This window comes from Sciurus vulgaris, assembly GCF_902686455.1.
Source record: "Sciurus vulgaris genome assembly, chromosome: 3".
Classification (NCBI taxonomy): domain Eukaryota; kingdom Metazoa; phylum Chordata; class Mammalia; order Rodentia; family Sciuridae; genus Sciurus; species Sciurus vulgaris.
This window is the reverse complement of record NC_136463.1, coordinates 46,971,207-47,115,385: the sequence shown is the minus strand read 5'-3', so window position 1 is coordinate 47,115,385 and position 144,179 is coordinate 46,971,207. Positions and strand designations below refer to the sequence as shown.

The 144,179-nt window shown below is 38.1% G+C and overlaps 1 pseudogene across 1 annotated transcript; it reads right to left on the bottom strand.

Moving 5' to 3' along the window:
* Window positions 1–81,070: 81,070 nt before the first annotated feature.
* Window positions 81,071–81,952, bottom strand: LOC306655706 (protein SET-like; annotated as a pseudogene). Its single transcript has one exon. The product of its transcript is annotated as a protein SET-like (transcript).
* Window positions 81,953–144,179: the final 62,227 nt, after the last annotated feature.

Genomic DNA, 144,179 nt, shown 5'->3' with positions numbered 1-144,179 from the left:
GGTTAGTGTTAGTGATAGAGAGGGGGGCAAGAATGAAGGAAGGAAGGACTGTATAGAGGGAAAAGTGGGGGGGGTGGGAGGGGTGGGAAGGGAAAAAATAACAGAATGAATCAAACAACATTACCCTATGAAAATTTATGATTACACAAATGGTATGCCTTTGCTCCATGTACAAACAGAGAAACAACATGTATCCCATTTGTTTACAATTAAGAAAAGAAAAAAAAAATAAAAACATATAAATAAGAAAAAAAATGGCAATGGTCATCAGCACATCAGATAAAACACAAAAACCTAAGTTGATTAATTACGCTCTGGCATATCTACCATACCTGGTGCTTGGAGTAGATCACTTTTCAACCCCATAATATGACAAGACCATTTTCATTAATAATAAAGGAATAAAGAAAATAATGAACTTGATGTGGTGGCACTTGCCTGTAATCCTGGTGGCTCAGGAGGCTGGAGGCAGGAGGATTATGAGTTTAAGATCAGCCTCAGCAACTTAGCCAGGCCCTAAGCAACTCAGAGAGACCCTGTCTCTGAATAAAATATAAAAAAGGGCTGGTGATGTGGATCAGTGGTTAAGCACCCCTGGATTCAATTCCTGGTACCAAAAATAATGATGATGATGATGATAATAGCAAGGAAAAATGATAATGAAATGAAATTATTCTTATCATTTATCATATCATCCTACTAAAAGTAAATTTTAGAATATGGTATTAAGGAAACATGGATTATGTATTTTTCAATTATGTTGATGCATATTTTTAAAAGGAAGATAAAAACACAAGATGATTAACAATTCTGATGTTGCTCTACATGCATTGTGGAACCAAATGAAAAGGATGGTGGATTGAGGGAACCAGGGTTTTCACTATTAGAGTAGCAGGTTACTAATAAATAAAAGGAGAAGGTTTGAATGATTCATTAGAGTTGGACACATTGGTACAAAATCATGTTTATTGTTATTTGGATACAGAAGGTTACATACAGCAGCATTTGTTTATGTCACAGATTATACATATCTGCATTCTCTTGTTCTGTCAGCAGAGAGAATCTAGAAACAGTGAGATCCCACAAGTAGTGAGCACCCAGATCTTGGTTTCTAATACCACTTTCTTTTTTTTTTTTAATTTTTTAATCATTTATTTTTTATTTTTTTACAGACTGCATTTTGATTCATTGTACACAAATGGGGTATATCACTTCGTTTCTATGGTTGTACATGCTGTAGATTCATACTATTTGTGTAATCGTGTGCATAGGATAATGATGTCTGTCTCATTCCATCATTTTTCATACCCTCCCTCCCTCTCATTTCCTTCTATATAACCTAAAGTTCCTCCATTCTTCTCTCACTCCCCACTCCCCACCCCCATTATATATCATCATCTAATACCACTTTCAATAAAAAGACCAGAGCTCCTTGACAAAGACTGTTACTATGACTAAAACATGAAATTTAATAAACAAAAACAAAACACAGTGATGGAGATATCTGAAAGTGACAAAGAAGCCCACTGAAAAAGCACCTAATGGCCAAGACTTGAAGAATTTGAACCCCCAAATAACTCAAAGAATAAAATAAATATCGATGAGTCCATACTGATAAAAATAATCTCAAATAATTTTTGAGTTAGGCAAATCTCACATGTATGAGAATTCCAAATAATGTGGGGGGAATTCTCTACCCTCAGCAAGTTGGAACATAACACATAACTCCCCATTTCCTAAGTGTGGACTCTGTATAGTGACTTCCATCCAAAGAGGAGGGTATAGAAAAAGAGAAAAAGGAGTAAATGTGCAGTAAACATTTTATGGTCAATACCTTGGCCAAGTGGTCAGTCAGTATCGACAGTGAGAATTTGGGTTGGACATGATACAATTAAAACAGCAATTTTTCCTGCTCTCCAAGACACCTAACGTGATAATCATCATCAAAACAAAAATCCCAATTGGAGGCTATTAAATAACTGGTGAGTACTCCTTAAAATGATCAAGACCACCAAAAACAAAAATTCAGAGAAACTGTTGCAGCCAAAAGGAGCAGAAGGAAATATGATAACTGTGATATGGATTCTAGAACAGAAAAAAGGCCTTAAGTAAAAGCTAAGTAAATATGAATAAACTCTAGGCTTTGGTTAATTATAATCTACAAATATTGTCTCACTAATTATAACAAATGTACCATACAAATGTAAGTTGTGAAAAATAGAACAAACTGGGTATGGAATATATGAGAATTCTTTGCTCTATCTTCAGTTTTTTAATAAACCTAATTTTTTTAAATTAAAGGTGTATTCAAACACTAAGAAAATTTTCAAAGATTGCATTCTGTCTGGTTTGTCAAATGACTCACACATAAAATAACAGAATGTAAGTCAAGTTTAGTTTCTTCCTTTTCACAAGCATTGTGCTGCTATTATCTGTCATTCAGAGAAATACTCTTTAAAAGTGAACATTAAATGAAGAAAACAATCCTATAAGTTTTAAATATAATGTACCTTTAAAAAGTTATCCAAAAAATCAAGATGGAATTCATATTGTCTTTTAAACACTAAACATCAAAAGATCTTGGAGAAGCATATTCAGCACAAAGGGTGCAAAAGAACGTTCTTCAGGATGAAGGGATTAGAGAAACTTAGATCAGTAGGCAGAAAAGAGGAATACCGTGTATGGAAAACAAGTGAGCAAATACATATTAGACATTACAACTCTTTTTCTTAACATAGTTTCCTTACCAGACAACAGACTATTGAAGGAAAAATAATAATATTGTAGCTGTCATAACACATGTATGGAAAACTGACCAAAAAAGCACTAAGCTGGCAAATACAACTACACTGTACTGGAGTACTGTATTTGTGAGGTAGAAGTACAGTGTGAAAAGTGTGAAGTTTGTTACAGTCACTCTTTTTTTTTTTTTTTTTTTTGCGAAGTTGGGGATTGAACCCAAGGCCTCGTGAGTGCAAGGCAAGCACTTTACCAACTGAGCTATCTCCCCAGCCCAAAGTATGGAGTTTGAATGGGCAGTAGAAATGGAAACTGCAAAGCTTCAGATGTGACGTGAAACTAGAAGGAAGTGTGCTGTGTCAGTGCCTTTCATGAGCGTACCATGCCGACAATAAGCACCCCTGATATGTTAGGGGTATCAATTTTTAACTCTAAGAAAACCACTAAAATTTTTTGAAAGGTGTATTTAAGAAGGCCATTTTTAAAAGCAAAAAAGAAAAAAATTCAAAAAGGCAAGAAAATAAAAGCAGTAGAATATCAAAATTTAAAATAGTACATGGAGAGAAAAGCAAAATAGCGGACTTATAACTGATGTCATTATAAATGATAAGCTAAAGATACATGCTATAACCCTTCAGCAAACACCAAGAGAAAAAAAATTAGGCAAAAAGTACTCAGTCCAACATAAGACAGAAACCAATGAAAGTAGAACAAAGATAGGTAAAAGAATGGAAAACAAAAAATAAGAAGGGAGACTAGAACCTAAACATATCCATTATTAAACACTTCAAAAACAGATTGTAAGGCTGGGGGCAAAGGCAATTCTCAAGGATCTGTAATATATTTAAATACGATGGAGATGAATAGAAAACTGGAATGATTATACCAGTATTGGAAAAAATCAACATCTAAACAAAAACTACCACCAGAGTAAAAGAGACATTTCATCATGATAAATCAATCAGTTCATAACTGACATAAACCTATCTGGAAAATTCATCATCATTCAGAAGTTTTATGACATTTATATAAATAACTCACACATTTAAAAAGTATTTTTTTAAAAAATTAGAAAAATTCTTGAACTAAATGATAGTGAATCATAGCATGTACAAATTTGTAAAAACCAAAAAGAAGAGGAAACTATATGTCTTGAAAGGTAAACAGTAATAAAATGGAAACCTCCAAAATTAATATCCTAGACTTTACCTCTTAAAGCTACCCAAAATAGGTTCCATGCAAATTTAATACAGAGAAGAAATAATAAAGTGAGAATGGATATCAATGAAATAGAAAATTTTCAAAAGGGGAGAACTAGTTCTTTGAATAGATCAACAAAATTGATAAATATATAAAGACTAGTAAAGAAATAAAGAGAAATGAAATTAATTTTCAATATGAAGAATGAGAGGACATTATCACAGACCTTGAAAGCATAAATGGAAAATTAGAAATTACAAAACTCTTCATGATAATATGTTCAACAGCATAGGTGAACTGAGCAAATTTCTTAAAAGACACAAATTATCCAAACTGAAAGAGAAATAAAATAAAAGGTAACAGTAATTTTTAGTTACACTTTTTCACACAAAAATTCTAGGCTAGTTGGCTCCCCTGGTGAATTCTACCTTGCACCTAAGGAAATTAATTAGACTAATCTTACACAAACTCTTTAAGAAAATAAAGGATAAGGAATTGTATCATAACTACTTTCAGAAGACCAATTTTACTGATATCAAAACCAGACAAATACTAAGATAGCTAAGATAAAATTAGATACTAACAACCTTCATAAGTATAAATTCCTCAATAAAACATCAACAAATTGAATATAGCAGTATATAAACAAAGATAGTAGACAATAATCAAGTGTGATTGTTATCCCAGGAATTCTAAGTTGGCTTACTATTCAAACATCCAAAGACTGGAAACAACACAAACTTCTTTCCATGAATGAATGGATAAAACAAATTGCAATGCATTCCCATAGTGGAATATTACTCAGTAATGAAAATGAAAAAGCTATTTATACAGGCAAGGGCAACTGCAATGTCCTTAAATTATACTGAGTGAGAAAAGATTCCAAAGTTACATACTTTACACTTTCACTTCTAAAATATTATAGAAGTAGCAAAATTATAGTGATGGATAATAGAATGATAGTTTACTAGGGATTTGGTTTGGGAGAGGTATGACACATGATAACACAAAAGCGTTTTTTGTGGTAATGGTACAGTTATGTATCCTGATCATAATGATGATTAAAACAAATCTATGTATGTGGTAACATTCACAAACTTTTACACACACACAGACAATATAAATTAAATATAAAATAATATATTTTATATAATTATAATTATATATACAATATAAATATAAATATAAAATGAGTGAAATTCAAATAATGTCTACAGTTGAATTGGTATTATTTTTTGCTTTGTTTTGTTTTTGATTTTACTTTTTTTCTGCTTTAACAGTGCACTCTGGAGTTGAACACACAGTGACTCTACTTATGAATCAAATTATTTCAAAATAAAATATATTAAAAGCAGAAAGATACATAGGATTTAAAAGAAAACAGTTACAATAAAATCCAGGCATCAAAATACTAAAACAAATGAGATAATAAGATGTTTTTAGAATCAGTATAATTCATCATATTAGAATAATAATGGAGTAAAAACCATTTGATCATCTCAACAGAAGCAGATGAATTATTTGACAGTATTCAACACTTTTTGGTGATAAAAATTCCAAACAAAGTACAGAATGAAATTTCCTCAAAATGAGGAAAAAGCTGCAGTTAACATAATCTTAAGATGAAAAGACTGAATGCTATCTCGAGATTGGTGGAGATGCACTTGCTACTTGCTACATCAGGGCAAGATGCTGTCTTCTGCTGAACAACGTACTGGAAGTCTAAGCAGGTACACTATTGCTAGAAAAAGAAAAGATATACAGATAAAAAAGGAAAAAAGTAGTATTGTCTTTTTTCTAAAAGACATGATGTGCATGAAATCCTAAGAAATCTAAAATAAGAAAAAAACTGGTAGAATTAATAAGGTCCAAGAATGCCAGGTAAATGTACAGCAAAATCTATTCTTTGATTAAAACAGAATTATATTAGAAGTCAATAATAGGAAGATACCTGGAAAAATCTCCAAATTTATGAAAACAAAAATAACACAATTCTGAATAACCCATGAGTCAAATAAGAAGCCAAAAGTGAAATTAAATATATTTTGAATATTGAAATTTTTATAAAACTGAGACAGTTAACCCTAGAATACTAGTTCTTCAGAACTTCAGTGTCCTATTCAAAGTCACCGACTCTAGTCTGCCACATTTGGAATTCTTACTCCAGCCATGGTGGTTCCTAAGCCCCATCTGACGTCCTATACAACTGACACATTTCTGCTGGTAGAATACACCACTCATATGAGAAGTAGAAGCAGCTACTATTTATGGACTGATTTCCATGACAGCAACATTTTCCGAAGCACTTTCGCTGTATTGTTACTTGACAGCGCTCCTTGAGCATTGTACTATACCTACCATCATCCTATAAATGAGGTAACTGAAGTGTAGAGAAGTAACTTACCCAGGCAGTTAATTTAGGTTCAGTCATGAAAAACCAACAGTTCACTTTCAGAGTTTGTATGCTTAGCCAGTGTATTAAATTAGTTCCAAACTGCAAAGGAGATAGAGTCAGAGAAATTTTGTTCTTAATGCTTTAACAGTGGTCCACTTTATGCTTTGAGTATAGCCCTTGCTGCTCTGCCACTACAACTTATTTTTAAAACACACATTTCTTTCTCATCCTCTCTCTCTCTCCCCCTCAATTCTCCTCCCTAATCTTTCCCTCCTTCATTTTGGGGGAAACAGGATTGCCTTTATTCCCCATCCTAGGCAGAGTTATATGTCCTCGAGTACACACTCACCACAGGAACAGACTTGAGTGATGGTACCTGAAGATCTAAGAAATGACTGACTCCCAAATTAACAAGTGAGTTATAACTCCGGACAGAGAACACATGGGATGTAGTCTTTGAATCATCTCTTTAAAAGCCCCCTGCTCCCCGTGATGGGCAGAATCACATTCTCTGGGACAGGAGTCCCAGATGTTTCTGATTTGCTAGCAAGCAATAAAACTTCTTTTCCCTTTTTCACAAAACTGTGTCTTCATTATTCGATTATCACTGTGGACAAGGACCCAGCATTTGGTAATGATGCAACTAGTGTTATCATTTGTTAAAATATATGTAAATCTTAAAATCATATTTAACAAATGCAAATTTATAATATGTAAATTAAAATTTTACATTTGTGTATCTAGCTGACAGGAAAATGATATCTATGCAAAAAGGTGTTTTAAATCAAAATACTTGATTATATTAAAATTTACTCATTACTACATCAAAAAACAAAAAGATATTTTTAGTTAAAAGATAAGTAGCCATAATATATAAATAGACCTTATGAAACAATAAAAGGGCACTCAATCATTCACACATAAAAACAGGCCCTGCATAGAGACAAAATGACAGAAGAGTTTTAAAAGTTTACTAGATATATACCAAAAGAGAAGCAGGCAAAGAAATGCTAGTGAAGAAATAAATGCAAATTTTTAAAAAAATTTTTTTTGTCAATTGTCACATGGCAAAGATAATTTTTTTTTTTATTTTAAATAAGTCCTTCTGGTTTTGTTGTTGTACTCAATTATTTGATGAGAGGAAAGGAAAATTGTTTTATGCATACACTACTTGTGGAACTGTCAATGATATAGTTTTTCCATTGTTTAATTTGGCAAAATAATTTTGAAAGCCTAAGAGATAACTGGACGAGGTGGCACACACCTGTAATTCTATCAGTTCAGGTGACTGAGGCAGGAGGATTGCATGTTCAAAGCCTGCCTCAGAAACTTAGTGAGGCCCTAAGTAACTTAGTGAGAACCTATCTCAAAATAAATAATAAAAAATAAACGTAAAAGGTCTGGGGACTTAGCTCAGTTGTAAAGTGTCCCTGGGTTTAATCCCCAATACCAAAAATAATAATAATAATCATAGTTTTCATCACAGTAATAACAATTTTATGAAATTTTAATGAAAAACTAATCAGAGTTGTACACCAAGATTCTCAGGGAGAGATGTTCTTAATAACTTGTGTAATTTAAAAAAGGAAATAATCTATATGTCCAAAGATGGGCATTAAAAGTCATATTTTAAAGTAATTTTTAGGAATTATTAAGGAGTGGAAAAATACTGAGGTAGTGTGAAAAAAACCGAACTTATTTAAACATGACAAAATTGTGTATAATTAAAAAGGAAACACATAGATTAAAAGATGGGCAAAGCTCCATCATTAAAGTTTTCTAATACCTTTATTTTATTTATTTACTTTTATGTGGTGCTGAGGATCCTTATCATTAAAGTTTTAGCAATGTTTATTTCAGGTGTGTGATATTTTGGAGTATTATTATTATTTTTTAAATTTTCTACCATAACCCTTTATTACTATTCTAGTGGAGGGGGGTGTTCTTTCTGAAAATTCTCATTCAGCCCATGCCCTCCTCCTGAGAATGGTATGTAGTTCTTTCCTTCATCACAAAGCTTAGAAAAATAAAACACTTGCAACTTAATTATTTTGCCATTTCTGTTTCCAGATTGAACCTGATCATAACTTGGCAATGGTCTTGTAGGAGTAAAATAATGCCTACAGTCCCTGCCAGAGTGCCAGAGATTTTTAGAAGAATTTCTGGGAAATTGAAACAGTGGCAATTTAATGCCTTCTCTAGGTCTGAGTTCCTTTGAGCAGATTTGTGATGTGTGTTCAGATGGGACATTCACTCCGGGGATTGATTGGCAGCTGGGACAGGTGTGCTAAGAGTCACTGATGCCATGATTGGGAATGCAGACAAGGAATAAAAATGACAATGTCTGCCTCCAGTTCCCATGTCAATCCAAGCAGGCATTTTATATAGGTCAAGGGAAGAAACATATCATCACTTACGGATTCTTCTAATGTATAACCATTGTATCCATTTTTGAAAATACAAGCATTTGGGACAATTTCTTCTCTGGATGAACTGATAACAAAAAGGACAGATGGGTACAACTGAATCTCAGAGGGCAGAGTGCCGCAACAAGATCTTCATCGATTTGCTAAGTGTGTTTAGTGACAGGCCCTCTGGCAACCAATCAGAATGAGAAATGGAATCTATTAGTGAAGTTGTTAAAGCATCCCTGATCTCTGAGGATGACAGCCAAGTGTCTGCCTTTCTTTGCAAACATTAAATCATTCCCACAAAAGGGAGAGGGGGCAGGGAAGGGAGCAAGAAAATACACACAGTGCTAGGAAAAAAAAAATCTGAACAGTGATTGCTTTATTTTGGAGATGACATTGAGAACGCCAGAAGTTCCAGTTAGAAACACATGGAGATTTATTTTTATGAGTTTCGGCCTCAGGAATTATTTATAGGGCAACTCCTGAAACAAAGTAATAACTCACTCTGGACCATGGGACTGTGTCTATGTTCGGAAGCCTTGAGAATAATATATTCATTTTTTATTATGTCTACGGTTATGAAAATGAATGGTAAAACTTAGTGATCAGTAGCAACTCTGTCATATTAATTCATAGGCTAGCAAGCTCCAAAATTAATACCTCTTCACCTGTATACTTAGAGCTTCCTGGATTCACCTATCTTAACTTTCTGGCATTGCTTCTCCTTGTACCATGCATCATATCTAGTCAAAAGCATAATTTTGTATTGGGTGAAAAATAAAAATATATTCCTTCCAAGTAATTAACATAGTGCCACTGATTTTTGTACCAAACCAGAATGACAAAGCAGGCTTATAGGCAATCAGTAAATTCACAGCCTTTGTTGGTCACGCTGAAAGTGGCTTTTGACTATGACTGAGCCTCACCGTCAGACAAAAGCAGTTATCACTTATAACCATTATTAACTTTATAACCGTTATTTTGGTAAAGATTGCACAATGACTGCATTGCATGGGTAGGCTCTTCCAGGCTAGCACTCCAAGAGCTGGGTATATTTCACTTACATGTTACATCAGTACTTAGGTCTCCGAACACTTGCCAAGTCCAGACATGTATGCCTGTCATGAACTTCTAGATCTGGCATTTCAGAGTGTGGTTGTGATTCTTGGGAATTTCATTTATCCAGTAATTCTCAGATCATTCAGGTTTTCCAGGTGAAAAAATAAATAAATTATACTATTTTGATCTCAGACAATTCCCAAATAAAACTTTCAGATTATGATTACTTCCAAATCCTTTCATGTTCTTTATAACCATTATTTTGGTAAAGATTGTACAATGTCTGCATTGCATGGGTAGGCTCTTCCAGGCTAGCATTCCAAGAGCTGGATATATTTCATTTACATGTTACTATTGATTTTTGTTAAATGTGCATTTCTAGTTCTTATTGCTGAGTTGCATTTTATTCTCAATTCATAAAAACGGATCAATCACTCAAAAGTCAACCTTTGATCATAAAAGCAATGATAAAAAGAGCACTGCCCACAAAAAGTACTACTGGGCTATATTTTGAGTTTTCATTACCCACATAAAAGACTTCTTTCTACTACTGTCTGGATTCCACCAAATTTCTTTTCAGATAAGGAGTCTTGCTTTCCCCACCCTCAATATGGGTAGCTACATATTCAGTTTGAATTTCTATGTCTGCTCAAAGCTCAAAAAGTCATCTTTTAGCCTGATCATAGTAAATTTCTGGTCTTTTTGCTTCCATGCCTGCACTTTGGAGTTTTTCCCTAAGGGAAATCCAGTATAAAACTGTCTCCACCAAGGAGAGAAAAAAAGTGCTTGTGTGGTATGGAGGCGCTGTCATACATGGAAGGGTGTGTCTTCCTCTGTTATGTGCTATTAGAATATCTGAGACTGGGGAATTCATAAAGAGCAGAAGTTGACTGCTTACAGTTCTGGATATCTAGGCACTGTCAGATTCAGTGAGGCGAGGGCTGCTCTCTGCTTCCAGGATGGTGCCTTATCTCTGCCTCCTCACAATGCAAGCTAGTGGGACACTGTATGAAGCCTCTTTTACAAGGACCTTAATCCTATTCACAAGGAGGAACCCTCCTGACTTAATCCCCTCTTAAAGGCCCCACCTCTTAATACCATTTCACTGACCATTGAATCTTAACACTTGAATGTTTGAAAGGAACATTCAAAGCAGAGCAGGTAAGAAGTAGGTCAAACCATTACCAGTAGTTAATTTCAAGGAGTGGGATTGGGAGAGAGACTTTTCACTCTATTTATGGGATCACTGTTCTAATTTATTCACTCATTGGATCTTTACTGGGCCCTGCTGTGTGCTGGGCAGGTGCTAAACATCAAGACAGACACAGGCCCCTGCTCTCAGTGAGTTCTATGCCAGTGGGAAAGGAACAGAGTAAGACCATAAACAAATAAGTGCCTTCAACAGATTCACGTGGGAAATAGCACAGACAGGAAAATTAACAATCCACAGGGACCTGGCTGGATAGAGTGGATCAAGAATGGCATCTCACAGATGATGACATTTAAGATGGTTCCTCTTAATGGGGAGGAGGCAGCATCTTTCCAGGGAGAAGGATGATCCAAAGAGATGGAAGAGCCAATGCAGAGCCTGGAAGGAAAAATTGTTGGGGTATGTTGAGACTCACAGAGGTCAGTGTCTGGGAAGTTAGAAGCAAGGGGAAGGACGAGCTGTCGAGTGGGTCACGAGTAGTCCCCACACAATCTGTTCACACTTGAACAGTTAGAAATTTCAAAGAATAGATATTTCTTTTTAAAAAATGCTTTTGAAGAAAAATGAGAATGCCTCCCAGCCCCAGTTGTGACTTTAGACTTGAAGTATTTGTATTGATGCCCTTATATCTCTGGAGGGATCTTTGCAGAGGAGAGGTACAGACCACCAAACAAGAGGCAACAGAGCCTCCATTCATGTTCTGAAATCCAAGTAGAGATCTTCAGCAGGCAATGGAGCTGTGGACTCCTCCAGGGCAGGAATGAGTTTGGTCATCCACAATTGGTTTCTGATCACTGCTGTTCTGGAGCACAGTAGGTGCTTCATAAGTGCTGTCTGAACCAAAAATGAATGGTCATGATACTTTCTGATCAATTTAGTGATATGAAGAGGCCCATTATGATGCAGATCTCAACTGGAGGTTGAATTCTTTCATCTAATTTTGTGACGACTTCCTGAACCTCAGGTGTTCAAACTGATTATAACTCTTCACCCTCATAAATGTCCTTGGAGTCACTAAGTATCCTATTTGAACCATTTTCCTGTTCATCCATTGAATGACTACAGAGCTTTACGGGGAAATCAGGAAATCAGTGCTGATTCTATTTGAGGAGCTTGGAAAAGTACAGGGCTGTGCTGGGATGCTGGCTTGGATTCTAGCTTGGTATGATGTGTTCCCCATCAGGCTCAGCTCCATTGTCACTGTTTTATAGCACCTTGCCACACAAGGACAGAGGTGGCCTCAGAGCTTATAGCATGAACCTGGTGGTGTGAGGCCAGTAGAGTTGGAAGCCCTCCTTCTGACACACAGAAGGACTCTAACCCATTTGATGGTAGTGCAACCAGCCAGGAGTGACAGCCATCCAAGCTGAGTACAATTTGACAATAAAGAAAATGCTACTTTCTCTTTACTGAATCTGACTGCAGTATGCAAAAGGCAAGATCAACTCTTCTAAAGAAGCCAGAGCGCGTGATAAGCTTTGCTCCACCATGCTATAGAGTTGCGTGCTTGGTAAGGTTTTCTGTCACTAATCTCCTATGTGAACTTTTTCAGGTCACCGAAACACTTGGAGTACTGGGTTCTTCAATTCTAAAACAAAAAAGTTCACTGCTCTCTGTGTGCTTGGGAGAGTTGCAGTTATCAGCATGACAAAATGTCCAGCAGGTTCCTGAGACCCACAGAACATGGTTTAACCCAGGTATAGCTCTCAGGTAAAAGAATAAAAGGACTTCATTAATGTAAGAACAGAGCAGCACAGCATCCCTTGCTCCTTAGGGAGTGAGGTCAGGGAAGGGGCAGCTGCAACTCATACCATAAGGCCAACGACTTCAGCACGCACACATGACCATAAGCATCCATTGACACACAGGGGCTCTGCCATGTGCTTAAGGCAAAAAGGTAAATCCTCTAACTTCTAGGTGCTCACTGGGTAATAGGGATCCAGGAAATGTACATGAAGGGGTAAATAATGACATGGGTTGCCTGTTCCAGGGGTAGCAGGAATGAAGACAGGGAACAGCCATCAGAGCTAGCCTCATGGAGTAGCTGAACACATGCAGGCACTCAGAGGAAAACCAAAACAGAGACAAGAAGAATGGCCAGCACTGGGGCTGACATTCAGAGTGGTGGAGTAGATACATCTTAGAGCAACAATAGTTCAGAGGAAGCAAAGTCATCAAAAGTTGTGAGACTGGCTATATGGGTGTTGGTCAGACTGTGTATGGCTTTGAATACCAGAGAGCAAGATGTGTTGATTTTATCCTTTGCATAAATGGAAATGACTTTGATTTTTGATTGTTTTTGATCAGACAGGGTGATATGTGTAAAGTCAGGTTCTTGTGTTTGGGAGAGAAAGTCTGAATACATAGAGCCATGGCAGAAGAAAATCTAGGTTGGAAATAGATACGACATAAATTAGAGAGTGAATTGGACGGGGAAAAAGAAATCCAAAGTAGGTGCTCAGAGAAATCATCTCAATTTGCTGACAATTTAAGATGAGGTAAGATTCCCAGCCAGGGATTGAAGAAAGCAGTGGACTGTGAAGCCTGAGTCAATAAAAGTCCTGGCACATTGGCAGGAATTGGTCAAATGCCTAGAGGGAGAGACACTACTGAAGAGAAGTATCTGAGATAAGGGACTTGCCAGCTGCCAAGTCAAAGGCAGCTGCCTGAAGTAGGACCAGAAACCCAAGACAGTCACTCTCTGACCTTCTTCTTCCCTCCTCCCCTGAAGACAGGGTCATGCCCTATACCTGGAAGGAAGGAATGCCACAAAAAGAGGTCAAGAAGAATCCAAACCAATAGGATTTACTGAATCTACAGCCCCCTCCACTTTATTACCATTAAATCATACCCTTATGTTCTCCAGTCAGACTTCTGAATGACTGCTCTAAACATAGTTTCCCCTGAGTCTTTGGGTCTTCATTCCTGGAGGCTCCTGTGCCATGTAAACCTTACACTAAGTCAATCTGTCATGCTTTTCTCTTGTTCACCTGTATTTTGCTATAAGGGTCTCTGCCAGGAATGTGTTGATAAGTAAGGAAAAGATTTTTTTTTCTCTCCTCTTCAGAAGAGAGGGAAAAAAAGAATGCATTCCAGATAATGATTTATGAGGAGATGCATAAGTAGACTTTCTACGTCAGAAACAAAAAGAGAAAACAGAGATGATCTGCCCAGGACAAAGGGAATTATAAACACCCAAATCAAGGTCTTTTAACAGAGTGACTCAGAGACTATTGTCACTTTAAGGAGATGCATATATTAGTTTAAAATCTCCCTAAACACGAAGAATCCAGTGCAGAGAGAAAACCTGGGCTTGCTGAACATGTAATTGCTCACCATTTCACCAACTGCATGGTGATTGCCCTATGAGTGTACAACTTAATATTTCATCATAATAAACCTTGACCATGAGAAAAGGCTTGTGAAATCCCTGGACAGGAGACCTTGGGAAGATCTGTTAGCCACTGTTTTCTTCAGAAGATTCGTAAGCAAGGAGAACGTGGGATCAGATGCTCCTTTGACTCTCTGATGTCCTAGAATGACGTTTGTTCTCTCCTAGCTGAGCCCCTGGGCTCCAAACAGAGAATGAAACTCACATCTGGTGTGTGTGTGGCTGGGTGTGGGGTGGGGGATGGGGGGAGTCCCTGAGAGGAAGGACTTACTCTCTGCACTTCTTGCACTGTTATGTTTGGAAAAGAGATTCTGTGAAAATGATACCACTGCTTTTCTGTATTTATTTTCTCTCAGAAGCTTTTTTATCCAGTGTGTTCCTTCTTCAGATCAAACATGTCTGTGGGAGGCAGTGCTTAGAAAAAGAAGCTACAAAATTCTGCTTCTCCAAAGAGTTGTTCTCTGAAAGAGAAGCCCACTGAACAGGAAGCTGTGGTCACTTTGCCAATTACTTGACCTTCCCTTGGGGCACTGCCAAAGTACCAGCCAGGCCCAATTGATGCTTTTCTGCATTCTCATCCTCAAGGTCGTTCCAGAATAAAATAGCTTTGGATAGCAATTGCTTTATTTTTACCAATTTGGTGAGATTTATAACTGCCTCGTGGAATAGAACTTTGGCCTAACCATAACCACACAGATGGGTAGATTAGTGAATAGATCCCCTCCATACACCATCAAAGATTACCTTTCAATTTTCCATAACATCCTGAGGCTCCAGAGGGAAGAAAACTGCTAATGTTTACACTGTTCAAGACATAATCGTAAATAGGATATTTCTATTACTAAGATCTGTCTTACTAGTGATGGAGCATGTAAGGTATAAAGCTGCCTGCCTCTCCTGTTACAGGAATTTCCTGCCTCCCAACCACTTGTCAATCTACACTCTGCCCACCTCTTACGTTACAGGAATTTCTGGCTTACGCTGTCACCATCTTCCTGCCTCCCACATTACTCTTAACATGCTATTGGTTCCTCCCAGCCCACAAGATTCTAATATGTGGGAGAAGCCACGTGCCATCTTTCTCTTTCGCCCCTTCTTTTCTCCCTGAGTGGACCGCATAAATAAAGTCCCGTGTGTCAGATCTCATGTCTGCGGAGCGTTTCTCTGGGAGCTATCGGTGAGCCACAACTGCCCCTAACATCTGGTGATGCATTTTTGCATTTTTTAATTTTTCCTAACAGAGCATACATCACAGTTCTATTTATTACATAAAAGACTGGTTTTAGATAAGATTTTGTTTGTTTGGTTTGTTACAACAGAAACTAGAGGCGATGAAAGGCCATACATACCCCATCTTCTGGTCCACTTTTTTTTTCAGACTCACCCCACCTTTAATTTTTCATCCCCTTTATCTCTGACTCCTTTATCTCTAATCTTGCAATATATAATTGGAGGACTTCAGAGCCCCCAGAATTTGCAGAATTCGGAGTCCCTCCATTTGGTTTATCCTTTGGAGCTATAAGGATACTGATCCACCAAATCTGTTGGATCTTTATTTTGCAGATATGATTGGACCACTAAAGAGTCCTTCTAGTGTGACTCTGCTAGGTTATTGAATAAACCCTAAGTGTGCTCAACATTATTGACATGCTGAAACAATAAGAACTTGGATATATTATATCAAATAAAATATACTTTTAAAATTAATTTCACCTGCTTCTTTTTACTATTGTTAATATAGCTACTAGAAAATTAAAAGTGAGTGTTTAATGCATTTGGGGCTCACATTTTTGGCAAGCCAGAAAAGATTGTAAAATTGATCTCCTCCTGTGGCCAGCACAGTGTGTCCAGCCTAGAGATTCATCTAAGAAAACAGAGTGCAAGGGTTTGGATGGAGGTGCTATTGAGGAATGTGGGACTGGGGTGTTAGAACTAGAGGCACAATACTGCGACTCTGCATCTCCCTGATTATTGGCTGTAAAACAGGAAATGTGTCTCAGCTGGAGAGTAGCATAAGCCCTGTCTCGTTCTTTGAAAGGATCTGGAGATGTAGTGGGTGTGCAGCACAGCCTTACCATGAGCAGACCGAAAGAAAGAAGCATTCCCTTCCCCCTTCCCTCCCCTACATATGCACCCATCGATTTCAGTAAACTCAAGTGTATGTGTGCCTTCAGAGGGATGAATTGACAAGCTGTATATAAATGCATCTAAATGTGTCTCTTGTGAACTGACTAACATATTTTAAAGTTGTCATATGAGTTATAAGTTCTGATTTAACTGGGCTGTGATTCCAAACTCAGATCAACTATGTCTTTTGCATTGTTAATTGGAACTCATTTTGGGCAAAGTCTAAGGTATTTTTGTTCAACAGAAACAAAATGTGAGCCACAAATGCATTAACCAATCATTTTTTTATTTTCTATTAACAACAGTAGAAAGAAACAGGCGAAATAAATTTTTAAAGTATATTTTTTATCAGTTTTAATTGATATAGTATATCCAAGTTCTTATCATTTCAGCATGTCAATAATGTAAGCATCATTATGATTTTTTTTTGTATGAAGTGCAAATCCAGTGTGTATTTTATATTTTCGGCACATCACAATTCAGACCACCCACATTTCATGGGCTCAATGCCATATGTGGCCACTGGCTCTCACATTAGAGAGTGTAATTCTGATCTAATATCACCATCATTGAACTTAAAAACCAAAACCAAAATAATAATTAACAATCAGTAAAGTGATATATGAATGAAGAATCAATTGTATAAGGATGTGCCAGCAGAGTCTTCAGAAAATCTAAATCCATGTTCTAGGATTTATAGTGTTTATTAACTGTTAAGTGACTAAAAGCGCTTTTTCTCCTTCTAAAACTAGACTTTCTTTTCATCAAACAGAGCAAAAGGAACCAACTACCTCTGTTAAGGTAACTCAACATGCAGATAATCCATGGCCTCACAACTTTGAGGAGATGATGCTAGTCTCCATTGTATTTGTATAAAAGATAAGCCAGTGACAAACACATGTCAAGAAGTGATCTGCTTCCAAACCCTTCTCGAATGTGTTCAGCATGTGAAGAATGAATTTCTTCACCATTTCCAGAAAAGGTCACTATTTCCTAATTCAGAACCAGAAAATGACTTCCCAAGTACCCTTTTGGGAAAAGACAGAAGACAAAACCAACAAATGCCCTGGAGCCCAGTAATCCCAGCCAGAGTCAGAAAGGACTGGGATATATTGCCCCACCCCCTTCTGGTTTATTGTGGAGATGCAGACAGGGACAGCTCAGTATTCCAAAGCGAGCGACACAGATGCACCATTGGAGATTGAAGGAGACCATGTAAATGCAGCAGCAAGCGTGACTAGATGATAATAACACGGGGTCAAAACACTGGTAACACAACACTTACAGCTATTACAACAACTCATTTGTGCTAAAGGAATCAATGAATGGCTAATCTGGTGCCAAAATAATGTCATTTAATTGCAAGGTTAAAAAAGGCTCAATTAAAAAATTGATTGATTAGGGGCCAAAGAAATACAGTTTAGTGCACAATAAATATTTGCAGGTAAATGAAATACAGTAATTGACAGCTGACTTTATCAAAGTACTGTTACTCTGGAGCCCCTCCAATGAATGGCTTTGTCAGTGTCATCTTGTTTATTGACATTTCCTAGTATTATGGAAAACTCTCTTTTCTAGCTGACCCTCATTTGATGTTCTTTAATCTTACTACAAGTCCCTAGGAAGTTCCTTTTTATCTTTATCACCAATGTAAAATGTGAGTTTCTATTATGATATTTTTACCTTCTTTGGTGCTTCTGATAAGAATACTGAATTTTTTTTGTTGGCGGAGGAATACTGGGGATTGAAATCAGGGGCACTGGATCACTGAGTCACATCTCCAACCCTATGTTGTATTGTATTTAGAGACAGGGTCTCGCTGAATTGCTTAGCACCTCACTTTTGCTAAGTCTGGCTTTGAACTTGTGATCCTTCTATCTCAGCCTCCCAAGCCACTAGGATTATGGGCATGCGCCACTGCACCCGGTAAGAATACTGAATATTAAAGGAAGAAAATGCAATTCCAAAGAGACTAGGAAGTGAAAGAAGTTAAGTATTATACAAACTCAGATCTCAATTCATTTAAAATTGGATTGTGTTTTTGAGTGAAAGTACAAACTTGATCAGGAGGTTGACAGGTTGAAATATGCTCCCCATGACACAACCATGCAGAATTAGAAGAGAAGAACTTAGAAAAGGAAACTCTGAGAGGTAGCTGAGAGAAGCTTTGGAATCCAAGAAGAAAGTGGTCATAGATCCCAACTACCTCTAAGAGCACTTAGATAAGGACACAGAGCTGTCCACAGAATCAGTAAACCTAGAAGTCCCTACAGCTCTTGGCAAAGAGGGTTCAACTGCATGTTAGAGGCAGAAGTTATAAAGTGAAGAGGAGAATAAATATGTCAAGGGGTCATGGATCACGTGCACGAAAACCCTTCAGATGACATTTGGCTACTGAGAGTAAGGAGTGTTTGGGCTGGAAGGAGGCTAGTTAGCTTGCTTGCTGGCTTTATTCTTTTTTCTTTTTTAGTGAGATATATTTGTTTTAATTAGCAGTCTTAGCAAATGTCGAACCATTGGCTCCCTTGGGGGAAAAACTGGGTTTGTAGCTTTGGCCAATTTCTGATGTAAGTGTTGAACTACCCATGTGACATCACTGAATCTGAAGTTGGGCAGAGATTCTCAGAATCTGGTTTTTGAAAGCCAGTACCATATCATTCAGCCCCAGGGCAGCTGTTTTCCAGTTTTACATTTAGAGAGATGTCCTCCAGTAGGATTTATATTTCAGTATTATGGGCATGCGCCACTGCATGCCACTTCCCATGTCTCTACAAATTACACAGGGGTGCCATCCCCTGAGCACCTACTGTGTGTGCCACTCCCTGTAAGCATTCTGTTTTCTTTTTCTTTTTTTTTTAAATTTTTTACAGACTGCATTTTGATTCATTGTACACAAATGGGGTACATCATTTTGTTTCCATGGTTGTACACGATGTAGATTCATACCATTCATGTAATCATACATGCACATAGGGTAATGATGTCTGTCTCATTCCACCATTTTTCATACCCCCTCCCTCTCATTTCCTTCTACATAATCCAAAGTTCCTCCATTCTTCTCTCACTCCCTACCCCCCACCCCCATTATATATCATCCTCCACTAATCAGGGAAATACCAAAACAAAGGGAAAATCTCAAGAAGGAGAGATGGGAGGAATTCAGAGGATGAGAAATAGACTGGCCTTTGAAAAGAGGATGAACATTTCTCCATTATAAAAAGACATACAAAAGTAAGAGGTACAAATGTAGATGCTGACAGAAATCCCATCTGTCCTTTCTCTTTGTAAAGAAAAATTCAAGGTCACCAGCTAAGAGCTGCACTGACTCAGAAAAGTAAGCGTCATGGAAAATACTTGAAATATTTATTGTGAAGAATGGGAGGGTCAGATTTCTACATTTACGAGTATGGTACAGTCTCATCACAGGACTTGCAGCTTGAGGGCAGACTGTGTGGTATTCCCATTTATGTTGTCTGCATTTCCTAACATCAGATTCTAAAAGTGATGTTGGATCAAAAAAATGTTTTATTCATCAGTTAACCTTGAAATTTGGGATCAAGATATCTGCCAAGAATGAAACTGACTTACTACTTCCTAAGTATTCATTTTTAGATTTGAACAATATAATTCAATATAATGGTGAAAATAAACATTGCAATACACTGTATCTATTTTGGATTTATTAAAAGAGTTTCCCCAGCATTTCAAATTCACTCTCTCTAATATTAACCTAAACCCAATGTTTTGCATTCTAGCTTAATAGTTGAGAAAAACTGAAAAAGTTCTTTTTTTTTCTATTCCATAGTAGCTTCCTCATGCCACCACTTCCCTCATTATACAGAGGAGTAGGATGGCCGGTGCCTGAGCCCCTGGTTCATACCTCCTGTCTGCCGCCTGCCCCATCCCACCCAGAGGCATTTCCACGACGCTCTCCTTTGCCTAGTCATTGCCCCCTTCTCTAATCTTCAGCAGTGGCATATGGATGTGTGGAGGGCAGGTGAATGGGCTGTGTCCTCTAGCCTGGGATACCTCACTGGCACCTCCTGAGAATGTACCCTTGCTCCTCCTTCGACTTGCTATCTTTTCCTGTTTCTGTAGACTTCATCATCTTCAGTGGAAGTTCATTCATTCATTCAACAGACACTGACAGATTGGGTTTAATGTGTTAATTTCTATGAGGAATACAAAACGAAAAGTGACTTTCTCAGTCTACTACGCAAGCATCATAACCCAAACTCCCCATGCCTCTACAAATTACACAGGGTCGCATCTCCTGAGCACCTACTATGTGCGCCACTCTTGTAAGCATTCTTCTTTCTTCTTTCTTTCTTTCTTTCTTTCTTTCTTTCTTTCTTTCTTTCTTTCTTTCTTTCTTGTTTACAGACTACATTTTTATTCATTGTACACAAATGGGGTACATCACTTCATTTCCATGGTTGTGCACGATGTAGATTCATACCATTCGTGTAATCATACATGTACATAAGATAATGACGTCTGTCTCATTCCACCATTTTTCATACCCTGCCTCCCTCTCATTTCCTTCTACATAATCCAAATCCTCCATTCTTCTCTCATTCCCCACACCCCCACCCCCATTATATATCATCCTCCACTTATCAGGGAAAACATTCGGCCTTTGGTTTTGGGGGATTGATTTATTTCACTTAGCATGATATTCTCCAATTCCATCCATTTACCTGCAAATGGCATAATTTTATTATTCTTTATGGCTGAATAATATTCCATTGTGTATATATACCACAGTTTCTTTATTCATTCATCTGTTGAAGGGCATCTAGGTTAGTTCCACAATCTGGCTATTGTGAACTGAGCTGCTATAAACATTGATGTGGCTACATTACTGTAGTATGCTAATTTTAAGTCCTTTGGGTATAAACTGAGGAGTGGGATAACTGGGTCAAAAGGTGGGTTCATTCCAAGTTTTCTGAGGATTCTCCACACTGCTTTCCAGAGTGGCTGCACCAATTTGCAACCCCACCAGCAATGTAAAAGTGTGCATTTTCCCCCACATCCATGCCAACATCTATTATCATTTGTGTACTTGATAAAAGTCATTCTAATTGGAGTAAGATGAAATCTTAGAGTTGTTTTAATTTGCATTTCTCTAATTACTAGAGATGTTGAACAGTTTTTCATATATTTATTAATCGCCTGTATGTCTTCTTCCTATTTTCTAATTGGTTTCAAAAAGCTGATTCAGTGCAATTTTTTTAGTCTATAAAGTCTATTAGAAACAAGTGTTACAGCCGGGCATGGTGGTACATGCTTGCAATCCCAGCTACTTAGGAGGCTGGAGGCAGGATGATCATAAGTTCAAGGCCAGCCTCAGCCACTTAGCGAGGCCCTAAGCAACTTAATGAAACCCTGTCTCAAAATAAAAAGGGTTGGGGATGTAGCTCACTGGTAAAGTACCCTTCAATTAAACCCACAATTCCCCCAAAATAAATAAGTGTTGCGAAAGGCAAATATATTGAATTTAAAATGTTGTTCTACATTTCAAAAATTGTATCATTTTATACTTTTATTTATTTATTTATTTATTTTATTTTGGGGGGAGGTACTGGGGATTGAACTCAGGGGCACTGGACTACTGAGCCACATTCCCTCCCTATTTTGTATTTTATTAAGAGACAGGGTCTCACTGAGCTGTTTAGCACCTTGTTTTTGCGGAGGCTGGCTTTGAACTTACAATCCTCCTGCCTCATCCTCCAGAGCTGCTGGGATTATAGGCTTTTTAAAAATAAATAAGTTGTAGATAGACACAATATCTTTATTTTATTTATATGTTTTTATGCGATGCTGAGGATCAAACCCAGTGTCTCACATGAGCTAGGTGAGCAGCACTCTACTACTGAGCCACAATCCCAGCCTGGATTACAGGCTTATTAATAGCAAAATACATCTTTAATAAATAGTAAAATCTGAGATTTTTGCCTTGATTTTTATATTTTTGGAAAATTAATAGGCAATCCCTATGTGTATTTCCTGCATTAATACAGACCCTATGATTGCAAGTTATAGGTATAAGGAAAAATGCAGCTCAGCTCGGGACCCGCAGTGGCTCCGGCTCTTAAATCTGACAAAGCTGGTGCTCTGTACACCGGGTCTGAATTGTAGTCCAACAACAGCACCCAGAAATCCACAACAGACAAAGGACCTCATGCAAGAGACTTTATTATGCGGAGACTAAAGCATCCGCTCCAGGGTTAGAAAGAAGGAAAAGAGAAAGATGGCGTGGAAGCTTCTCCCAGATATTGGAATCTCCCGGGCTGGAAAGAACCAATAGCAGAGGAGAATACTTGCAAGCTGACTGACGAACCAATAGCTAGCTAGGATGTTCAGACTGACAAACTAGGATGTAACCTGGGAAGCAGGAAATGGCTGGAGCATAGGCCGGAAGTTCCTGCAACGTAAGGGGCGGGCAGAGCAGCTTTCAGACTGGCAAATTAGGTTGTGGTGCAAGGGAAGGGGCCAGAGATCCGCTTTGTATTACAATAGGGAACCCAAAAACCTGGAACACAGAAATGAATTCAGTAGCAGATGGACTTCAGTCAAGGTCTGATCTTGAAGGTCATGATAGTCCTAAAGTTTCAGCTTCTTTCTGATGATATTTTATCCAGTTATCCATCTCCTTTGTGAAAATTTCATCCCTAGTCTGGATTTTATTGTAACCAAAAAGAAAAAGAAAAAAGTTGCAGCCATTCTAAGTTTAAAACACTGTTCAAAGAAAAGTGGGCGACTTCTTGTTTCTGTGTGCCTAGCCAAAGTTCTGAGGTTCACTTTGATTGTATCAGATGGGTGACTTGTCCATGTACAAATAAACTACAGCAACACTGGAAGCATTGTGGGATGGAATGTTCTTTTGTTCTAAGTTCTGAGAGAGAACTCTTCTGTAATAGAACCAGAAAGGTGAATACCACCACCAACAACAGGTAATAGAGAGTACTAGGTGCCAGAAACCTTCAGGTGTGTTACATAGATCCCTGATGTAATTCTCACAGCCATTAGGAGAAAACTGTTGTTATTAGGAGTCCATTTCACAGATGAGGACACTGAGACTCGTGGCTGAAAGGTAACTTGGGCAAAGCCACAGGATTAGAAAGAATAGAATCCAGACAGACCTGTCCCCTGCTCCTACCTCCCACAATGCTTTCAGCATTAGATTAGAGTTTTTGCAACTATTTCCTCTCTAGAGGTGAAGGGCTTGTCTCAGGATGAAATCCAGGGAGTCAAAGCCAAAAGAAAAGAGAGAAATCAAGCCCTGACCACTTCCTTTGAACCTGTAAATCAAATGAAGTCATGAAGCTAAAACCACTCATGAAGCTAAGCCATAAATGCCGGGAATCTATGCATGAAGTTTATCATGCATGAAGTTAAAACCACCTCTAGTTTGAAGATGCATGAGCTAATATAGTCTTTTTCATATTTATTTATTTTTGCTTCTTCAAATTTGAACTTTCTTTTATTTGCAACAGAAAAAAAAAAAAAAAAAAACCATAATGGAGACCATAAAGAAACACTAATATTTCAGAGCAGAGCTTCAGAAATTCTATGTCCAAATAAATTGCAGTGTTGGGAATAGATATTGTTTGAATCAGTAAGACTAATTCATGTAATATAAGCTTAATGTTTTCTTAACACTATATAATTTGTTTTGCAATAAAAAGCTTATTTTTTAAAAATAAAAATATTATAAATATGCAACTAACTAGCATATACAAGTAATCAGTTGAAGCATCATGTCCCATCCTAAGGATACTCCTGTTCTTTGTCAAAAGACATGACATCTGAGATGGTGTGATTCCTTTATACTTAAAAATCAGACCAAAGATCAGGTCTCCTTATTAGAATATGAAGCTTCCTAAGAAAGATCAACAATCTCTTTGAAAGAACTGTAAAAAGCTAATGTCCCTATAGAAATATAAGAGCGTGGACACCATTGCTGTTACAAACAGACTCTAGATTCAAGGTTATGAAAACTCTATTCACACTAGAGAAAATGGAAATAAAATAATGAGCAATGAAGCCAGTCAATGAAACACAAATCTCATAATGGTAAGTCGGGGCCCAGCTTTTCTAACAATCTTGATCTGAATTCTTGACTAACCATGACGTCACAGACTCTCTCCAAGCTCCTTGCCCTTCCTAACTTGCTATCTAAACTCCCAGGATTTCCCCTGCCACTCTCCTAAGGGCTACAGGACATTACAGACAAGAAAAGGACAGGCTGCTGGTAAAGAATCTCCAGTCTAAGTTGGGTTTTTGTTGTCCTGTGGATCCTGAATGGTGAATTGATATTCTGATGTTTAGGGCCAGGGAAATTATGCATGCAGGAACTATAGTAATTATGCTAATTGAAGAGAACCTCTTTGTTGTGAGATTTTCAGAGCAGGAAGCAGCTTGTGTCAGAGATTTACAGTAGAAGTCCTTAAAATAGGACCCCCAGGTGTGCCCCAGGGGGTGGTGACAGAGGAAGCTGGGAGGTTAATCTGGGAACAAAGAGAGTGTGCTGGAACCAAGCATTAACAAGTATAAGCATAAGGTCTGAGACTGTGAACCTCATGAATAAGACAGGGGAGGCAGGGAGTGTTGAGGGAGGAGAAGCAAGAAGGCAAAGCTCCACAAAGGAGCATCCTCTCTGGACATTAACTCATGGGGAAAATAAAACTCAAGCCAGAAACTTGTCTCACACAGCAAAGAAAATAAAAGCTGCACAGTTGGTAATCAGCAAGTAAGTCCACGAAAGTCAAGGTGGGTGGCAGTGTGCATTGGACAAAGTATTTGTACTGTCTCCAGACAGGAGAGGGACCTAAAGGAGGAAGATTGAAGCAGACGCAAAAGAAGCTGGGTTCCAGATGAGTGAAGGGGAGCCCCTCTCAGCAGCACCCAGCAGGTGGTCCACACAAGACACCCAGGAGGGTGCTGTTAAACCCAGGAACACAGTCATCAAAGCATTGCCCCATTCTCAATCAGACCAAGGAAAGAAAAATCTTTCTAAAATGTCTTTCTTTGCTGCATAAGATCAACACAAAACAGGGAGGAAATGGTTTACCCACATTAACCTGTAGTTCAAAAGGTATCCCCTTCCTGACCCAGAAAATAAAAATCACTTTGTTATCACTTTATTTCCAACTCTTCTGTTTGCAGGAACATCTCTCTCCACACCTGGTGCCACCACTTCCTAAATGGAAAAAAAAAAAAAAAAAAAACCTACTTTATGTGAATTTGGTTGCTACCTGTGGCTTCATCTCTGGTTTTCTGTTTCCTCAATCTGCAATCCTCAATCTGCAACAAACAAATCAAGCCTACTCCATCCTCTTTCTTATCTCTCTTTCCCCTTATCTCTGTGAATCATGACTCTAAACTCTACCGAAACTGCCTTGGAACACCTCTGATCCCCTTTTCAAATATTGTCAACATCTTTCTTTGATGTACATCATCCTAGATCATTTTGTAGCAATCAGAAGTGCTATTTTGAGTCCCCAGACCTCAGGACTGTCAGTGATCTGCTGGGGGTGACATTCTCTAGCCACTTAGAAACTCTCTAAGTCAGTCAGAGCAGCTCACCTGGGACCCATATTACAAAGCCATAAGGACTGTGACAAAGCAAATTGCTGGTCCCTACCCTCCAGGTTTTGTTCACTAGATCTGAGTAGATCTGCTCAGAATTTGCAAGTCAGTTGTTCCTAAGTTATACTGCTGTTACTGGTCTAAGGTCCACTATGCAAAAACCACTGCTCAAATACAGCGACGAAGTGGATCGAAATTTTAGAAAGGTGTTCTAGTGCTGGGGCCTGTCCCACGGAGGCAGGGCAGCCTTGCATGCCAGTTCTTGGGACTCCACTGCTAAGAATTCAAGCAAAACGCAGAGTAGTATTCAAAGGTTAATAGAGAAAGTGAGAAGTGAGGGTCAAGTACAGCAGAGAAGCTGCATAGACCACCTCAAGGAGAGCACACGTTATGGTGCTCAGAGAGTTGGAGATTTTAAGGAAATTGAGTCTCCCCTGTTTTTGTCTCAATTTTCTTTACCCTTAGTGTGTTTGTTGCAGAGTTTCCCTGCTTTGGCCTCTATTTCCCCTGGTCCCATTAATCAGTTAATTACCCTTTGAACGGCCTCCATGGAGTTTTCTTTGAGAGCCTTGATGTTTTGGCTATCAGGGTGATTGGGGATCATGGCTTAGTTTCTAGGACAAAGAAAGGTAGGACAGGTCTTGGAGACTTGCTCACAAAAGATAATGGCAGCATAGTTGGGAAACTGTGTTTTTTCTTAATTTAAGTCTGGTGAGGTTTTGACATACCACACCCCATCTTCCAGGTGCTTGTCCCTTACAAAGTCTCCCTGTGGGTTTTAGTTGCCCTTCACTGTCCTTCCCCTACCTACCTGTTCATGGCTAACTAACCTACCTAACCGTACTCTGGACTTCTACAAACCTAGGTGTATAGACTACACACTCCTAGAACAAGTGTGTGTGTGTGTGTGTGTGTGTGTAACAGCTCCAAGGGACACCATGAACAAAACAACAGGAGAGTCAAAAATCAATCACAAGAGAAAATGACATGATCCAGAGACAGCAGGAGGTGAACAGGAGGTGTATGTGACTGCCGCCCACATAACAACACATACCGTTTTAAAGCAAACATTTTTTACATATAGAAGGAATACAGTAAAATAATGATAAAAAGTATAATAAATATAATAAATATAAAAGTAAATATAAATATACATATTTTATATAAATATAAAAGTATAATATTACTGTGTGATATCATCATCAAATATTATGTACCATGAGTAACCATATGCACTGTACTTTTTTACAACTGGAAGCATGTAAGATGGTTTATACAGCATCACCACAGACACATGGGTTGCCCTGTGAAGTTACAATGGCTATGATGTCACCAGACGATAGAAATTTTTCAGTTCCATTTAATCTTACAGGATCTATGCAGGTGTCTACGTAGGGCACCTTTGACCAAAGCATCATTAAATAGCACGTAACCGTAGTTGTCAACTCAGGCTGAGCATTAAAATTAGCTGGGACTGAGATGTTATAAAAATGCGAAGTTCCCACACCAGAGCAATTAATAAGAATCTAGAATAGAGCTTAGGCTGTTCCTGTGATTTTAATGTGATGTCAGTGTTGAATCTGCACTAGTCTCTGTCCCTGGTCCCACTTCATTATGTCACCCTCTGTGGTGTCCATGGACCAGCACAGTACCTTGGGATCTTTGCACTTCAAGTTTGGTATTCTCTCCCTCCACATGGAAAAGGGTGAGACCTGACCAAATGCAATGGCTGCCGAGAAAGAGACAAGCTCAGTTTTGAAAGATATTCAGGATCTAGAGATAACTCTGTAATGACCCATGAAATATGGGCACTTGGTGAGAAAAATAATTTATTCACTTAGTAGTAGATACAGAAATAATATTCGCTGCCCTTCTCAAATACTGGGAAGGCCACAGTCAACATCTGCCCCATAATTTTACACAAATACTATGCCAAGACCTGTGTCCACCAGATGGATAACAGTTTACTTATTTACTTAGGGATCCGAAGGCATAACTGTTAGGGGCCGCTGACTCAGTTGTGGCTCGCCGGTAGCTCCCAGAAAAATGCTCCACAGACACGAGAACTCACGCAAAAGACTTTATTTTATGGGGACGGATAAGGTCCGCTCAGGGTGGAAAAAGAAAAAGAAAAAACATGGCATATGGCTTCTCCCAGATATTGGAATTTCGTGGGCTGGGAGGAACCAATGGCAGAGGAGAATTCTTGCAGACTGACTGATGGACCAATAACATGTTAGAACGAAATGTGGGAGGCAGCAAGGTGGTGGCAGCGTAAGCCGGAAATTCCTGTAAGGTAAGAGGTGGGCAGAATGCAGACTGACAGGTGATGGGGAGGCCAGAAATTCCTCTAACGGGAGAGAAAGGTGGCTGTTTACCTTACAATAACCTCCCTCCATATCTTGCCAAAAAGTAATTTGGGTCTATACGGAAACAAGATTTTCTTTGTTTGTTTCACATTCTTAGAGATTTCATTTCCTTCCTTTTCTTTTTTCTCATAATTATTCAAACATCAGTGATGATACCACATTCACTATTTGCATTTTGGTATCTCTTTGCTTTCTCTCCGCTCACATTCACATACAAACAGCCTTTTCTGTTACTATTTGTTCCCATCTTTGCATTCAAAGTAGTCATGTGTTCCAGGAAGGATTAATATAGATCAATATTAATATTTATCAAAAAACAAAACTTATAGCAACAACAGATTAGATATATAGGCTGTGAAAAGGCACTTGATAAATTTCAGCAGTCACAACAATTGCTTAAATAAACAGAACCATGTCCACTTCCCCAAGCGAGAGAAACATTGTCATAAAAGCCTGAGGTCTAGCATCGTATGAAAATGTGAAATAGTAAACAATCTCATTAAAACCAAAAGAAAACAGGGATCCACACAAGCTTCATTTGTATTTAACACTGTTTTGGAGATTCTAGTTAATGTAATAATTAAAAAATAGAAAAAAATTGAGTGGTTTAAATTTGAAAACAAAATGAATAAAATATCTTTACATATAAATTATAAAACCGAGTGCCTGAAACACCTAACAGAACATAACTATAGTTTTAAGAAAAAACTATTAGAATTAAAGAATTAAGTTTGGTTTTAAAATACTTTAATAATCACACAAAAATGCAAATTTCATCTTTGTACTGGCAGAAGTCATTTAGAATTGAAAAGAGCATAAAAATTCCATTAATGATTAATCCTGATATTAGAAACTATATTGCCAAAGAATCAATAAAAAGTTCTTGAAAAATATGATGAAAACTATAAAACAACACCTAAACAAATGCATGAGAAAACTCAATATCACAAAAATATCAATCCTTTACAATATACATTAACTTTCTATAAAAATCATAGTTTTTTTTAATGGAAGTAACACTATCATTTTAAATTTCATAATAAAAAGTCAATGTGTAAAGTTCCTAAGACAATGCAATGAAAAGAGACTATAAATAAACTAATGTAATCAAAACAACAAGGTATTTATACAAGAATTGTCAAAGAACTCACATAAAGTTCAGAAATAGATCCAAATATATATAAGAACTTAATATGTGATGAAGGTGGTATTTGAATTCAATCATGAAAGAATGGTTTATTTTATAAATGAGACTGAAATAATTGGCTATTCATGTGGAACAAAACACGTTAGTCCTTTACTTCAGATCATATACAAAAATAAACTTCAGATGGATTAATCTAATATAAAAATAAAGCACTAAAGGTTGTTGAGAGAAAGTTGAGAATATCTATACAGACATTGGGTGGGAAACTTTATTAAACAAGAAGGGATCCCAGATGTTATTAAAAGCAAAAAAAAAAAAAAAAAAAACTAAATAATTTTACGTCAAAAATCCAAAAATGTCTACATGAAAAAAAGGACCATAAATAAAGTCTAAAGGCCTATGATAGAGTAATAAAATATTTACCAAGATAGCTGAAAATCAAAGAGTTAATATATCTCTGTTATACAAAGAAAGATAAATGGTTGTAACATCAAATAACCAACTGACAAATGAGCCCTGCAAAACCAGAAGGAGACACATCCAAGGGAATATGCCAAGAGCCAATAACTGAATAAAAAGATGCTCAGTCTCGGTAGTGGACTGGCAAATATAAATCTAAATCAACAGGGCTGGAGATGTGGCGCAGGGGTAGAGCATGAGCCCAGTATGAGCAAGGCCCTGGGTTCAATCCCCAGCACAATGAAAAAAATAAAAAAATAAAAAAAGCAAACGAGATAAATAAGAACTTTCCCTCATCACTCCTGGAATAGGAGAAATGTAAACTACAAAACGTAAACTACAGTGAGAAGAAAGAAGAGGATGACAGTGACAACCAGAACAGCATATACATGGCGCTCCTATAAGGAGCCACTGCTGTTCCAAACATTTCACAAATAAGAGCTCAATTTAACCCTATCAACAACCCATGAGGGAGGCACTATTATTATCCCCAATTTGTAGATTAGGAAAGTATATTTACACATGACACAATATTAGCCTTCCCACATGCAAAATTCTCTGGTATCTACTCTTCTCTTCTGTACTTCACATAAAAATTGCTGGACATGTTTTTATTTTAAAATTTTAAAACTATTTGCCTAGAACGTTAAAAAAAATCCCAGCACACTGATTTTATGACATACAAATAGGTAAACCCACAGTTTGAAAAAACACTGGCCTCTAAGGAGATACTTATAAAATCTTACAGAATAAGAGCAAGTTTCTGAGTAATGTATATTCTTTTTTTAAAAATTCATTTTTATTGTAAATGAACGGGATACATCTTATTTTTCTGTTTGTACATGAAGTAGAGGCGTACCATTTATGTAATCATACATCTACATAGAGTAATAGTTTTTTATTCATTCTGTTATTTTTGTTCCTCCCCACCACCCATCTCACACCTCTTATCCCTCTATAGAGTCCCTCCTTCCTCCATTCCTGCCCCCTTCCCACCCCCTATATGGGACATCATCCGCTTAACAGTGAGATCATTCGTCCTTTGGTTTTCTGAGATTGGCTTATCTCACTTAGCATGATATTCTCCAAATGCCATGATTTTATTATTCTTTATGGCTGAGTAATATTCCATGATTCATATATATATTACAGTTTTTACAGTTTCTTTATACATTAATCATTTGAGGAGCATCTAGGTTGGTTCCACACTCTGGCTATTGTGAATTGAGCAGCTATGAACATTGTTGTGGCTGTATCTCTGTAGAATGCTGATATATAGGCCCAGGAGAAGGATAGCTGGATCAAATGGTGGTTCCATTCAAGTTTTCTAAGGAATCTCTACACTGCTTTCCAGAGTGGCTGCACTAATTTGCAGCCCCACCAGCAATGTATGAGAGTACCTTTTTCCCGACATCTTCGCCAGGACCTATTGTTGCTTGTATTCTTGATAATTGCCATTCTAATTGGGGTAAGATGGAATCTTAGGGTAGTTTTGATTTGCATTTCTCTTATTACTAAAGATGTTGAACATTTTATCTATGTTTGTTGATTGCTTGTAGATCTTCTTCTGTGAAGTGTCTGTTCATTTCCTTAGCCCATTTGTTGATTAGGTTACTTGTATTCTTGGTGTAGAGTTTTTTGAGTTTTTACATTATTCTGGAAATTAGTGCTCTATCTGAAGTATGAGTGGCAAAGATAATCTCCGATTCTGTAGGCTCTCTCTTTGCATTGCTGATAGTTTCCTTTGCTGAGAGAAAGCTATTTAGTTTGAATCTATCCCAGTTATTGATTCTTGATTTTATTTCTTGAGCTATGGGAGTCCTGTTAAGGAAGTCTGATCCTAAGTCAACAAGTTGAAGATTTGGACCTACTTTTTCTTCTATAAGATGCAGGGTCTCTGGTCTGATTCCGAGGTCCTTGATCCATTGTGAGTTGAATTTTGTACAGGGTGAGAGATAGGGGTTTAGTTTCGTTCTGTTGCATATGGATTTCCAGTTTTCCCAGCACCATTTATTGAAGAGGTTATCTTTTCTCCATTGCATATTTTTGGCCCCTTTGTCTAGTATGAGAAAATTGTATTTATTTGGGTTTGTGTCCATGTCTGCTATTCTGTACCATTGATCTACCTGTCTATTTTGGTACCAATGCCATGCCATTTTTGTTACTATTGCTTTGTAGTATAGTTGAAGGTCTGGTATTGTGATACCCCCTGCTTCACACTTCCTGCTAAGGATTGCTTTAGCTATTCTGGGTTTCTTATTCTTCCAGATGAATTTCATGATTGCTTGCTCTATTTCTGTAAGGTATGTCATTGGGATTTTAATTGGAATTGCATTGAATCTGTACAGCACTTTAGGTAGTATGGCCATTTTGACAATATTAATTCTGCCTATCCAAGAACATGGGAGATCGTTCCATCTTCTAAGATTTTCTTTAATTTCTTTCTTTACTGTTCTGTAGTTCTCACTGTAGCGGTCTTTCACCTATTTTGTTAGATTGATTCCCAAGTATTTTACTTTTTTCGAAGCTATTGTGAATGGGGTAGTTTTCCTAACTTCTCTTTCTGAAGATTCATCACATATGTATAAAAATGCATTGGATTTATGAGCATTAATCTTATATCTTGCTACTTTACTGAATTCACTTATGAGTTCTAAAAGTTTTCTGGTGGAATATTCTGGTCCCTCTAAATATATAATCATGTCATCAGAAAATAGGGATAGTTTGAGTTCTTCTTTTCCTATTCATATCCCTTTAATTTCCTTGGTCTGTCTAATTGCTCTGGCTAGAGTTTCAAGGATAATGTTGAATAGAAGTGGTGAAAGAGGGCATCCCTGCCTTGTTCCAGTTTTTAGCAGGAATGCTTTCAGTTTTTCACATTTAGAATGAATTGGCCATGGGCTTAGCATAGATGGCCTTTACAATGTTAAGGAACGTTCCCAGTATCCCTATTTTTTCCAGTGTTTTGAGCATGAAGGGATGCTGTATTTTATCAAATGCTTTTTCTGCATCTATCAAAATAATCATGTGATTCTTGACTTTAAGTCTATTGATATGGTGAATGACATTTATTGATTTCCGGATGTTGAACCAACCTTGCATCCCTGGGATAAAATCCACTTGATCATGGTGCACTATCTTTTTAATATATTTTTGTATGCGATTTGCTAAGATTTTGTTGAGAATTTTTGCATCATGTTCATTAAAGATATTGGTCTGAAATTTTCTTTCCTCGATGTGTCTCTATCTGGTTTAGGTATCAGGGTGATATTGGCTTCACAGAATGAGTTTGGGAGGGTTCCCTCCTCTTCTATTTTATGAAATATTTTGAGAAGTACTGGAATGAGCTCTTCTTTAAAGGTTTTGTAGAACATGGCTGAGAACCCATCTGCTCCTGGACTTTTCTTTGTTGATAGGCTTTTGATGACTTCTTCTATTTCATTACTTGCAATTGATCTATTTAAATTGTGTATGTCCTCCTCGTTCAGTTTAGGTAATTCGTAAGTCTCTAGAAACCTGTTGATGTCTTCGAGATTTTTTATTTTGTTGGAGTATCGATTTTCAAAATAGCTTCTAATTATGTTTTGTATTTCACTCATGTCTGTTGTGATATTTCCTTGTTCATTTTGAATTTTAGTAATTTGGGTTTTCTCTCATCTTCTCTTTGTTAGTGTGGCTAAGGGTTTATCAATTTTGTTTATGTTTTCAAAGAACCAACTATTTATTTTGTCAATTTTTTCAATTGTTTCAATTTCATTGATTTCAGCTCTGATTTTAACTATTTCCTGTTTTCTACTACTTTTGGTGTTGCTCTGTTCTTTTTCTAAGGCTTTGAGCCGGAGTGTTAGGTTGTTTATTTGTTGATCTTTTTCTTCTTTTATTGAATGAGCTCCATGAAATAAATCTTCCTCTAAGAACTGCTTTCATAATGTCCCAGAGACTTCGATATGTTGTTTCTTTGTTCTCATTTACCTCTAAGAAGTTTTTAATTTCCTTCCTGATATCTTCTGTTATCCATTCATCATACAATAGTGTATTCTTTAATCTCCAAGTGTTGGAGTAGTTTCTGTTTTTAACTCTGTTATTTATTTCTAATTTCAATCCATTACGATCTGATAGAATACATGGTAGTGTCTCTATCTTCTTGTATTTGCTAACATTAGCTTTGTGGCATAATATATGGTCTATTTTAGAGAAGGATCCATGTGCTGCTGAGAAGAAAGTGTGTTAGCTCTTTGTTGGATAGTATATTCTATAAATGTCCGTTAAGTCTAAATTATTGATTGTGTTTTTGAGATCTATGGTTTCTTTGTTCAATTTGTGTTTGGAGGATCTGTCCAGTGGTGAGAGAGGTGTGTTAAAATCACTTAGTATTATTGTGTTATAGTGTATTTGATTTCTGGCATTGAGAAGGATTTGTTTGACATATATGGATGAGCCAATATTTGGGGCATCGATATTTATGATTGTTATGTCTTGCTGATTTATGCTTCCCTTAAGCAGTATGAAATGTCCTTCTTTATCCTGTCTGACTAACTTTGGCTTGAAGTGCACATTATTTGATATGAGGATGGATACTCCGGCTTTTTTGCTGTGTCCATGTGCATGGTATGTTTTTCCCCATCTTTTCACCTTTAGTCTGTGGGAATCTCTTTCTATGAGATGTGTCTCTTGCAGGCAGCAAATTGTTGGATCTTTCTTTTTAATCCAGTCTTCTAGTCTATGTCTTTTGATTGCTGAGTTCAGGCCATTAACATTCAGGGTTATTATAGAGATATGATTTGTATTCCCGGTCATTTAGCTCTTTTTTTTTTTTTGACATGACCTGATTTCTCTTTTTTTGATTGTTCCTTCAGGGTAGTTCCTCACTTTGCTGCTTTACATCATTGTTTTTCATCTCTTCCTCATGCAATGTTTCACTGAGAATGTTCTGTAATGCTGGCTTTCTTTTTGTAAATTCTTTTAACTTTTGTTTATCATGGAAGAATTTTATTTCATTGTCAAATCTGAAGGTAAGTTGCTGGGTATAAGATTCTTGGTTGGCTTCCATTTTCTTTCAGGGCTTGAAAAATGTTGTTCCAGGCCCTTCTAGCTTTTGGGTCTGGTTGAAAAATCTGCTGATATCCGTATTGATTTCCCCCTGAATGTAATTTGGTTCTTTTCTCTCACAGCCTTTAAAATTCTGTCTTTATTTTGTATGTTAGGTATTTTCATTATAATGTGCCTTGGTGTGGGTCTGTTGTAATTTTGTGTATTTGGAGTCCTATAAGCCTCTTGAACTTGATTTTCCATTTCATTCTTCAGATTTAGGAAATTTTCTGATATTATTTCATTGAATAGATTGTTCATTCCTTATGTTTGTTTCTCTAAGCCTTCCTCAATCCCAATAATTATTAAATTTGGTCTTTTCATGATATCCCATAGTTCTTGTAGATTCTGTTCATGATTTCTTACCATCTTCTCTGTTTGTTCAACTTTGTTTTCAAGGTTAAATATTTTGTCTTCAATGTCTGAGGTTCTGTCTTCCAGGTGTTCTATCCTATTGGTTATGCTTTCTATGGAGTTCTTAATTTGGTTTATTGTTTCCTTCATGTCAAGGATTTCTGTTTGGTTTTTTTTTCAATATCTCTAACTCTTTATTGAAATGATGTTTTGCTTCCTGTATTTGCTCTTTTAACTGTCGATTGGTGCGATCATTCAATGCCTGCATTTGCCCTTACATCTCCTCGTTTGCTTCCCTCATCATTTTGATTCTGTACATTCTGAACTCCCTTTCTGACATTTCTTCTGCCATGCTTTCATTGGATATTATTGCTATACCATATAGGTTTGTTTGGGACATTTCCTTCCCTTGTTTTCTCATATTACTCAGGTATCTACCCGTCTAGTAGTGAAACTCTGGGATATTGTAGATTTCCTCTATTGACTAATATTGTCTCTGTAGATTTCCAATAACTCACCTCTTATCCTTCAGTAGCCTGAAGTCTTGAAGGAACTTGACAATGCAGTGCTCCACTAGGAAGCTGGCCTTCTATAGGTGGTGGCCTTCAGGTGGGGTATATTGCCTGGTTGCTCTGAGTTGGTCCCGAGTCTCTCAATACCTCCTCTTCTCAGCTCCTGGGTTTTGTCCTGTAGGTGTCTCAGGAAGGGAGTTGCCCTTCCAATGATGATGGCCACGCCCTCAGGAGTAACTCTAAATGCCTTGCACCTGCCTATAAAGAAGCTTCTGTCTAACTCCATGATGGCAAGAAACCTCGGGGTGGTGGTCATGTGGGGTTGTTCAATGGTGGCATCTGTATTTGGTCTGGTGGTTGGGTGGGTTGGCTACCTGCCACCCCGTTCTGCAAGGCCGGCGGATTGGGTGCCCACCTGCCACCGCTGCGATGCGAGCGGCCTCACTCACCCGTCACTCTCTCCGGGACTACAACCAACCAGTGATATCACCGACCTAGGTGTAGAGGTCAGTAATGTATATTCTTAGATCTCATTTCTGGAAGAAAAGAAGGGAGGAAGGAATGAAGGAAGATTCTTGCTATGTGTGTGTACTTGATCCCATTCAAGTACTAACCAGGCCCAACCCTGCTTTACTTTTGAAATCAATGAGATCAGGCACATTCAGGGTGGTATAGCCATACATCATACCGTACTTTCTAAAGTGTGTGTGTGTGCATGCGTGTGTGCACACACATGTGCACACATGCACATGCAGAAAAAAAACTATGGACAGGGCCACATGTAACTTTTGTTGATTACCTCAAGAGTTTGGGTATCATGGGAGAAAGCATTTGAGATTTTCTTAGTATATCTCTGTTTTGTTAATTATTCTACAAAAAGAATGCTTTGGGAGTTTTTAAGGATGATTCAAAAGACTAGAACAGAAGAATTCTCTAATCAATTAACTTCTGTACTCTGGGATAAAACCCAAGACTTCCTAACTTTATTGCATCTCATGCTTGAATGGCCCTTATCAGCAACTGACTCCCACTTATTAAAAAAAAAAATAGATCTTTTGATTCCATCTGTAAGACCTACTGGGAGAAGGATAAAACTGGTGTCTCCTTATCAGGGGGAAAGGGTAAATGAATGTTCTCATCCAAAGGTATAGTGTTAATTGAATGATTGGGATGAGATCTCTGTGTGAAGATAAACAAAACAGAACGTCTTCCTGCCCCATTAGAGATTCATTTTAGAATGCTAGAAGATCAAGAGCACCTATCAATGATATAAAAATTCATTTTAGTGCCATATCCAATATGTGTCATTTTTGTTTACCTCAGTTTCTCAGAATTAATGATGAATTTGTGTGCATATTTCAATTATAGTAGTTACAGGTGCCCATTGGTGATGGTTTTGTGTGGTCCACAATGCTTTCTTCTGGACATACTCTGTCCCATACCTGAAATTCTGGTTAACCTTTCAATCAAGGTGCCAGTTTCTGCAGTCCCATTGATAACATGGCTAAGAATATATAGCATATTCCCCTCTCCTGGATACAGAGACTGCTCTAGTGTGGTCAAAAGGTCCAATTGTGGCCAAGCATAATTTTTTTTCAGAGACTTTTATGGATTTTAGAATTCTGAAAGTTGATCAGTCCTTCCTAGAGCATAGAGTATAAGAACCTTATCAGGGGTTTTTCAAGATGGCGGCCTAGAGGGGGGCTGCATTTCATGTTGCTCCAGGACTCAGGATTCAAAAGAGGAGATATTGAGAGACTTGGGACCAACTCAAAGCAGCTGGGTGGGTCTCTCTCGTAGGGGAGGCGTCCTGGATGGGACGGTGGTCCCGGAGTGCAGGGAACTTTGTGGAGTGGAGCTGCTGGTGAGACGCCCCTCCCCACACTGGAGCAGTGAACTTGGACAGCTGGGAGCATCGTAGAGGAGGCCGCTCAGCACAGCGCTGGGACTCGGAGCAACCACTGGGGCTCCGGTGGCTGCCCGGGGGAGGGGCGGTGGGGAGAGCTGTGTGGACTCAGAGCACCGGGGCCTGCCCTGAGGAGGAGGAGGAGGAGAGTGGCCGCTTGGATTCGGAGTGGCTATACCGGAGCTGCAGGCTGTTGCCGGAGGGGGAGGTGCACGGCAAGCTGTTTGGACTTAGAGCAACCGCTTCTGAACACTGGGGCCTGCCCTGAGGAGAAGGAGGAGGAGAGTGGCGCTTGGATTCGGAGTGACTGCACCAGAGCTACAGGTGGCTGCTAGAGGAGGGGCTGCTTGGCGAGATATTTGGACTCAGACCACTTCTGAACACTGGGGCCTGCCTGGAGGAGTAGGAGTAGGAGGAGGAGGAGCAAGGTGGGTCGATTAGACTTGCAGTGACTGCATTAGAGCTCCAGGCGGCTGCTCAGAGGAGGAGGTGAGTGGTGAGTTGTTTGGACTTAAAGCGACTGCTCCTGAACACAGGGGGACTGCCTGGAGGAGAAGCGCGGTGGGTCGCTTGGTCTCGAGTGGCCGCACCAGAGCTCTGGGCGGCTGCACGTGGATTCAGAGCCACTCAGAGCGACCGCTCCTGAACACCTGGGGGGTTATCTGGAGAAGGAGGAGGAACAGGGAGGGTCACTTCGACTCGAGTGATTGATTGCCCAGGGCTACGGGTGGTTGGAGGGAGGAGGAGGCTCACAGTGAGTTTCTTGGACTCCTAGTGACCGCACTGGAATACTGGGCGGCTGTCTGGAGGAAGAGGCATGCGGCGGGTCTCTGGGACGCAGAGTGATTGTACGGGGCCCCAGGTGGCTGCTCAGAGGAGGGGCCGCATAGCCAGGCGATTAGGTGCAGAGCAGGGTCCCAGGATCTAGGAGGCTTCTTGGTGGAAGAGCCGCACAGAGACAGGCTGAGGGGCACAGCGAAGGTTCCAGAACTGCGGGCAGATTCTCTGATGAGGGGTAGCCTAAGGAGATTCATCTGCGAAGGTTGAGGCTCCCAGGCACAGGAGGTGGGGCCAGGCACCTGGGAACTTTGCAGAGGAAGGCAGCCCAGCCCAGGCGGTAGCTGTAAATTGAGGAGAACCTCTAGGAGGGAACTGACCAGCGAGAACTCCCCACCGGGTGAGTCTTCCCTGCTGGGTGAGGTTTCCCCACAAGGACGGTAAAACCAGAGACACAGGCCCAAACAGGCCTTGCCTCAGCCCGCAGCCTAGGTCCCCTTTGGATGACCATTGGTCAACAAGTGGAGGCACCTCTGCCCACTAGCAGGGAATATACCCCACCTGAAGGCCACCACTCCTAGAGAGGCAGCTTCCTTGTGGAGCACTGCATTATCAACTTCCTCCAAGACTTCAGCCTACTGAAGGGTAAGAGGGGATATATATAGAAATCTTCAGGGACATTGTAAGTCAATAGAGGAAATCTGCAATATCTCAGCGGTCCACTGATACCTGAACAATATGAGAAAACAAGGAAAGAAAAATGCCGCAAACAAATCTAGATGTTACATCAATAAAACCCAATGACAGCATGGCAGAAGAAATGACAGAAAAGGAGTTCAGAATGTACATAATTAAAATGATCAGGGAAGCAAACGATGAGATGAAAGAGCAAATGCATGCACTGAATGATGAGATGAAAGAGCAAATGCAGGCATTGAATGATCGCACCAATCGACAGTTAAAAGAGCAAATACAGGAAGCAAAAGATCATTTCAATAAAGAGTGAGAGATATTGAAAAAAAACAAACAGAAATCCTTGACATGAAGGAAACAATAAACCAAATTAAGAACTCCATAGAAAGCATATCCAGTAGGATAGAACACCTGGAAGACAGAACCTCAGACATAGAAGACAAAATATTTAACCTTGAAAACAAAGTTGAACAAACAGAGAAGATGGTAAGAAATCATGAACAGAATGTACAAGAACTATGGGATATCATGAAAAGGCCAAATTTAAGAATTATTGGGATTGAGGAAGGCCTAGAGAAAAAAAACAAAGGAATGAACAATCTATTCAATGAAATAATATCAGAAAATTTCCCAAATCTGAAGAATGAAATGGAAAATCAAGTTCAAGAGGCTTATAGGACTCCAAATACACAAAATTACAACAGACCCACACCAAGGCACATTATTATGAAAATACCTAACATACAAAATAAAGACAGAATTTTAAAGGCTGTGAGAAAAAAGAACCAAATTACATTCAGGCGGAAACCAATACGGATATCAGCAGATTTTTCAATCCAGACCCTAAAAGCTAGAAGGGCCTGGAACAACATTTTTCAGGTTCTGAAAGAAAATGGATGCCAACCAAGAATCTTATACCCAGCAAAACTTACCTTCAAATTTGATGATGAAATAAAATCCTTCCATGATAATCAAAAGCTAAAAGAATTTACAAAAAGAAAGCCAGCATTACAGAACATTCTCAGCAAAATATTCCATGAGGAAGAGATGAAAAACAAAGAAGCAAATCAGCAAAGGGAGGAATAATCCTAAAGGAATTGTCAAATAAAGGAGGAAACAAGTTGTGTCAAACAAATAAATAAATAAAATTTAAAAAATGAACCAAATGACCGGGAAACCAAATCATATCTCTATAACATATCTGAATGTTAATGGCCTGAATTCATCAATCAAAAGACATAGACTGGCAGATTGGATTAAAAAGAAAGATTCAACAATATGTTGCCTGCAAGAGACTCACCTCATAGAAAAAGATACCCATAGACTAAAGGTGAAAGGATGGGGAAAAACATACCATGCACATGGACTCAGCAAAAAAGCTGGAGTATCCATCCTCATTTCCGATAATGTGGACTTCAAGCCAAAGTTAGTCAGAAGGGATAAAGAAGGTCATTTCATACTGCTGAAGGGAAGCATAAATCAGCAAGATATAACAATCATATACATCTATGCCCCAAACAGTGGCTCATCCATGTATGTCAAACAAATCCTTCTCAATTTCAGAAACCAAATAGACCATAACACAATAATACTAAGTGATTTTAGCGCGCCTCTCTCACCACTGGACAGATCTTCCAGACAAAAATTGAACAAAGAAACCATAGATCTCAATAACACAATCAATAATTTAGACATAACAGACATTTATAGAATATACCATTCAACCAAGAGCTAATACACTTTCTTCTCAGCAGCACATGGATCCTTCTCTAAAATAGACCATATATTATGCCACAAAGCTAATGTTAGCAAATACAAGAAGATAGAGACACTACCTTGTATTCTATCAGATCATAATGGACTGAAGTTAGAAATAAATGAAAGAGTAAAACACAGAAACTATCCCAACATCTGGAGATTAAATAATATGCTATTATATGATGAATGGATAACAGAAGATATTAGGAAGGAAATTAAAAAATTCTTAGAGGTAAACGAGAACAAAGAAACATCATATCAAAATTGCGGGGACACTATGAAAGCAGTACTTAGAGGGAAATTTATTTCATGGAGCACATTTAATAAAAGAAGTAAAACTCAACAAATTAACGACCTAACACTACAGCTCAAAGCCCTAGAAAAAGAAGAGCAGACCAGCACCAAAAGTAGTAGAAGACAGGAAATAGTTAAACTCAGAGCTGAAATCAATGAAATTGAAACAAAAGAAACAATACAAAAAATTGACAAAATAAATAGTTGGTTCTTCGAAAAAATAAACAAAATTGATAAACCTTTAGCCACACTAACAAAGAGAAGACGAGAGAAAACCCAAATCACTAAAATTTAGAATGAACAAGGAAATATCACAACAGACAGGATTGAAATACAAAACATAATTAGAAGCTCTTTTGAAAATCTATACTCCAACAAAATAGAAAATTTCGAAGACATCAACAGGTTTCAGAGACTTACGAATTACCTAAACTGAATGAGGAGGACATACACAATTTAAATAGACCAATTTCAAGTACTGAAATAGAAGAAGTCATCAAAAGCCTACCAACAAAGAAAAGTCCGGGACCAGATGGGTTCTCAGCCGAGTTCTACAAAACCTTTAAAGAAGAGCTCATTCCAATACTTCTCAAAGTATTCCATAAAATAGAAGAGGAGGGAACCCTCCCAAACTCATTCTATGAAGCCAATATCACCCTGATACCTAAACCAGACAGAGACTCATAAAGGAAAGAAAATTTCAGACCAATATCCTTAATGAACATCGACGCAAAAATTCTCAACAAAATTTTAGCAAATCGCATACAAAAACATATTAAAAAGATAGTGCACCATGATCAAGTTGGTTTCATCCCAGGGATGCAAGGTTGGTTCAACATCAGGAAATCAATAAAGGTAATTCACCATATTAATAGACTTAAAGTCAAGAATCACATGATTATTTCAATCGATGCAGAAAAAGCATTTGATAAAATACAGCACCCCTTCATGCTCAAAACACTAGAAAAAATAGGGATAGTGGGAACATTCCTTAACATTGTAAAGGCCATTTATGCTAAGCCCATGGCTAATATCATTCTAAATGATGAAAAACTGAAAGCATTCCCCCTAAAAACTGGAACAAGGCAGGGATGCCCTCTTTCACCACTTCTATTCAACATCGTTCTTGAGACTCTGGCCAGAGCAATTAGACAAACCAAAGAAATTAAAGGGATACGAATTGGGAAAGAAGAACTCAAACTATTCCTATTTTCTGATGACATGATTATATATTTAGAGGAACCTGGAAATTCCACCAGAAAACTCTTAGAACTCATAAGTGAATTCAGTAAAGTAGCAGGTTACAAGATCAATGCTGATAAATCCAATGCATTTTTATACATAAGTGATGAATCTTCAGAAAGAGAAATTAGGAAAACTACCCCATTCACAATAGCCTCGAAAAAAATAAAATACTTGGGAATCAATCTCACAAAACAGGTGAAAGACCTCTACAATGAGAACTATACAACACTAAAGAAAGAAATTAAAGAACACCTTAGAAGATGGAAAGATCTTCCATGTTCTTGGATAGGAAGAATTAATATTGTCAAAATGGCCATACTACCTAAAGTACTATACAAATTCAATGCATTTCCAATTAAAATCCCAATGACGTACCTTACAGAAATAGAGCAAGCAATTATGAAATTCATCTGGAAGAATAAGAAACCCAGAATAGCTAAAGCAATCCTTAGCAGGAAGAGTGAAACAGGGGGTATTGCAATACCAGATCTTCAACTCTACTAGAAAGCAATAGTAACAAAAACGGCATGGTATTGGCACCAAAATAGACAGGTAGATCAATGGTACAGAATAGAGGACACGGGCACAAACCCAAATAAATACAATTTTCTCATACTAGACCTAGGGGCCAAAAATGTGCAATGGAGAAAAGATAGCCTCTTCAACAAATGGTGCTGGGAGAATTGGAAATCCATATGCAACAGAATGAAACTAAACCCATATCTCTCACCATGCACGAAAGTAAACTCAAAATGGATTAAGGACCTAGGAATCAGACCAGAGACCCTGCAGATTATAGAAGAAAAAGTAGGTCCAGATCTTCAACATGTCGGCTTAGGACCAGTCTTCCTTAACAGGACTCCCATAGCACAAGAAATAAAAGCAAGAATCAATAACTGGGATAGATTCAAACTAAAAAGCTTTCTCTCAGCAAAGGAAACCATCAGCAATGCGAAGAAAGAGCCTACAGAGTGGGAGAATATCTTTGCCAATCATACTTCAGATAGAGCACTAATCTCCAGAATCTATAAAGAACTCAAAAAACTCCAAGAATTCAAATAATCCAGTCAACTAATGGGCTAAGGAAATGAATAGACACTTCACAGAAGAAGATCTACAAGCGATCAACAAACATATGGAAAAATGCTCAACATCTCTAGTAATAAGAGAAATGCAAATCAAAACCACCCTAAGATTCCATCTCACCCCAATTAGAATGGCAATTATCAAGAATACGAGCAACAACAGGTGTTGGCGAGGATGTGGGGAGAAAGGTACACTCATACATTGCTGGTGGGGCTGCAAATTAGTGCAGCCACTCTGGAAAGCAGTGTGGAGATTCCTTAGAAAACTTGGAATGGACCCACCATTTGACCCAGCTATCCCACTCCTTGGCCTATACCCAAAGGACTTAAAATCAGCATACTACAGAGATACAGCCACTTCAATGTTCATAGCTGCTCAATTCACAATAGTCAGACTGTGGAACCAACCTAGATGCCCTTCAATTGATGAGTGGATAAAGAAACTGTGGTATATCTATACAATGGAATATTACACAGCCATAAGGAATGATAAAATAATGGCATTTGCAGGCAAATGGATGAAATTGGAGAATATCATGCTAAGTGAGATAAGCCAATCTCAAAAAGCCAAAGGACGAATGATATCGCTAATAAGTGGATGATGACACATAATGGGGGGAGGGAAGGGTTAATGTTAGGGTTAGAGTTAGGGTTACGGAGGGGGGCAAGTATGGAGGATGGAAGCACTGTATAGAGGGAAAAGAGGGGTGGGAGGGGTTGGGTGAAGGGAAAAAATAACAGAATGAATCAAACAACATTACTCTATGTAAATTTATGATTACACAAATGGTATGCCCCTACGCCATGTACAGACAGAGAAAGAACATGTATCCCATTTGTTTACAATAAAAAAAAAAGAACCTTATCAGCTGAGAGAGGTCCACCACAGAGATAGTTAATAAGAAAATGAAGTCACCACAAATGAAAGCAGAGCAGTAAGTGGGGAGCAAGGAAAAGAGGAAGAGACAGAACATGATAATATTGATTGAACCCCCACATCCATCCATGCATAAAATCAAACTCATGCACTTTCCATTTATATGATCCAATTTCTTTTGGCTTAGACTAAAATTTAGTTTCTAGAAGATACAACTGGTAGAGTACTGATTAATACTCTACTATTCTTAGGAAGAATTTGAGAAGCCTCCTTCTGTCCATGGTGAACTTTAAAGAGCAGTAGCCAAGTAGAAGACCTGAGGGCAGGCATGAATAGAATCCAGGAGACCAAATCATAGGGGTCTAGGGAGCAGAGGAGCCCCCTAGGGGGTCGAAGTCTATAGAGGTTCTGGTTCTCTTGCAATTCTTCCCTTGGGCTTGCAGTAACAACACAGAGGCATCCAAAATCTGTTTATGTCAGAGAGAGAAAGAGTTGTAGAGAAAACAAAATATCTATCCCAGGGTAAAGAAAATGGAAGAGGGGTAAGAGTGTAAGAAGGCAGGACTACTAACCGAAATATTTAGAAGCTTATCTTTTACCTAATTCTTGGTGATCCTCAATGGAAGCAAAGAGGGTAGCCAACTTCTCTTGCAGGTTTAAGGTTGTCATCCTTGCCTTTCCTTAGTCCTTAGTCTCTGCTTCCCTCTCCTTTCCTGTCTTCTCAACTTTGTATCTTCTCAACTGTGGGGAAGCTTGCCATACTAGTATGTATCTGAGTTGCTTACCAATGTCTTTTTGGAGTCAGAATTGATAATTTTCTTCATTCATTTCTAGTTTTTTGGGAATTTGGTGAATGTCAGTGGAGCTAAGAATTGGTGGTGTTAGAATTTAACTGCAAAGTGTTTGAGGAGTGACAAGAAATTGAGAATGGAATATCAATGATGTTTGGGTATAAAGGGAAGGAAAGAAAACAGTAGAAGAGTGAAAAACACTGTTAGGATTTTATTGTACTTATTGTAGAAAGGCCCAACTTCCTCTAGTTTGAACAATGAAAGAAATCCAGTGGACCTCTTGAAATTGTCACTCTCTTCCTTCCATCCTGGGGTACCATCTAAGATAATATTGTTGGCAGATTCAAAAGGCATCCAGAAATCTATCAAGGCAGGTGGCAAACTTGATTAGGTGTCAGGAGTAAATATGCCCCCATTATTTTTCTGTTGAGATATAGGTAGAATTAGGATAATTTTCTAATTTAGAGTGCTCTTTTGACTTCAGAACTCCTGGCCAAAAAGTAGAACAATAAATTATACCTTAGGAAATAACTCACCATGACTATATCTCAGATCCTCTGAGATCCATGGAAGTAATCCCACTTCCAAAGGAAATCACCCAAGTGGGCTAGAAGTGCACGTGCTTTCACAACATCTATAATATGGGGTATGTGGAAGGCTGTGGGAGTAGACATTTTCCTTTTGAAGGATGGGCTCTGGAATAGGTCAAAGTATTTTAATCACATGTCACAGAAAATCCAAAGTATCCAACCATGTCTCTCATTCCATGTCACTTTGTTAAACAAAGTCAATGTAAATCAGATTAATAATTTGCTTTTCCACTGGTTCAAGCACTTAATAGACTCTCCATGTGCAGAGGAGAGCACTGGGACACATATTTAACAGCAACAACAACAAAAATACACAGAAAATCAATGTTTAACTTTCAGGTCCTAATGAAAGAGAGTTCCATAATATCATCATAATAATGTAGGGTGAATATATTCTATCAAAAGGTGTGCATGACATGCTGTGGAAATAAAGGGAAGAGAAGGAAAAAAAATGCACACCTGGCTTCAGAATTGGTAACAGAGGCAAATGTCAGTTACTTGAACTCAGTGCGATGAAGCCAGGACCCACCTGGGATATGGCAGACCTTAACCCTAGGTTGCATCCGTTACTGACTAATTACATGATACTGCAAAAACAAACCTCACCAGAAAACTGAGGTGCATCTTTGAGGAGAACTTTGGCTCTGGGGTGTGTGTGTGTGTGTGTGTGTGTGTGTGTGTGTGTGTTAACTCTCAATGCATCTTCTACCCAGAAAATATTTGCACTCAGAGCAATATTGAAAGACAGCTGAGAGGAGGAACCAAACACAAGCTCTCTTTATCTTTTTATCCGTGTTTCCAAATACAGCATAATTTCCCTGTCTTATTTGATTAAGTTGATTTTAAACAGACTGTGATTTAGAGGGAGAAAAGAAAACCAAGTACTCATAGCAGTTTGAAACCATTAATCTTGATTAAAAGACAGTCTTTATATCCAAACAAGCCTGTCTTATATAAATGTGAAAAGGCCTCCATCTTAAGCAATGAATGATCAGTATTTTTAATAATTCATTATAAAATCTAAGTTGAAAGGTTGTCTTAGAATTACACAAAGAGGTTTTCAAATGAACCTATTTTTGTGTTAACACAAAACCAAAATCAACCAAGCAAGAAATAAAACACTCATGACCCCACATCACCTCTTTTCCATCTCTTCATACTTGAAAGCCATGCTTTCTCACCTTCTTTTTGTATGCCAACCCTCCCGCAATCAGATTGTACCTCCTCCACTCTTCCAAAACTATATCTTCCTGGATCATGGATCCCTCCTCATTGCCAAGTCCAGTGGAGGCCCTTAGTCCTCATTCTGTGTGAGAAAGTTCCACAGTTTGGCACAGTCCTCTCTTCCACAAGCATCTGGGACATTAATCTCAGGTCTTACTCTTTTAAAAGTGTTATCTAGCTCCTTTTCGTGTGTCAAGAACTCTGCTAAGAATCTTATATATGTCCTTAAATACTCCAACCTCACCAGGAACTATGTGTTAAAATTCACTTTTATAGAAGAAAAAACAATCTTGGAGAACTTTACCCAGGCTCACCAAGGTGGAACACAGTTATACTGGTTCCCAAGGAGACACTCAGTTCATGAGCACAAGAAGCAGCAGCCCTAACTTATTTTATCAGTTGACTGCTTTTTTTTTTCATTCTGAACTTTTCCATTTTAAAATGAATTTTTTTTTTCCCATTTAAGGACCTTAAACAGGACATAGAAAAGTCTTGCAAATACTTCTCTCATGTCTCTCATGTCAACTAACAGGTAAGCTTTTCCTATACCTTTCCTCAGGTAATCAGCAAAACAAAGCGATGAGAAAGTTACTATTATTATCCCTGCTTTACAGTTAAGGAAATGATAGTTGAAAGACATTACTTCAAATCACAGAATTTTCTTCTTTGTTTACCCTGTGTCCAATGGTCTGCTTCCTCCCTCCTCCCTGTATACTGTACCCAGGATGATCTCAACCATGCATATAGCTTCAACCCCGCACTGTTGACCCTAAGTCTGTATCTCCTGCTTTTTCCGGGTCCAAAACTATTTATTTAACATAACTAGTCTCCATTTTCATATTCTGAGGTCATCTCAACCAAAGGAAAAAACTTTAAAAAGAAGAGACCACAATACCAGAACTTCAACTATACTACAAAGCAATAGTAACAAAAACAGCATGGTATTGGCACCAAAATAGACAGGTAGATCAATGGTACAGAATAGAGGACACGGACACAAACCCAAATAAATACAATTTTCTCATACTAGACAAAGGTGCCAAAAATATGCAATTGAGAAAAGATAGCCTCTTCAACAAATAGTGCTGGGAAAACTGGAAATCCATATGCAACAGAATGAAACTAAACACCTATCTCTCACCCTGCACAAAAATCAACTCACAATGGATCAAGGACCTTGAAATCAGACCAGAGACCCTGGAGATTATAGAAGAAAAAGTAGGTCCAAATCTTCACCTTGTTGACTTAGGATCAGACTTTCTTAACAGGACTCCCATAGCACAAGAAATAAAAGCAAGAATCAATAACTGGGATAGATTCAAACTAAATAGCTTTCTCTCAGCAAAGGAAACTATCAGCAATGCAAAGAGAGAGCCTACAGAGTGGGAGAATATCTTTGCCAATCATACTTCAAATAGAGCACTAATCTCCAGAATCTATAAAGAACTCAAAAAACTCTACTCCAAGAATTCAAATAATCCAGTCGACAAATGGGCTAAGGAAATGAACAGACACTTCACAGAAGAAGATCTGCAAGCAATCAACAAACATATGGAAAAATGTTCAACATCTCTAGTAATAAGAGAAATGCAAATCAAAACCACCCTAAGATTCCATCTCACCCCAATTAGAATGGCGAGTATCAAGAATATGAGCAACAACAGGTGTTGGTGAGGATGTGGGGAGAAAGGTACACTCATACATTGCTGGTGGGGCTGCAAATTAGTGCAGCCATTCTGGAAAGCAGTGTGGAGATTCCTTAGAAAACTTGGAATGGACCCTCCATTTGACCCAGCTATCCCACTCCTTGGCCTATACCCAAAGGACTTAAAATCAGCATACTACAGAGATACAGCCACTTCAATGTTCATAGCTGCTCAATTCACAACAGCCAGACTATGGAACCAACCTAGATGTCCTTCAATTGATGAATGGATAAAGAAACTGTGGTATATATATACAATGGAATATTACTCAGCCATAAAGAATAATAAAATTATGGCATTTGCAGGCAAATGGATGAAATTGGAGAATATCATGCTAAGTGAGATAAGCCAATCTCAAAAATCCAAAAGACGAATGATCTCACTGATAAGCAGATGATGACACGTAATGGGGGGTGGGAGCGGGGCAAGAATGGAGGAAAGAGGGACTGTATAGAGGCAAAAGAGAGGTGGGAGGGGTGTGGGGGAAGGAAAAATATAACGGAATGAATCAAACATCATTACTCTATGTAAATGGTATGCAAATGTTATGCTGTCACTCCATGTACAAACAGAAACAACATGTATCCCATTTGTTTACAATAAAAAATAAATACATGAAAAAAAAAAGAGACCACAAATGTAGACAGCTTTCCTCCAAAACTTACAGATCTTCCCCCTTTCTTTCTTCTCCCAATGAATAGCACTATCAGTCTTGCCATTAGTGCAGAAATGGGAAAGTCATTCTAATTCTATCTGATCTCCCTCACCCTCCTCATCAAGCTGGTCCTCAAATCCTTGTACTTCACCACAGGATGCATCTAGCCCTCTCTCTTCCTGACTCACATTGCTTCCAGTTCACACAAGCTCTCATTTTTTCCTATCAGGACTCCCTAAATTACCTCCTGACTGTCTCCCTGTGTCCAATATTAGATGCCTCTGACATTGACATCCACAGTATGCCACCCTGACACTTAAACTCTGAAGTGGCACAACTGGTTGTTTTCCTAATCTGCATCCCATCTGTTTCCTCACTGGACAGTAGCTGTGAGTTTTTGCAGTTAACTACTCCTCAAACTCATGATGGACAATATCCCAGACCACATCCTATTGATCCATGAAATTCCCTCTCCGTAATTCAGGGTTGGCATAGAAACCAGTTGGTCTAATCAGGATGACAGGATAATCTCAGCCTTCAGTTTAACCTGATATTTCGGAAGACTCTGAATTTCTAGGCAATTAATATAAAAATCATTCAGAAAAACAGATATATCTGTCAAAACTTCTGGGGATCTTTCAATCCTGAGGCCTTCTCTGTGTTTATAAACAATAATGTTTATAAGAATATGTACCAATAATGTTTAAAAAATATGGACCACAGTTTCTTTATCCATTCATCTGTTGAAGGACATCTAGGTTGGTTCCACAATCTAACTATTGTGAATTGAGCTGCTATAAACATTGATGTGGCTGCATTACTGTAGTATGCTAATTTTAATCCCTTTGGTATGTACACAATGGAATATTATTCAGCCATAAAGAATAATAATATTATGGCATTTGCAGATAAATGAATGGAATTGGAGAATATCATGCTAAGTAAAATAAGCCAAAGGTCAAATATCTTCCCTGATAAGTGGATGATGATATATAATGAGAGAGAGGAGGTGAGGGTAAGAGAAGAACGGAGGAATTTTAGATTACATAGAGGTAAATGAGAGGGAGGGGGGTATGAAAAATGGTGGACTGAGACAGACATCATTACCCTGTGTACATGTATGATTACATGAATGGTATGAATCTACATCATGCACAACCATAGAAATGAAATGATATACCCCATTTGCATACAATAAATCAAAATGCAGTCTGTAAAAAATAAAAATATTTCTGGAGAGTGAAAAAAAAGAATTTGAACACAAAAATCACATTTGTCTTAAATTACATGAAGTTGGTCCACAGGAAATTGCAATTTTTATGGATCAGAGGTGTAGAATGTTGGCAATTTCATGTTTCAACCTGATAAATGTCCATTTTTCCAATTATCTTTTAAGTCCCATAAAAGCAAAGGCCAATTTTGTGTTACTAGAGCCCATCAATGTATCTTTCTAGTGGTTTAATAAATACTGATCAAATTGAATGAATACACTCAATATGACATTCTGCTTCTCAGATAAGGATCCATATTTCCCTCCTTTTCTTTGAGTCTCCTCCCTAGCTCTTTCTTGTCCATATTCCTGTAAATGTAAGAATTACCAACATACTCTTTTCACTTAAGGCACTTCTCTTATGATCTCCCACAGATTTTTCTATACTTACCACACACACACACACACACATACCCCACATACTATGTCTCCAGTTCCATTTGTGTTCCCAAACTTTGCACTGAAATTTCCAATTACCTGTTGGGCACCCTAGGTAGACAGCATCTCTCTACAATCATCTCAAGTCAAACTTAATGGATGTCTATTCCTCTACACCAGCATTCCCCACCAGTCTTCTCCTTCTATAGCCTATCTTGGTTAATAGTACTATATCTTCCCAGTGCAGAGACTCAAAATGTCCTCATTATTTTAATTACTGTTAAATTCTGTCTCCACACTTACTGAACCTTTTCTCTCCCTTACCCATTGCCAATGTCCCAGTTTACCTACAACAGTCTCTTCTCCCTTCAACATAGTCTACCCTGTCCAGAGTAATTTTTTAAACACATATTTTTACTATATACCTTCTCAAAAGCCTTCAGTGGTTTCCTACTGTTATAATGCATACAGTGTAAACACTGAGAAAAGGCTGTCAAGGGAGAAGAGCTATCAAAATGGGAAAAAGTTACTCAGAATAAAGAGCTGCAAGCCAAATGTTATATGAGAGAAAAAAAAAAAAAAAGAAAGAAAAGAAACAATATTAACTAAACCAAAAGAAAGCAGCAGTGTTGAGAATGGAATTAACAAGGGTTCCTTTCAATGCTTCAGAAATTACCCCATCTAAATCAGAAAATGACATCTGTCAGATTTGCCATATTAGATGACTAGCATTATAGAAATTACATTTGAGAGTCTATTTCCACTAAAAAGTAGAGAACCAAAGCAGAAAAACTAACTTTGTGTAATCGTACATGTACATAGAGTAATGATGTCTGTCTCATTCCACCATTTTTTTATATCCCCCCTCCCTCTCATTTCCCTCTATGTAATCTAAAGTTCCTCCATTCTTCTCTCACCCCCACCCCATCCCCATCAAATATCATCATCAGAGAAAACATTTGGCCTTTGGCTTTTGGGGATTGGCTTATTTCACTTAGCATGATATTCTCCAATTTCATCCATTTACCTGCAAATGACATAATTTTATTATTCTTTATGATTGAATAATATTCCATTGTGTATACATACCACAGTTTCCTTATCTATTCATCTGTTGAAGGGCATCTAGGTTGGTTCCACAATCTAGCTATTGTGAATTGAGCTGCTACAAACATTGATGTGGTTGCATTACTGTAGTATGCTAATTTTAAGTTCTTTGGGTATAAGCCAAGGAGTGGGATAACTGGGTCAAAAGGTGGGTCCATTCCAAGTTTTCTAAGGATTCTCCACACTGCTTTCCAGAGTGGCTGCACCAATTTGCAACCCCACCAGCAATGTAAAAGTGTGCCTTTTTTTCCCACATCCATGCCAATATCTATTATTGTTTGTGTTCTTGATAACAACCATTCTAATTGGAGTAAGATGAAATCCTTGAGTTGTTTTAATTTGCATTTCTCTAATTACTAGTACATTAATGGTATGAATCTACATCGTGCACAACCATAGGAATGAAAATATGTACCCCATTTGTGTACAATGAATCAAAATGCTGTCAAAGTAAAATAAATAAATAAATAGAAATAACTCCATCAATAAGCCCTATTTAGCAGATAAGGAAGAAGAAAATAACAGGGCAAACTAAACAAACATCATTACAATACAGCACATTACATGACATTTTTGCAGCAATATATAAAAATGACTTTGTAGAAACCTGATAGGGAGTTACAGCCAAACTATATTCCATGAGCATAAACCCATCTTGATATCATGTGAATCTCTTGCAGTTCTAAAAAACAGTTGCTTTGGGGGGAACATTGTTATTATGTTCTACTAAGGATGCAAATATATTGAATTAAAATGCACTGTACAGAATAAGTATGTTGTAATCAATGTAGTGGAATTCATTAGTGGGTGATGAATTAAATCATTAATTAAAAAAGTTTTATTATCAGCATTTTAAGCAATGGCAATATTCTTGCATTGATTATTCAAAGAAAAATGAAAGTGTGGACAATTTTGCTACTCAGAAACAGGCCAAGTATTTAGAACTGGAATTGAAAAGTTATATCTGACTATTGAAAACTTAGAATATTTTTGAGTAGTTGTTCCAGGAATGCATTTTCATATTCTGTTAAGCAGAATCAGGACCCCCCAACATCAAGATGGCATAGAGCTACTTCAAATGTTTTAAAAATAAATGAAGCATACATCAACCAATTGACTAAAATCTACTCTTCTTGGGTATATATCTACTCTTCTTCTCGTATTAAAAACATTCACCCTTAAACAATGTATCATCCACATCAACCTGATCATACATCAACTTCCAAAGTAATTACACATAGAATATAAATTAGGCTACTCTTTTTGGTAGCACTCATGAAAATATTTAAAATGTAGAACAGTTGCTATTATATGAGTTATGTTAATACATTTAAAGCCTTCTGACATTTAAGCAAAATGTTATTCTTTCCTACAGTCTACCAAATTCTCCATCTTTGAAAAGGGTTGGAGGTGTTTAAAATTAAATCTTATTACAGCAGTGGACCATAAATGTCCAAATTCTGCTCCTTTCTCACCATGCAGTTCTCAGGGAAACCATTCTTAAGAAGACATAACTAATATTAATTATGTGAGTAATTATGTTAATAATTCATCCAGTTCAGAAACTCTTTAATTAAGACCATCTGGTAAAAGTCAGGTTGATCAAATGCTTAGAAAACCTCAGGGTCTAAGAGGGATTTCCACTCTCTCCTGCTGAACCTAGCCTCTGCATGGAGGAAGATGTCCAGGAGACATGTGCTCCAACACTCTCAGGTTTATGCTCCAGGAACGTAGGGTGGAATTCCGTCCACCTCCCAAAGGACCCCAATTCCCCTAGAAGTACTATAACTCAGAGGAGACATGGAGAGTGGCAGAGAATAACACTCCCGGGTATGACTTTTTAATGTGGTTTTAACTCTGTGCTAGGGAATGTGCCTTATTATTGCCACAAACTCTGACCAGTCAAATAAGCACAGTTGGGAGAAGTCAGAGAGCCACTGAGCAGAGGCAAGGTGAAAGAGGGTGGGAGAGAGAGAAAGAGAGAGAATTACAGAGACCATTATTCTTTCTTTCTTACATACCTAGTATTCTGTAACTAATTTTTAACTACTTTTCATGGTTATCATTCATGTCAGTTCATAGAGATCTTTCTTGATTTTTATAATTACTTTATAAAAAACAGTATGTAGTATACCATCAAGCAATACAATAAGAGTTTGGTTCAAAGGACAGACTGAACACATGTACACATTCCCTTTCAAACATCCTATTGGAATTATATACATATGTAATTATATATATATACACATACACACAATGTACACATATAGATTTGAATTAGTTATATGTATTTGTATATGTCATATCTAGATAGGTCATTTAAATCATGCAGTCTAAATCTCTGCAAAACAAGAAGGTATAGCAGAATAGATAGTGTGAATAATCCCCAGTAAATGAAAAAAATGGGAAAGTATAAAAATTGATGGAGAAATCGAAAGAATCTCACGTGTTCTTAACACAACAAATATAACAATAGAAATGATCCCCAGGCAGCAATGGGATCGTTCACTTGCAAAGTACATTTATAAAATCTATAATTGTCAGAATTATCTTCTTCCCCCATTTCAGGGTTCTCCTTCCATATCAGGGAGCCCTGAGCCCAGCATGAGCTGCTGTATTACAATTGCCAAGGTAAATGCAGAAAATGGACCTGAATTGGGAAGTTTGCTAGGGGCAGGGGAGTGGGCAGAGAGATGCTTACAACAATCTAAGATCATTCCGGACCTCCACAACAGACACAAGGATGTTTAGGGTTGGAGGAAAAAGAAAGAAATTGACACCCAGGAAATTATTAAACCGAAGATCCCCACCTCTGGAATGGAGTTCTCCTTACCATGGCAATTATCTGCAGATATCTCATTCTACGCCCGCACCCTGAAGAGAATCTTGCCTCTGAACAAATTCAATCCAGGAACAGAACTGGCAGTCATGCTTTCCATTTATGGAGCCTATAAGCAAGGAAACATGACCAAATGAAAATCAAACAGCAGTTTACTAATAGATAAGCAGGCTTAATAACTTCCCATTCAGAACTGCCTGGTGGAACCAAGGTCAGACAATGACATCCCAGCTGCAGCAGAGGCCTCGGGTGCACACCCAGAGCCCCTCTGAGGGCAGGCACTTACCTCTCTGAGGGCAGGCACTTACCTGACTCGCCTGGATGGCTTCTTACTACAAATTCCCGTAATATCCAGATCTGTTTTTTTGTGTCTGCAGAAGTATCATCAGCTTTTGTTCAGGGAAGGTCAGAAGAATCAGGAAGTGACCCCCATGGGAGCAGCCCCCAACTCGTCATGAATAGGCACTATTAGCGCAAGATGCCACAGCAGGTTTCTCATCCAGTTGGTATGTGACTACGCCCTCACAGAGGGGCCAGGACAGAGCACAGAGCACCAGTGTCCAAGGAAGCACACTGCTCTAGAGCACACCCAGCACCTGTATTGTTTCCCTTTCCTTTCTGTTCACTCTCACTACCCCAGCCCCTCGGGTTCCTGGGATCACCTCCAAAATAAACTTCTTGCACTTGAATCCTTATCACAAAATCTCCTTCTGAGGGATTCAAACCTAAGACTGTAGGCCTTGAAGTCTTCTCTATTTGTAATTTTTATTAGTTTGAAAATATGTGAAAGTAAGGGAAACGTGTTTGTCAAGAGAAGGTTTTCATTTTCAGAAGTCTTCAGAAATGTTGAAAATAACTAAATAAATAAATACATAAATATGTTAATTACAACAAAAGTAAACTTTGTGGGTTTTTTTTTAAGCATCTGACAATAAATGTGTGCCGTTGAATTTCTTGGGAGGCACATTGATCACCAAGTTTTTCTTTTAATTAATTGGTGGAGACCCCAATGCTCACATAAGCAGGAAACCCCAGAGTTCCTTCCTGAGGTCTCCTCCTCTTCCTAACGCTTTCATATATTGTCCAAAATCCTCAGGCCCAGAGAAAAAGAGAAAGTGTGATCAGTCTCCTCAGGCAGAGTTTGCTGTTTTCTCACTGCTGCCAACGAAACTAGTTCTTTAAACCTGATTTTGCCCTGAGAGGAGCCTCCAAGGCCTGGGTCAAGTCTCCAGTGACTCAGTTTCTAGTGCTACATTCCGGAAGACACTACACCCAGCCTCAGCCTTGGGATTCTAGTGCAAACCATAGGAAGTCATTCAGGTGTTGAGGGAAGTCACAGACATCTGCTCCGAGGAGACCGTCTTCATTTTCCCAGGCCATTGTGAAACTGGAAGCATCTCTCGGTCAACACCCTAATGTGCAATGTCACCCACTGCCTGCCACATGAGTGAACAGATGGAAAATTCCGGGAAAGGTAGATGCTCGAATATGTGTGTTGGGTCCATATGGTGAAATTGGTGTAGATTTTTCTTTTGCTTTCTGTATTTTCTAAATATCTTCCATGAAAATTATGACTTTTATCACCATATTTTTTTTTAGTTGTTAATGGACCTTTATTTTACATAGTTATATGTGGTGCTGAAAATCAAACCCAGTGCCTCACACATGCTAGGCAAGAGTTCTACCACTGAGCTACAACCCCAGCCCAATCACCAGCATTTTCGAATGCTGTGAATTATTTAAAAAATAAAACAAAAAGAAACTGCCACTGATGTTCACTCCATCATTTAACAAATGTCCATTGAGTGGTGTTTTTTTTTAAATTATATATGCCAGGTATGTCTTTGACACTAAGAATACATAAATGAACAGGACAGACAAAATGTGTCCGTTCATAGAAATTAGAGTCTAGTGAGGGAGACAGGTGCTAAAACAAGTCATCAAATAAGAACAGAATATAAAGTCAGGACATCATGGGTGAGTGACACATACCACACAGGAGAACACTGAAGCAGGATGAGGCATAGAAAGAGGCATAGACAGGTAGGGCATGGGCCAACACACAGTGTCTTGGTCCACTTGGGCTGTTAGAGCAAAGCACTGTAGACTAAGTGGCACATAAATAATAAAAATTTGTCCTCACAGTTCTAAAGCCTAGAAGTCTGAGCTCAGGATACAGCTTGGTTAGATTCACATTCTACCCCCGCACGTTGAAGAGAATCTTGCCTCTGAACAAATTCAATACAGGAACAGAACTGGCAGTCATGGTTCTCTATCTGGTTTTCAGACATCCAACTTCTGCTTGTATTCTCACATGGCAGAAGAGCTAGAAAGCTCTCTGGGACCCCTTTTAAACCTTATTCATGAGGGCCTCACCCTCTTGACCTAATTACCTCCCAAAGACTCTACCTCCTAATACCATCACATTAATGCATTCAGTTCAAGCAGGTGGCTCTTAACCCCTAAATGAGACTATTCAGAAATTATCCATTACAAAGTAGTTATGGTATCCTTCTTCATTTCTTTGTATGGAAATTACCCAAACCATTGGAAAGAAATCCATCAGGCTGGGACTATAGCTCAGTGGTAGAGTGCTTACCTCAAACGTGTGCCTGAGCACCACATCAAAAAAAAAAAAAAAGAAAAAGAAAAAGAAAAAAAGAAAAGAAAAGAAAAAGAAGGATATTGTGTCCATCTACAATTTTAAAAAAATTTAAAAAAGAAAGAAGTTCATCTTTATCTTGCATTTGAGACAAAACTTTACTATTAATCTTATTAATACTAGATATAGAATTTCCTAAAAGTGGATCAATTTGTCAATTAGAAATATCTTTAAAATTTTCCTGAGGAATCTCCATACTGCTTTCCAAAGTGGTTTCACCAATCTGCAGCCCACCAGCAATGTATGAGAGTACCTTTTTCCCCTCATCCTCACCAACACTTATTATTGCTGTATTCTTAATAATTGCCATTCTGACAGGAGTGAAATGAAATCTTAGAGCAGTTTTAATTTGCATTTCTTTAATTGCAAGAGATGAACATTTTTTCATATGTTTGTTGATCTATTGTATTTTTTCTTCTGGAAGTGTCTGTTCAGTTCCTTAGCACATATATTGATTGGGTTATTTGGTTTTTTGTTGTTAAGTATTTTGAGATTTTATATATCTTGGAGATTAGTGCTCTATCTGAGGTGTGTGTGGTAAGGATTTTTTCCCATTCTGTAGGCTCTCTCTTCGAATTATTGTTTCCTTTGCTGAGAAAAAGCTTTTTAGTTTGAATCCATCCTATTTATTGATTCTTAATTTTACTTCTTGGGCTTTAGGACTCAAAAATATTTTTCCAACTAATTTCAGGTTTTATATGTGTCCTCTTTCCTAATTATTCTATGGCTTCCCTCTTCTTCTGTCCCTTCTACTTTCCTAACCAACTCCAAACACCCTGTAACACGTAGCAACATGTAGCATGTAGCAACAGGCTACACAATCAGCGAATGTTGCTGTGGTCACAGGGACCGCTGGCCATCCACCTCCACTCTTCGGAGCCTTTATATCAAGTGATGAGCACCCTTCTTCATGGAATGTCTCAGGTAAGGCAGGCTAGGCTGGAATTCATAGGTAGGTTAGGACTCAGTAATTCCTTTTCACCAAGTTGAGTAGGAGCCACTTACCAAACACCCACAACCCAACTATGTACCTCTGTTGGATTTTTTTTTTAATTTTTTATTTGTTCTAATTAGTTACACATGAATGTTTTTGATTAAAGCAAAGTGTTTGACTCACCAAAAAATAAGAATTCAAAACACATTTACCCCTGTCCTTTGGAAGTGGCCAGATGGACCTACATCTTCTTCCCAGGTCTTCTTGGCTATTTCCAAGTAGAGTGCAGGGTGTCCTAGGTGTCCCCTTGGTAGCTTATTCACTGTGGCCCAAAGTCACACAATCTGCAATTACACAGTAGCTCTCAGTGGCGCCTCTGAAGACAAAGAAGGCAGGGTTGAGTAAGAAGCCAAGGAGAAATACCTGACTACTGGAAACTCTCCTATTGAGACACCATAGGATACTCTAGAGATTACTGCATACAAAGCAATCAGATGGTTGAACTAGAACCATTACTGTAAAACGATTATTCTAAAATTCTTAAAACACTGCTAGAATTCAACAGAACACTTCCTATTTAGCAGTTGAAAATTCATGACTGCATGAGTGCAGTCGCTTTCATTTAGTTTTGAAAAAGGGGTAGAAAATGATTGTCCAGCATAGCCCCTCAACCCCATTGAGACAACCTGAGAAACAATCTTGGTTTTGTCTGGTAAGACAGAAGGAAGCTGAGTACTGAGTATGTCAGGCTTGAGTTATCCAAAGTTGAGAGCTACAAAGATCCAAAAACACTGGAGCAAAGACATGCTACCAAGTCTATGCATGAAATCAGGACTCCTTTATCCATAGGAGTGTCCTATTTACTTTTTTAAAAAAAATTTTTAGTTGTAGGTGGACACCTTTATTTTTATTTATTTACTTATTTTTATGTGGTGCTGAGGATCAAACCCAGTGCCTCATACACACTAAGCGAGCACTCCACCACTGAGCCATAACCCCAGCCCCTTTTATTTACTTCTATTTCAAACAATTCTAATAAGAAGTTCAATTATAGGGTTTTCCAACCTATAGATTAGAAGTGACAAGTAAGAAAATGAGGTAAGGATACTTTTAAAAGAGGGAATGCTTATTTTAAACAAAATGACACATTTTAAAAGTGACAGGTATGTGTTAGAGAAAAAAATTCAAACATTTTCAAGAGCAAACAATAAACTCACAAGCAAAACAATGCAGGTTTGTTTAGTGAAGAAACAAAATAGTCTAATCCCTTCACCCACTTCTAAATATATCACAATAATTGATATTCATAATGGACTTCAAGTAATCGATTACAAAAGGATTTATATTCCAAATCCATGAGGAATGAAGTGGAGGAAATATATATATTATAGTGAGGAGTCACCTTAAAGTTCCTGTGTTTCTGCAAGAATGTTCAGAGATGAGATGATTAAAGTGTGAGAGTTGTTATCTAATCAGTCCATCCTAGTTTGAATGGACTGACTGTGTGGTAACTGTAGGGAGGTGGGGAGTCTCTGCAAGAGATAGGTCACCGGAGGTATTTCCTGAAAAAGTTCATCTTCCTTGTATCCTCAGCCCCATTTTCAGGATACCATGAGGTAGGTGAGCAGCTTTCCTCTGCTGCATTTTTGGATCACACTGTTCTGTCTCACCTTGGGCCCAAAGTAAGAGTGTCAACCTACCATGGATTAAAACCTCTTGAACCACAAGCCAAGATAAACTTCCCTCCTCTAAGTAGTTCTTGTGTGGTACTTTTGTTATAGCAAAGCAGACCTGACTAATGCAATATGTTAGACAATTCCCCATGCAAAGTGGTCAGGTGGGGAAACTTGGCTGCAAAGGAGCACAAAGAAATCTGGGTGCAATGGAAATGGTCTATGTCTTAAGTAGGGTGGTTGCTATAGGGATGTATGCATTTGGAAATTCATCAAACTCCACACGAACAGAGGTTCATCTTATAATATGGAAATTATGCTCCAATGTAATTGATTTAAAAGTGAAAAAGTTTAAGTTCAAATTTGGCATTTACAAGAGGCACCTAGTTTGTAATTCAATAATATGCCCAATGACCTAGTTCTCTAGTGACAAGGGGTCACTTGCCTTAATTCAAGATACAGACATTGTACCAGCCACCGTATTGAGTCCTGAGAATGAGTTTAGAGGTTAAAGGACACATTACTTTCTTCAACACTCAACACCATTAGAAAATAGTGTTTGATGAATTAAAGACCAGAATCTCTGACACAGATCCTACTTATTCCTCACTTCTTCTCTCAGGTTTGCTGACCTGACTATTTCCTGAATTTGGAATAAACCCCTCTTTTCCTAACATCATTTTAAATGGGAATCATTATCACACCTCCACCAACCAAAAATTCAAGGGAGCTGTTAGCAGAGTGGAATTTCCTCTCAATTTTGGAGAAATAAACAGGATTTGTCACAAGCTGTCAAAATCTAGTAGCCTTGAAATCACCTGTTGGGCATGAAAGGAGACATAGCACTGAAGACATGTTGCAATTTCCCAGAGTTGCCCAGGACAAATTGTTCAAATACCAAATTCAGATTGTCTCTGACTTAGAATTTTTCCACTTTGCAATGGTGTGAAAGCAATACACATTCAGTGGAACTATACTTGAAAGCTTGGATTTGGATCTTTCCTAGGGGCTAGTAATAGAAGTCCTATTCTCTCTAGAAGTGCTGGGCAGTGTCCATGAGCTGCAGCTACTGGTCAACCCCACAACCACAAGGGAAAACAACTGACACCCTACTGTGTACTATGTTGCTAAGGTGTGATGCTCCAAAAAGTAGGTAGATTAAAGGCATTTTCAATTTACACTATTTTCAAATTATGACAGGTCTATCTGAATGTAACCCCATTATTAGTCAAGGAGCATTTATAATCTTAACTATTCTGTGAAAATCTGTCAAAAGTTACAAACATAAAAATAAGAACAGATTTAGAAGAATAGAAAAAATAACATCTCTGAACTGGGACCATCACAAGGTTTTATCTATGTTTGTTAAATGAATTAAGAAAATACAAGCTTTAGCTTTCATAGCTGCTTCATAATAGAATAGCTGAGCTGCAAAGCTGACTGTAGCACAAAGGCCAAAATGAAATGACTCTTGAAAGTGCTTTCTCTCTGTCCAACCCACCCATTTCCCCAGCCTCATCATAATTCCAAAAGGTTGACATGCCTACTCAGAGGGCCCTGGAAATTTGTTTGTCTTGGGAACTTTAATTCCGGAAGTAACCCTTACCCAGTGTTAACCTTGGTCTGTGCTGCATAGGCATTTGTCAGTCATAATCCTGGAATAAAACAGGATCTAACTCAGGTGGTAATTATCCTAAAGGAGGGACTATGAGCAGAGCTGTAGACACATCTAAGGATGCAAAGGATGGTGAGGATGAAGGATGGTGAGGCTTCCAGACACTGACAACAGTGGGAAGCCCTACAACCCTCAGGCCAAGGCTCAGCTAATGCAAATAAAAATGTAGTTTGAATTTTGGATAAGCAATGAATAATTTCTTTTTTAATCCAAGGATATCCCAGATATAGTCATCTATCAGTAGTCATGGGCTATTGATTCCAAGACCTGCCACAGATACCGAAATCCATGGATGTTTGTCCCTCCTATTAGATGGCACAGTTTTTTGCATTTAATCTATGTACATCTACCTGTATACTTTAAATCATCTCTAGATTACTTATGATAACTAATACTATGTAAAAGCTACATGAGTAGTTTTCCTACAGTAGTGTTTAGGCAGTAATAACTAGGAAAATAAAGGTCTGGGTCTGTATATATACAGTACAGATTCATTTTTAAAAAGTATTTCTGATCTGTGATTGGTTCAGTCAGTAGAGGCAGATGTGTAGGGCTAACTGCATTGCATGTACTTGTACTAAACAATTATTAGTTGCTTATCTGAAATTTAAATTTAACAGGACATTTTATCTGGTAGCCCTCTTACCTGAAGCTAAGGAGGAGGGACAGCCCAACAGGAACATGGACCCACAGTCCAGAAAGGAGCTCACAACAGCAAAGAGCAAGGAAGAAAGAGCATAACTCTCTTTCCTTTTGACCTTCACTCTCCTGCTGGCTCTTCACAATGGTTGAACACAGTTGGAAACCAATGGACAAGAGAACTGCAGTGGCGGAGAAGTGTGATTCCTCTCCTCCCCATCATAAGGTCATAGCCAACATTCTTATCACATAAGACAGGTCAACGAGAGAAAAAGCATAACGAACTTATTTCATCATAGTCTTAACAGTCTTAGATAACTGGGGAGTCTGCAGAAATGAAGACTCAAAGACCTAGGGAAAGTTATTTTTACTCTTAGATTTGATGAAGAATGAACAACCGTGCTGAAACATGATTGTACCAAAAGCAGTGATCTGATCTGATAGACTGAGGAACCCAGCAAGGCCATTTTTTCATATTCCTCTTGTTCTCTCTGTGTAGCATTCCTCTCTCCTATTATAGGGCAGGACCCTTATGGAATGAGGGTTTTATGACCTCCTAACAGACAAGGTAGGTCAGAGGATTTCCCTATGGCTGATTCTTACACAGAAAATTGGGGGAAGGCTAGAAGAATACGTCTAAGTTTTATGACTGGTTTTGGAGAAAAGGAATTCAAGTTTGTGGTCTGCCTTGGGGGAGAAAGAAATATAAGAGAATGAAGCACAGGGGGTCACAAAGGCCTTGCTTTTTAGGTCTTTCAACATATTTCAGTTCCAAGTACTCAGCATGCCAAAGTGCGGTACTCAAAGGGATCGTTTTCTGAGCCCCATTGTTAGGGTTCTTCTATAACAGAGAGACTAGTAGAGATGGCAGAAAATGGATAAGGAGGTGGGGACACAATCAGAGACTAATCAGTACAGGTGGATACTCTCTTCATACTAGGAGCATTTTCTAGTTTCTAGAAGCATTTAAGGATTTTCTTTCTGATTAAGATCACCAGTAAAACTGGATTTATAGAAGGCAAATCTTTAAAAATTGCTATCTCCAAACACTTCCACAATAGCAATACTGCCCAAATTTCATAAGGATATGTGGACATACACACAGGAAGATGCCTCCTTCTGAACGTGTATGTATTCATTTTGTAGGAAGCTGGAAAAGTTATTTTAATGAAGGAGGGTGATAAATTGTCTCTTAGACATGTAAAAGCTTCTCGTTTTGCACCTGGGAACTATCTCAAGAGAAAGACAAGTCATTCTATCAGCCACATTTTTTTCCAAAAGATAAAAATCAAACACCATGCCAGATTTGATTTGTAACCAGAGTTGGAAGAATCAAGTATTTTTGGCACTTCTTTTCTAATAGTGATAATTATAACTAAATTCCTTCATCATTTCCGATCTCTTTGCTGCTTCCAAGATCGAGTTGTACATTAAAGACAATGAAGATGAGGCAGAGGTGACTAAAATTAAAATCATCTACAGACACCTTAAGGCAGTGGATGGGGCATGGGGTGGAAAAGTTTAGGGAAAGATCTGAGCTGGCAGTGGTTTTATTCTCAGTTCTTCTTCATCTCATGATTCCCATCTATCCTCTCTATCTGCAGGTTCTACATCAGAGATTCAATCAAACTCAGATGAAAAATATTCCAAAAAATATTTACATCTGTGCTGAACGTGTACAGACTCTTCCTTGTCATTACTCCCTAAACAATACAATATAGCAATTATTTACATATTGTTTGCACTGTATTAGGTATCATAAGTAATCTAGAGTTGATTGAAAGTATATCAGAAGGTGTGTGTAGGCTATATAAAGGACTTGAGCATACAAAAATTTTGGTGTCTATGGGGCAGTCCTGGGACCAACCTCTGTGGATACTGAGGGCCAACTATACCTCCATCTCATTGTGCAAGTCATATATACATATCCCAATAATCCCATGGGACTATGTAAGAAGAGTAAATAGAAATCATATCCAACTGCATTAACAAAAATGGCTTCACTACCTCAGCTGAGGTTTTTCCTTCTGGCTTCAAAAGGACTCACCCCTATTATAGGAAAAGTGATAGAAAGGGAATCCTTCCTGAATGCTACAAGAAGATAAAGAGGCAAGTTTTCAGCCAGTTATAGTGTCTTACACCTGTAATCCCAGTGACTTAGGAGGCTAAGGCAAGAGGAGAGAAAGTTCTAGGTCATCCTTGGCAATTTAGTGAGACCCTGTCTCAAAATGAAAAGGGCTTGAGAGGTACTCAGTGGTAGGGCCAAGCATGGGTGAGGTCCTGATTTCCATTTCCAGAAACTACCAAAGAAAACAACAACAAAATTTTTTTTAAATAAAAGAAGCATGTTTTCCTATACTCTACATATATGCATAAAGGGATTTATTTCACCAAAGATGAATATCCCCAATTTCAAATTCTCAGAGGATCCAGTCAATGGTTAAAGCAAAAGAGAATGAAATGGGAAAAAATCCCTGCAGCACACGGTCCATCCTCATGAAAGTTTGTATTCTTAGTTTTAGCTCATTTAGTACTGTTATATATTTTTACCTACTGACTTCATCCATTGAATTTTGATTCATCATGCTCCATGATCACAAGTACAAAGCAAGACATCCTAGATAATTTGCATAAGAATGTAAGACTTTAATCTGTACTCCTCTAGGATTTGGTCCCTCAGAAACTGGAAGGAGCAGATGCTCCTCCACTTACCACGGGGTTACTTCCTGATAAACCCATTTTAAACTGGGAATGTCATAAGTGGAAAATGAATTAAATCCACCTAACCTACCAAATATCATGGTTTAGCCACACAGTATACCGTAGACAGTCTATCGTTTCCCCAGGGAGGAAGGGGCTATGGCTCACTGCCACGGCTCAGCATCACAAGAGAAGATGGGACCAATATCACCAGTCCAAGAAAAGATCAAATTCAAAAGTTGAATTCAAAAGTGGTTTCCATTGAATTCATATCATTTTCACAACTTCACAAAGGCAAAAAAAATAGTAAGTCAAGCCAGTTGTGAGGGAGAGATCATGTGTACTTTGCACAGCTTGAAAGAAAGAAAAGAAATTAATAACCATCTCAATTGTCCTACATCTGAACTGCACCATTGCAAAGTAGAAATCCAATCCTTGTTTTTTTTGTTTTTTTGTTTTTTTTGTCCTGGCTGAGTTCTAAATTCCAAGGCTGTCCTCCTAGGTCTCCAATTGCAATGCCTAGAAAGTTCCCATACACAGGAGCTTACTCAAACTGTGGGTTACAGGAAAAGTTGCCTAAGTTCTTTGCACTTATGTTCCTTAGTAAAGAGAGAGCAACAATGGATTCCTCTGCATAAACTGATGTTCAGATGATTCCACAGAAAGATCACAATCAAAGAGAAAGTGTTGCAAATGGAAATCATCCTACAGTGTCCCAATGCAATGGCAGTATTCTCCCAGTCTTTGAAATTTGCAAGGAATTATGAGGATCCAAGAGGAGATTCCATGAAGCCACAGGGAGGGCCCCACAGGGCTGTGCAAACCAGGTCCTGCAAGCATTTGTCTTTGGTTCCCATCTATAAAATTGTCCAACCTAAACAGACAGCTGCTGTTCAAGTTCTTAAAATGCTGTGTGGAGGGAGATGTGGGGCTGCCTCAGGCCTGCTCACCCAGCGGTGAGTCTGATGAGAAATGCAGTTGAAAGAACAGACTGAAAAGCCAAATACCTGTCAGACTCTTTCACACTCCAGTGTTGCCAGAAGGTCTATAAAAATGTCATTGTCTCTCAGCTGCCGGTGATTATATTACCCTTTACATTGGCTGTTGGTAATAAAAAAAAAAAAAAGCAAATATCATTTTTGCACTGTTCTGGCCTTCCTCTGGCCTTTTTCAAACAATAATAGACTAAATATAAAGAGACAGAAGTCATTACTTGGCTCTTTAACTAGTGCCAAGGAAAATGAATAATTAAGGAAACATTACTTGAAAGAAATTTACACAGTTGCTTTCAAGTTAGAACCAAATAAGAGCTCTTTAAAAATACATCATTTCCCCTTTATCTTAACATGGCATTTGTACGCCAGCCTAATATATTATGGTTGCTACTGTTTAGATCTTACCAGGAAAAAAAAAATGCTTTTAGTTTCCATTATCCTATTATAAGTCCCAAATCAAACAGAGAGGCGGAGGAGAGGTGAGGAGGGTGGGGAGGTAGGGGCTGTTCTGTTTGCACAGCTTCCCTCACATCTGGTCTAGCAGCCAATATTTAATTTCCTTCACTTAGGACAGCAGTTCCCAAACACGGTTCTCTAACTCCCCTTGAACATCAGTCTCAGCCTCAGAATCCTAGTTAACTGTTTAATATGTGCTTAACTTTTTTCTTTAAAGTTGTCAAGAAGAAACACATGCTGGTGACCCTGTACAAGGATCAGCATCTGAAAGAGTGCCGGTCAAGGACGGTTCTTATTCAACAACAGCCCTCTCCACATGTCCTTGTCTTTCTCTGTCTCTCTCCATCTTTCTTCCTTGTCTCCATTTGGATCATCAGGTTTCCTTGGAATGTACTGAGCTCTTTGCCTAGATACTTATTCTGACCCTTTAGAGTGAATATAGCAGGAACAATAGAACAGGAGTTCTAGGACCTTCAGACATGGCTGCCCATTGTGGTGTCCAGAACCAGAGACAACTTGAGGTTTGTGGGAGTCTTCAGCTGTCCAGTTCATATGAGGCTACAATCGGAGAGACAAACAGGGCCCCTCAGATTGTACAAATGCAATCATGTTTGTAGCTAAGGTCTTTAAAGAGATGATTGTATTAAAATGAGGTCACTAGTGTGGGGCCCTAATCCAAAGACCAATGTCCTTATAAGAAGAGGAAGATACATATGCACAGAGAAAGGTCAAGGTGAAGAACCATCTGCAAGTCAGGGAGAAAGGTCTCAGGAGGCACCAACCCTACTGCACCTTGATCTTGAACTTCCAGCTTTGGTGAGAAAACAAATTTCTATCATGTAAGCCACCTAGTCTGTGGTGTTTTGTTATGGAAGCCCTAGCAGATTACTATACTCTACAGGGGTCAATCCTTCAACCCTTTCTGAAAAAATATCATGTTAGTTTTTTCAAGCTGCCATGACAAAGTACATACTAGGTCATTTACAAAAATAAAAATGTAGTGTCTCACAGTACTGGGGGCCAGAAGGCCAAGATCAAGGTATCCAGGCCCTTTCCAAGGGCCATGAAGGAGAATCTGTTCTATGTCTCTCTCCCAGATCCTGGTGGTTCATTGAAGAGCTTTGGTGTTCTAGGTTGTAGATACATCACCCCAACTTCGGTCTTCAACTCAAATAGAATTCTTGTGAACCTGCCTATCTCTGTCCAGATTTATCCTTTTGTACAAGGACACAGGGAGTATTAAATTAGTGTTTGCTCTAATGAGCACTCTTTATTTTTTCAGTGCTGGGGATGAAACCCAGGGATTTGGGCATGCTAGTCTAAGCAAGTGCTATATCACTGAGCGACAACAACTCCTTCTTTTCTTTTTAGTATGATTGACTAGTACAATTTGTGCATATTTCCAAAATACAACATGATGTTTTGTTAGGACTTCAACATGTTTTTGAAAGTCACAATTCTATCTATAGCTGCTACCTATAGAAGTACCCTTATTTCTAGAATGTTAATCCCATATAGTTATTTATGAGTAAGCAAAGAAGAGGCCACCTTCATCCCTGCTTCTAAGCTTTTCTAGAATAATTATTAATGGTTTAAGTTCTTTTATTAGGGAACAGAACATTTATGGGTCCAGTAAGAAAGAGGGCTTCCACTGCAGGTGCCCTGAGCAGCCTTGCTGTGGCACACAGGCCCAAGAGTGGAGCACTTCCTGGCAGAAGTGTTACTGCAGGCAGATATGAGGTGACTGAAGGGCTGTTGCTTAATGAACTCCAAGACTAGGTATGGCTGGGAGGAGGAAGAGGAAGGGCATCGAAAGATATTGGGAGTTGCTGAGATTTGTATGTGTTGATTCTGATCCATGTATTTTTGTTGTAGTTCTATGGACTTGGACTTGGCACCCAAGAACAGTGTTTTTTTTTTTTTTTTTTTTCAAAGGATCCTCCAATGAACATGGGCACCTTAGACATGCAGCAGAGAAAATCAGAAGACAGTAGAAGATTGAAGAAGAAATACTGACAGTCTTTAATAGCCACCTTGACTTGTTTGCCTTGCCCAGAGGTGATTCATTATACATTATCACAGGAAAAGGCACATGTTCCGGAAATGCTCTTCAGTGAACTACATCCATTTGTGTTTTTATGGAGTCAATCCAGGTGATTAAGGCAGAGGGAGGACTTGTGTAAAGAGAAAAATCTACAAAGCACTTTCATTCCACACGCATATTTGCTCTTCCAAAGCAAATTCAGCAGGAAATCCAAGTCAGTGATGCAAACCTTTACAGTTAATTTGTTCCCAGGGGCATATTGGGGACCATTATCCCAGAAGCATACACATGAAAATCCCATTATTTGAAATATATTCATTGTATTTCTGTTTAACTCTAGACTGTGCACTGAGAATTTAAGAGTAAATAGGAAGTTGAGAAGAGAAAATAATTTTGGGGTGCTTTCTGCCAGCAATAAGGACACGAACTTAGTAGAGCTTGAAGAATGTCACTAAGGGAGCTAGTTTAAAACTCACAAGTAGCAACAAGTCATGAGCTTGTGTGTGTGTGTGTGTGTGTGTGTGTGTGTGCATGTGTGTGTGTGTGATGTTAATTGGTTCTTTGAGAAGTGCCAGATCACAAAGTCATCTTTCACTAACCAATGATTCTGAAGTTCTTCATTTGAGGACGATTCATTCAAATTTTTGAAGTCTTCACAGGAAGTCACATAGCTGTAAATTACTTCTTTGATAGAAATAAAAAAAGAGATAAAATATCAACAAAGTAAATTATTTTAAAGGCACTCTGGCCTCCTTTCTGTCCAGTCTGGCTCTCCTTAAACACTTAGCACGTAAAGTTACATGTACTAAATTTTGTTGTGGTATCCATCTCTACTCAAGGGACTCTACTATGCCCTTGAATGAACTAATTAGCATCCTCAGGCTTCTTCCTCCTGCCTTCTCTTCCCTGGTTCATTAGAGAACCTGTATGAGTGCCTCTCTGCCCCACACACAATGCAGACTCTTTTTGTGAGAAACGTTCCATCTTGTTCTGTTCATTTCACAGATGAGCTTGCTTCTCCTGCACAGCAGCACAGAATGTAGAGGGGACCAGGGTGGTAACTGTACAGCTGTTGGGTCCCCACAGGCCATTCACACTCACTAGTAGCCCTTGCTTTGGCAGAACTAGTTTCAGGACAGTGTTGCCTTGTGTCTTTTGAGTAAGTGAACTCTCTCTTCCTGCTCTCATGTGCATTGTGCCCATGTCTGGTTTGGCCCAAAAGAGTAGACTCCCCTACCCCCAGATTCCCTGCTTCAACACACTTCCTCTCTAAGGCAGATATCCTGAAAGCACATCTGAGAAGACAAGAGGACCTAAACACCTGCCATAGGTACTTGCTTCTCTCTTCCTCCCCAGATCAAACCTCTGCCTTCTCATTTATTCTTTGCAACATCCACAAAGACATAGAATGGAAACTGCTCAAGGAATCATTACATCATCATTATCACCATCACAATAATTATTGTAGTCATAGTCATCATCATAGTTACCATATAACCAAGCTGATCCTCACAATGTCACTTGACTGGTTAACTCACTGTTATCACCATTGTCAAGCAGCTTTGAAGGTTGTTCTAGTCCCCCACAGACACAGACCAAGACTTTATGGGGTCCAGCCATTATATGGAAGACATTTGGAAAGTTCCAGCTCTGGGGGACATATAAGAGAAGCAAAAGAGACATAGCAAATTATATCGTTCTACTGTGTGCAAGCACAGATATGTGACAAAAAAGTCACACTACTATATATAATTATGATTCACCCATAAGACTTTTAAAACAGAAATAGCATTCAACACAAAAGTTGTTTTGTGAAAGATGAATTGGACACCAGTAAAATGGAATCTATGTATTGATAGAGAAGAATTTCATTTCTGTTGTTCACCTAGATTTATCCTTTTTCCACTTAAAAATGTTTACTTATCTAAAAATTACAAAAGTAAATTCATTATATGTTAATAGGTTAACAAGAATAATGCATTTTCATGAAAATAACTTTTTCCAAAACAACAATAATTTGAGAAGAGTAGCACCACCTCACATTTTGCAAGTCTAATGTTCAGCATAATACAAGTCAACTGGATTCTCAGATCTGCTTCTTCATGCAACTGGTTGCCATATCATATGCCAGGTAGATCAGAAAACTGCTGGAAAACTCCATTGCATACTCATAAAAGAATGAAATGAAAAATCCAAATAAAATTTTTGTGTCACTATGAAAATAGTCATGGCCTCATGGATTTCTTGAAAGAGCCTTAAGGAGCCTCAGGGGTCCCCAATCACACTTTGAGAACTGCAGCTCCACATTTCATAAAATAACTTCTATACATAGTAGGAAAAGTTATCAGAGAATTTTTTTCTTTGAAAGAGATATATAAGGGTTTATAGTGTTAGGATAAATCCTTGCATGTTAGGATGTCATAGCAAAGAAATTTGAATGCACATTCTCATTAAACGATGAAATATTATGGATGTTGAAATGCACAAATCATTTATCTTCATGAAACAGAGTATTCATAATGGCAGCACAAAATCTTACATTATTTAATTTATTTTTGACTTATATCCTATCTTCTTCCTAAGTCTTTGAACCTCCCAGATAATCAAGGACACTAAGACTGGAATAAGACAGTAGATAAAAATGAAAATTATAGCTATCTCTTAGAGGTATTATGAGGATTAAATAAGTTAATACTTGTAAAGTGCGTAGAATAGGGTCTGACACACAATAAATTGGCTGTTACATATTTTTTGAAGTGCCTTTTTTTATTGGTGCATTGTAACTCTACATAATGAGGAGATCAGTTGTTATATATTCATTCATGCACATAACAATTTAGTCAATCTCATTTGAATGTATGTATCTTTAAGATATATTACATAGTAGAGATGCAAATTAAATAACAATACAGAGAGCATGATCCCATGTATGCTAAATATCTGAAACTGGGGAAAGGGAGGGGAATGAGCAGAAAATTTACACTGCTCTATTTGTGCAGTTTCATAGAAATAAAAAGAAAAGTTCTCCCCCCTTGGGAACTTTTCCAGTCAATGGAACATATTTTGAACTAGTTGTTCACCTGTGTTATTCAAGCTAGTAGGTTGTGAGGTCACTGGAAGGAGAGCTGAGGATTGTCCCTGACACTTGCCTGTAAAGGTCAGAGCTTGATGAGGGCTTTGAGAAATGACTAAGATTTGGAAAGATGGAGAAAATGGAGGGAAGTGAACAGGTAAAACATCTTTCATTACTATTGCTGTTGGAGGAGCTGGTCAAGGAAAAACTCACAGGAAAACAGTAAGAAAGAGTGAGTCTTAGGCAAGATTCTCAGAAAAAAGTTAATTTAAAAAAAATTGATGCAATCAAAACAAGAATGTAAGTTTACTCCCGCATTGTCAGCTCTTTGTTGCTGTGACTAAAATACCTGACAAGAACAACTTAAAGGATGAAAAGTTTATTTGGGGTTCATGGCTTTAGAGGCTCAGTCCATGGTCCATGGATTCCATTGCTCTGGATTAGACAGAACGTCATGGTGGAAGGGCTTGATGGAGGAAAGCTATTCAGCTCCTGGCAGCTGAGAAGCAGAGAGTGAGTACACAAGGAGTCAAGGGCAAAATGTTATCCCCAAGAACATGTCCCCAGTGTCCTACTTCTTCTAGCAGCACCCCATCCTACAGTTACCACCTAATAGTCCAATCAAATTACTAATGCATCAAACAAATTATGTTACAACTCTTATAATCTAATGATTTCACCTCTGAATGCAGCTACGTCAGATTTCATGTTTCTAATACTCGCACTTTTGGGGGACACTTTATATCCAAATACCCATTTTCTTCACCTCTGCCACAGGGAGTTATGTACATTTTCTCCTGGTGATAAAATCATTCCCAAGGTTTGCTCTCTGGCAGTAAATAAAAACTTAGTGAGACATACATTTGTGGAAAGAATAGAAATACACATTACACTTCTAAAACAAAGTAAAATGTTGTGTTGCCCTTAATATATATAAAAATCTATATAAAGCAAAGAAGAAAAGCAGAACAAAGCACAAGGTATATATTGTAATTCTTAATTGACTTGTGATATTTTTCTCTTTTTTATTTTTGAGGGGAGTATTGGAGTGTAAACCCAGGGGTGCTTAATCACTGAGTCATATCCCCACATCCCCAGCCCTTTTTTATTTTTATTTTGAGACAAGGTCTCACTGAGTTGCTGCAAACTTGCAATCCTCCTACCTCAGCCTCCCAAGCAGTGGCATTACAGGCATGAGCCACATGCCCAGCCCTTGTGATCATTTTCTGGTCATCCATTCTCTTGCTCCACTAATTATAACTACAGAAGCCCATCAATTCTCTATTAATATGTTCTTTCTAATGAAGAATAGACTGCACATTCCTTTTAATTGGCCTAGACTGATTCCTCCTTTCAGTTATAATGTGCTGCCCAAAACCTCCTACTCCGAGGCTCTTCCTGGTTCTAAGACTCTTCAAGTGCCTCTCAGTGACTTCCTTGTTGTAATAAAAGCAAGCAACTCAGGAGTACCTCAGCTGCACACAATTAATCCCTTACCAGTATGCTCTGAATGAATGATTCAGCAACCTTTCAAAGGGCTGGCTAATCCTTACACACAGCCAACATGTGCTACAACAAAGTTAATCCAACATGCAACATCAAGAAATGAAACAGATTTATCCACAGGGAGAAGGAAAAGCATAAGCAAATAGATGGGCAGGAACAAGGCACGTTAAGCAAAGAGCTGGAACTCTGCCTGCAGGAGGGTCAAACCTCTCCTTCACCCAGGTCAGGCAAGTCCTCACAATTCACCGAATCAATTCCAGCCTTCATGAACATCCCCTGCTTTGAAAGTTAATGTTATTTTGAGAAAAAGAGTTCGGTGATAAAATTAGTTTGAGAAACAGAGTTCAAACCCAAGTTAGGTTTTGTTCCTATTGCAGGACTTTTCAGAATCTTTATTATTTATTGCTAATGGATCCCTCACACCCTTTACTCTGCTTTCTGTCATGTTAGAAACCTATATCACCAAAGTATATTTGTCAAAACTAAGAAATTAACATTTGCAGATTACTTTTAACTAAACGCAGTTTTGAATTTTACCAGTTGTTTTACTCATATTCTTTTTTTGTTGTCCCAGATCCAAGCCAAAGTCACCTCTTTGATGTGGCTGTTTTAACCCTGAGTTTGCTAAATCCTGAAAACAAAACATCTTTTATGTACAAAACAGACTTTCTCTGCTCACCCTAACCACACATCTCCTATCACCCTGAGCCCATCTTTGAAACTCATGCCATTCCTCAGCCATCATTCCCAAGGTCACGGAACGGGGGATACAGATGCAGGATGGTGTGCACATTAACTGGCAAGACTTTTTAAGACACATAATTTTTACATTTTGGTGTGACTGTTTTTATGCAATATCTGTGATCCGGAGTCACTCAGTCAACCGAATCAGAATTTCCTGCCATGCTAAACTTCATGCACATCACCAGCAAGGAATATTCTTTGAGTTTCATGAGTAGAGAAAGTAGATTATGGGGAATCACACACTTGTTCTCTCCCAGTGGATTTGTAGCATGATCATCTTGCATGGTTAAGGGTGCAGGAGTGAGTTTGTGTCTGACATGAGGCTGCAAAGCTCTTGATTGGGATTAAGAGTTCAGGCAATGGTCACAAAATAGTTTTCATCCATGTGAGATATCTGGGGAGTAAGCCAGCTGCCTCAATCCCATTAACATTAAGCTCTAATAAGCCTCCAACTAGGTAAAGGGAAACTTTAAAAAGATTTTGCTGATTATCTCAGACTAAATGTACACCTCTGTGCTTCATCAGTACCCTACATAAACTTTGATCTCAGCACTAATCCCACTGTCATAACTTCTGGGTCTGGACCAGTGACTTGATTTTAGACCATGGGGGACAAGGGGTACTATATGGCTAAACAATCCATGGGGATTCTCTCTTTTAAGAAGCGGGGGAAGGAACTGTGCTACATGGTTCCGACAGAAACCGAAATCCACATTTTGTCTTGGTCCCTCCAACTTGGTGATTAAAATATGGTGAGAAGGGAGGGAAAGAAACATGTAAAACATTACTGTTTGAAGTATGACCCTGTAGGTTTTCCAAGCCAGTTTTTCCAGAAGCCTAACTGATTGGCACAGTCTCAAACCTCTGTAGGTAATTTATAGTCCTGGGCTAAATTGATAGCCTTGCCAAGAAGCTGCACATGCAAATCTTATCATTCTTAATAACAGACTTGGAATTCTTCCTATATGGAATCCCAGGGAAGTGCTTAGAGAAACACCCAGTCCGTGAAAAGGATTCCTCTTTTCTCTGAGGAAGAGGAATACTGAGATAGAAGACACCAGAGGCTCCTCCCTTCCCTTTCACTTCAGAGTCCCCCACCTTCTACATCCCTGTGCTTGGTTGGTGGCTGCTCCTGAGAGAAGGTTTCTGCAATCGTAGCTCTGTCTCATGGGTATAGCTACTCTTTAGGAATGGTAGAGACTCAGCCAACTCAATTACCAGGATGTTCAAAGCACAATTGATGGACAATTATCTTTAGAGAAAAGTTTGCTGGAGAAGCTGCCAATGGTCTCCTTCATTATGTGTTCTATTTAATCCCTTTGATACTCATGAAAGTAATGAAGATGATTCTTAGGCTCTGTCTTTAATTTCTTGGCAACACCCCTCTTTTGCAGTAGGTCTCGTGAATTATTGCACACCTGGTCATTGATTATCATGGCAATGATTTGTTTTGCTATTGTTTTGAGACATCTCAGTCTCCAAACGTTCTGCAGTAGTTACATTGCATGTAAACAACATGGTCATGGACTCAGGTCGCTGGTGCAGACCCAGAAGTTCTCAGATAATTATAAGATGGGATGGGTGCCAAGATCAAGGTTTACACAGGATGCTGAGGAAGCACTGAGGTGTGCACTGAGCCTGTTCAATAAATACTTCCCTGATTATTTATTGGACAGATATAATAATACCATTCAATAAATAATCAGGGAAGTCTTTTTAATGTTTTCTCTTAAAAATAGTAAGTCACCTAGGAAATCAAGGAGGAGAGAATATTCCAGACCTAGGGCAGAGCCTGTGGGATGACAGAGAGAAGAGAAAAAGCTTATGTGTTTGGAGAAAAGAGTATGTGTGAAGGTTAGAGGTAAAGAGAGGCAGGGATACAGGCCAGGGCAGAAAGTCAAAGCATCTTGTCAGTCAGGCTATGGAATTTGGATCTCACCACAGGGTCTCTGAAGAACTGAAAGACTTTTACATGACCAGATTAGCCCTTTGGATCTATCATCCCACCAGCAGTTTAGAAAATATATTGGAAGGAAGTGACACTGGATACAGAGGGAACAGAAAGAGGGCTATTGTATCTCTCTAAAAGGCAGAGCAGTAAAAGAGGGGGAAAGAGAGAGAGAGAATCAGTGTGAATCCCTGTGATCTTTTGCACTGAGTTTAGGGAAGGGGCAAGCCCTTTCCTGAGCTCATGCTCACCACAGGATAGGCTCAGTAGGGCTAGGGAAATCCACATGGGAGTACTGGCCTCAGGTTGGGAGCCCTAACTCAAATTAGCCCCCTTTCCCGAAACCCATTCCTATGAGATGCTGTAACCCTGTCTCCTCGAGAGATCACAGTAATGGCTGTGGTGTTGGGTTTCCTACAGTTTAGAAAAACATCAGCCATTTGGTCCCTCTGACCATGACACTAACCTCTACAACTCCTGCCTCCATGGGTGGAAGAGACTCAGAGTAACGTCTCAGAGTGCTGGGAACCTCCAGGACGCTGGAGACTTACCCTTTCAGAACTTAAAATATAATCCCCTGCCCTGGTACCCAGTCCCTCAAGGTAGTCTTTCAGTCCAGCACTCCTAACCATCTCAAGTTAGAAGCTTCAGGGGAACTGTAGAACAGCTGGTCAAAGTCAAGTCCTGTAGCTGAGAGGGACATGTGCTGTTCATCAGCACCACATGTTTTCTAGAGAGCCACGTTCAATCGGCTGACTCATACACTGCCCACCATCACCAGCGCCACCCATGTGTGGACAAGTGTTCCAGGATCAGCGGGAGATTGTAAAAGAAATAAAAGACACAGCCCCCTCCTAGCAAACGTATCATCTAGTTGGGAGAAGCAAAATATTCACAGATGTACCCAATGACTTAAAAACAAATTTACAGTGAAACATAACAGAAAGCATAAGTGGGGGAAACCACTTCCTGAGTGGAAACCCACCATGGAAGCATGCACACCGAGCACAGGGCCACTCCCTCTCCAACTCAAACACTTATTTTTGTTTAGAGTCTACCTTGAAACCTTGTTGAAAGTTTTCAAAATTGATAAGAACACATGCATGCAAATAAAACTGGAAATAAACAAAAGAAAACTAGAAACAAGGACAATAAGAACATCGGAGGTCTAAACATAAGTCAACCCTGTCTTATAGTTACACTTCAAACTAAGGTCTTCTTTTGCCTGTAAAAATAAAAGCACAATTTGTTATGTGGTCCTCATGGTATGATACCAAGGAAACACTGAATTCTAAAACCTTGATTGATCAAAGGGTAGTCCTTGGAACATAGGCCCTAGCATCAAGCTAGTTAGATATAAAAAATTCAAGCCAACTCCAGACCTACTGAACAAGAATTTGCATTTTATGAAGAGCCCAGATGATTCATATGCACATTAAACTTTGAAAAGTATTATGCTAAAAGTCATCCTTCACCTGGAATTTCATACAAGAGATCTTCAATAATAAAAGAAGTACCCACAGTGGGTTTCGTTTGTTTGTTTTACAGTAAATGTACCAAGTGGCTGAATATGTCTGTTTCCTACAGCAATTTTTGAAATGACAAAGGATATAATAATAAGATCAACCTAAGGCAAAGAGTACTCAGATATGACACTGAAAACATAATTCATAAAAGAAAATTTGGATAAATTGGATTTCATCAAAATTTAAAGCTTCTACTCTATGAAAGACTGCTAAAAGGATGAAAGAAAAGCTACAGTCTGGCAGAAAATATTTGCAAACAGTGTAAAATCAAAAGACTACTATGTAAAATATATAAAGAATCCTTAAAACTCAGAAGTGGAAAAAAAAAACTAAGAAGAAAAAGATGCAAATGGGCATTCACCAAAAAAACAGGAAATAAGCACAAAAAATTTTCAAACTTGCCAGGTGCAGTGGTGCAGACCTATAATCCCAGCAGTGTAGGAGGCTGAGGCAGGAGGACAGAAAGTTCAAAGCCAACTCCAGCAACTTATCGAGGTTCTAAGCAACTTAGTGAGACCATTTCCCTAAATAAAAATAAAAAGACCTGAGATGTGTCTCAGGGGCTAAGCACCCCTGGGATCAATCCCTGGGACCCAAAACCATGATGATAAATCACCACACACCTATGAGAACTGCTAACATAAAAAATAGTGATTACACCAAATGTTGGGGAGGATATGGATCTCACACACATTGCTTGTGGGAATGTAAAAATGGCACGGCCACCATGGGAGGCAGTTTAAAATTTTTTTTATGAAAGCAAACATGCAGTTACATACAACCCAGCACTTACACAGCTGGGCATTCATCCCAGAGAAATGAAAACTTACATTCACATAAGAACTGGTACACAAATGTTCTTGACAGCTTTATTCATAATAGTTAAAGTTTAGAAACCATCCAAATATTCTTCACTGGATAAATAGCTAAGTAAATTATATTTGTACAATGTAATACTACTCAGCAAAAAAAAAAAAAAAAAAAAAAAAAGGCAGTATTAACACACAGACAGGTAGATCCCAAGGGCCTTATGCTTAGTGAAAAAAGTCAATCCCTACAAAATAGCATCCTGTATGATTCCATGTTATATGTTAACATTCTCAAATGGACAAAGCTTTTAATGGAGAGTAGATTTGTGGTTGCCAAGGGACAGGGACAAGGATAGGGGTAGTGTCATGGGTGTGACAATAAAGAGACAGCATGAGTCAGTGCTTTGTAGTGATGTAAGAGTCACACACATACACACACCCACACACACTCAGACACACACAAGTCTATGTAAAACTGGCAAAAAATGAACAAGATCTTCAGTTTAGTTAACAGTACTATACAAAATCTTAATTTCCTGGTTATATCACAGACATAAGAAAATGTCACCACTGAGGGAAGCTGGATAATGGGCTCATTGTAGACTCCTTGTGACATTTTTGCAAATCCCTGTGACTCTATAATTATGTCAAAATTAAAAGTTACCCACAAAAAAAAAAAAAAATCTAAAAGCAATTAGGCCAAAACCCATGACACTGTGACAAAAGGCTTCTCAGTATTTGTAAACTAGCTCTACAAGGAAAACAACAGCAAAAACCAAAAAGCAAAAATCTCCCACTAATGGACGAGTGGCAAATCTCAGGCTACCACTAGAACAAAAACTAGTCCTCAGAACTTTTGAATGTACAATTGGCTCTCAGAAGCCAGTGTAAACCAGCTCCAGCACACTGCTGCCTCCCAATAATCAGGTTTGGTCTTTGGACCAACCTACATCAAATTCACCTGGTGGAATTATTAAACATTTATATCCCTGAGCTCCAAACCAGAACTACTGGATCAGAATTCTGAAAGGTTCCAAAGGGAACATGCATTTACAAATACTTCGGATTATCTTTATAATCATCAAAAGTTAAACCCTATTAATCGGAGGAATAAGTAGTCATAGTTCTCCAGTGACCTTACTACACAAAGTATCTGATAGTAAATAGACTAGAAAACCAACTTCCTCTGCATTCAAGGAAGCAGAAGACTTGGAGGTCAGCATGGGATTTTGTTACCAACTAGTAAAAGGAGGCACAAGGCTGACCACTTTGGGGGCTGTGGAAGCTGAGGTCCTATGAATTAAGAATGACCCCTGCTATTTTCCATAAATAGCTTCTGCCTCCAACAAGAGCCTCACTGTGTTTTCTATCTAATCCTGCAAGGAAACAAACAAACAAACAAAAAAACGAAAAGAAAAAAAAAAAACAGGGTTAGATTAAACTATTATTGATAAGAACTTTTTACAACTGTCTGACATTTATTTTATTTATTTTATTTTTAACTTATTTTAATGACAAATAATTATATATTTTAATGGGGTACAGTGTGTGTTTTTTACACATTTAGTTTTATTGTAACAAAGCAACTTGTACACATTTAATGTTTAAGACTGAGTCATCTTTCCTTTCCAGTGAAAACAAAAAAGAAAATTTAAAAATAAACAAACAAAATTACAATGGAGAATGTCAATTCCAAATTAGATTCTACAGGTTCTGCTGATTTTCCCATCGAGTGGCAGGGCTCGAGTCATCATTAGGAGAGAATTTTATTTTAAAAGTGTCATCTTAAACTGCAAGGAGGTCTGTTAAACATCACCATTAAACATGCCAAAGGAGAAACCATGTTGTCAAAATGCCCACTTAACCTACCCAAACATCTCAAATCCACCCTTTGCTGACCTTCTATAACTCCATTTTTTTAAGTTTTTTTTTTTTCTTTTTTTAAACAAGAAAAAGTAGACAGATACATGTTGGTAAATGCTAATTGTCCATATTCACATAGAGACACAGTGCAATCTGTGAGCCCAATATACAGAGAAGGGAGGAAAACAACTAGAATTCTATGGATTACTACCCAGGGGCCTAGCACCCTCCAGCTTCCAGCAGAGTGAAGGGAGCAGAGGTTTTTCTTTATTCCCACAGTACATGGGGGTGTTGATTCCATACAGTTTTTTGTTTTTTGTTTTGAGACAGGAAGGGATAAGAATGAATTCAGAACCGAGGGGTGTAGAGATTCTTTTCCCATTATACTCTGCTCAAGGTATTCCCCCCCAAAATAAGTTGAGGAAAGACCTCAAGAACAGGGTGACTGAGCACAAGGTGGGGGAGTGGGGGAAAGACTGCAACTTGCTCCAAGGGACTGAATGTTTTAAAAAAGAAGGGAAGAATAAAAATTTTAAAAAGAAAAAAAAAAGGTAGGAATTCATCAGTGTTCAATTAGTGTTCATCTTCTCTTTCATTGTCCTTTCCTTCCTCCCCTTCATCATCTCCATCTTCACTTTCATCTTCATCTCCTCCTTCATCAATACCTTCCGATCCTCCTCCTCCTCCTCCTCTTTCTTCTTCTCCTCCTCCTCCTCCTCCTCCTCCTCCTCCTCCTCCTCCTCCTTCTCCTTCTCCTTCCCTGTCTTCATCATCCATATCAGGAAACAAGTAGTACTGCAATGGATTTGGCCAAATATCATTTTTGACTTCTCCTAACTCATCTGCACCTGCACCAGAATGGTCAGTAAACCAGGTAAAGAAGCTCTCTGGTTCTTCATGCTGCCTCTTCCTGCTGGCTTGCTTCAACATTTGACTTGAACATTTCATCAGATTCTTTCCAGATTTCCATTTGATTTCAGTGGACTTTGAAGAGGGATCACCACTCTCATTCAGATGAAATCCTTTGGAGAGAACTTTATTTTCTAAAATAAAAATCTATTCTGTAACCTGATTTGATATCTTCCAATTCTGTCACTTCAACTCTCATCAAATAATGCAGCACCTCTTCATCTTCTCCCCAAGCAGCGCAGACACTTGTGGATGGTTGGCAAATGTTGTTACCCCAAATTTTGGGATTTGGGCAATCAATTCTGACCTCTTCTGAAAAAATGGTTGGCAGAGTTTGTTATATTTCTGTTCTTTCAGTATCTCCTCACTGACTTGTTCATTAAGTCTCTCTTTCATTTTGTATTTCATCAATATGTTAAATTGCTTCTTGTTCTTTTTCACCCTTCAGCAAGCCCAGAGAGGCCGATGAATCTGGTTCCTTGGGGTGGAAGGCAGTTTGGGTTTCTTCATTTGAGACCAGAGCGAAGATTGGTGTTTGGGGGCCATCCAGTGAAAGAAGCCAAGGAGCAGACACACGGGTCTCGCAGCTCACCAGGGAGAAGCGCAGAGAATCCCAGTGTGATGTTTTGATCCATGTATATGCTATAGAAAGGTTTAAGCACACTAACTGACATACTCTTCACCTCACCAATATATCAATTTTAGGGGTGAGAATGTTAAAAATCCATATTAGCAATATATAATACATTATTTTAATATACTACATATTATATATCTCTGTATCTATAGCTTATTATCTCCTTGGAAATTATTTATGAAAACATAAACATGTACACCTATATTTGTTTAAATATATATAAGATATTATATATCTACATATTTATAGGTACATATCATCTTAGAATTTATTTTTGCAAATATAAATGAATTATATACATTATGAATGTGTTGAAATACACAATACATTATTATTAACTCTGGCCACCATGTAGTGCAACAGATCACTAAAACATTCCATAGTCTAACTGAAATTTTGTACACTGTGATCAACATCTTCCCTTTTACCATTCTCCTGCCCCAGTTTCAGGTAACTACCCTTCTGCTTTATAACATTTCTTTTTTTAATATGTGTTGTATAGAATTCAGTGATTCCCAAAACTGGGTGGACATTGGAATCACCAGAAGGGCTTTAAGAAATACTGATGTCTGGTCCACCCGAAATTCCAATTTCATTGCTGTGGGAGGTGGCTAAGACACTAGGAGTTAAAACTCCCCAGGCGATGCTAATGTGCAGCTGGGGCTTGAGAACCACTGCCCATTCCCCCTGAACGTGGTTAGTTGCTCTACTTGGTTTATGCAAAATCAAAATCAAGTCCCTTTGGGGAAAGTTCAACACCCAAACCATAGAACTGAGCCCGGAAATCAGAGGTACAAATTTGGTGCACTCATTCATTCATCTGAACAGATGCTTAAAAAATATTTACCATACTACAAATCCCTACCTAAGACTGTCCTTTGGTTTTGTCCAGATCTTCATAACATCTCTGGTAGTAGTCTGGAAAAAAAAAATTGTATTGAGTCAACATCTATTCTTGTTGGACCTCAGCAAAAGAAATCAGAGGTCATATGTTATTGTCCCTAAACAACTATTATAAAAGCTCACATGGCTTCCTTCAGTCACAGTTGAAGCCAGTCACTACTTCCAAAATTAATATCTTTTATATAAAAATAGAGGTTTTGGGCTCCAACTTGTACAAGAACTCACACTCTTTCATGGCAACAGCCTGCTGGGTGTGGGCCTAGTTGGGCTCCTTACCTGGTTACCTGTTCACTGAGGATTCACCACTACTACCTCTAGTTCACTCAGTGGTACACGTGGTCTGATGCACTCCTGTTACCTACCTCGCCTGCTGCATGCCTCTGAGCTCCCTTCATTATTCATGGGAATTTTCACTGCAGAATTCACCCCAGCATTGCATTGAGTAGCATGAGAGCCAATGCACCAGGAAATACCAGGCATAAGACAATTTTCCAAGTTCTGCTCTTTTTCAAAATTTTGCTCATATCAACATTGATCCACCAAGCCTGTTTCTGGATCCTCTATATTTACAACACCCAGAGGGTCAAATCCCAGTTGCAGTGACAAACTTCAATTGCTGGAGCATATTTTAAAATTTACTTTGAGGACGCTTACATGTGCCACTCCTGGGCTGATTTAACACCAGGCCTTGGCATCTAATGACCCTTAATGATTAATACCAGTCATTTGTTCAAAGTTAACAGTCCCAGAGTGACAGCCATAGATAAATTAACAACATTAGAAAAACACTAAAGCCAGCATTTATAGAGTGGGTCATTGAAGAATATGATAGCAATATAGATCGGCTCTGCTTATAATACAGTATTAATGAATTTTGTATGCTGAAGTCATTTTTACTCAGTACCTTTTTAATTGTTCTGAAGTTGTCCATATTTATCTTGATTAAAAAACAAGCCAACTCCTGAAGACATTAATGGGTTTTATGTGCTTAGAAGTGAATATTATAAGCAGATGGAGGAAGCAAGTGGGGGTTGGGGAGAGAGAGCTGGGCATTGTATTTCCATCCAAGTAGTTTGTTACAATGAATCCAAGGTGTTGAGTAATGGGCTGCTATAAATTAGAGAACTGTTTACCTCAAGGTCTGCCAAAGAAATGTAGCCAAATTTGGGCTTTGCCTTCTCTCTACTCATTCCTGCACCTAGTTAAAGAGACTGGGGGCAGACTAGTGCCTTGAACCCTGTTCCTGGTTGTTAGAAGACCATTTATAAGGAGTAGCTTCTTTTTGGACTTTGTTATCTTAGCAGGAATATTTAAACTTCCCCTGTGAGGGAACACAGAGTGTAGAGGGCTCATTTTGCAAGAGCAAATGTTAATTGATTCCATTTAGCTGGAATAAAGCAATAACATCACTTAGAAAGTTGTAGGGATCGAAAGAACCCAATTCCCACATTCTTTGAATGGGGAAATTGTGATCAGAACCACACTGAGTTAGTGAGGTGGGGCGTGAGGGCAAGAGCCTCAGCAGGTCACAGGTCTCTCCTCCCTCAATATACCAAAATTTCACCCGCTCCATAGGAAGGGGGAGGAGGCAACTGTTTAAGAGTTACCTGATATAGAAAGATGACACAATAAAATGTCTATTTTGTGAATCCCTGCAATGCAGCTCCTTTTAGAAGGGAGCTGCCAGGTCAAGTAGATAAGTTCCAGCCATGTATTTACTAGAACATTCTGAACTGCTTGTTTTGAGAACCAGTGCAGATTTTAATCCCTCATTTGCTCCAAATACCAGTAAACACCTATGGTCTAAGCAGTAAACCAATGCTGGAATTGCTCAAAAAAGGGCAAGTGTCTTATTTCTAAGATTGCAAATACTATCTAAAACATCTTCAGTTAACTAATTTTCTCCATAACTTTGAGTAGCAAATTATCAGAATCTGTGTCTCCATCCACAGCCACCGAATGAGGGATTTAATTTAGGAGATGGGTCTTTAACTTAGGAGATTATTGGTAGACCACCCATGGACTGTGGTGGAAGCTATAATGGGAAGGGACTGTAAAAGCAGGGTCACTGGGCAGTGTGGTGGAGAGTCCTGTAACAAAGAACTTGACCGAGGACACACAACATGCTAGCGCAGGCCAGAACAGCAACCAGACCTCCTCTGTTCTTCACGCTGGGCTCTGGCAGAGGCTCCTGTATTTTGTGTGAGGCATTACTTGCCAAAGCATCAAGAAGCAGGGGGAATAGTAGGAAAAACACAGAGGAAAAAGCAGACTCTCTTCCCACCTCGCTCTTTAGTTGTCACTGTGGAGTTTGGGGTGCATTTCTGCAACCCAGGTAAAATGGATGGGCTCCCTAAGATAGTGGCTGAGCCTCCAGAGGTTTCCTATGTGCCAACAATCAATCCCTGTCCCTCAAGCAAACTCAAAGACCCTTAAGAACAAGGAAAAGTTTGGGGTAAGACAACAACAGACATTGGGTTGTTTAGAAAGCAGCCAAGCTGAACACTTACTGTTAAACTGCATGTGGGCCTGAGGCTACCTGGGTACCCTGAGTCCCTATTTAATGAACTACGACCTCACTTAGTACATAAACAAACTGGAAACCTAACTTAGGAGTACAGTCAACCAGTCCTTGGTAGTCATAGGGTAATAGTTCCAGAACCTTCTCAAATGCCAAAATCTGTGGATGCTGAAGTCCTACATAGAAAACAGAATAGTATTTGCAAATAACCAATGCATGATCTGTCATTTACAGTTAACTCATTCACAAATTCAACGAACCACAGATAGAAAAGATATTTTTTAAACCCTATAATAGCACTCAACAGGTACACTTGTTTTTTGTATCATTACTCTCTAAAGAATATAGTGTAACAACTATTTACATAGCATTGACATAAGTAATCTAAAGATAATTCAAAGTATACAGGAGGATGTGTTATATGTGAATGCTATACTATTTTATATACAGTACTTGAGTATCCCGGGACTTTGAAATCCTAGTATTATCCTAGAACCAGTACCCATGGATATTGAGGGATAACTATAACTTTAAATCAACTCTAGATTATGTGTAATACCTCACATGATGTAAATATTCTGTAAATAATTGTCATACAGTATTGTTTAGGGAAGACTAACAAAAAATTTTCTGTTCAGTAGAGGCACAATAATTTTCAATATTTTAGATATATGGTGGATTGAACTCATGCAAACAGAACCTATCAGTGCAGAGGGCAAACTATCAACTTTGTTTGTAACAACTAGCTGAGTCTCAATCAATCACAGCGGTTGAGCTCCAGTCAATGACTGGTTGCCAACGGACTAGACCATGCCCAATAAGACAAACCAAGCTATAACTGATCAAGATCAAGCTATCTCTCTACCTCACTTCAGTTTTCTGTTCATAAATATTTGAAAAGTGGAGTTTTATGAATTGAGTATAAGGGTTTCCTGATTCATGAAGTCATTCTTTACTCAAATTCTGTTAAGCTTAATGTGTTTAAAACTGTTAGCATTAACCACCCTGCCTTTTCAAATACTAGGGGACATAATCAAATGCCTTCACGAACATGTTCATGGCCCACAATAGAATATCAGTGTGTGTGACCTCTCTCCTAAAACAAATTAGTTGTTACAGGAAGAAATGTAGGTCAACTGGCAAGTCCTTGGGCGGAATGGGAAATGGGACATTCCTCTCCCTTCAGCATCTTTCTCCCCACAAGCATCCTGAGAACTGTATGGAAGGAAATGGAACAGAGCAGGCATCTGACTGTAGCAAGCAGCCAGTTGAAGACCCACCAGGGAGTCACATCTTCATGAGACCTGAGCCTTTCTATCTAAGGGAGAGGCAGAAGCTTAACTGGTGAAAATAACAAAGGGACTCAAGTCTGGGCACCTCTTATCACCTGGATGTCAAAACAAAGTGATATTCTACCTCCAATGTTCCAGATTTAAGTGCAAAACTGACACCCAAAAGTTATAAATAGGGTAAGAAGGAGGGAAGAAGGAGAGAGAAGAGTTAAAGCAGAAAAGGAAATGTAAAGCAAAACAAATGCTAGTGATTAAACCAATGGGTGCACTTTTACAAAATGATTGATTAGAAAAAACCAAGGCTAAGGGAACCTGCAATTGGGGAATTCCCCAAGCTCCTGAGTGCCAGGGAAGGCACATCAATATTTAGGTCAAATTACTACGGGCTTTGGGGACCACACTCTGTACGAGCAGGAATTCCCATCTCTACACAGTTTAAAGCTTCCCTTGAAGTAGGGATATTAAGGACCACTCTTGCACCTTATAATTATGTCATCTGTACATGTTTCCTTGTCTGTGGTCTGTGCCCTCCCATTAGACTGTAAATTCCATGATCCAGTGGATCTCCTGTACTCGTCTACTGCTCCAGGTCTATGAACACTACTCTGGTCCCCAATAAATATTTGTGGAATGAGTGATTGAATAATTACTCACATTACTGCTACCAGGGGCTCTCAATCTTCCAACCCTGCATCTCCTACATCCACTCCAAGTACTCTTTCTGATCTCCCTGCATCAGATTTCTTTTGCAGTATAGCTATTGCTGAATCTGGGTTCTCATGTCCTATTATGGCTTGAATGTGAGGTGTCCCCCTAAAGCTCATATGTGATGCAATGCAAGAAGGTTAAAGAAGAAATGACCCCTTGATGGAGATTAACTGAGTGGTAACTGAAGGCAGGTTGAGTGTGACTGAAGGAGGCGGTCACTGGAGGTGTGGCTTTGGGGGACATATTTTGTATCTGGCCAGTGGAGTCTCTCTCCTTCCTGATCTCAGAAGAGCTGCTTCCCTTTGCCATACTCTTTCACCATGATGTTCTGCCTCACCTCAAGCCCTGAGGAATGGAGCCAGCTGTTCATGAACTGGAACCTCTGAAACCATGAGCCCCTAAATACACTTTCCTCCCCTAAAATTGTTCTTTTCAGGTCCTTTAGTCATAGCAGTGAAAAAGCTGACTAAAAACTGTCCCCCACTCATGAGGCTAGAAAATACATGGTCCTTCTGTACCAGCGCTGTGCTGGGAACCAGCCTTGAACCCCAACACATTGTGTCTCTAAGTCTGACTTCACGGACCAGTCTGTAAGTTACCTCACCAGGACCATTGTTCCTTCACATAACTAGACTGTGACTATCAAAGCCCTAGATGCATCTGGTGCATTTTTATAACCTAAACACAGTAGGGATGATGTTCCTTTATGGAAGGAGAGTCTGCTGCCTACATATAAATGGATGGAGGCAAAGAATGAATGGGCAAGGGCTTCTCTAAGACTTAAAGGAAAATGGAAAAGATGGGGGAGGGTTGGCAGGTGACTCCACCCAAAGCACACGAATCCCAGTATCCAGTTCAGCCAAAATAGATGTTTTGTGATAGTAAGATCAGATTTCTTTGCAGAGAGGGCCATCACAACCAGAAATTGTCCTTCACAAGAGACAGTGGTGACACTGTGCTAACAGTCACCTCAACATGGTGGAATAACAGAAAGAATGTGCATAATGCTGATATGCTTTTGACACCATGTTGCCTTGGCTGCAAGAGAATAGGAGGCATGGTTTTCAATAATACATATCACATACTCATTTCCACATTCTTTAAAGATCTAGGCCATAGTGAAAATGGCTGTACCACTTTGTGATAAAATGTCCCAATAAGAATGTACATTTCCATTACATTATCCCCATTCTTCTCCACAGATGATAGCCAAGACTCTCAGTGGATACCTGAAACCACAGATAGTACTAGACCCTAAATACAAGCACTGAGATACTGCAGCAATTGGTTTGATAACCAAAATGGCTACTAAGTAACTGATGAACAGGTAGTATATACAGCATGGATATGCTGGAGAAAGATAATTCACAGCTTGGGTAGGACTTAAGATTTTATAATACTAGTCAGAACAGCATGCAATTTAAAACATAAATTTTTTTATTTCTGGAATATTCTATATAATATGTTTAGGCTGCAGTTGACTACAAGTAGCTGAAATAACTAAAAACAAAACCACAGGAAGGTGCTACTCTATTTGAATTCAGCCTGCAATCAAAGTGGTGTCACTAAGACAGTGGATTGTCCTAAATTTGGCCTTTCCAAAGGGGCCCCCAATATAAGAGGCCCCTCCTTCTACCTTGGTACTGAACCAATTGAGAAATAGAACAAAGGGGTAAATACAATGACCAAAATCATCACTATTATTATTTTGGGGGGCTAAATTGGAGGACATTTCTTAGTATGAGGGCTCAGAGTAAATCTCAGAATTGAGCTGCCTTATGGTGGACTGCATAGACCTCTCCCTCATTCTCTTGCCTGAAAGTTGACCAGGGTTCATGACCAGTAAAACTTAATGATAGAGAACTCTGGCTCTCTGCAGGCAGTGACCTGGTATTATTTTCAAACTTGCCAAACACGTGAAGTCACCTCATCTCTCCAAAGGCAAGGGAGCAAAGGGTCCACAGAAGGTGGTCATCCTGTGAAAAGTTATCTTCCCTGGAAGGAAAGGGGGAAGAAATCTTTCCTACTGCACTTGTTCAGGCTGAGAAGCCTTGGTAAACTACCTTATTGACTGTCTTCAACTAAGAAGACCTTGGTCTAGAAGTTTCTCTCTTACTTATCTTGTGGCCTTGGGCAATTTACTCACACACTCTGGGCACTGGTTTCATCCCCTGAAGCAACAAAATGATGGCTTTGTGCCAGATGCTGCAAATCTGTCATCTCTGTCTGCAAACAGCACGGGCTTTTCTTGCCTTCGAGACATATTTCCATTCAGGCATCAGAGAAAGAATAACATTCCAGGTGAACATGGATTTTACCATCCAGCCTTCTCTGAACAGTGTCAGGGGTGCTGGCCTAGCAGTCTCATTGTTCAGCTCATTCTGTTTACTTAGTGTTTTTATTACCTCAAAATTTGGGAAGAAGGATCCAGCTCTCTTGGCTTTTGGAAGTCCTGAGCCTGTCTTTCATCAGCAGGATACGAAGACAGTGACGTGATATGTTTGCTTCTTTCAGCCTCCTGGCATTGCCTCCTCTGCCAACATGATGCATGCTGCCCATTGTGGGTCAGTGTACCAGGCCTAGCAGGCTCATACCTGACACTTTCTCTTAGGGTCTTCAGGAGTATTAGTTATATGGGATTTTCCTTCACCATCAAGACCCTTGTCAGTGACAGCCAGTGGGTTTTACTTTCCCATTTGACCTAAAGCATCTATTTGTCTAGGAGCTTCAGTTTTCAAAAATTAAGGTAATAAATAAGTAGCCACTTAGTCCTATTACTGGCCTTTCATAAAATGTCTGTGTGACAGCTATTAATAATTAATTATATGCAACAAAACACTAAAACATGAATATTCCCATCCTAGATTCTATCTCAAATGTGAAAATGTGAAAATGTGTGTGTATGTTTCTGCTTACACACACATGCTCTAGATTTGATTTACTCTTGAAAGGTGAGTGTACATTTATAGTTTGAAAATGATTTATAGCTGAAAAATGCAGACAGACTTCATCTTACAAACTATAGAAAGTGAAACCCAACCAAATATTATTCTTTAATAGAGCAACGAAGACTATCATCTGCCTCTGATTGATTTTGAGACACAGGGATTTATTCTAACCTGGGAAGTGTGGTTGGAAAAAAGCATATATTTATCAAATGTGGACATGGGTTTCAAAAGGTTGAGAAATAACTACATCATCTAAAATGACTAACTAAACATCATCAGGAAATTGATTTTCTTCATGATGTTGACAAGGTTTTACATAACATTCCAGCTGTTCAGGGAGTATTTCACAACTTTCACCACTGTCCATTTCCACCCAAGCTCAGGTGCTGGAGCATTGCTCTCTAAACCATCACGGCTCATCCAGGTGCCAATGATTCCTCCTGCCAGTTTCAGAAGATTGATAACTATCCCGGGATGTTCAAAGGGGCAGCAGATTGAGAGTTGAGCATGGAGGGCGATATGGATGGATTTGACTAAGTCAGGAGGCCTGGGTTGGCTTCCTGTGCTGGGTGATGCACAGTGGATGTATAGGCAACCCGAAGGAAGCCCTCAGCACACAGCAACAAGACCAACAGCATCTCGGCTCCTCAACTGGAAGTTCCTCAGTGCTGTGTTCACTGAGTGGGTGAGAAATGGTCTCTGAGAGACGGCTTGCCTCCTGTGGATGCTGAGCATGTCCCTCAGCCGTGATAACCCCAATGAGGCATTCTAGTCCCTAACTCCCCCAATTTCCATGAGAGCCAAGGCTCATGTCCCCCATTCTCCTCCCTCTTCACACAAGACCAACTTTGAGCATCCCAAGCAGACTGGTTCCTTCCAGAGTATTTTTCGGATCTGTTGTTAAGCTTCACACTATGTTTCCCTCAGGAATCCCCTTTTGATTTGTTTAAAAAAATAAAATAAAAACACAAAAGATGAACATTTGTTTCTTTCTCTTTATAGTCCCACCATACAACCCCACTGGGTTATGTTAAAGTAAATGATTAATTAAAATAAGTCACAAGATAATAAGGGCAAGAAATACAAAGAAATTAAAAAGAGATATCTCAATGTATTCTACTTCATTTGGTGTCATATGTTTCAAATGTATTTTATCAATGCATTATTTAATTTATATGATGGTAAATTTTTTCATTTCTTTCTTGATAAAAAAAAAATGCCCCTTCATAGTTTTTATAAGTGTTTAATATTTTTAAAGTTGGGTCTATTTCTTTATGTTTGTGATGGTAAGTTTAATAAGAATTTTCATTTAAAAACAGTCATCATGCTAGCAAATTTTTAAATTCACTATTTCCCTGTCATTTAATTTCTAAGTAACTCCTCTTTTCAGGAGCTAAAAGTACTAGATTCTCACTTTTCCCTCTACCCTTGCACCTGGAGTGATCATTTGGGACAGTACTGGCCAATGAGAGAAGAGAGAGATCTAGGGAGGAGCACCCTTCCACTGTCTTTGCTATGGCCTTCCCTTTTGTTTTTGGAGGCAATTCCCATGAACACAGGATGCTTGGAGCTATGACAACCACATGTTTCCATGAAAGGATATGACCAAAGTCAACTTATTTAGACAGTAGGATCAAAGGATGGAAGGCACTCTGGGCCCCAAATCAAAATATGATTCCCTTTATCCAGAATTCTTATGACATGACGTAAGTAAAAAAACCTTTGTTTGTTAAGCCACTCTGAGTCAGATATCTTGTGACTCATAGATAAAAAACAACTCAACCAATTCTCTCACTCATATTTTCTTTTAGTTCTTTGTGTGTGTGTGTTTGTATGTGTGTGTGTTGTTTAATCCAAATCCATCTAGGTTTTAATTTGTTTTCTGTGGTGAATTTTTTATTAAAAAAAAAAAAACCTTTTTTGGTTCACAGTTTTGGAGGTTTTTTTATTCTTTTTTTTTTTTCTTTTTTCTTTTTTTTGCAGTACTGGGGATTGATATCACTAATAAGTGGATGATGACACATAATGGGGGGTGGGAGGGGTTAGTGTTAGGGTTAGAGTTAGGGTTAGGGAGGGGGGCAAGAATGGAGGAAGGAAGGACTGTATAGAGGGAAAAGAGGGGTGGGAGGGGTGGGGGGGAGGAAAAAAATAACAGAATGAATCAAACAACATTACCCTATGTAAATTTATGATTACACAAATGGTACCTTTACGCCATGTACAGAGAAACAACATGTATCCCATTTATTTACAACAAAAAATTTTTTAAAAATCTTTTTTATTATTAACTTTTTGTAAAAATAAACTTTTCCATGAACTTTAATTAAATGATTCATACTTCAATGTTTTAAAATGTCACCTTTATCACATATTACATTCTTATACATTCTAGTTCTCATTAAGCCTCAAATTCCTCACTAACAAAATTATAATAATAAGGTTGAGAGATAATGCTTATAAATTTGTAAGCCCCAGATCCTGGCTCATAGTAAATACACAATGTATGATAACTACTATTATTACCCATAATTATTTCTATTAATATATGATTTCTGGCTTTAGGAATCTTAATTGTTTTCCTTCTTTGGTTGTGTATTTTCAGGATATATTGCTTTCATTCTAATGGTAGTTAGCTCTATGCTTGGAAAAATTGTGTTTAACATTTTTGTTTCAACTATGAAGTAAAAAGTGAAATTTTTTTAAACCTCTGTTCTAGACAAACAATTAAACATTTTTTAAATTTTATACTTTCTTATTATCTACTTCTTGCTTGTTATATTAAGTAAAGCCTGGGATTTCGGAACCCACATTATTATAAATTTTGTTTTTATCTTAAATTTCTTCTGCCTTAAGATTTTTCTTGACATTCATACATATTTGGAAGCCAGATTAAACAATTTAATCAAGCTCAAATTTATGCTTATTTGCTGTTTGCTATATATGTTTATCACCTCTACAGATTTTTTTTAAGATTGTGTACAATCTTAAGGTGTCTTTTTGCTTCTTTCTCAGGTGGTTTTAGTAGATTTTGAATAACCTTGTTCAAGAAAGTACATAATTTACATACATAAAACCACATATATTGGACATCTTGTCTTTCAAAGACTGTCTTCTTATTTTCTTTATATGAAAAATCACAAGAAGGTCAGAGAGAGAATGCTAGGGAGGGACTGAGCAGCAATAATGCAAGGGTTGTTTAAACCTCTCAAAAGATTTGGGCTTTTATTATGAATGCCCAGGGGAGTGATCTAAGAGCTTTGAGCTAAGGAATCATCATTCCTCAATTTTTAAAATTCTTTTTTAAATGACCATTCTGCTACTGTAATTAAGATGGAAGACTGTTGTAATAACTGAGGCAAGAGATGAACTTTCTGACACCAGAATGGTTAGCCATACGTGTGGAAGTAGGAGGAGTTTCTGAGCATGCTTTGAGAGTACAGGTAACAAGACTTCCTGATGACCTTGATGTCACATATGATAGAGGACACAAATGTGACTATGAGATCTGGGTTCTGAACAACTGGAAGAATGGGCCATCAAATGAGATAAGAATGGCTATGGCAGAGCAGATTTAAGGAAGGGAGACATTAGGAGTTCAGTTTTATAAGTTATGAATTTGAAATGTCTATTAGATATTTAAGAGGAGATGCTAAGTAGGCAGCTGGATGTATAAACCTGAAGTATGGGGAAAGATCTGGATAGGAGATACACAGTTTGAATATGATTTGAATATGGTTGGTCCCCAGCAAAACTCATGTTGGAACTTCATTCCTTGATGCAGCAGTGTTAGGTGGGGCAGGGTAGTGAGTGGTGTTCAGGTTATCCAGGCAGAGTCCTCCTGAATGGATTAACACCGTATCTCAGGAGTGAGTTCTCCCTTTCCCAGGACAGTGAGAGCAGGATATTACACAAGCAAGGATACTCCTTATGTTGGTCTCTTGCACGTTCCCATCTGTCCTTCCACTTTTCCATCACTAATGGAACAGCACAAGGTCTTCAAAAGGACCACAGCAAACACAACAGCCATGATCCTGACTTCCAGGATCATGAGTCAAAATAAACCTCAGACTTTGTAAATCATCCAGTCTCGGGTATTCTGTTATTGCAAAGGAAAAAAGACTTAAGACAGGAGTCATCAGAATCTAAATAGTCATTCAAACCATGAGTCTAGTTAGATTCTGGCAGTAATTTTTAATAACTTCCTGAACTGAATTCTTATTTTCTTTTTATGAATGCTTGAATAAAAATAGAGCTGTGGGCCCTTTAAAAAAGAACATTAATTTAACAATAGATAAGACTTTTTTTTTATTGGTCTTGGCCCTGCTCACTGCCTAACTCAGAATCAGTTGTATCCTTTCTCAGATCTACAGTTAGACTTCAGACCCTTGTGCACAGGTCCAGCTAGAGTCCAGACTCAAATGGTCAGGCACTCATTTTATTCAGTTCTGATGTCCTAAGATGGTATTTGTCTCTCATTCCTCCTGAAGGATACACTGATGCTTCAAAGTAATCAAGTGCTTAGACTCTACAGTATAGCATGTATTGCCCCAAGGGCCAAATTTAGAATATTGTCACCCAACAAGGCCAGTATGCTTTTTGTTGCTATAATAGAATACCTGAGCACAGGTGAATTGTAAACCATAAAGAATTATTTTGGCTTAAGGTTATGGAGAGAAAGAAGTCCATGGCACAAGCTTTTGCCTAGCTTCTAGTAAGGGCTTCATGTTACTTGAAGGGAAGGGAGCAAGGGGCAAGTGGGCATTTGTGGAAGAGAGAAACGGGGCCTGACTCCCACAATAGCTCACCTTTCCTGGGATAAATGTATCCATCCATTTATGTTTCAGTTTCATCCTGAAGACACAAACACTTTCACTAGGCCCCACTTCCTGACCTTGCAGCTTTGAGGAATTAAGTTGCCCACACGTGAATTTCGAGGAACACACATCAGAACACTTTCTTGTTTTTTGTTTGTTTGCCTTCCTGGAAGTTACTTCTTTAAGTATTACAAGGGCTAGATCTGTGCAGAAAATAGATTGATCCCCAGATTCAGAACATGAGGTAAGATATGCAGTACTTTCTCCCCTCATTTTACTGGGAACACTAAATAATAAGGCAAAGTCTGAATTTATCAGGAAGGACAACCCTGTGTTTGTGGAAGCTCTGGCCCATCTGCTTTGTTCCACATTCCAGCATTGGGTTGTTCACCTGACTGGGTTTTAATCTTACTGCCTTCAAAAATATTTTAGTGGAAACCGAAAGAGATCCATAAAGAGCTGCTAGTCAGATGCCATTTTAAGCCATATCAACTACAAAACAAAGTCATACAGCATATAGTTCATGTTAACACTGTAAATTTCTCAACTCTCACAACCAAAACCATCATGCTAAAATCAACACAAATTCCAAACAATTGCTAGAAAGTTTCCTCTTCCAGATCCATGAACATTTTATAAACTATCTCATTTATCTCTCCAGCTACACTACTTCTCTCTTAGGACTTATCTCAACATAGGGGAAAGTCCAAATACGTTTTCCCAACAAAGTATAAATTCTATAGCCAGAACGAAGATCACTTTCCCAGTCTCTAAATACACACTTATAAATATCCAAAGTAAGCAATCTAAAATTAAAAATATACAAATAGTTATAAAAATCTGGTCTGTGTTCACTCTCCCCCTCCCCTCAACACCTTACGTTGATAATTAGCATTTTTTTAAATTAAAATGTTTTCTGTATTTAAGGTGACTTTAGCACTCTTCTTTATTGCCTTGGAGCCAGGAGGAGAAGGATACTCTGGATCACTCATTTTTTACTTTAGAAGGAAGAAAGTAAATAAGTCATGTTCACGCTTTTTGGTCCAATATGCTGTTTATGTTAAGTAGGAGTTCAGGGACACTGAAATGGTGGAGACAGGGTATTAGAAAGAAGCTATTGGAGGACAAGACAAGGAGATGAGTCCTGTCCCTGGTTACAATGAATCCCATTGCCATGACAACTCCCGCCACTGAGGACTTATCATCCTGAAAACAGGTTCAAATTTTAAAATCATCAAAAGTAAAGTGGACAGTATTCAAATTAGGTTTTCTAAAGTAACCAGCAGGGAGAAAATTGAAAAATATTCTAGTGAGGTATCATAAAGTAACCAGTGGGAGAAATTAAGGTAAGGTTTCCATTGAGGTCCATATAGGGAAGAGAACACCCTACAGTTCAGGATATAGGAGCCTAATTTCCAGACGTTGGAGCCTTGAGCTCTCTCTCACTCAGTCCACTCTCTTCTACATAATGGAGTGCTATCTTCCCCTTCAATAAGTCTGTATTCTATCTGTCACTTCTGCATGTCGCCCTCAGTTCTTTCTTTGTCCCACCAAGGACCTAGATTTCAACTAGACATTTGAGTGGTAGCACTTATATTGTGTAATTTTCTCTGCAGGATGCAAACTAAACCCAGTAAATAAAGAATTTATGGGTAAGAGATTCATGACTGCACACTCAATCAGAGACTTGCTAGAAGTGCTCAAAAATTGCATATATGTTGACTAGTGGACTGCTTAAAGCAGAAATCACCATTCCCAAGAATTTGTAGTTGAGGTATACAGTAACAAAGCCCATTGCAGAAAGTACTTTCTCTCTGAAGATAACACATTCTCCTATCCTTATCTCAACTTCTCCTTTTCTTCTAATCCAATAGATGTGTCCATCCTTCAAACCAGTGTCTCCAAACACTAATGAAACTTTGCAAAAGGATCTTTTCTACTCCTGCTATGTTACCAACATATAGCATAATGGTTACTTGGGAAATTATCAAAGTTGATTTATCTTTCAATCAAATTGGCATGCTTTATATACTATGAACTCAAATACCCCCTTTAAAAAACATTCCACTCAACGTATCTCCTCTCTAGCTATCACCTTTCTTTCCCTCTTCTTTCCATTCTAACTTCTCAAAGTGTCACCTGTCTCTAACCTGTCACTTTTCCAACCCATTCTTAATGGCTTCCACCTCCATCACTCCCTGAAACAACTCTTCTTACGGCCATTGAGGACCTCTTTGTCCCAATAAGCAATGAATCTTTCTCAATTATTAGTTTTATTGTATTCTCATCAGCCTTTGAAAGAATGGAAATCACTCCTTTTTTCTTGAAACACTCTCTCCTCACTTGCCAAACATTATCCTGGTTCTTCTCTGTCTCCTCTCCCGCACCATGCTCCGTTAGCCCACCAGCAAGTGTTGTAATTCCTCAATATGGCTCTGAGGTCTTCTTTTCTCCCCATATACTGTATTCCAAGACAATGTCAGCATTATCACCTGTAAGTAGATGGGTAACGCATTTCTGTCTCTAACCTGGGTCTGAGTCCTAGTCCCATGTTTTCATATTTCTGTTTGATCTGCCCTGTGGTTTTCTCAAAATCTCCTCAGATTTGACTCAAGCGCAAGTAAATTCATTGCTTGGCAGGAAAGAAATGGCATCTTCTCATGGAGATAATTAAGGAGATTTAACCCCCCCAAATAAATAAAAGTATTATTAACCTAGGTGTGTTCAGGATTAAGAAAACCAACTCAGACAATAAGCTGGGAGAATAAATATTGATATCATTTTTACTGCCCTGTGACCTCTTGACCATTGACAAATGTCAACCAGAAGCCAGAAGATGGAAACCTTTTAGTTAGTACATAAAAGTTTAGCATCCTGAGGCCTAAATCACACAATGTGGAAAGGAAATAGAACTAAAAAGTCAAATTAATAACATTCAGCATGATGATCTTCCCAGCAAAACAAGTTCTCTTCCAGAATTCCCTACTTGGGGAATGGAATCACCATCCATCCATCAAGTCAATCAAACCAGACACCTAGAATTATCTTGATTCCCTCTCCTTTATCCTCCATATACAAACCATCAAAAGCCTTAATAGGACTTCTCGAAATAATCTGGCCCCAACTGTTTCCAGACAACCTACTACAGATTTTCTCTTTCATAGCACTCATTACATGTTGCAAGTGGGATTACTTTACTAGTATATGGATGAAAGGAACCTTCACCCTCTAAAGGTTTGAGAAGTTGAGTCTATGAAATAAACTGATAGTCAAATCAATAGAAGAAAAGTTTTACAAATGTTTTATGTGCACGGGGGCATCACAAGAAAAAGAAGTGAGTACTCAGGCACCCAGTAAAATTTAGAAGCTTGTATACACTCTTCTAAGGGGAAAGAGGAGGGAAGACACAGAAAATTTAGGGAAGAGTAAATGATTTGGGGGATAGAATGGTAGGGAAAAACAGGTGATGCCTCCTTAGGGCAAGTCTGTCTGGTCAGTGATGCCAAACTTTGGTCCTCAGTCCTGTGATATGAGGCAATCTCCTAAGGAAAGAGATTCAGGACAATTGAATGCTCTCTGGGGCATACGGACTCAAGGTAGACAAAAGCCTCTGCCAGCAGCTACTGATCCCCAAGTTTCTTCAATTTAAAATAATCACCTCACCAAGGCATCATACTTCAGGTGGTCCTCCACACCCATCTCTCCTTCCCTATAACAACATTAGCAGAGACCACAATTAATTCTGTTCATTGTCATTGCTCCTGTCTGTTGCCACAGTCCCCAGCATAGAGTAGGTACTGAACAATGTTTGTTGAATGAGAACAGTTAGTTAGAGGCTGCAAGGATGTATAGATCATACCATCATCACATCCTATCATCAGGGGATAGAACTGGAATGCTATGCTCCGCAAAAAGAGTTAGACTACTCATTCAAGAATTTCAAATAAGTTCTCATACACTGATAACTTCACCATGAACTTTCTAGTGTTAGCATCTGCTTCAGAATCTTACAAATGCAGCAGGACTGACTCTCAGTGCACACACTCATATATACAGGGATACTCATTTCTCTATTTTTCTTAAAGTCCAAAAAAATCTAACTTTTGGCTCTCCTATGTAGTCTGGTGGACAATTCCATCCTTTTAGGATTCTTCAGCCCTCCAAGAAAGGCAGCCAATTGAAGAAGTTTCCTGTGATCTCTGGCAATGATGAGAAGGGCTTCTTGTCTCCAGTGCATTGTGATCTTCAGCAATATTCACTGAGTGCACAGTCATATTGAGATTAGGAGTGTTCTGCTTCCGTGCCACCTGTGGGCAGGAGGAGTGTTCTGCTTCCATGCCACCTGTGGGCAGGAGGCGTGTTCTGCTTCCATGCCACCTGTGGGCAGGAGGACTCAGAACCTGGGTTCCAGCCTCCCTGTGCATCCTGAAAAGATCAGTCCTAACTCCCTACTGTGTTCTGACACCTTGTGAGGTCTGTCAGCTTTTGCTTTTACCTCAGCTTGGCTTCTGTCCTCTCTTTATACTGTAGGAACAGACTGACAATTTTCCTCTCCCACCCATGCTCCCTCTTTCCTGGTAGCCCTCAAAAGGGATTCCTCAGTGGATTTTTATCAATAATCTCAGGATTTAGTAAAACAGAAGCTGGGAAGGGAAGTGGCTTGCAGGCAACTTCTGCTGTAACTGAAATCCTTTTCTCAAAGCAAAGAAGCATAAAAGAGCGGTTTGCTTTGGGGGAATAGATGCGGGGGAAGAGAGGAAACTGGAGGAAATCCAAAAATAACTGCATTTCTCAAAAAAGCATATTGTCACACTAATATTGTTTCTTAAACATCACAGAAAAACTTGTGACTAAATTGCTACAGCCTCCAGTTTTCAGATGAATAAATTGTAACCTAGAAGTTTTAATTCTTACTAGTGGACAAGAAAAGGCTGAAGTTCAAAGTCTGACTCGTCTCTTACACTCTTTCTAATTTTCTAGCTTTGAAAAAAAAAATGAAGAACAAGAGAGTAACAGGACAAGCATATATCACTCTTTGGTGTCATGAGCCAGCAAGGCCACTGGAGATAGAACAAAGAAGTTTCCTCACATGCAGAGGAGAATCTAAGCTGGAATTCTCCTACTGTAAAGAAAAGAACAATAGGAAGAAGTTTGAAGAGCAGAAAATAACAAACCAAACTGTCAAATGGGGAAATTTATACAGTGATGTGTCCTTGGACTTGGCACTCTGGGTCTTAAACTTTCCACCTGTGAACCATTCGACTTGCTCCTAAAGACGAGACGTGTTTTGCAACAATATTTTTGAGTTGGGATTTTTTTTTTTTTTAATGGATTCCAAATGAAAACTCTTGTCCTCTTCATAGGACAATCTCTTCTTTTAATGCCAAAGATTTACTGTTTGATGGAGGAAATGTTGTCAAAATATGTTTCCCATTCCACAGTCATCAGAAAACACATGGGAAGGATGTATAGACTTCCTGGACACACACACGCATACACACACACACACACACATGAGAATAGCATAACTTTTCTAAATAATTTGATGATGACATTTGGAATTGATCTCATACATATTAAACCTGAAAAGTCCATGTCTGTGAAGAAAGGCTTTAAATATTAGGCTTTGTTGTCTGCAAAGGTCAAATACACCCTCTTGTGGTAAAATGGCATATTAGTTTCCCATATGATTTCTATCATAAAGCAGGAGATGGGAGTTTGAAGAGTAATGAGTACTTGAAAAGAAACAATGGCACTTATAATGCCTTCATGCTGTAACACCAAACATTTTTTACAAGAGCAAATATATCTATCTTATGAATCACCATAATCTCCAATTTTTAGACAAAACATTGGAGACTCAGAAGCCTTGTATGAACCTGTCCAAGGTGACCTAACCAAAGAGTAGAAATGTGAAAAGCTTGAATGTCCTGCTTTTCTACTACAACAAACATGCCATTTAGAAAGTTTACCCAATCGATTTTGAAAAATTATGAGGGTTAAGGCTGAAGAACTAATGGAAATTCTGAAAAGTTTATTAGATCATGTAACTGACCCCAGAAAGTAATCCCATCCAGGCATGGTGAAGTTCCACTTTGTTATTTTGTTCTCCACCTAACGCTTGTTGTCCTTCAGCCAGTCAACTCTGGGGCCAATCTGTCAATGTCTTTTGAGTGCCTGACATCTACTAGGCTGTTTCAGGAGCTGGATGAGTGATAACCAGCACATAGGATTTTGGCTTCATGAAACTTACATTCTACTGGGTTTGTTAGTTTTCTGCCACTATGCATCAAATTGCCATTAGTTAAGTAGTTGAAAACAATACCTATTTATAGCATACAATCCTCTAGGTCAGAAATCTGGAAGGGTAAATTGGAGTACCTGCTCAAGTCTTAAACTAAAATATCAGTCAAGCTCTGCTCTTATCTAGAGATTCTGGAGGGAAGAATCCTCTTATACCTTTGCTACAGTTTCATTATGTCCCCCACATTCAAAACTCATGTGTTAGAAATTTAATCTCCAAATTCATTTTAATGGTATTAGATGGTGGGGCCTCTGGGAAATAATTAGGCTTACGAAGCTCATGAGGTTAATGCCCCAAGATGGTATGAGTACCTTTATATGAAGAGGAGACCTGAACAAATGTGCTTGCTCTGTTTTGTCATGCAATGCCTTCCTCCATGTTATGATGCTGCAAAAAAACCTTACCAAATGCCCATAGAAGTCAGTACTGTACCCCAGGACTTCCCTGCCTCCAGAACAGTGAGCCATGTAAACTTATTTTCTACAAATTACCCAGAGCTGAAGTTGAATCTGGGATGTTCTCCAAAGGTATATGTGTTAAAGGCATGGTCCTCAGAGCATAGGACTATTAGGAGGTGGCAGAACCTTTAAGGTGGTGTCTAGTAGGAGGTCGTTAGCACTGGAGTATGCCCTTGAAGGTGATAATGGGACCCCAACCCCTCGTTTTTCTCTTTCCACTTTCATAGTCATGAGTTAAGTGATTTCTTCGATCATGTGTTCTAGCCATGATGTGTTGCCATAGGCCCAAAACAATGGAACAAACCCATCATGGACTGAAACCTCCAAAACTGTCAACTAGAATAAACTTTTTCTCTCCATAAGTTGATTTATCTTAGATATTTATTATAGTGACAGAATGCTAACTAACATATTCCATCTCAGCTGTTTTGTGATAGCAAAGAAAACAGAATAAGAAAACAACCATTCAGGCATCCCCCTGTAGTTATAGAACTGAGGTCCACGATCCCTTGATGGCTGTCTGACAGGGTCCTCTCTTGGCCCCTGCACACATTCACACAACTGTTCCCTCCATCTTCAAACCCATAATGGCACATATAATTCTGCTCTGCCTTTGACTTCCTCTAACTTCCTTTTCTAGACCAGCCCTTAAATACCGTCTGCTTTTAAAGGGCTCATCAAGATTAGGCTCATTAGATTAGGCTCATCAAGGTATCTTCCCTTTTGCCAGATAACATAATCATAGGAATATCTAATCATATCCACAGCTTCTAACCAAACTCAAAGGGGAGAGGATCATACAAAGGCAAAGATCCTTGAGACTCATACTTAGAAATCTTCCACAGTGTGTAAAGAATAATGAAGACAAAAACACAATGTATGGTTACAAAACCAAAGAAAGGAAGTAAACAGGTGTTCTAATAGGAAGACTTGAATGATGAGAACAAGCTAGACACACTGGAAACTTCAAGAAGACTTTTCCAAACCAAGAGTACTGTTTTCAGAAAAGCCCCGAAACAGGATAAAACTAAGGGTATTCTGGAAATGGAAAGAAGGTCAGGAAGATTAGCACGGGATGAGATAAGGTTGGGAGTTGAATCCAGATAAGGTAGTGAAGGCTTTGCAGGCCTCCACAAGTTTGAATTTTACTTTTAATGTGCCTGACAGTCTTTGAAGCATTTTAAACTTAGAAATGGTGTAAACTTTATTTGTATTTTCAAAGATGATCTTAGTGCAGGATGTAAAGGAATTTGTAGGGGAAGAGCAAGAGAAGCACAACAAAGTCAGGGGTACTAAGTGTACCCAATAGAGGGATGATGGGGCTAGAACTGAAATGGAAGCAACAGAGGCAGAGCTAGAAGGGTTATTCCAATCGGGAGCTGCAACTGACAACCTCTTGCTAGATTGTTAAATTCTTTAATATGAATCATTATTCAAAACTTGGATTTTGCATATCTTATTAAAAACAAATCGACATTATGTGCAGTGAGAAGAAGTGTCATGTCTCAGGACAACACTCAGTACAGAGCAGACCCTAAAGGACATGTTGGAGAGAGGACACTGCTCCCCAGTCTTTGGCTGCCAAAGCAGGTACCGTGGAAAGCTTGTGAACAGGAAGATGACACTCCCCATCCCCCCAGGTTGCTTCCTGCAACCTGAGTGTCTCTCTGTAGCTCACAGGGGACCACGGAACTAAACAAGCAAATACAATTTTTTTCTTTTTGATTTTTTTTTAATTGTAAACAAAGCAAAGCAAAGACAACTTTAAATTAAATTTTCCTTTCCTTTTGGTCGGCTCCTGAAAGATCTCAAGAAAATACACACAAATTCTTACCAAACCTATGAGTAAACTTCAGTAATGGGAAAACCAAGACCTACCTCTTGAAGAATGAGTGGAATTGAAATGGAGCAAATTATGTTACATGCATTTATGAATATGTCAAAATGAACCCCACTGTTGTGTGTAACTACAATGCACTAATTTAAAAAAAAAAAAAAAAAGAGTGAATGGTCCAAAAGGAGACTTTATATAAGGAATCAAAGTAAATTATTTCATTCCAAACACTCAATACAACAAAACACCTTTTTAAAGAACTTTATATTTTCAAAGATATATAAGATATTACTTCACTGAAATAAAAAGCATGGGCAATTGTAAAATTGAACAATCATTTTCTGTTGCCCTTTATTATAATATTATATATATGTATATAATACACATACATAAATGAGGAAATTTCTATCTTGCCCAGGGTCTGGATTCATTCAAATAAATATTGGAATTATCCATTCTATTATGTACTCAGCTACAAAAGCATTTGAGCCCAGTTTCTTTTCTAAATATTAGCTCTACAATTACCATTTCTATCTATTCTGTGTCTGTTCTAGTATTTTAAGTCTTCTTGGGTCCATTTCAGAGGTTAGTATTTTAATAGGAGATCTTCTGTGTCCTCAAGTCCTTAAAATACATTGTCATATTGTTGCACATAATAATCTCTAAAATTTCCTTTAATCTCTTCCATATTTATATCTCTTTTCTTGTTACTAACATAGTATGATGTTGCTTCCATTTTATTGCATCAAAATCAGCTGGGAGATGTCTGTTTCATCTTATTTTCAAGTACCAACTTTTGGTTTCATTTATCTTTTCAACTCTTTCTTTGTTTTCCATTGAAGCAAAGCTTTAAATCATTATAAATCCCCACCTATTGTTTTTATCTTTGGTTAATTTCTTTTGTTTTGTTTCTTTTTCTAATATGTAAGGTTATTTACTTTGTTCACTTGGATTTAGTATTTTTTTAAATTGAAGATAATGGCTATCTGACTTTCTATTGACTTCAGTTGTGTCCCATAGATTTTAGCAATGACATATTTTCTCTTTCATTACATTTGAAAACACCCAGCTTTTCTTCAGGTATGAGTTGGTTAAGAGGTTATTTGTGAGTTTCTCAAATTATACAAAAATCATTTTGGGTCCACTTTTCATTGTTGATGTCTAGTTTTATTGGATTAATGATGAAAGAATATGATTTGTAAACTTTCTACTTCTGGTGAATTATTAAAGTTTTCTTTTTGTTAAAATACATCATTAAATTTTTGTGAACGTTTTACAGACATAAAAATAGAATCACATTTTCTCCACCAGATCTCTGCTAATGTTTATGTGCATGTATATGTGACTAGAAGAGTCTAATTTTAATTGCATAGTATTTTAAAGACTGTTAGTCAAATATCTACTTATATTTTGTTTGTCAAATTTGATGGGATTACATTCAAAACTTCCAATGTACCTTTAAAATAAATCTCTTTTAATTTTTAAGAGTTCTTCAGATATTATATTTAATAAATGGTGTTAGCATGATTTGTTCTCTATTTAGACAAAAACAAAGCCACACATCTTCAAAAATTAACTGCAGAGGAAGTAAATTTGCAAATATAAAAATAAAGACACTGGAAGAAAAGTCAGAATAATGTAGTGCTAGAGATCTTTTCAAGCAAGGATAAATTCAGAACCCATAGATATTTTTGGTCACAAAAGTTTTAGCCATTTTTGCGACAAAAAAAATTTTACTATACACGAAGTCAAAAGGCAAAAGATAATGGATATAGTAGTAAAGGTGCCTAGCAAAATCCTTGTGGGATTGTAGGCCTGCCTCCTGGCATATCCCATAATTACAGTGAGGTTTTCTCTCTTTCATCGCTGAATTGTCAAATTAGTTGAAGCCTATATTAGTCAACTTTCCACCGTTATAACAAATACCTGTGATAAATGAACTTATAAAGCAGAAAGTTTTATTCTATTTATTTAAATTTGCAGTTTTCAAGATATCAGTCCATGGTGAATTGGCCCATTGTTTTGGGGCCTATGGTAGCACATCATGGCGGGGAATGTATGATGGAGCAAAGTTATCACTTCATGGCTGAAAAGTGAGAGAAAGGGAAAAAAAAAAGGGCTAGGGTCCCCTTATCCCCTTGAAGGGCATACCTTCAGTGACCCAAAGACTTCCCACTAGGCCACATCCTTTTAAAATTCTACCACCTCCCAATAGTGCCAAGCTGGGGACCAACCCTCTAAAACATGGGCCTTTGAGAGATACTTAATATCCAAACTGTAGCAACACCTGTGTGCCTGACATATACAAGTCTTGTGTATTTTGATTAACAATAGTTTAAATGTATATATCCATGCTGTGCCTGAAATTTAAGACAGGAAGGGCCATTACCAGTCATTTCACAGGATCAGTAGGTACACATCCTGGAAACTCCAGCCTCTGAATGTCTAACAGTCTCAAAAGAATCACATGCAATTTAAAATTACAAAATTTCACAAAAGTTAGGGTCATAAAGCTAACATCAAGAGCAGACAGGGTCGACACAACGCACACCAAGTTCTTGCTGCTGACTTTTGGACCAGAACTGCTGGCAAAACTAATAAGGATAAATTTGTTCCTTAGAATGTGCAGCTTCTCAGCAACATACCTCAGACCCTTTCTGCTGTCAGCATAATAAGAAGTTTTAACCTTTTACTGCTTTTTGAGTTTGGGATTGCTATATTTGGATGTGTTCTGCCCCCAAGAGTTCATTTGTTAGAAACCTGATCCCCAGTTGGTAATGTTACAGACTGGTGGGATGTTCAAAAGGTGGGGTTTAGTAGAAGGATGTTGGGTCACTAGGGGCACAGAAGGTAGTTCTCATGGGGCAGGGCCTCTCAGTTTGCAGTCAAGTTGTTATCCTAAGCCTGATCCCTGAATGGCTCTCTGGCTTCCTGTCTTGTCATGTGATCTGTTCCTACCATTGTGATGTCATCCACAATGTGACCCTCGCCAGAGCCAAGTTGATACTCTTGCCATGCACTGGACCTCCAGGACTGTGAGCTACATGAACTTCTCTTTATGAAGTTACTTACCTAGCCTCAGGTGTTTTGTTACAGAAACTAGATTAATACTTCCTTGGTACTAGCAAGACAAAAGATGGCTTGGAAGCTTGTTGGTTTTGTATTCATGCTTGGAATCTAGTTTCTTCACTTGGGTTACTCACAGGAAAAATAGGATCTGCTCTTAGACATTGGACTAGACAGTGCATCTTCAATCAAACTAACAGAACTACTCAAACATTGGCAACTCAAATGACAACTCAAATCCTCAAGATCATAAGTGCCTATAAATCAAAAAAGATGATAAGTACCTATAAATCAAAAAGAAACAGAAAAGTCAATAGAGTACTGTGTCAAGTGTATAACAAGTAAGCCACGGAAGAGGAAAATACAAAAGACCAGTAAGTATGTATTTAAAAATTCTCAACCTAACTCATAAGAAAATACAAACAAAGCAACAAAACTGGCATAAATTATCTAAGTCACGGTATCCTATGCTGGGAAAATTTGAGTGAATGGGCACTCTCATACATTACTGCTAGTATGAGTATAAATTACTAAAATATCTTTGCTAAATATTCTAGCAAAACCCATTAAAAGTTTGATTATGTAGATATTTACTTCTACAATCTCACATTAGGAGATATAAACCTTAATAATAATCAAACATTTAAAAATAAAAACACCAATGAGATTACAATATCTATTTCAGGATCATCTTCTACAAATATCTTGGAAACAACCTGAGTGTCACTTATTGGGGGAATACTTAAAGCAAGCATGATTCAGTTGTGTTGGGGAATATTATTCAGTCATGAGAAAGGAGTCAGAGCTGTATCTATTGGCTCAGACGATTTTCCAAGAATATTTTCTTAATAGTACAAATTAAATAGAAAAATCTAAAATAAGAAAAATGAAAACGTAAATATTTTACCCTAAGAAAGGGGAGGACACATGGAAGATAGATGATAATAGAATATATGCAATAGAATAGTCTGTTCACACATATGTACACATATACACAATAGCATATACTCATATGTACTCCTTGAAAGTCCATTTTCTATAAAAGCTTAAGCTATACAAATTCACTCTTTTTACTCTTTTATTCATGGAAAATCTGAATAAACAAATAAATATGCAAGTATCTTTCTTTAAAAATTGTTTAATACAACCCTCAAAATGTCATGGATTAAAGGTAATAGTGGTGGGATTTTAATAAACTGAAAAACAAATCACGTATGCACTTGTAAATTATTTTGAAGCAGAGGTTATAAAAATCTCACAAAATAAAAAATATATAAAAATATGAAATGCCAATAAGTCAAAGTCAGAAAAGTCTATAGCTATAAAATTTAGCTCAGTAATATAAAATCAAAATGTGCATAAGCATACCATAACTTTGTCTGAGAAGGAAATTCTGTGAATATTTCAATTTTTAAATGACTTCTTTAATACACAGCTAATTAAATCAAAGAAGCTTCTGTGATGGTGGTGGTGGTGGTAACTATTGGGAACCTTTTGTAAATAGTAGTGGGAAGGAGGGATTGTCACCAGAATTATGAATTCAACAGACAAATAAATATGGAAGGGATATGAAAAGAAAATAAATAAGAAAAAATTTTAAAACAACAGTGAGGAGGACTTATTCTATCAGAAAGTAAAATGTACTTAATTAAAACCAACATGATATCAGTATAGGAATGAGCAAATGAGGAAAAAACTATAATATCCATGGTGATATAAACATGCATATTGGATAATTAATTTTCAGTTCACCTTAGAAGAGCTCTTTCAGATATGCTATTGAAAAACTTGGTTAACTATTTGGAAAAAGTTTCAGTTCAGACAAGACTTTGAACCTAGTTCAGGAAATCAAAGAATTGCAAAGAAAACCCAGGCAGTGTATTTTCTTTGCCATTAGATGAAGAAAGTTGCAAACAATGGTGTCAAAGGAACGTATTTTCAGGTTGGCAGGTTTAGAAATGGGTACAGATGTAGAGGTTTGACCACGTGTTTCACTGGTCATTTAAACTGACAAAGTAATTTATTAAGGAATAGATAATTTTGTGCAATCTGTAGCAATGTTCAAAATCTAGAGAAAACATATATTCCCATTAAAAAAGAAATTTATGAATGAACCTAAGAACGACCAAAACAGTCCTAGTACCAGAATAAATTGGAGAGGTGGTCACAGAGACATCTGAAAAAAGGCACAAGCTTCAGCTGATTTCACAGCTGGGTTCAAAGCATCCTTAAGAAATTGAGCATGAAGGGGTGCTGTATTTTATCAAATGCTTTTTCTGCATCTATTGAAATAATCATGTGATTCTTGACTTTAAGTCTATTGATAGGTGAATGATTTATTGATTTCCTGATGTTGAACCAACCTTGCATCCCTGGGATGAAACCCACTTGATCATGGTGCACTATCTTTTTAATATGTTTTTGTATGCGATTTGCTAAAATTTTGTTGAGAATTTTTGCGTCGATGTTCATTAAGGATATTGGTCTGAAATTTTCTTTCCTTGATGAGTCTCTACCCCTTCATGCTCAAAACACTAGAAAAAATAGGGAGAGTGGGAACATTCCTTAACATTGTAAAGGCCATTTATGCTAAGCCCATGGCTAATATCATTCTAAATGGTGAAAAACTGAAAGCATTCCCCCTAAAAACTGGAACAAGACAGGGATGCCCTCTTTCACCACTTCTATTCAACATCGTTCTTGAGACTCTAGCCAGAGCAATTAGACAAACCAAAGAAATTAAAGGGATATGAATTGGAAAAGAAGAACTCAAACTATCCCTGTTCGCTGATGACATGATTATATATTTAGAGGAACCTGGAAATTCCACCAGAAAACTTTTAGAACTCATAAGTGAATTCAGTAAAGTAGCAGGTTACAAGATCAATGCTCATAAATCCAATGCATTTTTATACATATGTGATGAATCTTCAGAAAGAGAAATTAGGAAAACTACCCCATTCACAATAGCCTCGAAAAAATAAAATACTTGGGAATCAATCTCACAAAACAGGTGAAAGACCTCTACAATGAGAACTATACAACACTAAAGAAAGAAATTAAAGAACACCTTAGAAGATGGAAAGATCTTCCATGTTCTTGGATAGGAAGAATTAATATTGTCAAAATGGCCATACTACCTAAAGTGCTATACAAATTCAATGCAATTCCAATTAAAATTCCAATGACATACCTTACAGAAATAGAGCAAGCAATTATGAAATTCATCTGGAAGAATAAGAAACCCAGAATAGCTAAAGCAATCCTCAGCAGGAAGAGTGAAACAGGGGGTATTGCAATACCAGATCTTCAACTCTACTACAAAGCAATAGTAACAAAAATGGCATGGTATTGGTACCAAAATAGAAAGGTAAATCAATGGTACAGAATAGAGGACACGGACACAAACCCAAATAAATACAATTTTCTCATACTAGACAAAGGGGCCAAAAATATGCAATGGAGGAAAGATAGCCTCTTCAACAAATGGTGCTGGGAGAATTGGAAATCCATATGCAACAGAATGAAACTAAACCCAAATCTCTCTCCATGCACGAAACTAAACTCAAAATGGATTAAGGACCTTGGAATCAGACCAGAGACCCTGCAGATTATAGAAGAAAAAGTAGGTCCAGATCTTCAACATGTCGGCTTAGGACCAGACTTCCTTAACAGGACTCCCATAGCACAAGAAATAAAAGCAAGAATCAATAACTGGGATAGATTCAAACTAAAAAGCTTTCTCTCAGCAAAGGAACCCATCAGCAATGCGAAGAAAGAGCCTACAGAGTGGGAGAATATCTTTGCCAATCATACTTCAGATAGAGCACTAATCTCCAGAATCTATAAAGAACTCAAAAAACTCTACTCCAAGAATTCAAATAATCCAGTCGACAAATGGGCTAAGGAAATGAATAGAGACTTCACAGAAGAAGATCTACAAGCAATCAACAAACATATGGAAAAATGCTCAACATCTCTAGTAATAAGAGAAATGCAAATCAAAACCACCCTAAGATTCCATCTCACCCCAATTAGAATGGCGATTATCAAGAATACGAGCAACAACAGGTGTTGGTGAGGATGTGGGGAGAAAGGTACACTCATACATTGCTGGTGGGACTGCAAATTAGTTCAGCCACTCTGGAAAGCAGTGTGGAGATTCCTTAGAAAACTTGGAATGGACCCTCCATTTGACCCAGCTATCCCACTCCTTGGCCTATACCCAAAGGACTTAAAATCAGCATACTACAGAGATACAGCCACATCAATGTTCATAGCTGCTCAATTCACAATAGCCAGACTGTGGAACTAACCCAGATGCCCTTCAATTGATGAGTGGATAAAGAAGCTGTGGTATATATATACAATGGAATATTACTCAGCCATAAAGAATGATAAAATTGTGGCATTTGCAGGCAAATGGATGAAATTGGAGAATATCATGCTAAGTGAGATAAGCCAATCTCAAAAAGCCAAAGGAAGAATGATATCGCTAATAAGTGGATGATGACACATAATGGGGGGAGGGAAGGGTTAGTGTTAGGGTTAGAGTTAGGGTTAGGGAGGGGGGCAAGTATGGAGGAAGGAAGCTCTGTATAGAAGGAAAAGAGGGGTGGGAGGGGTGGGGGGAAGGGAAAAAATAACAGAATGAATCAAACAACATTACTCTATGTAAATTTATGATTACACAAATGGTATGCCTTTATGCCATGTACAAACAGAGAAACAACATGTATCCCATTTGTTTACAATAAAATTTAAAAAAAAAGAAAAAAAAAAGAAATTGATCAGGCCTATGAATATTTAAACAATTCCAGACTGTCTGTCACTAGTATGGAGATGATTAAGAATAGAGTACCCACAATGGCAGCTAACGTGGATCTCTGTCTCATCCCAAATTGGGGGGCTCCTCTCTGCACTGCCATAACTTCCTACCTCACCCCTGGGCACAGGGCTTTCTCCACTCCGAGTTCAGTCGCTGGAAAACAAAGAACTAAAAGGAAACCTTCACTCTCCAGGGTTAGTAATGCTTCAAACGAAGCTCAGCACTTGGAATGAGGTGGAGGTTGTGGTGCAAGAAAGAAAAGCAAGTTATCTTACCTTATTACCTTTCTAAATTATGTATACAAAAACTTCAAAAAAAAAAAAAGTTTCAACAAATAGTTTTGAAAAATAATCTTTAATTTTCAGTAATTGTAGTTTATAGTTTTCCCATATTGTTTGAAGCTCCAAACAATAAACATGTACTTTTATTAATAAATAAAAGCTGTTTTTGTGTTAATTCCATATGGAATTAATAGATCAGTTTAGGAGACATTTGACATAACAATTCTCTGTAAGATAGTAGGTGGCAATTACTCCATCTGTTTGAGACCCTGCTTAGGCATCTCAGGTGAGTTTTATAGTTTCCTTCAGGTACTCATAGGTATTTTATATATTTTGTTGATTTTGCTAGTTATATCTGGTTTTACTTTCATTTTCAATTGGGTGTTGCACGTATATAGTGAGGGGGTTGAATTTAATGTTGTAGTTAATGTGGAACGGGCTGTCCAGAGGGACCCTGACAGCCTTATTTTGTAATTAATATTATTGCAAGATGTCTTTAGTGTCTTCTCCAGATCAATGGTATTTGTGGTTTGTTTCTAAAGACCTCCTTTTTCTTGGTCAATAAATATCCTGTGATTGCTGATTAGTGGTTGTGGGGGTTTTGTTTTTTTGTTTTTTTTGCAGAAAACTTTCAAAATTATTTTAACCTATATGAAGAATTTCTTATGATCTTTTGCTCTAAACTATTAATGTAGTCATTATTACTAACCAGTTTCTAAAACGGAATCATTCCTGGGTTTCTAAGCCACAAACAAAAGCCCTACCTCTTCAAGGTGTACTGCTCTCTTATCACATTGATTCTGTTGCCAATATTGTTCCCACGTTGTTCCTTTAATATTCATTTATAAATGATTTTTGCGTATTGTTTTCTGTTCTTATGGGCTACATTTGCCAGACTTTCTTAGCTATCCTCTGCTAACTTCATAGAATGCAATGGAAATTTTTCCATAATTTTCTGTGCTTTTAAGTGCTTAGGTCACGTAAAAACTCTTTTTTAAAAAGACTGGTAGAACTCAGGTCTTTATATTGTCCAAACATTTTACATGAATATTTCATTATTTCTATAATCTATAAAATGAGTACTTTAAAATGTAGTATGCAGAAGAATATCTAATGATAAAACCTAATGATAAATGAAATGAAAAGTAAGTTTTAGAAATCACCTTTATGAAAAAAATCTCAAATAGCTATAAACCCATGCATTGAAATGAACTGGAAATAAATATATTAAAAGATTGGCAGATGTTAATTCTGGAAACAGAACAATTGGTGGTTTCATTTTCTTCCTTTGAGTTTACCTACATATCTCCATTCTTTCCACCATTCATGCGTAGTATTTTTGCAGCTAGAAATGAATGATTTGTTTTAGATGCCCAACTCTTCAAAGTAAGAGCTGAGGCTCACAAACATCAATGACAAGTGCTTTTGTGTACAGACAGATGGATACCAACAAAGGGGAGTGCATTAAATCAAGACAAGGATCATGCTCTGCATCTACTGGAGGGTGATGAAGGATTGTCCAGAAAGATTCAATCATGACTTTTCTCTCCTATCCATTTAATGGCAATGATAGAAATGGATGTGAATGTGTCCCCCAAAGATTCATGTGTTGGACCTTTGGTGTCCAGTGTGACAATATGAGAGGTGATAGAACCTTCAAGAGGTGGAACCTAGTGAAAATTGGTTGGGTCACTGGGAACGCTGCCCTCAGAAATGATAAAGGTTGTTCTTTAGGGAACCCTGAGTTAGTTCTCACAAGAATGAGTTATTATAAAAGAACTACTGCCATTCTCTGACTTCTTGTCTCGAGATGTGATCTCTGACTCCCACATGTGCTCCCAGCATTGCCATTCCATCCACTGTGATGTCCTCACCAGACCCTATCCAATGTTGGCGTTATGCCCTTGAACCTTCAAAACTGTGAGCTAAATAAAACTCTTTTCCTTATAAAGTTCCAAACTTCAGGTATTTCATTATAGTAATGAAAAACAGACAGCTACAGCAATCCTAGAGGGAATGGAGAACCAGAGTTGAATGTTTCATAAGCATGTTTCACAAGCAGTCCTGGAGGAGAAGGGTCAGCCAGGATATTGAGTGCAGTTGCCACTCAGAGAAACATTCCAGCACTTCTGATTAATTCATTTTGTGGAAATTACTAAGAGAAAGTCAACAATTTAGAAGGATGCTGCCTTCATATTTCACTATAGCTACATCTCAGTGATGATCAAATGGTATCAGTCTTTTAGTGCCTAAGTGAAATCATAGATTTTTCCAAGAGGCATTGAGAGAAGATTTCCTCACCCTATGAGGAATCCAGTCCAGATACCCTCAAGCATATTGATCTTATTTATATATGAGCCAGTGAGTCCCTCTGCCTTCTGACTACACAAAATGCATGGAGCTTCCCACTGGTCTCCACTGAGGACTTTGAACAGCCCTGAGATAACGCAGGGGAGAGGAACTACCCATCAATCTCTTTTAGCTTGTTTCTTCCTGATATCTAAACATCATTAACCCAGTGAAAATTTCAGTAAAACCAGCTGCATGACTTCATGTTGACTTAGAAGTAAACTCATTTTCCTGTATGCCAGTGGGCCAGGAGTATTTGTTCATGTACACACACACACACACACACTCTCTCTCTCTCTCCAGCTCTGCCCGCCTCTGGCTTTCATTGTAAATTCAAAGCATTGAATTATCTCAGCGCACACATCTAGTTTTGCCCTTGCTGTTTCCTGTTTCAAAGAAATAATGGATTTTCTTGTTCTTTTGTTTTTAGTTCTTTCTTTTTCTTCTTTTTATTTTTTCTTTTTCTTATTTTTTTTTTGAAATTGGGATCTGGCAAATTCCTTAACTCAGTTCAGAATCATTTCCTTTCCAAGACTTCCCCTAAATCCATTTTCAGTGCTATCTTCTTTGGCACCTATATGTCCTTGGAACATTTTGTATTAGCACCCAGTTATCAGTTCACCTTCCACCAAAAAATGGGAGCTCTTGAAAGATTAATAATTTCAATAACAGGTAGTATTTTGTGCTTTCTGTTGTGCTAAGCACTTGAGATTTTTATATTTATTATATTTATATTATTTCTAATATTCAAATTTTTTATCATTCTATATGCATTGTTTAATGTATCACTCTAAATGCTTTATACTTAAAATGTATCTATCATCTCTCACAGATCTGTCATTATTCCCACTATACAGATATGTAAAGTGAGATATAAAGAAATTTATTATCCTACCCAAGGTTACCAGGTAGTGGGTGATAAGCATTGACTATGGCTTAATGCTTGTAGTATATAGGGCGAACATCCCTAATCTGAAAATCCAAAATCTAAAATGCTTCCCAATTCAAAACTGATTGAGCACAAATGTGATGCCATAAGTGGAAAATTCCATACCTGACCTCAAGGGATACTTAGCACCCAAAATGCAGGCACACCAAAAATATTCCATAAAGTTATCTTTGGGCCATGTGTATAAGGTGTTTATGAAACAAATGGATTTCATGTTTAGACCTGGGTTCCATTCCCAAGATATCTTATTATATATACATAAGTATTGCAAAACTTGAAAAACTCAAAATCGGAAACACTCCGGATCCCAACCATTTCTAAGGGATACCCAGCCTGTGTCTAAAACAAACTTACTCATCTTTACAGCCTCAGAACCTAACATCCTGCCTAGAATATACTTCAGAGGTATTTATGGAACATGAGTATCATAGAACATAGCTAAGATATTTTTATTGAACACGTCTATGTGTTAACAACAAAAAAATAAAAGAGAAAAACAAAGACCACCTGGTGCAGAAATGCTTCAGGATACTTCAGTTTGAATGCTACATCCTGGCTATTTCCCAACTTCCCTCTTCTTCCTGGCTTTTACAGAGGCCTCTGGAGCACCTACTGCATTGTGTTATCTCAGATTTGTCTGTATGTTTGTTAGGTCAATTATTTGCCTCTCCCACTTACACATAAAGTCCAGAAGGAACTCTGTTACCATAGCATCCCTGGTATGACTCAGTAAAAAAAAAAAAAAAAAAAAAAAAAAAAAAAAGGAGATGTGAATGAATGACTAATGAGTGAGTAAATGATAAATGCATCCACTTCCCTCTATATTTTTCAAATTAAAAATGCCAAATGTTCTACCCATCCCAGCTTAATATCATTGACTCACTATAGAAAGTCAATGTTGCTTGTTTTCCTTACAACTCCCTGTAGCAAGGAGATTAAATGCCCACGCACCATTGTTGGGTATCACAGTGGAGAAACTAACTCTCATTTTCTCAGGGGTAGGTCCTCCATGAAAAAATGATCTTGCAATCTTCCTCCTCCCCAAAGTCCTTGCCTCCTGGAGGTCTGGTTTGATTTGATCTTCAAAAAATAAAGAAACATGACACTTATTTATCCTTAGGTATCCTGAAGCAATAACTTTTTACAATTTTCTTTTCCTTTCCTCACGCCATGATATTGGATCAGACCCTTGTCTCACATTAAGATTGTGTAAATAACCTCCTTCCCATAAATCAGAAGATTTCAGATAGGAGGGGGATTTAATAGCCGATCAATACCATACCTCCTCTCTTAACTCGTCTGAGAAGACAGCGAAGCCCAGAGCTATAAAGTGACTTTAGCAATGCCAGAATAAGTAGAATCCAGGCTCCTGGCCTCCTGGCGTGTCTCCTGTTCCCACTCTGAGCTGCCTTTGGTTGCCCGTCATTCTTGGGCTCACTCTCTCATCTCTTAAGGCCATTTTATAACCTATTTCCTATTTTATAAACAGAATAAGGCTTGTTCAAGAATATAGGAAATTGTACATTTTTAAACATCAGATTGACCGTGGGTCTTGCAAAGCAAAAAGATCACATTTCCTATAAATCTGTTTCCACTCAATCCTGGACAGGACAGGCCCATTGTTCACATTTCATGGCCATACCCACCACCATGTGGAGCTGCTGGGTACTGCATACATAGATTAAAGCAATCCTAGCACACAACTGGGCTCCAATTTGCTTAAAAATAGTTCCACAAATAGATTTTTTTTTAAATTTTTTTATTTGTTTTAATTTGTTGTATGTGATGGTAAAGTACATTTATACATTTTGGTAGATCATACATAAATGGAATGTAATTTCTTATTTTTCTGATTATACATATTGTAGGATCACATTAGTCATGCAGTCCACATTATTTTCTGTATCTGTGAACAAAGTCATATTGGCCTGACTGGAGCAGGGTTATTGCTGAGCTAATAAGGAAAATAGAGGAGGAAAGACAAAGGAGAAATTCTGCTAAAATCTGTGACTATTCATTTCCCTCAAAAAATATGTTGTAGAGGGAATGGCTTTTAAAAAGCTAATTGAGAACTATTCTAAGAACTTGCTCACTATCAACTAGTGACATTTGGAATGGCATATCCCTCCACTTGTCTCCAAGCTCCACATTTGCAACACCCTCCCAGGCACTGTGACCCTTACACATATTTGCCATTTCCCTGAGCCAGACATGTATAATACAACCAACATTCTTGATTCTGCTGAATCAAAACATTTTTTTTAAAGCCCCTCACTGACTCAGAATCTCCAAAGTACATAGTGATATACTCAGGCCCATTTGGTTGTCTATAGTGGTTCTAGTACCTTCTAGATGTTCAGGAAATTTAATCTATAGAAGTTGTGGAAATAAAGAAAATGGAAACATACCTAATATGAATATCTTTGCTCCTTTTACAAGTTGTGAACTATTAATTATGAAAAGTGAACAGTAAATCAGAGGTAGAACATCTGTGGATAGATTTTAAAACCTCCTCCAAAATGTATCAGTTAATAATATATATTAATATAAATATTAACATTTATACACAATTGATCTTATGTGAGTCAGGAAAAGTAATCTGTTCATGTGAATGATTAGAATAACTTACTGGTGAGGGTGCTTTCTTCAGAAAGTATAAAAAGTCCCTGAAACTTTGTTGCTTCAAATAGTAAGTCCAGAAGCAGAACTCTTTCAAAGTTAGCTCAACATTGGCATCAAAGACCCTGGGTCTTTTCATTTTTCAACCCCAGGTCCCATCTTCAGTGTATTAGCTTAACCTTCATGGTCACTTGTAGACACAGCAATGTCCTGCAGAAAAGTGTTCATTTGCACCTATGTGGAAGAGAACTATCCCTCCACAGGCTGCTCCTCTGTTCATTGGTGATGTGCTCTGTGTTAGCTGCAAGGGAGGCTGGGAAAGCAATCAGCATGTATCATGCTTTATTATGGAATGTGGGTCCTGTCCATGGGGATTGGGGCATGGATTATTAAATAACAATTCAGTAGAACATTAGTTATGCTATCAATAAGAAATACCTTTACATAGCAAAAACAAATATTTACAGGTTCTTCTTTTTTTATTCCCAAGTGATCAGCATCATACTTTGGACTTTTCTGTACCATCTTAACTCTATATCCCACTGAACACCCCTCCCCCTCCACACACACATCCATGCACACACAAACACACACACACACACACATATATAAATACACACTTAAGCAGTTTCACTGCATTAATTCAGAAAACAACATGTATTGGGTCTATTATGAGCCAGAAGATTTGCTAGATGCTGAGGACACACAGACAGTAGTTTCCCTTTATCCTTAGGGTATTTATTCCAAGAGACCCTGTGGATGCCTGAAACCGAAGACAGTATTGAAGGACATATCCACAGATCTTAACAACCTCAGCATACAGTATTTTCTCCCCTTATTAAGTTGAGAACTTTTATCTTTTCACTGAAAGGCAGCATTTTATGGCTTCTCCCTTTGGCATACCAAACTTGGAAGCAGCACTGCTCTTGTGCTTTTGGACATTCTTAAGTAAAATAAGAGCTACTTGAATACAAGCCTGGGATAGAGAGGCAGTTGGTCTGATAACCAAGATGGCTGTCTATGAAGTGACTAACAGGTAGGTAGTATACAGAGTGTGGATGCACTGAGTAAAAGGAGAATTCATATCCTGGGCTGGACTGTGCAATATTTCATCACACTACTCAGAACAGTAAGCAAATGAAAATTATGAATTGTCTATTTCTGAAATTTCCTGTTGAATATTTTTAGACTGTGGTTGACTTTAGGTAACCAGATCTGTTGAGAGTCCAACCTTGTACTATAAACAAAGTGGACAATGGTCCCCATCCTCACAGAACTTGTGCCTCTGGTAGGGGAGATACCCAGGGCATTGGCAGTTTGTGAAGGGCTATGAGGAGTAAACAGGATGGGGAGTAGATTTACAGAGTACTGGAAGACAGGGCGGTGGGTGAATTCCTCCACTCCTCCCTGAGGAGCCAGCTCACACTCTCTCCACCACAGGCAGGTTGTGAACGCTGGGGTCTGAGCATCCAGGCAATCAGCCAGCCTATGCAGTGGGAGGAAGGCCGGGAAGCTGTGGGTGACCTTAGCAGGAGCAGAACGGCAAGGCAAACTTGAGAGGTAAAAAGAGATGAAAGGGACAGAAAATGAAAACGTACCTTACATGAATAATATCTTTACCCCTTTACAAGTTGTAAACTAATAATTATAAAATATGAACAGCAAGTCAGAGGGGGAATTATAGAAGAGAGCGAGGAAAGGGCTAAATGGATAGAGAAGACTTTGTAAGAAGAGCACTATTTCCAGTCATGCCTCCTCCTGCCAAGTCAGCTTTATTGATCAGTGGACACTGGGGTTTGACCACAAGCCAGGGGATAAGCAAGAAGTGGGGGAGGATTGAAAATAGATCAGTGCTCAGATTCAGCGGCCTCATCATCCTGAGACTGACACAAAAGCCATCTGGGCCTAGCCTTGTTCTAATATTCTAAATAGGTCCCCAAAACAGGCCATTCCAGGGCAGCAGGCAGGAGCTCTTTCCCCTTGGGATTCTGAGGAAACAGCACATAGCTATTGCATTTGACACTCCCTCAGCTGCAGGTACCATACGAGGAGCGAATACTGTTTAGCTTGAAGGATGGCTATAAAGACAGCAGCAGCTTTTAGAAACAGCAGGTAGTCCTTGTCTCAAAGCATATCTTCCCTCAAGCTTGCAGCTCATGGAAATTATTCAGATGCAGTCACAACTTTTCAGTAAAGAGAAGTAGAAAAATTAAAAATGAACAATATCTTGAATAAGATTGCCTTTGGGGTAATGTGGAACCTGGGTTGCAGAGCAAGAAAAAGGGCTTATGGAAGGGGGAGCCTGGAATGATTGGTCCAGAGAGATGCAGAATTCAGATGGGGAGGTCTGAGAGTGAGCTTTCTGGCACAGAAATTTTAAAATCTTAGCCATCAGTACAACCAATTCCACGGTCAACAGCTGAGGTTTCACAGAGAGAATTCAGTTTCAAGAGAACAGGGCTGTAGCCTAGAATACCAGACTAGAACGAAAGGGAGGAAACAGAGCTTGGAGCATATAAATGTCATATTTAAACAGGATATTTGGTCCCTCTAAAATATTAGAAGCACAGATGTTTGCAGTCATTCAGTTTTAATTACCAGCTATTGTCTGTGTTTCACTAGGATTGTACTTTGGATACATTACTTACCTTCTCTAAACCTCAGTTTCCTTTTCTTTAAAATGGAGCCATGAGGGCTGGGGATATAGCTCAGTTGGTAGAGTGCTTGCCTCATAAGCACAAGGCCCTGGGTTCAAATCCCCAGCACCGCAAAAAAAAAAAAAAAAAAAAAAAAAAAAAAAATGGAGCCATGTCTGTTCAACTTGGGAGAACATGTATGGAATCACAGTTCCTATGTTGTTACATGTGTACCATGCACATTGAATGAAGCCATTACAGGTACACAAGCTGTGGTTTGTACGTTGTCATAACTGCTGCTTTAAGAAATACTGAATTTTCTTAAGCCAAATACCTCCTTAAATTTGTCTACAGTTTTGGAGCCTTCAGCTATTTCTCTTGGGTTCGAAATCTCTTAACTGTTTCTCTAAGAATAACTCCCTGGAGATTCTTTATAATTCTATGAGATTACATGCCTATCACTTATCAGGATTCTCTGTACCTCACTGAACAATTTCTCCTGTGAGGAAGATATAAGGTTTTCAAATTCACCTGAAAATGTAAAGAAGGGACCAGATCCCCAGGGAATCACCTAATTGGCGGCCCAGCCCCCACGACAAACCCCACAAAACTATAGTCCATCTGCTCCTACATCATCCCGAAACCGCTTGGGCAGCTGCTCCTGCTTCTGCAGGTCTCGTACTACTTTAGGACACCTTTAGACAGAACATCTGTTTTAAAACAGAGATTATCTATTCTATTCCCATGAGAGAGCTCCCTGGGTTTTTAATGAATGGGTTCTATTGTGTATGCTTTTGTACAGTACTTATTAACACAGAGGGCTCCCTAGTTTTTGATGAATTAAATCCGTAACATATTTAGTTATACATAATTGAATAATGTATAACTATATAATATACATAGTTAACAATAAGCTATATATCTCCCACCAGAGAAAGTTCCTTGAGGAAACTATGTGTTTTCTCTATATTTCTGTGTCTACATTTAAGTTTTTAAATAAATGCTAAGTAAATGAATGACTCTGTCACAAACTTGCTATGGAAATAGATGTCTGTTATAAGTTTTTTAAAAGGGGCATTTAAATATGTTTAAAATGGAATAAAGTCACTGTTTTTCTATAACAATGTCAGAAAGATTTGATTTTTTATCTTTAAATTCTTTCTAAACAGATCACCAATTCCAAATCCATAAAGAAAAATAGTGATTAATTCAGACAGAAAAAGTATTTTAAAATCTCTGTTATTGGAAAAATAATATCATAAACAAAACTAAAGATAAACAACAATTTGTACAAAACTCAGAGCAATACAAGAGAGCAGATTGGTTAAGTCTCTTCATTTGTGAAGCATTTATACCAGTTAGTAGAAAAAGTTAGCAAGCAAATAGAATAAAGAATAAGGGGCAAGAAGCTTACAGAAAAGAAGAAATGCAATGCCCAAGAAACATGAAAATTATCTATGATCTTGTAATTGGAGAAATAAAAATACACCTACATACAATTTTCACTCTTCAGATTGGCATTTTAAAATGTCACTAGTACCCTTACTGATTACAGTATTAATAAGTAAGCACTCTTACCCAGATTTGGTAGGATATAAATAAAGTCATGCAATTTCTTGGAGGGAATTATGACCACATCATTCAGGGGTTTAAACACATATGCCCTTTAATCCAGAATTCTGCTCAGAATGTTACTTACAGATATAAGTTTTAAAATACCATCACACATAAAACATACTAGATTCTTCTTGCAAGTGTTGTTTGTAAAAACAATGAGAGACTAAATTTGTTTCTGTTTTCATAGCTCACATTAGAGAAGCTAACAAGTTCCATGAAATTGAACCAGATTGTGGAGAATGTCTTGTGAAGAAAGAACCTGATACATACTATAATCAAAAATTAATACTCTGATTTTTTTAAGTAGCTTTATAAAGAAGTGACAACTTAATTTCCCTATAAATGAAAACTACATCCAAAATTCTGAAAAATATGCTCTCACTACTGTTTTTCATAAATTACAAACTCCTTTTGGTCAAGATGACCCAACTATGTCCCTCTCCCACAACTCCCACCCCTGGATTCCAGCATTTCATAGTCCTGCCCCTTTGTCCTCTCTATACCCTATGTTCAAGTGCCCTCCCTCTCCCAGTCATCTAACTGAAATCCTGTTCTCCTCTGCAAAGAATAACTCATATGGCACCTTGTCCATGGAATCCCCAGCCCTCATAGTACTGGGCAGGGAGCTCTTTTATTACATTCATTTAATTCTGCAACAATCTGCCCTTAACTGACTGACAGTGGTTGACAACATTGTTTGTCTTTGTCCTTCTAGAATTCTCCATAGCATCCAGCACTGCCTTGGACAGAGTGGGTGGTGAATAAATGAAAAAAAAAAAAAAAAAAAAAATCTACTTTTGTCTGAACTGAGTAAAGGAGGAAAAGTAATAAGAATGGAGAAATTGGTGCAAGTGATTTGGTGGCCCAAGTGAAGTCTCTGGTAATTCTGGCAACTCACCCCTTTCCAGAGGCCAGAATTCCCAGGGTGTAGCCTCAGCCAATTTCTTTGGTGTAAAATCTTCAATCAGGGTTGATTTCAGGTTCCCCAAATGAAATCACAGAGCTCAAGAATTGGGAAGAGAAGTACACAGTCATTTCTCTGGAACCAAACAGATCCAGGACAACCACGTTTTCATCTCCAAATTGGAATCCCTAAGTTGCATCATCATTTGTGTGGTAAATCATATCCTACATACCAGTGAATTTTAATTTTCAAACCCAATAAGCTAACTTTGCTGAAACACATTTTATATCTTTCTCTTTTGAGATCAGGACATGTTACTGTATGGCATCTTGGCATATGGACTATTTTAAAATGAGGGAATTTGAGAACATGCCTGAAAATAGGAAGGTCTTTCATATCCTCCCTCCCTTTCTCTTTGAAGTTGATCATAAAATCTAGGAAGGATTTTCTGACCTTCCCCAGAGGCAGGTCTCAAGACCCTCATGTAAGACATATCCTACCTATGCCCACAGAAAAGGAACATTCTTATCTCCAAAGACAAAGGTTCAGAGAGAATCTAAACGAACAGGCCTTTCTAAATATCTCCCAGTTGGTATGTGCAATTCAAACCTCTTTTGTCCACTTGATACTCTTCATGAAACCTACTATAAAAAACACTCAAGTTTAACTGTTTTTGAGTCTTCGTGTCCCTTCTAGAGGTTCCCATGCTATTAAATCCCATATTAAATAAAAGCGTATACTTTTGCCTTGTTAATCTGTGTTTTGTCATAGAGGCCTCAGCCATGAGCTTTGAAGGGTAGAAGAGGAGAATATTTTTCTTTCCCTACATTATATAAACAACTGTATTGCTGTCAGATTCTTTCCTTTGCTCAGTGTACAGCTTCTTCCCATTTCTGGAACTGCTCTGAACTTCTGATCCCAGTCATGTGGCTGCGAAAGAAACAAGAGGCAGAAAGGGCTAGTGGAAACCAAAACCTTAATGTTTATCCATTTATAATGCCAGTTAACTATTTGCTAAATTCTACTTTTTGTTTCCTTCCACTCCTCCTGGGTTTGAGGTGGTTGGGAATAAGCTAGGGAAGCAGGTGGAGGATTTGACACAGAAAGGAGACAAATGTACTTAGAGTGAGCTTGTTAAGTGGTGATTTCTCTGTCATTTTCTTTCTGATGCTGAAGTGTGTGTCTGACAGAAAAGGAATTTCTTAGAGGCAATTTTTTCTATCTATATATTTCTATTACTTTTCTGATAAGTAGATAATCTTAATTTCCATTCATGCTACCTACGATGCCCATTATCTTATGGTCATAGTCATAGTCATGTTTTTTAACATAATGTTCATAAAATTCTCAGGAAATGGAGTAGCAGGATGCCTAACTCAGTCCACCTGAGCACTAGGTACTAAGAATCAATATTTGTGTTTTTTGGAGTTTGCCCTTCAGAGATCCATGTTCAAGGCATCCGATAAGAATAACTGTATAGTGCCCCAAACGTCTATAATATTCTTTGAGTATGATCTTGGCATCCAGACTTCATGCTTATGACAGGTCCACATTATTTGAGTAAACCGATTGGAAAACCAAGAGCTTATTGGGAACGGTCTTTAATCTAGCAGCAGCATTATCAGTTTGTGAGCATATCCACATTTCAGTCTTTGAGGGAAAAAATACTATTAAAAATGAGGTCAAGCTGGGATTTTCAAGCTAAGTTAGCAGCTTTAAAGAAGGGCATTTGAATCTTCGCCTTTCACTTGTGTGAAAAATCTGCCGGGGGCTAAACTTTGCCCGTAAGATTGGCCCAAACAAGCAAGACAGGGTAGCTGGGTTAGGGAAGGGCGGTGGAGGGGGGTGGGGTGTGGGGAGAAAGGGAAGAAAAATGTGGCTTCCTGTGGTTTTTATGAGGGTCACATCAGCCTTAGGAAGTAGGGACTTTGGGAGCAACTAAACATATGCAAATAGATGCAACTTTTCAGAGGGAATTTGTTAAGTTACTTCATTAGCACTGAGGCCAAGGGCAGTCCAGAGCTAATGCAAAGTAGATCTGAGGAGCTCCTTTTGTTTGCTTCCAGGTCTGCAGGGCAGCAGGAATGAAGGGGTGAAAAGGCGGACAGAGATGTCCTTGAAAGGAAGCAGAACCTGTAAGCTCTCCCAAGCCCTTTTGACTTGAATACTGGCTTTTGTCTCTTAAGGGCCATTGCTCTGCTCCCTGAGAGTCCAGTAATGAAGCACTTGATTAAGACCTCATTAAAAGTTCATTGACATTCATCAAGACCACAGCCCTCAGAGCAGCCCAGAAAGATGGAGGGAGGATGGGACCAGCAGAGATGCATAAAACCTGAGGCTCAATGCCCTTTCTGCCACTTCACAGCTTTGTTTTCTGGAGTAAATGTTTTAATCTCTTGGGTTCCCACTTTCCTCATCTCTCAATAACTTCAATTTAATGCTGCTGTGAGAACGTGCTTTGAAAGTTTGAGTCATTTTGTCTCTCATTCTTACCTTCCACCCCTTTTCTGTCTTCATCTGGTTGTTACAGACCACCTGTCAAGGTCATGCATTTCTTGCATCACTGTGAAGCATCCTGAGACAGGAAAGGTCTATGAGAAATAGGTTGTAAGAGAAAGCAAGAGCCTTCAGCTCTAACAGGTGACCATCAATTCAGTGAGCTCCAGAAAGGAGAGAATGCAAGCAATTTACAGCCTCACTAGACACCACCCAAGGACATTCATAGACACTAGTTATAGGTAGGTTTTTTTGGGTCCAAATGGAAGTTCCTCCTATCAGAACCAGAATCAAGTACAGCAGCAAATCCCAAAGTGTCCTATAGAACACTCATTTTTCCAGATTTCTGACTTTCTTCCATTGGGAGAAAGTCGTGGCTTTTTATTCTATATTTTTAAATAGATTTATGAAAGTCTGCTTCGAATCTTAAAAAGCAATCAAATAGTCTTTGTTTTCTCTGATTCTTTCCTACCAAGAGGGCAATACTTACATCTCTATCAATACCAGTGTCTGTGTGACATTTGGTGGTGGTGATAGTGGCCGTGGCTGGTGACAAAGATTATTTGCTTATTCAAACTTTAGTCAGGATCCTGAAACTTCTATTATCTATATACTTCCTTGTAGAATCCACTTTTAGCAAAGAACCTTGCTTAGTCAGTTTAACAAAAACCCTTTCCCCTTAATCTGATGATCCAGTCTCTGATCACCCCCACTATCTGATCAGATTCTCCATTGTCTTCTGAAGTGATGTCTGATCACCCTGGCCTGTCTTCCTCAAGAATTCTGTGAGGCTGGTTTATCCAGAATCCCCTTACTCCTCATGCTTTCTTTTAGTATTTCTCATCCACTGACCCCCTTCCTGCTCTTTGGCCATAAATTCCTAGTTGTCCATGCTATACTTGAAACTGAGCCCAGTCTCTCTTGCCCACTGAAAATTCCTACTGTGGCGGATCCTTATACCTGTCACAATTGCTGTGAACAGAAACTTCTTTCCTGTACTTTAACAATTGTCATTGAGTGATTTTTTTTTTTTTTTTTTTTTTTTTTGACACTAGAGAAAGAAGTATCAGAAATAAACGATGGTGGAATTTTTAAAGTCAATAAATTAACACTGTTCATTCTTCCCTTCCCAAATTTAGAATGAATAAGATAATTTTCTCCATTGGTCACAGGTCCAACTTGAAATCTAAGGGTCTGGTTGGGAACATTTCACCATGGAGAAGTAAGGAGGACAGGATCCAGCAAGCCTAGTGTCTCTCTGCCATTTATCAATTAAGTTTGTCATTCCTGCCCCTTGGGAGTCAAGGGAAGGGAGAGGATGGGAATTTTCCTTGAAAGCTGGAGAATCAAAAACAAGGGTCCTCATAAATACGTGGAATTTAGAAAACACCCAATTCAGCACCAAAGTACCACTTGCTAATAGTATCATAGTACTTCAAAATTCTATTTGCTAATATTGCTTAATAGTTTTGGATTACAGTCATAGGGTTAGATTGTTCTCATGTGTATAATCTGCCCTATCTTTTTAGGTTGCACCCAAGGCATGTGGTGTCATTGTATGTGATTTAACTCCTGCTCACCCCTCCAGAGCTGCCCTCCACCTTCCCCACCTGCTGTCTGCCCCAGGAGGCTTCCTTCACGGACCACATCACTATACTCTGCTGACTGATGACTTCTAGTTGGGTTTGACCAATGGGGAAGTCAGGAAAATCCCCTCAGCCCATTTTCTGCAAGGTCAACAGAAGCTGTTTGAGTCTCAGGAAACAATATCACACAGCTCCTATCCAGGAAGTGACATTTCCCCGCTTGACCCTTCAGGCCTAGGGTTGGTAAGAGGACTGTACTAGCATTTTTGTATCCTTCCCACACCTTTTTACCTAATGTGAGTGTGACATCTGTTGCTTGATGGGAAGCTGACAACTGGTTAGCCTAACATAGCAAAATGAACTGGAAAGTCTTCTATTTTTATCTATGCTCTGGGACACTTTAAATATTACAAGAATTTTCTATTCTTTGAAGGTCAAAGTACTAATCTCTAATGCCCTCTTGGTCTAGTATTTTAGGGATGAGACAGTTCTTTAACAAATGTTTAAAATTTTTCTCATGATGGTTTCTTTATTTAGGTTTCTTCTTCAGTCAAGTGTGGTAACTGATATTTCCTAGAAAAAGCACCCACGTTCTTTATTGTTTTACATTATTAATATGAAATTGTTTATGGAATTCTTTCACTGTTTTCATCCACTTAGAGGTTATCGCCAGAATAATAAAAATTTGTATCACACCCCCAAAAATTTATATATTGAAATAAAATGAAAAGTAATTGTGTTCTTACGTAATCATTTCAAGAGGCACAATATTTTTTGTTATACTTGGCTGCTCAGAAACTATGTACTACTTTCTTATGTTTGGGGACATCTGCCTCATTTTAGTCAGAAATACACTTTCCCAGGCTCTCTTGTAGCTAGGACATAGATATGTAATCTGAGATCCACCAATTCAATTTATTTACAAGAAACTTTGAAACTTCATGTGGTAGAGTTGCAGACACCAGTGGAAAGCTACTTTTGCAGGTGGTGATTAAAGCATCTAACTTTCAGAAGCTGCACTGGCTTTAAGGGTCAAATTGAATGACCAGCTTTAAGAAAAAAGTAAAATTATCTTTGTTCAGTTGTGGTAGTAATAAGATCTCTCTGAAACTCAATGAGGTTTAAAACTGGTAGTTGTTACTGACTCCATAGCCTTATTTTCTGGCCCTCTTGAAGAATGGGTAGGATACCTGATTGCTGTGGTCTGAATTGTGTACCTTCCAAAATTCCTATGCTGAAGTTCTAACCCTTTTTGTATCTCAGAATGTAACTGTGTTTGGAAATAGGCCCTTTAAATAGGCAATTGAGGAAAAAATGAGAAATGAAAGGAGGAGACCTACTGGAATCTGACTGGTTTCATTTTAAGAGGAAAAAGGGAAACGGAATATGAAAGGAGAAAAGACCCCTATGGCCTGCCTTAGTTCTCATGTTGTTTGGTACAAGATGATTAATACAGCAAAGATGAACAAGAAAAAAGCATACAAGTTTCATCAATTTTACATGAACGGGGGATCTCCATGAAAGAGTAAAGTCTAAAGAAATGGCCAAAGCAAAATGTTTATATACTTTTTAGACAAAGAACAATAAATTTGAGCAGAATGACAGGACAAAGGGATCTCTGGAGTTGGACAATAAATTCTAGAAAAATCTCAGGTTGGGAATATAGCTCAGCAGGTAGAGTGCTTTCCTCGCATGCACAAGGCCCTGGTTTCAATCCCCAGCACCACAAAAAAAAAAAAAAAAAAAAAAAAAAAAAAAAAAAATTCTAGAAGAACTTTTAAGAAATATTGAACTATGTGAAGCTCTATGTGAAGCTAGTAGAAAGTAGTGAGTATATTTACTCAGGTCTGTTGCAGCCCCAATTACCAGTATCTAGTGGTAAAGGCTGTTTTCTATCTGGTATAGAGAAGACAGCCAGATTAAAAGAATTTATGGCCCACTGCATATAGGAAAAAACAGGTCAGATAGTCCTTTCTGCAAGTGATTTCTCCAATGCCTCCATCTTGAAAAAAAATCAATATGCTAATTTGGCATATTTCGGTGTGGCACATTCTTAACCCCTTTGGATGTATGCACATGCAGAAAACGCCATGTGAGGTCAAATTGAGAAGGTGCCATCTGCATGCCAAGGACAGTCAACTCCTTGATATTAGACTTTTGACCTCCAGAATATGAAAAAATAAATATCTGTTGTTTAAGCCACCTACTCTGTGATATTATGTTATGGTAGATTTAGCAAGTTAATACATGAATAATGTTCTATATATTTATTTCCTGCTTCAATTTGCCAAAACAGACTTTGTTGTTTGAAAACTAAGAACACTGATTCTGCACATTATGTAATTTTAGGAATGCTCTGAACTTCTGATATGGCTAAGTGAGTTCCTACTGATCCAATTCTCCTACAGATTACAACTATAAACTATGGACAAAATTTTTAAAAATTAAAACTAAGTTCTGTGTCTGTTTTGTTGCCAATACCATGCTATTTTTATTACTATAGCTCTGTAGTATACTTTGAGTTCTGGTATCGTGATACCTCCTGCTTCACTTTTCTTGCTAAGGCTTGCTTTGGCTATTTTGGGTCTCTTATTTTTCCAAGTGAATTTCATTATTGCCTTTTCTAGTCCTATGAAGAAAATCATTGAGATTTTAATACAAATTGCATTAAATTTGTATAACACTTTTGGTAGTATGGCCATTTTGACAACATTAATTCTGCCTATCCAGGAGCATGGGAAATTCTTCACCTCTTTAAATTGATTCTCAATGGATTCATTACTGATGTATAGGAATGTGTTTGATTTATGGGTATTGATTTTATAGCCTGCTACTTTGCTGAATTCATTTATTAGTTCTAAAAATTTTCTGGTGGAATTTCTTGTATCTTCTAAATTTAGAATCATGTCATCAGCCAATAGTGATAACTTGAGTTCCTCTTTACCTATTTGTATACCTTTCTTTTATCTAAATGCTGTGGGTAGAGTTCCAAGGACAATGTTGAATAAAAGTAGTAAAAGAGGGCATCCTTGTCTTGTTCCAGTTTTTAGAGGGAATGCTTTTAATTTCCTCCATTTAGGATCATGTTGACCTTGGGTTTAGCATATATGGTTTTTCCAGTGGAACAGAATAGAAGATGAAGAGGCAAACCCACATAAATACAGTTATCTCATACTAGAGAAAGACATCAAAAACATTCACTGGAGAAAAGATAGGCTATTCAATAAATGGTGCTGGGAAAATTGGAAAGCCACATGTAACAAAATGCAAATTAACCTTTATTTCTCACCCTGCAGGAAACTCAACTCAAAGTGAATCAAAGACTTAGGCACTAGAACAAAGACCCTGTGCCTAATAGAAGAAAAAGTAGGCCCACATCTTCACCATGTCAGCCTAGGAGCTAACTTCCTTAAAAAGACCCCTAAAGCACAAGAAGTTAAAACAAGAATCAATAAATGGAATGGATTTAAACTAAAAAGCTTCTTTTCAGCAAAGGAAACAATAATGTGAAGAGAGTGCCTACAAATTGGGAGAAAATCTTTACCACATGTACCTCAGATAAAGTATTAATCTCTAGGATATATAAAGAACTAAAAAAACTCAACACCAAAACAACAAATGATTTAATCAACAAATGGGCTAAGGAACTGAATAGACTCTTCACAGAAGATATACAATCAACAAATATATGAAAAAATGTTCAACATCTTTAGCAATTAAAGAAATGCAAATCAAAACTACTCTAAGATTTCATCTCACTCCAATCAGAATGGCAATTATCAAGAATTCAAGCAACAATAAATGTTGGTGAGGATGTTGGGGGAAGGTACACTCATACATTGCTGGTGGGAATGCAAAATGGTGCAACCATTATGGAAAGCAGTATAGAGTTTTCCTCAGAAAACTTGGAATGGAACCACCATTTGACCCAGTTATCCCACTTCTCCGTTTATACCTAGAGGACTTAAAATCAGCATACTACAGTGACACAGCCACATCAATGTTTATAGCAGCTCAATTCACAATAGCTAAACTATGGAACCAACGTAGGTGCCCTTCAATAGTTTAATGGATAAAGAAAATGTGGTATATATACATATGTACTCAACTGTAAAGAAGAATGAAATTATGGCATTTGCGGGTTAAATAGATGGAACTGGAGAATATCATGCTAAGCAAAATAAGCCAATCCCCCAAAAAGCAAAGGCAGAATGTTTGTTCTGATATGCGGATGCTAATTCACATAAGGCGGATGGGCTAGGGAAGAATAGAGTTACTTTATATTAGAGAGGAGTGAAGGGAAGGAAAGGGGTATGGGGACAGGAAGGATAATAGAGTAAAATGGACATTATTACCTCATGTGCATATATGACTGCATGACCAATGTGATCCTACGATATGTACAATCAAAAGTGAGAAATTATACTTCATTTTTGTATGATTTTTCAAAATGTATAAATGCATACTACTGTTATGTACAACTAATTAGAACAAATAAAAATTTTAAAGAGTTAAAAAATCCTAAATTACAATTTTTTAATTTTTAAAAATTAATATTTAAAAAATATTAAATCACTCCAACTACTTAAAGATATTGGAGAGAGACCAAAAGTAGACAAATTCTGGATAGGACTTGACTTTTGACCGATGGAAACAGCACTGGGTGTTTTCACAAGTTCTAGGCTGAGGGGTCCCAAATCTGCAAAGTATGGATGGCTAAAGCTTTAATGGAAAACCTGCTATTTTTATTTTTTTATTTTTGCTTGTTTGTTTTGTTCTGTTTGCCCAAAGACTTAGAAGAGTTTGCAGGGACCACAAGGATTGAAAGGTGAGAAGGGAAATTTGGAAAGAATAGAGCCCAAGAAGAGAACCCTAAATCTTGAATACATAGTTGGATCGAGTTTCTAATTCCCTAAGCACACATGTGTAGGATAGACTCCAAACAGCTTAGCTAAAGATAACTAAACTGAAATTTGAGCTGATACCAAAGAAACATAATTTGCAGCTTGATCCAATAAAATGAAATACCTGATAAACCCTCTGAATAAGACTGTCAAAAAGTCTGGCATCTCTACAATGTAAGGTCTATAATGTCCAGGACACATTTCAAAATTATTTGACAGATGGAGAAAGAGAAAAGAAAAAGACCCATTCTCAAGAAACCAACTAATCAATGGAGAGTTTAAGTTAGAATTTTAAACAATCGCATACTATGCTTTAGGAAGTAAATGGAAATATAATCACAGTAAATGAGGAGATAGAACTTTTCAGTAGAAAACTCACAATATCAAAAGATCCAAATAGGAATTCTAGAACTAAAGTGTAGAAAATAATATGTGATATATTTGAAATAATTATATAAATATGTACATAAAAATATAGAGGTACATATAGGAGTCTAAAATAAGAAAAGAGGGTAGTAGCTTCCATAAAGAAAATGTTATTCTCTTTCAGTCCAGTTTGTTACCCAAAATCTAGGTTATAATACATTGGCTTGTGATCTTTCAAAGGCTATCAAATACTTCATGAGAGAGTACAGAACTGGGGAAGGGCTACTAAATACATTAACAATAACTGTTTCTGCAATTGCCTTGTTTTACCAAGTTAGAACATTTTTAAAATGTAGGTGTCACTACCACCTAATTTATAAAGAGGACCTTATAAGTAAGAAGGATATAGTTTCAGAATATGTGACAGTCCTGAAAAAAAAAAGGGACATTTGACAATTTACATTGACATATCAAAAGGGAGGAGGGGTGAGGAAGATCTATTTGAAATTTGTCGATATAATTCAAAATGTTATTTAATGGTACTACATCACATGTAATTGTTTTCTTGCTATAAGTCTTCCAGGTTAGGATCTATACTTTACATTGATTCATTTTGGTACTTTAATTCATTTTTCATGTGAAAATCCAGTTTAGTGTAGGTGTTTTTTTTTTTGTTTTTGTTTTTTTTTAAGAAAACAAAATTCGTAATGTCATTCAGTTTAGAAGGGGCTAATTTAACTGAGAAATCTCATTTCACTTAACTTAGAATAGGTTAACTGACAAATCTCAGAAAGAGTAAACTTTTCCTGAACCTTCCTACCTATGGGCTAGGAAGAAAGCAGGTGGCAGAAATGACTCAGAAAGTAAAGGCTGCAGAAATGGGCTAAAGTTACTCCCAAATCAGTGACTTTGTCTAGCATCACTCAGGGTGAGTAGAAGGAGTGTATTGCCTGAGTGATAATTTTTGTATAGACCAGTCATGGGGCGATACCTAGTACTCATTCATCTAATGCCCTGAGGAAACATAACACCAAAATTCTAACTTGGTCAGTGGGACATCTGAAACCCAAGCTTGCATTCTGGAATTTGGACTGGACATCAGGGCTGTTTAATATGAATTAGAGTCTGAGGACTTCTGACCCAAGAGTGCTTCAAGGTTTCCCCCCATCAGGTTAACATAACAGAGTACAGAATGCTACTTCATCCATTGTTAGGCTTCATGAAAATCCTGACCTTTTAAATCATTTTTCCTTTTTAAAAATATGTACATCTTTGCATGTCAACAACTTTTAAATTGGGATGTGTGTATAATTGACTGCAAAATTAATAAATAATAGATTTTTTGAGAAACTTTTATTAAGTGAATGACACATCAAACATTAGAGCCATGTAAGCATTAGGGAAACAAGGTAATTATACAAGTCAGCTTTGTATCACTATGACCAAAATACCTGACAAGAATACTTAAAAGGAGGAAAAGGTTATTTGAGACTCATGTTTTTAGAGGTCTGAGTCCATGATCAACAGACTACATTACTCTGGGCCTGCGATGTGGGAGAACATCATGGTAGAACATCATGGTGTAGTGAAGAAAAGGTGCTCAGCCCATGACAACCAGGGAGCAGAGAGAGCTAGAGAGGAGCCAGGGACAAGATATAGTCAGGTCATGACCCCAGTGAGCTATACTTCCTCCAGCCACACCTCACCTGCCCACAATTACCATCCACTAGCCCTTTCAAATTATTACTCTCTCAAATAGATTAATCCAATGATGATGTAAGAGCTCTCATAATCTAATTCTTTCACCTCTGAACTTTCTTACATTGTCTAACAAACACATTAGCTTTTAGGGGAGAATTAAAGATCCAGACCATAACAGTAATGCACTCCCTCTGCTTAACCTAGATCACGCTACTTATTTATTTCTTAGAGTGAATTAGTTTCTCAGCGCTCAGTCAACTAAGGTTAGGAACAGGAGCCTTTGCATAGATCAGAGAGGAGAGTCATACAATTCCTAGCTGGAGCCTTGTCAAAATAAGTCTTCAGTCACCATGACTTGTCCAAAAGGTTCTCTGTAAGTGCCAAGATACTGAGGATGCAGAACAAGGAGGAGGCAGAGGGCTCTAGGAGATGGACAAGGATTGTTAGAAGGACAGAGAAAAACAGGAGGTAATGCACCTACTTAATCAGCATGACCTAAGGCAATCCTGTACCAGGTTTCCTTCTGTACTCTTTGATAGTCTCACTGAGAATGGCTTAAGAACTTGGACTTACAACACTTCAAACATCTTCCATATAAAAGGTTGGCTGTCATCTATAGGTTTGCTTTTTTAAGGAGGATGAAACACTAAATTCAGCAAATTAATATCAAGTCCATCATTTTTATTGCTGTCTGGTTTTATTCTATAATATGTCTATGACATGCTTTTCTGCTGTTGAGCATAGTTCATAGGGTAATGTTTTGGTCTTCCATCATCAATGACTCTTACATTAACATAAATCAGCATAAACATTACTTTAAATAATAACCTTTTATTTATCTCTTGATTATCACTCTTCTGCTGTGAGATAAGGACAAATTTTTATTGTTCCTCTTTTCTTCACTAACCAGCGTAGTCTTTCCATGACTGTTTATTGAATAGATAAAGATGAAGACTGTGAACTTCAAAGATTGTGTGTGTGTGTGTGTGTGTGTGTGTGTGTGTGTGTGTGTGTGTGTGTCTGACTTGTACTGGGTCTCTCTGGGCAGTAAAAGCGGAATCCAAGTTTTCTGATATCTGGCCAGTATATTTTGCTTGCTGATAATCATATTTCAAGAGCCTCAACCTGCTGATCCTCCTGGCAAAAGATCTAAATAAGCCCAAGGTGAACGACTGCAGAATCAAATGGAGGAGGAAGTTAATTCTTTCACAGCTTTGGGTGCTCAGAGCCAAGTCCTATGTTGGATACAGTCTGTGACATAGAGGATGACAGTCAGATCACCAGGCTGATAAGAGGAGAGCAGAAGAAGCCTCCAATCTAGAAAGCCAAATCTCTTGATCTTCTGGGAGATAATACTTTTAATTTTCATCAGCACAAGACTATGTCCCAAACCAGAAGGGTTTCGCCTAATTCATCATGCTCTCAGGCCACACAATGGGACCCCTGACAAGCAGAACATTGGACAGTGAAAGAAATGGACATCATGAATGCTCATGAATTGCAAATGCTTCTTCATTAAAGGATGCTCTCTTGCTTGGGACCATCTGCTTGATATAACAGGGCCTAGGTCCTCAGGCTAGAAACATCTGCCACTTTAATAATTTTACCTCTTAATTAAAGCACAACCAAAAGCAAGCCAAACATAGCCATGACCCCAGACATATCAGAGTTTAGCCATATAGACTGGATAAGGCCATCCGCCTTGCTTCTGCTTGAATGGGAACACACAGGTGTGCTGTTCACCCAATATATGTGCTCCCTACTGAGATAAAACAAATTTGGGTACATGAATCCTCTTTCCTATTGACTTGATGTAGCATTTCAAAGACACTTTGTCTCCCAGTTTAATTGATCTTCCACTGGTATGGCCTCTTGACCAGTTGTCTTTAAGCTGCACTACCCTGAGGCATCTTGATCAAGTAGTTAATGATCTATAAATAAACACTTTCATGCACTATGGGAGATGTTATTTAAAGGAACCCCACTACTAATCCTTTTGTACTGCAAGGAATTCTTTTGTAATGTAAACAGACACCCTTTAATTGATGTATTTTATAAGTTCAGATTTTCATATCAGTTTTCACATACATTAGCCAAGAAACAATGTGTGGAAATGCTCAAATGTGCACATGGTAAAGCATTACATAAATGGTAGGTGACATTATTATTCCTCAATTTGGGATGCACCCATGTTATTTTGAACTTAGGTCAAATTGTAAGCATACCACAGAGATTCTGAGTATACATCTACCTCTCCTCCTTCAATCCTCCGCTGCCCCATCAGATGTAATTTCTCAAGAGCCTAAATGTTTATATTTCTTTTATTTCATTTCTTATGTACTTTTAATTTTCTTCTACTAGGTTCTGCACTTGAAGAAGCTTCCAAAGTGATGAAGAAACAAGCCTCATCACTTGCTGGTTGTTTATTCATGCACCAAATACATATCACACACTGTTCCCTGCAACTTGGAATATGGCCACAGCATAACAAGCTAGGTCCTTTGCAGAGCTTTCTTTAAGGGGAGTAGAGACAAGTAGATACGTAGATACACAGAAAGCTCAATCAACTGCCAGTGTTAAATGTTATCTGTAAGCAGAATAAAGCATGGGATAAGGATGGAGAAGCTAATTAAATAGACTGATTCACAGAACACTCTTCCTAGGAAATGACACAAAGTCAAATAAAATGCAGGAGCAAGGAATGGGAACATCCAAACCCATGTAAAGGAACAGCAAGTAGAGCATACCTGTGGTGGAAGCATGCTTGGTGTCTTAGGTGCAAAACAGATAGAACAGAATTCATGAATGCAGGTCCTAATGACCAAGGTATGTAGGAGCCAGATCACATGCTTGCTTCCTCTGAAACTCATGTAGAAATCTCAGTGCCACTGTGGCAGAGTTAGGAGGTGGGGTCTGCATGTGGTGATTAGGTCATTAAGAGACTAATGCCTTTCTTGAGGTGAGAGTGAGTTCTCACTCCCACAGGACTGGATTAGTTACCCGCAGGGTGGGTTGTTAGAGAGTGAGGTGGCCCTGGTGTTTGTCTCTTCTGTAAATGTCCACTTATCCTTCTCCTTTCTGCCATGAATTGAAACAGCATGAGACCTTTGATGGTGCCAGGCGCTTGAACTGCCCAGTCCCTAGAACTCTGAGTCAAAATAAAACTCTTTTATAAATTCCTTGGTCTCAGTTATTTTATTATAGAAACAGAAAGTGAATTATGACAAGCTTGGAAGCATGGTAAGGACTTAGTCACAAGAGGTGTTTTCGTAAGGGGAAGATTGGATGCCATGCTTCAATAGCCTGGGAAAGGGACAACTACTGCATTCTGTTCAGCTCCTTCTCTGGAGGAAAGAATGAATGATTGTGAAACCCAAGACAACATTAAGAGCCTCACCTTAGAGTGTCATAAGGACCCTAAAGGCCCTGAGAGATCATAGCTCAACATTTTCATAGGACAGTTATAACCTGAATAAATCCTGGGATTTTATGTGGTTCTAGCTCAGGGAAAAGTGCAGTATGGAGATTCCTCAGAAAACTTGGAATGGAACCACCATTTGATCCAACTAGCCCACCTCTCTGTTTATACCCAAAGGACTTAAAATCAGCATACTACAGTGACACAACCACATCAATATTTATAGTAGCTCAATTCACAATAGCTAAACTACGAAACCAACCTTGATGCCCTTCAACAGATGAATGGATTTTTAAAAATTTGGTAAACATACACAGTGGAATATTACTCAGCCTTAGATAAGAATGAAATTATGGCATTTGCTGGTAATTGAAGTTGGAGAATATCATGCTAAGAGAAATAAGCCAATCCCCCAAAAGCAAATGTCGAGTGATTTTTTTCTGATATATGGATGCTAATTCACAACGAGCGGGGGGTGCTAAGGAAAAACAGAGTTACTTTAGGTAGAGGAGTGTGAAAGTAGGAGAGGGGATATGGGGGTAGGCAGAACAGGAGAATGAACGTGACATTTATTACCCTATGTATATATACAACCACATGATTGGTGTGATTCTACATCATGTACAACCAGAAGAATGAGAAATTATACTCCATTTATGTATGATGTGTCAAAGTGCATTCTACTGTCGTGTATAACTAATTGGAACAAATATTTAAAAAGTTTTGAAAAATAATTAAAAACCAAAAAAAGAAAGAAAAAAAAAAAAGATAATGGCTTTTGTTGTGACAAAATGGTGTGTCTCTGTCCAAATTCCTCCCTACTAAAACTATGAACACTGGAGACAACACAACAGACAACCAAAGGATAATCATGACAGGTGGAAAGAGAAAGACGAGACAATTCGGCAGTCCAGAACTGGGGGAACCTAGTGGCACAGTGTCCTATGAAAGCCCCTAACCTGTAGCCCTCACAGGAGAAAGGCCATTTGGGCCCAGCATTTCCCAACCCCCAATCTAGCCACATGTAGCAGTCCTGGTGGCCTCTTTCCTTCCCCGAATGAAAAGGAAGCTCCAACAACCACATCAGGCAATCTTAGCAGGTCTGAAAAAGGAATTGGTTAGACACTACCACCCCCAGCAATAAACCACCAGGGGAAGTCATTCTTCCCTGCTGGCCTGGAGAACTCTCTTTCCTAGCCCAGAGACAGTGCACAACCAGAGGCAAAAGAGAATGTGCACAACAAATTACCCAGCTCAAGGAGCATCATCCTCCCATACCAGACCTGAAACTCCCCACCTCCAAATAATAGACCCCAAATCACCAGGCCCAGTCACAAAAGGGGATCCCCACACACGCCAAGCACCTGGTCAGGAAGTACTCTTTGTCCCATGGGTGCCAGGAAACCCAGTCTGGGGAAGCTCCATCCACCCCCTCAAGAGACCTGAGCAGGGACCCATGATAGACATAGAAGCATCAGATGAACAGCAGACCAAAATAAGCAGCACACAACCTGTGGAAATTAAATTGTTACTGGACCCACAACTCACAGATATAGGCCAGGATCTAAGTGCTAAAACTTAACACTGACTTCCTGCAAAAAAAAAAAAAAAAATTAAAAATTAGAGTCTCCTGACTTTATGACTAACTTGTCCAGGATAATAATAAAACAATTTCCTGTCATACCAACAACCAGAAAAATCTCAAGTTAAATGAGAAAAGACAATTGGTACTAACAAGGAGATAAATCAGAGGCTGGAATTATCTAAGAAGGATTTTAACGAACCCATCATAAAAAATGTTTCAGGAAGTAATTACAAATTCTTTTGAACAAAAATAAGAAGAAACTATCATTAATTAGAAAAAATGAAAAAGAAAGAAATGGAATTGTAGAACCAAAAAACATGCAATATCAGAAATAAAAACCCTGCTGATAGTTTCAGTAACGGAGTGGAAGTGACAGAGGAGAGAATCATTGAACTTGACGATGAAAGGATGGAATTTACCCAATCTGAACAGCAGAGAGAAAAGAGACTAAAAATAAATTGAAAATAAGTTGAGGGCTGGGGAGATAGCTCAATTGGTAGAGTGCTTGCCTTGTAAGCACAGGCCCTGGGTTCAATCCCCAGCACTGCAAAAAATAAAATAAAATAAAGAAAAAGAGAAAATAAATTGAAAACACAAAGAAGAAGAACCTCAGATGTCTGTGGAACAATGCAAAAGTTCCAACATTTGTATCACTAGAATCCGGTAAGGAGAAGAGAAAGAGAAAGGACTGAAAAACCATGTGAATATGGCATAATGAACCCCACTATTATGTAAAATTATAATGGACCAAAAATAAATAAATAAATAAATAAATAAATAAAAATAAAATTTCTCCAATTTGGCAAAAGGCATAGATTCAAGAAGCTTAGCCAAATGCCAATAGGATAAATCCAAAACAATCCATGCCAAGATATATTTTAATAAAAATCAAGAATCAGTAAATGGGATGGACTCAAATTAGTTTGAGCTTCTTCTCAGCACAGGAAACAATCAATATTCATGAAGAGAGAGCCTACAGAATGAGAAAGGATCTTTATCACATGCACCTCAGATATAGCATTAATCTCCAGAAATTCAATTTTATCAAGATATAAATTATCCCCAAATTGGTCTCTAAGTTCAACTCAATGTTAATCAAAATTCTCACAAGGTTTGTTTGTAGAATTTGCCAAACTGATTGTAAATGTCATATGATTCTAAATGTCACAAAGGACATGGAATAACCATAAGAACATTGAAACAGAAGAATAAAGTTGGGATGTGTGTTATTAATCTAATTTCAAGACTTATTCTAAAGCTACATTGTACAGCTATGTGTTTTGGCATCAGGACAGACAAGTAGACCAAAAGGAAAGAATAGTGAGACCAGAAATAGATCTGAACATAAATGAACAACTGATTTTGGACAAAGACTCAAAGAAATTCTGGTGGAGAAGAGACTCTTTTTAACAAATGAAGCTGGGATAATGGATATCCACATGCAAAACATATAAATGCAATACACTTTGATCCATCCCCCATGCCATAGACAAAACCCAGTTTAAAACAGATTATAAACCTAAATGGAAACCAGAAGTTATAACTCTAGTAGAAGAAAACATAGGCAAAATTTTTTTGTGACTTTGAACTTGGCAAAGATTTCTTAGATGCAAACAACAAAAATGTAATTTATACAATTAAAAAAAATTGATGGAACTTAATTTTACCAATATTTAAAACTTTTGTTCTTTGAAATGTACTAGTAGGAAAGTGGGAATAAAAATCAGAGTGGGAAAATAATTATGAAGTCTATAACCAACAAAGTTCTTAAATTGAGATATATAAATAAATCTCAAAATTCCACAAGGGAAAAACATTATTAAGAAATTAGAATATTTGAACAGGCAATTCACTAAAGATATTCTGGTTGCAGATAAGCATATCAAAAGCAACAGCAATAGCAAAATACTCTACATCATTAGTTAATTGGGAATGTGAATTAAAACCACAGTGATGTAATAATATACAATTATCAGAATGGCTAAACCACCATTGCTGGCAAGCAGGTATAGGAACTGGAGCTCTCAGACATGCTGATGGGGATAGTAAGTGGTACAAGGATTTCTGAAAACAGCATGACAGTTTCCTAAAATGTCAAGCTTATACCTGCCATTGGATTCAACTATTTCATTCCTAAGTATTTACCTAAGAGAAAAGGAAATGATGCTCCTGAAAAGCCTTGTGTATTAATATTCATAACAGCTTTATTTGTAATAGCTTCAAACTGGAAACAACCATAATGCTTATTAACAGATAAATGAATAAACGTGTGTTACTCTGACATAGAACACGACTCAGTAAGTAACTGGAATAAACTACTAATTTATTTTCAAAAACCAATTTATTTTCAAAAACATAGAAGGTGACAGACAAAATTAATTTCAAAAGCATACTTTAACCCAATATATCAAAACTATTTTCATTTAAACACATTTTAAAAACCAAAATAATGTACTTAAATAAATGCAAATTAATTGTAACTAAACACATTTAAATAGTTCCTCAGACACATGAGCCACTTTTCACAATGGCTACATGCGGCTAGTGGCTACTGTGGAAGAGTGCAGATCTAGACCTCTGAGATCACTCTGAAGTCTCTCTGCCATCTGTATTTATGCACAAAACAAAGGTCAACTAATTCCTTCAAATATCTGTAACCCACCTACAACAGATGACTGAAGCTTCCTTATATAGCAACAAAAAAGGGAGGCAGTCATCTCTTTTCTCCTCTCCATGTCTTAACACTTCATTTTTAGAAAGATATTGCAAGTGGCATTTGGGAAACAGCTGGGTGTGTTCAACTGGTCCTAGTTCTTTGGACCCAACCTCCATTACCATTAGAAATCTCTAAAGCTCCCTGAGAACACTCTTCAAATTTTGTAATTTCAGGTTCCTCCAGCTTAATCTGAAGTGCATTTTCCATGTTTTATGCAGGCACCTTACAACCTTAGGGTGACCCTTTTACCTCCCATTCCATGAGATTTGTTATAAGGAAAAAAAAAGAAAAACAGAGAAGAAGAAAAACAAGACCTCAACAAAATTTCTTCTCACAAAACCTGTTTTATTTTCTCCACTGCAAACCTCTCCATTTTCTTACACAAAAACCAGATTATGTAAGAGATTGTGGGGGAAAAAAGAGCAAGGGGAAAGGAAAAATAAAGTTTTACAACAGCAAAATTTTCTTTGGTATGGTGAAAAGTGAGAGTAACTTTCCAAAGAAGTCAAATATCTAGAGACCTATTTAAGACACATGGACAATCCGAAATTTGATATTCATGGTTATGTTTTTTTTTTATTTAGGTTGTATTTGACAAGTAGTTATAAGATTGACATTGCTGTACACACATTTATTGGCGACCTTTACCTTTCCCTTTTCCCCTAAATTAAAAAATAAATAGTTTTTTGTGCCTGGAAGTGGAGAAAAATCATTATCATCAGTGCATAATCTGTTGCTTGGTCACAGAGGCCATATCTGTGAGCCTTGTTTTCTTAGACATTTCCTCCACAACTAAAATGACATTCTTTGTCCATTCTCTGCCATCCCCCTCCCATCCCCCTCCCTACATGTCTCTTCCCACTCCACTGCCCTGGTTCTCTGGGAAGAGCTGAGCATATGGGGGCCCTCCTCTGTTCTTACTGATACCAGACGGCAGAAATAGGAATAGGGAACTGGCAAATGAAAAGGGAGGAAGGAGGAATGATTGAAACCTAAGATCTACAATATCTTTTTAACTCAAGCACATTTCTAAACAACTAAACCCACATGCGGCCCTGAGACTCCCTGTTGCTTTCCAGTTTGTGAATCTGGGGTTGTACGTGTACTTACAGAACCTCCAAGATGTGCATGCTCTGAACAGAGTCCATGCTGAGTCTCACTTGAATATTTTTAATTCCTCTCCGTCCTGCTGATTCCAACTTTTCCCCTCTGATTCCTACCACAGGTTATTGGGGACAATGTAATTAACCTTCTGCTTCATAAGAACCACTGGGACAACTTGTTATTTCCCTGCAATTTGATGAGCAAAAGAACAAGCAACTGATTGACATCTGGACAGGCAAAAGGCAAGATGCTCTGGTCACAGAGGTGACTACCTGGGGGAAAAGTGAAACAGCCCCATGAACTTTGCAGGAACCAGACCTACAACTTCAGAAAGGGACTCTGCTTGGAATGTGGTATGCAAGAATAATTTTTACTTTGTGTTCTAGCAGAAATTTCACTCACTATGGAAACTGCTGATGTGCAAAATTTAAGTGAACTATTTACATATGAGGCATCTTTGGAGCAATTTTCTGGGCTCTCAGGTGTAAGAATGAATCTGCTCCAGTGTGGAGCTTGTGGTAATGATAGAGGACAGAAAGATATGAGTGGAGGGAACAGATATGAGATTAAGGGAATGATTCTTTAAAATTGTCCCACTGCACTCACCTCCACATACTTTCTTTTTCAAGAAGAAATTTGCCTGCAGCCCTGCCTAGCTTAAGTGAACAAGCTATATCACATTCCTTAGCAAACTATCTGTTATGTGCAAGAGAAATGTAGGCTAGAAATAATGTTAATAAGAGGAATCTGAGTTATCCTGAAGGGGGAGATTTTTGTGACCATTTTCACAGACCAGATCCTAAAACTCAGGGAGATAAGAATAATTCTTCCTAACCATAAAATTTGTAAGAATTTATGATTAAGAATCCAGTTAGAACCAGTCAGCATGGGCCAAGGTGACGTAGAGTAGTCATGGCAGTAGCGACTTGAAAGTCTGAGGTCATTCTGCTGTCAGTCAAAAGTCAAGATTCTCTGGAAATTTCTTTAGGATCCCCAATAAAACTGGAGCATAAGACAAACACATTGTTCCTCTCCTTTCTGGGAGGGCCCACTCTCTCCCTTGAGAGTGTCCCCTTTCCCTTTTCCTATCTCTTCAATAAACTCTTATTATTCTGACCGACAAGTCTGAAATCTTTCTGACTTGATTGCAGGAATCAGGGTTTGAAAGAGAGGTCTTCATGCTGCCTGAGTTTCTCAAAAGGCCCCAGGTCTATAACACTAAGGTCTAT